This window comes from Haliotis cracherodii, unplaced genomic scaffold (assembly GCF_022045235.1).
Source record: "Haliotis cracherodii isolate W230 unplaced genomic scaffold, xgHalCrac1.p SCAF_13, whole genome shotgun sequence".
NCBI classification, from domain to species: Eukaryota; Metazoa; Mollusca; class Gastropoda; order Lepetellida; family Haliotidae; genus Haliotis; species Haliotis cracherodii.
In genome coordinates, this window is record NW_027266268.1 from 30589589 (window position 1) to 30733767 (window position 144179).

The 144179-nt window shown below is 41.2% G+C and overlaps 5 protein-coding genes across 5 annotated transcripts; 4 read left to right on the forward strand and 1 right to left on the reverse strand.

The window, feature by feature from the left end:
- The first annotated feature begins 25788 nt into the window (after positions 1–25788).
- On the forward strand, positions 25789–30795 carry LOC139459169 (uncharacterized). Its single transcript, XM_071240623.1, has 2 exons — positions 25789–25846; positions 29779–30795. The coding sequence occupies exon 2, from the start codon at positions 29971–29973 to the stop codon at positions 30382–30384; it is 414 nt and encodes a 137-aa protein (XP_071096724.1). The 5' UTR covers positions 25789–25846; positions 29779–29970; the 3' UTR covers positions 30385–30795.
- Positions 30796–39873: 9078 nt separating this feature from the next.
- LOC139459355 (uncharacterized) lies at positions 39874–44452 on the forward strand. The gene is made up of 3 exons (XM_071240819.1): positions 39874–39964; positions 42893–43022; positions 43131–44452. The coding sequence occupies exons 1-3, from the start codon at positions 39874–39876 to the stop codon at positions 44446–44448; spliced, it is 1539 nt and encodes a 512-aa protein (XP_071096920.1). The 3' UTR covers positions 44449–44452.
- A 6662-nt stretch (positions 44453–51114) lies between these two features.
- LOC139459170 (valine--tRNA ligase-like) lies at positions 51115–91954 on the forward strand. Its single transcript, XM_071240624.1, has 25 exons — positions 51115–51219; positions 52906–52984; positions 54824–54924; positions 56690–56808; positions 62908–63072; positions 63444–63525; positions 64122–64241; positions 65969–66077; positions 67807–67986; positions 68908–69136; positions 70086–70167; positions 70340–70416; positions 72553–72619; positions 74851–74950; positions 75385–75455; positions 77682–77807; positions 78731–78835; positions 81469–81616; positions 84144–84271; positions 84919–85074; positions 86064–86270; positions 86728–86839; positions 87381–87556; positions 90285–90419; positions 91276–91954. The coding sequence occupies exons 1-25, from the start codon at positions 51115–51117 to the stop codon at positions 91342–91344; spliced, it is 3048 nt and encodes a 1015-aa protein (XP_071096725.1). The 3' UTR covers positions 91345–91954.
- Positions 91955–108146: 16192 nt separating this feature from the next.
- Positions 108147–110302, reverse strand: LOC139458612 (uncharacterized). Its single transcript, XM_071240035.1, has 2 exons — positions 110228–110302; positions 108147–109703 (listed from the first exon to the last, which is right to left on the reverse strand). Exons 1-2 carry the CDS (start codon positions 110300–110302, stop codon positions 108147–108149), a joined length of 1632 nt encoding a protein of 543 aa, XP_071096136.1.
- A 3096-nt stretch (positions 110303–113398) lies between these two features.
- LOC139459834 (sodium/glucose cotransporter 4-like) lies at positions 113399–139654 on the forward strand. Its single transcript, XM_071241539.1, has 16 exons — positions 113399–113558; positions 115717–115851; positions 117755–117826; positions 119275–119379; positions 120016–120075; positions 120928–121032; positions 122353–122458; positions 123592–123672; positions 129826–130040; positions 131259–131394; positions 132412–132519; positions 133411–133561; positions 134593–134761; positions 135736–135948; positions 137105–137207; positions 137838–139654. Exons 2-16 carry the CDS (start codon positions 115744–115746, stop codon positions 138035–138037), a joined length of 1932 nt encoding a protein of 643 aa, XP_071097640.1. The 5' UTR covers positions 113399–113558; positions 115717–115743; the 3' UTR covers positions 138038–139654.
- Positions 139655–144179: the final 4525 nt, after the last annotated feature.

Genomic DNA, 144179 nt, shown 5'->3' on the forward strand with positions numbered 1-144179 from the left:
TCAAAATCATCCATTGTCTTTGGAATTATATAAACGTCAAAACTTGCATCCAAATAACATAAAATAGCAAATATTTCAGTCGGAGGCTTGGAGGCTTGCTCATTGTTACCTCAGACTGTCACTGGCTACAATTATTAATGGCTATGTATGACTTCATTCCAATATTTGACAATCTATGGCAACATTTAACTTCTCGGCCACTCTTCATATATGTCCTCTATTTGACCTTGAACTATTATAATGAAGTCAATTGTCCCTGTGATATTTTTTTATACAGTAAATAAAAGTTGTATACCCAGATTGTTCTTTAATTTAGTTATATTAGAAAGAAAACTTTAATGAATTTGAATCTCTTCCTTCCTACAAATATCCAAGAATACGAAAATACGAATCATATAGGCCTATATCTTGTGACCTTGAGAAAGGTCATTCCCATGAGTTGATTTTGGTAGACTTTTTTTCCCCTGAAAGCTGACATGCTACCAAATAACATAAAGTATGAATTAATTCTGTTGCAATTTTCTTGAGGTTGGCCATTTATTTCGACCAAAATGACCAGACTAGTTGAGACTGGCCAATGGCAGAATATACCAAGAGAAGAAAGACTTTGTCAAATTTGTGATTCACTCTCGGTTGGAGATGAGTTTCACTATCTTTTCAGATGCGAAGCTCAACTCCAACAAAGAATTCGGTATATTCCCAAAAAATACTACTTGTGGCCAAATATTTTTAAACTCTGTAGAACTGTTTCACCCAAAAGGCTAAAAGATAAAAGAAGTTTGTCCAGATATATTGTATGTCTATTTAAGTTAATAAGAAAGAACCGTTGACCCTGTCACTTGTCATGTTAATATCTTTTTGTATTTTCATATATATATATATATATATATATATATATATATATATATATATATATATATATATATATAGCTGTAAACGCTCATGTACCACTGGTGGTGGTTTCTTTGAGAAATAAACTGAATCTGAATCTGAATTAACACGGGTATAGTGCTGAGAAACCCAGAAACATAATCAGGGCGAACCGGGATTCGAACCCAAGATCACAGGTTGCCGGCACACCAAAGGGACGCAACTCTGCATTGCGAATTCAGGCACCTTAGACGACGTGGCCACCCGTGTTATTTCATGCAAACAGAATGTGAAGATAGTCTCTGTTAAGTTAATCTCTACAGCCAGTGCAATTTGCATTCACTACAGCCGACTCGCTCACGGGGCTATGTCATCACGGCCAGATGACTCTGGAGCAAGCTGATCGTTGTGTCGGATCAACTAGACTGTTACATTCGTCACCGCTCGCCCCTTTCAGTAACCTGCAAGAAGACTCGTCACCCTATCGATGAACGTTATGTGCGAACATACGACAAACCAATCAGAATGCGCGCATGATTTCAAGTTCTTCCGAATCGTCAAAGAATCCCTCAGAAATAATTTGGTTTTTTTAAAATGTCTTATATCTAAAAATATACCCAAGACACAGTTACATGTGTTCAATCATACTGAATTATTACGCATGTCCCGATGTACTTTAAATTGCATCTGAAATATATATATTATATTAGGAAATATATTACGCGACGAGTTGACAATTGTTTTAGGTATGCCCGTTTGCGCTAAGACGGAACCCGGTTGCAAAAATGGCCATGAGAGGGGCACGTGTCGCTATTCGGCTTGTCCCGGAATAACACGAGTTGGTCACGAATGAGACTGTTAATGAGTGATTTCAGCAATGTGTTGCACACTCAGTGTGTCGGAGTGGTTCAGTCCCAATTGTCAAACATTCCATTCGTCAGACGACCCAATCATCAGACAGACCAGTCAAGTGTGACCGGTGTAACTGCCTGGTCTTACCTACTCATTCATGAGCTGCTCTCAACTGCGAGACTGTCGGATTAACGGGTCCAAATAGCACTGATCGAGTCGACATTTTAAGACAAGTTTTGAAGTTGAATAGTATTTGCAGTTTCCCCTACCCCGGTCTCACCGCCGTGCTATAGTTCTATTCCGCTGTGGTGTTGCCCCGCTCCTTGTTGAGACAGGTCGCTACAATAATATACCATTGAATGAACGGGTGTGTTTTAACTGTCATGAATGCGTGGAGGATGAAAGCCATGTTTTATTTCATTGTCCTTTATATAAAAACATTACTGATAGCCTTTTAACTACATGTGCGAATCTCTAGATCTGTGATACTTTTCAAGTTTTATCTGATGTTGATAAGTTCTCTTTTATTATGTCCAATGATGATTTGTTGTTTCTAACTGCCAAAACCTGCAAACATTTACTTGAAAAACGCAAGAATATTTTATATAATGCTTAGATTTACCTTCGTGATATATTTTACCACAATTCTACTTGTATTTATTTTAATGTGACCTCGTCTCTCATAACTCATATTGAGTGGTTCTGTACTTTTATCTATGTTCTATGAATATATGTATGTAGTATGTTGTACAGAAGTGAGACGTAAATAAACAATTGTCTGTCTGTCTACTGATTTAATCACTCATTTGTGTCGGATAAAGCCGATTTTCGGATTAACGAAAGTGTTAGATTAACGAGACTTGACTGTATGCATATAGTATGACGGTCGTGTAACTATGCATGCACACATGCTGTATCTTAGTGACCCCCGTCCTCGGTATACCACGATCACTCCGCCCTCACTCTAACGCAGTTAACCCTCCTGCTCAGTCGTGCACAACGCACGAAGAGATCACATGGCTGTGAGTAAATACTCACAACAGGAAAATCGTGTTCATTTAACGTATGAAAACACAAAATTAAATAACAATTTGGTTTAACGTCGCGTTCAAGTTTATTGCACTCATATAGCGACGTGCATGTTAATTTTGTTAGTGCTAGCCCACTGAGATACCACGCCACAGGAATACCCCACCCAGACACAGTATACTAACTCCGACCCGACCAGTCCTTGTTTTAGCCCCTTATTGCCGAGCGTCAGGCTGGATAATAACAAGTACAATCTTTTGGTATGACGGGGCCAGGGATAGAATCACCGACCTTCCACTCTCTTTGGGGGGCACGGGTGTCCCAGTCGTCTGAGGCGCCGCGATTCGCTGTGCAGAGTTGCGTGCCTTGAGCAGGCCAGAAACCTATGATTGTGGGTTTGAGTCCCGGTTCGCCCCGATTATGTTTCTAGGTTTGTCTAGCGTTGCGATCGGGGTATTCAGCTGTGTTGTTAAGTCAGCTAACGGGTTGTGTCAATTGTTATATGCCAATCTTCTATCACAAAGTTTCTTTTGAACGAGCTGGACATAATGCATTGTATTTTATCGCTAGGTTAAAGTTAAAGCTTGTAACGTTCGACTGTGCCGTTGTGTGGTGCAGGCTTATCTCGGCAATGTAAATGTAATTCTCGTACTCCTATTGTTAATACAGCTTGCAGGGGACATTGAACTTAATCCTGGCCAACAGACCGGTGATATGACTAATCTTGACCACTCATTGTCGATCTTCCATTTAAATACCAGGAGTGTCCACAATAGGCAAACGTATCTCACAGAATATTTGTCTGAATATGATGTAGTTTGTTTCACTGAATCTGTAGACAATGAAACTTACAGTGGATATGGATACACAACTTCTATATTACAATTAAAAGCGGTTTCGGTGTAGGTTCTAACACGGTTATCAAGCAAGTGATATACGGAGTGACTGACTGATATAAAAGATTTAACGTGCGCTTTCCGACTACAGCGTATTTCGCACACGGGCCTGGTCGGACCATTTAGTGTATTCCGAGAAGGGTGAAAGTGGTGTGTGCAACCCAAGAGGGGGCTTTTAGGGGTTGCTTATATTGATTTTTTGAAATTTTTAAATTTGGAATAAATGCCGAGGTGGGTGGAGGAGGGAACTAAGGGAGCCGGGTGAGGTGGGTGTTTGTATGTTAATTGGATTTTGAATTGGTAGATTAATTAATTTTTAGATGCGCTTAATTAGGTCTGTTTTGATTAGGAATACGCCTAGGGCCTTGAAGTTTTCTAGTTTATTTTGAGGGTTTAGTATTTCATCTAGAGTAGGAACCTTATTTAGATTGAGGGCGGTTTGTAGTGTGGTTCTGTGTGTTTGATAGTGGGTGCAGTGAATGAGTGCGTGTTCTGTGGTTTCGGGTTGTTTGCAGTGGGGGCAGTTGCCTGTGGTGTGTCTTTTAAGTTGTTTTAGGTGGTTATTTAGGTTGGTGTGTCCTGTTTGGAGTTTTGTAATTAATCTGTCAATTTTTTTAGAGGGGTGTAGGATTTTAGGTTTGGCTAGTGGTTTTCTGAACACTTTTTTGATTTGGCTATTTGAGTTTTGATATTGATTATGCCATTTTTTGGTTATTTTTTGTTTGTTTACACTTTTAATTTCTGATTTTGAGATGGGTAGGTTTAGGCTTATTTCTGGTATTTTGAGAGATAATTTAGCTGCTTTATCGGCGCTTTCATTGCCGTAAATTCCTACGTGGGCGGGGATCCACAAGAAGGTTATTTGTTTGCCTGCTTTTGTTAGGTCGTTGGAGCTTTTAAGTATTTGGTTTATTAATTTAGGTCGTTTTTTGGTATTTTTGTTTTGGAGGGCTTGTAGTCCACTAAGGGAGTCAGTGAGAATTAGGATTTTTTTGTTGTTTTTAGATTGTTGGTTATGCAGGGCTGAGGCCATGCCCATAAGTTCGGCCGTGAATATAGATTGGTTGTTAGGGAGTCGGTAAGATTGTGTGGATATAACTGGTTGTGTGGTATGGACTCCGAAGCCTGTGTGGTTGGAGATCGGGTCTGAAGATCCGTCAGTGTATATGTGACACCAATTTGGCCAATTTTCGTGTATGTATGCAAGTGTGGTGGTTTTAGCTATGTTTGGGTCGGTTTGTTTATTTATTTGGTTAGCTAGCGTTGTGTCTATTTGGGGTATTTTGAGTTTAGGGGTGAAGATATTTGATTTTTTGCAGTTTTGTTTAAGATTTTGAGTTTGGTGTTCATTGAGGTAGTTAGTTATTCTTTGGGATATTGGGGTGAGTAAGGGGTGTTTGCGAGCTAGAGCTTGGTTTCTTGGGCTAATGTTTTGGTTAATTAGGTTTTGGATGAGAGGGTTTGTTTGGGACGCGGCCCAGAAGTTAAGGCTTAGATGTTCCCTGCGTAGATTTAGTGGCATTTCTCCTGAAAGGGCCTGAAGTGAGGTGTAGGAGGTGCCATGTTGGGTGCGTGTAATTAGTTTGAGAGCCTGATATTGTATTGAGTCAAGTTTTTTAGAAAGAGAGTTGTTTAGGGTATTGTATATGGCACAGCCGTAGTCTAGTTTTGATCTAATTAGTGTTGTATATAGTGAGAGGAGGGTATCTTTGGAGGCTCCCCAGTTAGAGCCGGTGAGACATCTTAATGTGTTAAGGTCTTTGCTGCATCTAGTTTTTAGGTTTTGGACGTGAGCCTCCCAGGTGAGGTGTTGATCGAAAATAAGTCCTAAGAATTTTGTTTGTTTTTGGAATTTGATTGTTTGGTTGTTTAGCTGGAGGATTGGGTAGGCAGGTTTCATGTTTTTATGTTTGAATACTACTCCTGTTGTTTTATCTGAGTTAAGGGAGAAGCCCCATTTGTCTGCCCATTGTTGTATTTTATTTAGAGATTTTTGGATTAAGTTTTCTGCCATTTTAATGCTTTTAGTGCGGATCCATAGGGCTCCGTCATCCGCGAATTTTGAAGTGTTTAGTTTAGGGGATAATCCCTCGAATAGATCATTTATCATTATATTGAAGAGGGTTGGGCTGAGGATGCTGCCCTGGGGAGTGCCATTTTCTAGGGGACACTGGTCCGATAGTGTATGGTCTATACCCACGGTAATTTTGCGATTGTTTAGGAAATCTTGGATGAAGTTTATTATTTGACCTTTTAGTCCTATTTTTTTTAGTTTTTGTATTAGCCCGTGGTGCCATACCATATCGAAAGCTTTAGAGAAGTCGAGGAATATGCCTATGGTGTATTGCTTGTTTAGCTGTCCTGTTTTTATATCCTGTTCTAGTCGGGCAAGGTTATCGAGAGTTGATCGGCCAGGAGTGAAGCCGCTTTGGTCAGGATTTATGATGTTGTTTTGGTCTAGGTAGTGCTGTAGCCTATTTTTAGTCATAAGTTCCATTATTTTGCAGAGATTTGAGGTTAAGGAGATGGGCCTATAGGAGTTTGCCTGATCTGCTGGTTTATTTGGTTTAGGTATTGGGATTACTAGAGCTTCCTTCCATGAGGATGGGACCTGTCCGTTTAGGTAGACTAGGTTGTATAGTTTAAGTAAAGTTTGGAGTAGTTTGGTAGGTAAGTGTTTGATTATTTGGTAAGAGGTGAGGTCTAGGCCAGGGGCTGTTCCTTTTTTTCTATTGTTTAGTACGTGATTTAGTTCTTCTATGGTGTAAGGTTGATTTATTTCTAGGTTGTCTTGTCTGTTTTCTTTGGAGAATTTGGTTTCTTTATTTAGTTTATCTTGGAATTTCTTACTGAAGTTACTGTTGCTGCTAACTTTAGAGAAGTGTTTGGCTAGGTTGTTGGCCTTTTGGGTGGGGTTAGTTGAATTGTTTATATTGGGGCTTTTTTTGTGCCGTTTGATGCCTCGGATGGCGTGAATTTTGCGCCACACCTTCCTAGCGTCGGTGTGGTGATTTAGCTCCTCACAGAATTTTTTCCAGTTTTTGGTTTTAGCAGTTTTAACTAGGTTTTGCACTTGGTGGTTAAGTTCATGAGCTGTTTTGAGATGAGAGGGGTCTCGTTTAGCTCTGTTGAAAGCTGATTTGCGTTTTAGTCTAGTTAGCTCTATTTCCTCATTCCACCAAGGGACAGTGGGTTTTCCTGGGTTGGATGATTTGAAGGGGATTGCGGATTTGGCTGCGTTGATTATGAAGTTAGTTAGGTTTTGACAGAATGTTTCGGGGTCTGTTGTTTCTAAATCGTTTAGATTAGCTTCGTTGCATAATTCTTGGAATTGGTCCCAGTTGGCGTTTTTGTACTGAAATTTAGGTTCCTGTTTAGGGGTTTGATTTGGTATTTTTATATTTCCTAGGGTTATATTTATGGGAAAGTGGTCGCTGCCTAGAGGTACTGGGTGGACGTCCCACATCAGACTTTGTGCTAAGTCTGGCGTACATATTGTTAAGTCGATAGCCGACATGGTGTGGTGGGTTTTGTCGTATCTAGTTGGTTGGTTATTGTTTAATAGTATTAGGTCATTTTTTTCGATCCACTCTGATATTAGTTGTCCATGGTTGTCTAGTTTATCTGCAATGCCCCAGGTAGGATGATGGGCATTGAAGTCTCCTAGGAAGATGGTTGATTTATTTCCTAATTGGTAAAGGACATCTAGGTCTGTATCTTTAATTGGTTTTAGTGTTGAGTGATAGATGTTAATGATTTTTATTTTTTGGTTATTGATGGTGACTTGGATTCCATTAGCTTCTAGATTAGGAGTGTTTACTTTAACTTCCTCGTAGTTAATATCCTCTCTAACGTAGATGATTAGACCTCCTCCTGTTCTGCCTGGCATGGTTTTGGACCTGTCGGTTCTCACTGCGTTATAATTTGGTAGGTTGAATTTAGTTTTATGTGAGAATTTGGTTTCTTGAATACAAGCTACATGGGGACCTTTATCTATTTTGAATTTAGCTTTGAGTTCAGAACCATGGCCGGCGAGGCCATTGGCATTCCATTGAAAAATGTATAGGCCTTCCACTGGGAAACTGGGTGGATTTATGTTTGGTTTAGGCTTGGTTTAGGTATTTACTTTAGTAGGTTATTAAGGTTGCTGCTGAAACGGTCGAAAGAGGTGGTGACGAGTTTTAGTTTATGTGCTACACCAAAGAAGGCTTTGGAGCTGGCTTCTGGATTAGACTGCTTTAACACGTAAGCTAGTAGGAGGACTAAGTTGTTTAGATTTTTGCTTGCTACGTTTTGGGTGAGTTTTTTTCTATAGCTTTTGGTTTTTGGGGCTGACAAGGTAAGCTCGTTTATTTCCTCTGAGGATGTGTACTCGTCCTCTTCGGTTAAGTTGTCTTTAGTTTGGTCAATCTGTTCGGTGGTGGGTTGCATGCTGGGTTTGGGTGCGAGAGTCTGAGTGGTTTCTGTAGTTTCCCTGTTGACTGGGTGTTCGGGGGTTGACTGTAGGTTTGGGAGTGTTGTTGCCCTTGTGGCTGTGATGGCTTGTGTTGGTGCTGGTTGTGTGGTGGTCGTTGTGCGTTGGGTTTTGCTTGCGGGTGTAGATGTGGTAATTGTAGGGTGAGAGGCGGGGAGGGTGAGAGTGTGAGTTTGTGGGATGTGTGGGGTGTTTGTTTCATTTGCGATGTATGCGTCTCGCTGATTTTGGTCCCATACGGAGACTGGGTATACTGTTTTGCGTGCGTGAGTGTTGTTGTTTGAGGGTGGTGTTGGTAGTAGTGGTTTGTATGCTTGCGGTGTGGGTTTTTTGGTTTGGATTTTGGCCGTGTTTATGTCTATATGTCTGTTGGCCTGTTGGGTGAGTGATAGTCTGTGGGGGCATTGGTTCGAGAGTGATGAGTGTTTTATGGATTTGCAGTGGATGCACCAGGGTGTGCATATGCCTGGGCAGTCCGTTTGAGCACAGTTTTTGCATTTAGTTTTTTTGAAAGTACATTGGTTAGCGGTGTGATTATATTGTAGGCAATTAGAACATTGCTTTACTTGCTTGATGTATGGTTTGACCTCTAAGTTATGGTTAGCGCCGAAAGTGATATGTTTGGGGGCTTCAGGGTGTTTAGCTGTTTTTTTTAAGTTTATTATTACAATAGGTGTGGGGGTGGTTTTCCCGTTTCTGTTTGATTTAATCCTGCGGAGGCTAGTTATTTGTGGTTGGGTTTGGATAGTGTTAGCTTCTTTGGCGTATATGTCGAGGTCCTCGTCGGTTTCCCTTGGGTGCACTCGAATAACTCCCCTAGTGTATATTTGCCAGTTAGGTTTAGAGCTATTTACGGTGAATTGGAATATTTGTTTAATTTTAGTTGCTGCTATGTAGGATTCTTGATTTGGGAAGATTATCTGATATCCTTTGAAACTACGTTTGATGTTTAGGTAATTGATTTTTTGTTGCCTTAGCCACATGCCTATTTTATCTATGGTCAGTGTTGGAGCTAGTTGTACTGAGGGGGTGGCCGAAAAAAAGTAGAGGGCCCATGTGGTGATGAGGGCTGCGGGTGAGAGGGTGTGTGAGGTAGGTGATGCCGATGCGTCTAGTTTGCGTTTTTTTTAGTTGCATGCTTGGGGAGGTGGGGTGCTGGGTTGAGTTTCCATGTAGGAGGCTTGAGGGTCTTCATCGCCGTAGCCTGCGGGAATGAGTGAGGGTGTTGCCCTGTCGGAGGTGTTGTGCGCCTCCGCAGGTGTAGGGGATGTTATGCCAGATATTTCGTATATCTCGATTTGTCTTTGGTCTGTCATGCTGGGATTGGGTGTATAGGATGTGTGTGTGAGTTTTGGTGTTTGAGGTGAGGGGTTGTGGATGGAGTGTTTTGGAAGGGGTGAGTAGTGTTTGCGGTGTTTTGGTTGTTTTGGGTTTGTGAGTTGTTTAAAGCTTTAAGAGATTAATTGGAGGGCTTGTGTTTTAATTTGAAGTGTTTGAGTTGGTTTAGGTGGGCTTTGTGAGTGTAGTTTTAGGTTTGGGCTTGGGTGTGAGCGTTGATTAGGAGGTGTAGGTTGTTGTGAATGGATGGGTGAGTGGTTATATAATTACCTTTGAAGTTCTCCCTGGGCTTGCTATCAGCGGTGCTGTGCGTGGGCTTGAGGAGGCTCTGGAGGCTTGGAGAGGTGTTGCTCGCTTGGAGTACAAACTGCAACTGTATACGGACTTACTTACTTATATTGGAGATTTAACGTGCGCTTTCCGACTGCAAGCGTATGTCGCACACGGGCCCGGCCAGGCCATTTAATGTGTTTCCAAAAAGGGGAAAAGTGAGTTTGTGCAACCCAGGAGGGGGCTTTAGGGGTTACTTATATAGTAATTTTGAAATTTTGAGATTTGGAAAGAATGCCAAGAGTGGGTGGGGGACGAACTAAGGGAGCTGTGTGTGTTGGGTGGTTATCAAATAAGGTAGTTTTGGTTTTAATATTTTATTTGGGGTTTAAATGCGACTAATTAGTCCTGTTTTTATTAGGTATATGCCTAAGGCTTTGAATTTTTCTAATTTATTTTGTGGATTTAGGATTGATTCTAGTGTAAGTCCGGTTTTAAGATTTAGGGTGGTCTGTAGTGTTGTTCGGTGTGTTTGGTAGTGTGTGCAGTGAATGAGTACGTGTTCTGGTGTTTCTTGTTGTTTGCAATGTGGGCAGTTTCCTGTTGTGTGTAGTTTAGCTATTTTACGGTGATTATTTAGTTTGGTGTGGCCTGTTTGTAGTTTGGTAATTATTCTGTCGATTTTTTTTGGATGGGTGTAGTATTTTGGGTTTATTTAGGTTTTTTTTGAGTACTTTCCTGATTTGGCTATTTGAGTTTTGGTATATATTTTGCCATTTTTTGTTAATTTTTTGTTTAGTGACACTTTTGATTTCTGATTTTGAGCTGGGTAAGTTTAAGCTTATTTCTGGGAGTTTAAGGGATAATTTTGCTGCTTTATCTGCCTTTTCATTTCCAAAGATTCCTACGTGGGCGGGGATCCAAATGAACTCTATTTGTTTACCTGCCCTAGTTAAGTTGTTTGAGCTATTGAGTATTTGATTTATTAGTTTGGGGCGGTTTTTAGTGTTTTTATTTTTGAGGGCTTGTAGTCCACTGAGAGAGTCGGTTAGGATGAGGATTTTTTGGTGTTTTTTAGATTGCTGATTGTGTAGTGCTGAGGCCATGCCCATTAGTTCGGCCGTGAATATGGATTGGTTGTTTGGGAGTCGGTAAGATTGTGTGTCTTTGGTTGGTTGTGCGATGTGGACTCCGAAACCTGTGTGTTTTGAGATCGGATCTGAGGATCTGTCTGTGTATATGTGACACCAATTTGGCCAATGTTCATGTATGTATGCTAGTGTGGTGGTTTTAGCGATGTTAGGATCGGTCTGTTTATTTAGTGTATCGGCTAGTGTTGTGTCTATTTTTGGTATTTTAAGTTTTGGAGTGAAGATATTGGATGATTTATTGTTTTGTTTAAGATTATTTATTTTGTGTTCGTTTAGGTAATTGGTTATTCTTTGGGAAATTGGAGTAAGTAGTGGATGTTTCCGGGCTAGGGCTTGGTTTCTAGGGCTAATATTTTGTTTTATTAAGTTTTCGATTAGTGGGTTTGATTGGGACGCGGCCCAGAAGTTTAGGGTAAGTTGTTCCCTACGTAGTTTAAGTGGCATTTCTCCTGTTAAGGCCTGGAGTGAGGTGGAAGAGGTGCCATGTTGAGTTCGTGTGATTAGTTTTAGGGCCTGATACTGGATTGAGTCTAGTTTTTTAATGAGAGAGTTGTTTATGGTGTCGTAAATGGCACTGCCATAGTCTAGTTTGGACCTAATTAGTGATATATAGAGTGAGAGGAGGGTGTTTTTAGAGGCCCCCCAGTTGGAGCCGGTTAGGCATCTTAACGTGTTTAGGTCTTTGCTGCATCTGGTTACAAGGTTTTTAATGTGAGCATCCCAGGTGAGATGTTCATCGAAGATTAATCCTAAGAATTTGGTTTGTTTTTGGAATTTGATTGGTTTGTTGTTTAGTTGGAGGTTTAGGGTGGCGGGTTGCATATTTTTGTGTTTAAATACTATTCCTGTGTTTTTTTCTGAGTTTAGGGAGAAGCCCCATTTGTCAGCCCATTTTTGTATTTTATTTAGAGATTTTTGTAGTAAGTTTTGGGCCATTTTAATGCTTTTAGTGCGGATCCAGAGGGCTCCATCATCCGCGAATTTTGATGTGTTTACTTTGGGGGATAGTCCCTCGAATAAATCGTTAATCATAATATTGAAGAGTGTTGGGCTTAGGATGCTGCCCTGGGGAGTGCCATTTTCTAGGGGACATTGGTCCGATAGCGTTTGGTCTATGCCCACGGTGATTTTGCGGTTTGTTAGGAAACTTTGGATGTAGTTAATTATTTGACCTATTTTTTGTAGTTTTTGTATTAGCCCGTTATGCCAAACCATGTCGAATGCTTTGGAGAAGTCTAGAAAGATGCCTGTAGTATATTGTTTGTTAAGTTGGCCTGTTTTAATGTCCTGCTCTAGTCGGGCGAGGTTATCTAAGGTTGAGCGTCCAGGAGTGAAACCGCTTTGGTCTGGATTTATTATGTTGTTTTGTTCTAAGTAGTGTTGTAACCTGTTTTTGGCCATTGATTCCATTACTTTGCATAAGTTAGAAGTTAGGGAGATTGGTCTGTATGAATTAGCCTGGTCAGCTGGTTTATTGGGTTTGGGGATTGGTATGACCAGGGCTTGTTTCCAAGGTGATGGGACCTGTCCGTTTAGATATATGAGGTTATAGAGTTTCAGAAGAGTTTGGAGTAGTTTGGGTGGTAGTTGTTTAATTATCTGGTATGAAGTAAGGTCTAAGCCTGGGGCTGTGCCCTTTTTCCTATTTTGTAGGACGTGGAGTAGTTCTTCCATTGTGAAATGGAGATTAATTTCTAGGTTATTATCTTTTGGCTCTTTGGTAAATTTGGTTTCTGCTTTTAGTTGTTCCTGGAATTTTTGGTTGAAGTTGCTATTGCTACTGACGGCCGAGAAGTGATTTGCTAGGTTATTAGCTTTTTCAGTGGGGTTTGTTGAATTGTTTACGTTGGGAGTTTTTTTATGACGTTTAATGCCCCTAATGGCGTGGATTTTGCGCCAAAGTGTTCTGGCGTCTGTATGATGGTTAATTTCTTCGCAAAAATTTCTCCAGTCTCTTGTTTTAGCTGTTTTAACTAAGCTTTGTACTTTGTGATTTAGTTCATGTGCTATCTTTAGGTGTTTGAAGTCACGTTTGGCTTTATTGAATGCGGATTTGCGTTTACGCCTAGTTTGTTCTATCTCCTCGTTCCACCAAGGAACCGAGGGTTTGCCTATGCTGGTTGTTTTGAAAGGAATGGAGTTTTTAGCTGCGTTTATTATATAGTCAGTGAGGTTTTTACAGTAGATTTCGGGGTCGTTACTTTCTAGGTCAGCTAGGTTAGCCTGGTTGCAAATGTCCTGAAATTTGTCCCAGTCGGCTTTGTTGTAGTGGAATTTAGGTTGCTGGTTTGGGGCTGGTGATGGGATGTTTACGTCTCCTATAGTTATATTTATGGGGAAGTGGTCACTACCTAGTGGTACCCCGTGTACTTCCCATTGAATACTTTGGGCTAAATCTGGGGTGCATATGGTTAAGTCGATAGCCGACATTTTGTGGTGTATTTTGTCGTATCTAGTAGGTTGGTTGTTATTTAGTAGTATTAGGTCATTTTGTTCTATCCATTCTGAGATGAGTTTTCCGTGTTTATCTATTTTATCTTCTATACCCCAGGTAGGGTGGTGGGCATTAAAGTCTCCTAGGAAGATTGTAGATTTATTGCCTATTTGGAGGAGGGTGTTTAAATCCTCAGGTTTGACCTGTTTTTCTACCCAGTGGTATATATTTATGATATTAATTTTTTGGTTGTTATTTGTTATTTGGATACCGTTTGCTTCTAGGTTCGGTGTGTTTATTTTTAGTTCTTTGTAGCTTAAATCTTCCCTGACGTATATGATTAGGCCGCCTCCGGCTCTACCTGGGTTTGTTTTGGCTCGGTCAGTTCTTATTGAGTTATAGTTTGGTAGGGTGAATTTAGATCTGGTAGAGAATTTAGTTTCCTGTATACAGACTATGTGTGGACCCTTGTCTCGTTTGAATTTGGCTTTTAATTCCTGGCCGTGGGAGGCTAATCCGTTGGCGTTCCACTGAAATATATTTAGTCCTTCCATTTTGGGGGATGAGAGGTTATTAGTTTGTTTTGAGTTTTAGGTTTTGTTTAATTGGTAGCTTCCCTAAGTTGGGAGAGAAATAACTCAAAGGAGAGAGTTGTGAGTTTTAGTTTTTGTGCTACTGAGTGAAAAGCTTTAATACTAGCATTTGGTGAGTTTTGCTCATGCATGTAGGCTAGGAGTAGTGTGAGGTTATTAAGAGTTTTAGTGCTGGTTAATTGAGGATTTTTGCGCCTGAAGTTTTTGTTGGTTTTAGGGGCTGAGAAAGTGATTTCATTTATTTCCTCGGTGGAAGAATACTCGTCTTCGTCGGTTAGGTTGGTTTTTATTGTTTGAGTTTTCATTGGGGAGGCCTGTGGAGGTGTTTGTGGTGTGGGGTGTTGAGTTTGTGCTTGCGTGTTGGGTGTAGCTGTGGTTTCCTCAGTGTCTGAGTTTTTTTGTTGTGGTTGCTTGTGGGGAAGTGTTGTTGCCTTGTGGGCTGTAGAGTGTCTGGCTGAGGGTCGTTGTGTGCCTGTGGTTTTGCTGTTTGCTTTGCATGCAGGTGTTGATGTTATGGGGGAGTTGGTAGGTGGCTGTGTGAGGTGATGTGTGGAAGTGGTGGGTGCGGTTTCTATGTGGTTGCCCCAGATTGAATCCGAGAGTTTGTGTGTGGTGTTTGAGTGTGGTGTGGGGAGGAGAGGTTTGGATGTAGGTGGTGCATATTTTCTTGTTTGGATTTTGGCCGAATCTATGTTTATGTGATTGTTGGCCTGTTGTGTTAGGGCATGTCTGTGCGGACACTGGTTTGAGAGTGATGTATGTTTTATGCATTTGCAATGGATGCACCAGGGAGAGCATGTACCTGGGCAATCGGTTTGGGCGCATTTTTTACATTTAGTTTTTTTGAATGTACATTGGGTGGCCGTGTGGTTATATCTAAGGCAGTTAGAACATTGTTTGACCTGTTTGATGTATGGTTTAACTTCTAGTTTAGTGTGGGCACCGAAAGAGATGTGATTAGGGGCTTCAGGAAATTTAGCAGTTTTTTTGAAGTTTACAATAACGATTGATGTAGGGACCGTTTTGCCGTTTCTGTTTGTTGTTATCCTGCGGGTGCTTGTTATTTGGGGTTGAGGGTATTGATTTGTGTTTGCTTCTTGGGTGTAGAGTTCTAGGTCTTCGGCTGTTTCTCTAGGGTTTACTCTTATTACCCCTCGGGTGAATTGCTGCCAATTTGGAATTTGTTTTGTTACGGTTACGTGAAAAATTTGTACTATTTTTTTAGCTGCATTGAATGAATCTTGATTTGGGAATATTATTTGGTAACCTTTATTTGCTTTTTTGATGTTGCTGTAATGGATTTTTTCGCGTTTAAACCATAAACCTATCCTGTCTGGTGAGAGTTGTTTAGTTAGGATTGATGCTGAGCCTGCGGCGAAGAAGTATAGTGCGAAGGTGGTGATGAAGGAAGCCGGGGTGGGTGTGGGAGAAGGTGGTGGAGTGGATGAGTCGAGCTTACGTTTTTTGGGGTTTGTGTATTGTGGAGGCGAGTTGGCTGGTTTGGTGGGGGTGGTATGTTCCATGTCTGAGCCATACTCGTCCGGAACAATGTTTTCGACTGTCCTCCCGGAGGTGTTGTGCGCTTCCGCGGGTGTGGGTAAGTCAGGATCTGGGGTGTCTGCGTGTGAGATGATGCGTGTGTCTGTCATGTTTTGGGGTGTTTGGTTTGGGTGAGTTGAGATGTGTGGTGCCTGAAACCCTAGAGATTTATTTTTTTGCTGGAAGGCTGGGGTTGGTGAGACAAGTGGAAAGCTGGGATTAGGAAATATTAAGTCGAAGGAGTGGAGTGATAGGTGAGTGGTGGGCGTGGGTGGTGAGTAGGAAAAAGCGTGCGTTGTGTTTAAGAGAAGGGGGGATTAGGTTTTTTTGGTTTTTAGGAGTTGGGTCAAAGGGTGTGTTTGAGTGGTGGGCGTGGGTAGTGAATAGAAATGAGAGCGTGCTGTGTTAAGGAGATGGGGGAGGGTAAGGTGTTGGTTTGAGACTAAAGGGTGTGTTTGAGTGTTGTTGTTGTTTTTTTAAGGATTTAGGGGTTTTGTGATTAATTTGGTGAGAGTGATAAGAGTATGTGAGTAAGGATGAAAGGATAACGTGATGATAATTACCGATGGTGAAGTTTCCTTGGCTGGCTATCAGGCAATGCTCTGTGCTGGCTTGGGAAGTGTTGCTCGCTGGGAGTACAAACTGCAACTGATTGTCTGGCCAAGACTCGTTTATTTACAAACCGCTGTCCTGTAGCTGGAACACTGCTTGGTTCGGCGTTAAACAACAAACAAACAAACGGTGAGAGTGATTGTAAGAGTATGTGAATAAGGCTGAAAGGATGACGTGATAATTACCGATGTTGGAGTTCTCCTTGGCTGGCTATCAGGCAATGCTCAGTGCTGGCTTGGGAGGTGTTGCTCGCTTGGGGTACAAACTGCAACTGTGTATACGGAGTTACTTACTTACTTACTTACTTTGGAGATTTAACGTGCGCTTTCCGACTGATGCGTATTTCGCACACGGGCCCGGCCAGGCCATTTAATGTGTTTCCGAAAGGGGCGAGGGTGGTCTGTGCAACCCAAGAGGGGGCTTTAGGGGTTGCTTATATAGAATTTGGGAATTTTGAGATTTGGAATAGATGCTGATGGGGTTGGGGAGGAGAACTAAGGGAGCTGGGTATGGTGGATGATTGTTTGTTTATGTGATTTTGATTTGGTAGGTTATTATGGTTTTAGATGCGTTTTATTAGTTCCGTTTTTATTAAGAATACGCCTAAGGCCTTGAAGTTTTCTAGTTTATTTTGTGGGTTTAGTATTGCTTCTAGAGTGAGAGCCTTGTTTAGATTGAGGGTGGTTTGTAATGCGGTTCGATGTGTTAGGTAGTGTGTGCAGTGGATGAGTGCGTGTTCTGGGGTTTCTGGTTGTTTGCAGTGTGGGCAGTTACCTGTAGTGTGTTTTTTAAATTTTTTTAGGTGGTTATTTAGGTTGGTGTGTCCTGTTTGGAGTTTAGTGATTACTCTGTCGATTTTTTTTGATGGATGGAGAATTTTTGGTTTGGTTAGTGGTTTGCTGAGCACTCTTTTGATTTTGCTATTTGAGTTTAGATATAGGTTATGCCATTTTTTTGTGATTTTTTGTTTGTTTACACTTTTAATTTCTGATTTTGAGATGGGTAAGTTTAAGCTTATTTCTGGGATTTTAAGGGATAGTTTAGCTGCTTTATCGGCGTTTTCATTACCGTATATTCCTACGTGGGCGGGTATCCACAAGAAGGTTATTTGTTTGCCTGCTTTTGTTAGGTCGTTGGAGCTTTTAAGTATTTGATTTATTAATTTAGGTCGGTTTTTGGTATTTTTGTTTTGGAGGGCTTGTAGTCCACTTAGGGAGTCAGTAAGTATTAGGATTTTTTGGTTGTTTTTGGATTCTTGATTGTGGAGGGCTGAGGCCATGCCCATTAGTTCGGCCGTGAATATTGATTGGTTATTTGGGAGTCGGAAGGATTGTGTGGTTTTAGTTGGTTGTGTGGTATGGACTCCGAAACCCGTGTGTTTGGAGGTCGGATCTGAGGATCCGTCCGTGTAAATGTGACACCAATTTGGCCAATTTTTGTGTATGTATGCTAGTGTGGTAGTTTTAGCTATGTTTGGGTCGGTTTGTTTATTTATTTGGCTAGCTAGTGTTGTGTCTATTTTGGGTATTTTAAGTTTAGGGGTGAAGATATTTGATTGTTTGCAGTTTTGTTTAAGATTTTTAATTTGGTGTTCATTTAGGTAGTTTGTTATTCTTTGGGATATTGGGGTAAGTAAGGGGTGTTTACGAGCTAGAGCTTGGTTTTTAGGGCTGATGTTTTGGTTTATTAAGTTTTGGATGAGAGGGTTTGATTGGGACGCGGCCCAGAAATTTAAGCTTAGCTGTTCCCTGCGTAGACTTAGTGGCATTTCTCCTGTTAAGGCCTGAAGTGAGGTGTAGGAGGTGCCATGTTGGGTGCGTGTAATGAGTTTGAGAGCCTGATATTGTATTGAGTCAAGTTTTTTGGATAGAGAGTTGTTTAGGGTGTTGTATATGGCGCAGCCGTAGTCTAGTATTGATCTAATTAGGGATATGTAGAGAGAGAGGAGAGTATCTTTGGAGGCTCCCCAGTTAGAGCCAGTTAGGCATCTTAGGGTGTTTAGGTCTTTACTGCATTTAGTTGTTAGGTTTTGGATGTGAGCATCCCAGGTGAGATGTTCATCGAAAATAAGTCCTAAGAATTTGGTTTGTTTTTGAAATTTGATTGTTTGGTTGTTTAGCTGGAGGATTGGGGAGGCGGGTTTCATGTTTTTATGTTTGAATACTATTCCTGTTGTTTTTTCTGAGTTAAGGGAGAAGCCCCATTTGTCAGCCCATTGTTGTATTTTATTAAGAGATTTTTGGAGTAGATTTGTGGCCATTTTCATGCTTTTAGTGCGGATCCAGATGGCTCCATCATCCGCGAATTTTGATGTGTTTACTTTAGGGGATAGACCCTCGAATAGATCGTTTATCATTATATTGAAGAGGGTGGGGCTGAGGATACTGCCCTGTGGAGTGCCATTTTCTAGGGGACATTGGTCCGATAGAGTTTGGTCTATACACACGGTTATTTTACGATTGTTTAGGAAGTCCTGGATGTAGTTTATTATCTGACCTTTGAGTCCTATTTTTTTAAGTTTTTGTATTAGCCCATCGTGCCATACCATGTCGAAAGCTTTAGAGAAGTCTAAGAAGATGCCTGTGGTATATTGTTTATTTAGTTGTCCTGTCTTAATATCTTGTTCTAGTCGGGCGAGGTTATCTAGGGTTGAGCGGCCAGGAGTGAAACCGCTTTGATCTGGGTTTATGGTGTTATTTTGGGTTAAGTAATGTTGTAATCTATTTTTAGCCATTGATTCCATTACTTTACATAAGTTTGAAGTTAGGGATATTGGTCTATATGAGTTAGCTTGATTAGCTGGTTTATTAGGTTTAGGGATTGGTATGACTAGGGCCTGTTTCCAGGGTGTAGGAACCTGTCCGTTTAGGTAGATGAGATTGTATAGTTTGAGTAGTGCCTGGAGCAGTTTTAGGGGGAGTTTTTTAATTATTTGGTAAGAGGTTAGGTCTAATCCTGGGGCTGTGCCCTTTTTCCTGTTTTGGATTACGTAGAGGAGCTCCTCCATTGTGTAGGGTTGATTTATTTCTAGATTGTTATTGTTTGGTTCTTTTGTGGGTTTGTTTTCTGTTTTAAGTTTATCTTGGAATTTTTGGCTGAAGTTGCTGTTACTGCTAACGGCCGAAAAGTGGTTGGCGAGATTATTTGCTTTTTGGGCGGGGTTGGTTGAGTTGTTAATGTTAGGGGTTTTGTTATGTCGTTTTAAGCCTCTAATGGCGTGGATTTTGCGCCAGACCGTTCTGGCATCTGTACGGTTATTTATACCTTCGCAGAATTTTTTCCAGTCTCTACTTTTGGCTATTTGGACTAGTTTTTGAACCTGGTGGTTTAGTTCGTGGGCTATGTTTAAATATTTGTAGTCGCGTTTTGCTTTATTGAAGGCTGATTTACGTTTTCGTCTAGTCTGTTCTATTTCCTCATTCCACCATGGTACCGTCGGTTTGCCTGTCTTAGATACTTTGAAGGGGATGGAGGTTTTGGCTGCGTTTATTATATAGTCTGTTAGGTTTTTACAATAGGTTTCTGGATCATTATTTTCTATTTCGTTTAAGTTAGCTTCGTTGCAGATATCTTGGCATTGGTCCCAGTTAGCTTTGTTGTAATGGAATTTTGGTTCTTGGTTTTCTGTTTGGATTGGTACGTTTGTATTTCCTATGGTTATGTTTATGGGGAAGTGGTCGCTACCTAGCGGGACGTCGTGCACTTCCCATTGAGTGCTTTGGGCTAGATCTGCGGTGCATATGGTTAGGTCGATAGCCGACATTTTTTGGTTTATCTTATCGTACCTCGTGGGTTGGTTGCTATTAAGGAGTACTAGGTCGTTTGTTTCTATCCATTCGGAGATTAATTTGCCATGAGTATCTATTTTATCATCTATGCTCCATGTAGGATGGTGAGCGTTAAAGTCTCCTAGGAATATAGTAGATTTATCGCTTATTTTGAGTAGTTTGTTTAGATCCTCAGGTTGGACTTTTTGTTCCGCCCAGTGGTAAATATTTATGATGTTTATGTTTCGGTTATTTAATGTGATTTTAATGCCGTTGGCTTCTAGGTTTGGCGTGTCTATTTTTATTTCTTCGTAATTTATATCTTCCCTGATAAATATGATTAGTCCTCCTGCGGCTCTTCTTGTTTTCGGTTTAGCTCTGTCAGTTCTAACTGAGTTGTAGTTAGGTAGTGTGAATTTCGATTTTTTTGAGAATTTGGTTTCCTGTATACAAGCAATGTGAGGGCCTTTATTTAGTTTAAATTTAGTTTTTAGTTCATGGCCGTGGGAGGTGAGTCCGTTGGCGTTCCACTGAAAAATATTTAGTCCTTCGAATATTGGGTTCGGGTGATTGGTGATTTAGTTTTTAGTTTTTATTTTATTCGGTGAGTTCTTTTAGATGGAGGTTAAAGAGGAAGAAGGGAAGATCGGTTAATTTTAGATTGAAAGCTACTTTGTGGAAGGATTCCATACTAGCTTTTGGTGAGTTTTGACTATGCATATATGCTAGGAGTAAGGTGAGGTTATTTAGGTTTGGGGTGTTGGCTGGTTGGGAAGTTTGGTTTGTTTTAGTTGGAGTAGTGTCTATTGTTTCCTCAGTAGTGGAGAAATCTTCGTCATGGGTTGGATTAGGTTTAGCTGGTTGAGTTTCCATGGGGGAGGCATGTGATGTGGAGGGTTGTGAAGGTGTTGGCGGGATGGGTGTAGCTGATGTTTTCTTAGTGTTTGTGTTTTGTTGTTGTGCTTGCTTGTGGGAGAGCGTTGTTGCCATATGGGCTGTAGGGTGCTTGGATGAGGGTCGTGTTGTGGTGGTCATTTTGAGGTTTGTTTTGCATGCGGGGGTTGATGTTTTGGGAGGGTTCGTGGTTGGTTGAGTGGCTGCTTGTGTGTGTGAGGTGGGTGCGGTTTCTCGGTAGGGGTCCCAGACAGAGCTGTCGGTTATGGGTGTGGTGTTTGTTTGTGGGATGGTGTTTGGGTGTGGTGTAGGGAGGAGTGGTTTAGATGCAGGTGTAGCAAATTTTCGTGTTTGGATTTTAGCCGTTTCTATGTTTATGTGTTTGTTGGCCTGCTGGGTGAGTGTGTGTCTGTGTGGGCATTGGTTTGAAAGTGAAGTGTGTTGGGTGGATTTGCAGTGGATGCACCAGGGTGTGCATGTGCCTGGGCAGTCTGTTTGTGCGCATTTTTTACATTTAGTTTTAGGGTAGGTGCATTGGGAAGCAGTGTGGTTGTATTTGAGGCACTTTGAACATTGCTTAACCTGCTTTATATAGGGTTTGACTTCTAAGTTTGTGTGGGCTCCGAAGGATATGTGTTTGGGGGCTTCAGGGAATTTAGCGGTTTTTTTAAAGTTGATTATGACAATGGAGGTTGGGACCGTTTTTCCGTATACGGAGTGTGGTTGGCAAGTATATATACAAGTAAGAGGCAATGTTCATACAGTAGAGTAGATATTGTTGTGCTGGAGTAGAGAAGCCTGTTATGTACATCCAAGGGTAGTGATGACAATCATCGGTGAAGTCAGTGACATAAACAAAGGATGAAGCCAGTAATATAAACAACGGGATTATGGCTGATGAGTTGATGGTACGCCAGGGGTATGTAATAGCCTTGGTCACGGTTGATTGACGGCTGGAGTCTTTTGATGTTGATGGCTTCGTGTAGTTTCCTGATCTTAAAGTCTTTGAGGCTGGTGGTGAGGGCTGTGACTCTCTCCCACTGAATGCTGTGGCTTTGGTTGTGTCGGATGTGGTCTGATAGAGCTGATTTAGAGTCAGAGCTTTGATGTTCTTCTATTCGGGTTTTGAGGGGCCTAGATGTTTCACCTTTGTAAGCTTGTCCACAATTGCATGGAATGTGGTACACTCTCCTGATGGTTCTAGCTTATGGCTCGATGGTGGCTTCCCTGTGGCTTAAATTGTGTTCTGAATGGTATGACTTCTCTTGAAAACTACATCAATGTTGGCCTGTTTCTTTAAGAGTCTCTGGATTTTGTGGCTAACGGTTCCAAAGTTGGGAGGCTGATCACAAAGGGCGCAGACTGTTGACGTGGGGATTTCTGAGATTTCTTGGTGATGTTCTGTATCTTCTGTTGTACTAGTTGCTCAAGATAGAAGTTATACTGTTGAAATACTTGTTTGAGGTGGTTTAGTTCAGTAGTTATATGTTGCTTCGTGGAACAGATGTTGTGAACTCGGCTTGCTAGGGTTGAAATAATTCCTTTCTTGACTTGAGGTGGATGGTTGGAGACATAGTGTATGTATTGATCTGTGTGGGTAGGTTTCCGATAAACAGTGATTGGGAGTTTGTCATTATTATCTTTCTGTACGAGTACATCAAGGAAGGGGAGCTGTCGATTGGTTTCTTCCTCCATGGTGAACTGCATTCGTGGGTTTTGTGAATTCAGGTGGTCCAATAGAGTTCTGGGGTCATTGTTGGGATGTAGGATGACAAAGGTGTCATCAACTTTGAGGAACCAGCAGAGGGGGGTTATTGGGGATGTTTCCATGGCTTTTTCTTCAAGGTGGGTCAAAAATATCTCGGTGATCAAGGGTGATAGTGGGGATCCCATTGGGATGCCGTGGGTTTGTTGATAGACGTCATCTCTCCTGGTAAAGTATGTTGAGCTGATACAGGAGTGTATGAGTCGGATGATGCTGTCAGTTGTTAGGTGGGTGTCTAGATATTTTTGACCCACCTTGACGGAGGCGGTCATAAACTGTATAATGATGCCATAACTACACGATGGGTATTCATAACGTATACAAAGTGAATACTCGTATCATCGTGCATCAGCTTAACAAAACACATTACAAGAAATGAACCAAATATCTAACTTAAGTGTTTAAAAAGTATTAGCGTGGTGAGAAAACTTGTGCCAGTAGTAGTAGTAGTAGTAGTGGTGGTGGTGTTCAGTGTGAAATAAGTGCATCAATGTTAACTTATGAGACACAGTAGTAAATATACAGTACAATACAATATACAATATAGTAAATATATAAACAAACAAACGAACAAACAAACAAGTAAAGAAAGAAAGAAAGACAGAAACAATAAGAAAGATAGAATGAAAAATATAACTCAATAAAACAATGGGTTATTAAGAAGTCAATATAGAAAACACTGAAAGAAAAGATTATGTCAAATGAAACAAATATATTAATTTTGATTATTCAGAAGAGATACACATAAAGCAGAAAATTTATGAATGTCAGTTATGAGGAACACAACGTTTCGGATATATGCTTACTCCTTCATCAGGTGAATGGATGCTTACTTACTTACTTACTTACTTACTTACTTACTTACTTCCTTCCTTCCTTCCTTCCTTCCTTCCTTCCTTCCTTCCTTCCTTCCTTCCTTCCTTCCTTCCTTCCTTCCTTCCTTCCTTCCTTACTTACTTACTTTGGAGAATTAACGTGCGCTTTCCGACTGATGCGTATTTCGCACACGGGCCCGGCCAGGCCATTTAATGTGTTTCCGAAAGGGGCGAAAGTGGTCTGTGCAACCCAAGAGGGGGGTTTAGGGGTTGCTTATATAGAATTTGGGAATTTTGAGATTTGGAATAGATGCCGATTGGGTTGGGGATCAGAACTAAGGGAGCTGGGTATGGTGGATGTTTGTTTGTTTATGTGATTTTGATTTGGTAGGTTATTATGTTTTTAGATGCGTTTTATTAGTTCCGTTTTTATTAAGAATGCGCCTAAGGCCTTGAAGTTTTCTAGTTTATTTTGTGGGTTTAGTATTGCTTCTAGAGTGAGAGCCTTGTTTAGATTGAGGGTGGTTTCTAATGCGGTTCGATGTGTTAGGTTGTGTGTGCAGTGGATGAGTGCGTGTTTCTGGGGTTTCTGGTTGTTTGCAGTGTGGGCAGTTACCTGTAGTATGTTTGTTTGTTTTTTATCTAGGTGGTTATTTAGGTTGGTGTGTCCTGTTTGGAGTTTAGTGATTACTCTGTCGATTTTTTTTGATGGATGGACAATTTTTGGTTTGGTTAGTGGTTTGCTGAGCGCTTTTTTGATTTGGCTATTTGAGTTTAGATATAGGTTATGCCATTTTTTGTGATTTTATGCTTGTTCACACTTTTAATTTCTGATTTTGAGATGGGTAAATTTAAGCTTATTTCTGGGATTTTGAGGGATAGTTTAGCTGCTTTATCGGCGTTTTCATTACCGTATATTCCTACGTGGGCGGGTATCCACAAGAAGGTTATTTGTTTGCCTGCCTTAGTTAGGTCGTTGGAGCTTTTAAGTATTTGATTTATTAATTTAGGTCGGTTTTTGGTATATTTGTTTTGGAGGGCTTGCATTCCACTTAGGGAGTCGGTAAGTATTAGGATTCTTTTGTGGTTTTTGGATTCTTGATTATGGAGGACTGAGGCCATGTCCATTAGTTCGGCCGTGAATATTGACTGGTTGTTTGGGAGTCGGAAGGATTGTGTGGTTTTAGTTGGTTGTGTGGTATGGACTCCGAAACCTGTGTGTTTGGAGGTCGGATCTGTAAATATGACACCAATTTGGCCAATTTTCGTGTATGTATGCTAGTGTGGTAGTTTTAGCTATGTTTGGGTCGGTTTGTTTATTTATTTAGCTAGCTAGTGTTGTGTCTATTTTGGGTATTTTAAGTTTAGGGGTGAAGATATTTGATTGTTTGCAGTTTTGTTTAAGATTTTTAATTTGGTGTTCATTTAGGTAGTTTGTTATTCTTTGGGATATTGGGGTAAGTAAGGGGTGTTTACGAGCTAGAGCTTGGTTTTTGGGGCTGATGTTTTGGTTTATTAAGTTTTGGATGAGAGGGTTTGATTGGGACGCCATGTGTAGGAGGTGCCATGTTGGGTGCATGTAATTAGTTTGAGAGCCTGATATTGTATTGAGTCAAGTTTTTTAGATAGAGAGTTGTTTAGGGTGTTGTATATGGCGCAGCCGTAGTCTAGTTTTGATCTAATTAGTGATATGTAGAGAGAGAGGAGGGTATCTGCAGAGAGCATAATATATATGTACGTGTAAGAACAACAAAGTAATAAGAAAACAAAAGGCGGAAACTTAACAAGGGAAGCCAATTGGCACTTGGTGATTAATATATGAACATGTGCTTGTCACGTGCGTAAATGCACCCAAAAAGAAACTGTTATTACAAAAGCCCATGTGACAATGACGATACGTTCATGTAAATAATAATACATTAAATACAGCACGACTGTGAATGACCAAAAGCAACAATGTGTAGCAAACACCATATTGTGGGAAAACTGCATATTTACAATTTTTGCAATTTGTATGCAATCAAACGTCCAACTGAAAACATTGACAGTAAAGCATTAAACAAGCCTGTTCCCTCCTGGCGGAACATAAAACCTTTAAAGGTTTTTTTTTTACTCCAGCACTTTTGGCCTATTTTGGGAATAGCTTAGTCACAGTCACAAGACTATGACGGAACCTATAGCAACAATGTGAAGGAAACACTATATTGTGGGAAACTGCTCAACAATTTCGCAATTCAGCTACATTGACAAGTCAAGCATAAACCAGGCCTGTCCCCTCCTGGCGGAACATACAGCCGGCTCTCATGAAATGAATACTCCAGCACGACTCACCTATTTTGGGAATAGCTTAGTCACAGTCACAAGACTATGACGGGTTTCCCCCCCCCCCCGGGTGCAATTTCCAATGTTGAGGGGGCAAAGATTACGGTAGGCAGTCACGATGCAGGGTGGTATAAATGAGGGGGTATTTGTCTTGGAACTCAAAGTTGGAATCACCGTTCTCGAGACTGACTGCAAAATTCACAGCGTCTGGACGATATTCGACAGGTTTGTTTGTTACTTTATTTTCTAAGTTTTATTTGTTTGTTTGTTGTTTAACGCCGCACTCAGCAATATTCCAGCTATATGACGGCGGTCTGTAAATAATTGAGTCTGGACCAGACAATCCAGTGATTGACATCATCGCAATTGGGATCGATGACATGGATCAACTAAGTCAGCGAGCCTGACCACCCGATCCCGTTAGTCGCCTCTTTCGGCAAGCATAGTCGCCTTTTACGGCAAGCATTGGTTGCTGAAGACCTATTCTACCCCTGATCTTCACGGGTCTCTAAGTTGTATTACATGTTTTATTATTGATAAAAATAATAATGATGATGATGATGATGATGATGATGATGACCTGTCAACTGGCAACTGGCAACTGCATCTTGTAGTGATGGGTTAGAGGCCTCGAAATATCGTGACATAGTCTAAAACAAAAAAGGTTCAATTCGATGTGCTATTATTTTCTGAAGCCCAAAACAGAAAATGCCTCTCTTTTACTGTCGTTTGAGAATAAGATGTTATTTAGGAAATAAGAATTTAATTGGATAATAAAAATTTAATCGAATAATAAGACATTAATTTTGTTGAAGATGGATCCTATATGCTAAAACGATATAAAGGTATTTTCTATTCTGCCTCGTGTTCTTTGCATGTCTTTCGGTGATCAAGTCAAGATGTTCATCCGTTTTATGGGATGGAAAATTCGAGATGTTTGTTTCTCCCAATACGCCATAAAATGGCATCCTGCTATAGTCTGGAAGGTAATTTAAGGTACCGACGTTTACTACAATATCGGGAATCACGCACACACGAATACGATGTTAGCAGTGGGCGTCTCAACGTGCGTGATTCCCGTGCACCCTTTCGTGTTGAGTTGATTGGTTCAACTGTGTCATGTGGCCCTGTGACGCAGGGGTAGCATTGTGCAGATGGCTGTTTCAATGAATGCTCGTTCCACCCGTGACGAACAGGTCTGGTTGCTGATGACATATAGTGATAGCTAAATGGACAGATTTTTTATTCATTCACCGATTGTCTTTAAATGTAATATCCAGTTATGTATGACTGTTTAATAATTTCATACCAACTTTGACTGGAGTAGGTCCAATAGTTTTTCAGATATTGTAGTAAACGTCGGTACCTTAAATCACAGGAGTCCGTATCTAAAAATAGACGCCCTCATGCATATTCATGACCATATCCACACGGCGTCTATTTTTAGATACGGACTCCTGTGCTTAAATTACCTTCCAGACTATACCTTAGTTAGGATAACATTGATCAGTATGTAAAGCTCCACATATACCACTGACAAAAATATGGGAACTGATGTTGAGATAGTGAATGTGTGATGACTTCTGTAAAATTAATTTCGGTCGTGTTGATCTGTATATCTGGTGTGTCCACCATGTTGGGCGATACATGCACGACACCCTGATGTCATACTGTTGATTAACTTGCGTATTGTTGCCCTCGGTATTGGCCGTCATTCCGCCTGAAGAGCTTCCCCAAGCTGGGCCATCATGTTGGGCGATACATGCACGACACCCTGATGTCATACTGTTGATTAACTTGCGTATTGTTGCCCTTGGTATTACCAGTCATTCCGCCTGAAGAGCTACCCCAAGCTGGGCCACCTTGTTGGGCGATACATGCACGACACCCTGATGTCATACTGTTGATTAACTTGCGTCTTGTTGCCCTCGGTATTGGCCGTCATTCCGTCTGAAGAACTACCCCAAGCTGGGTCAGGTTGGCGGGTGCTGGGTCACTGGCGTACACTCTCCACCCGAGAACATCCCACAGATGTCGAACACATCAGAGGGGACTTAGTGGGCAAGTCCAAGTCCAAGTCTCGTCGGAGATAATCGGTGACGACCTTGACACGATGTGGTCTGGCATTGTCACCTTGCCGTTCAAAACTTCTGCCGATAATTCTAGCAAATTGAACAGCGACAAGGCGCAAAATTTCGTCAAGATATCGCTGGCCAGTCAATGTCCATTCACATTAACCAAATCAGTTCGCCTGTCATGTGTGATACAACCCCAAACCATGACACTACTGCCCCCATACTGATAATGGTCAAGAATTGTCGCCAACAGCGTTTGCTGCCATCTGTGTGAATCGGAGGCAAAACACTGATTCGTCTGTAAACATGGTGTGACGCAATTGGCGCACATCCCGTCCATGGTGTTGCCTAGCCCACCCAATCTTTGCCCACTATGGTACACTGTAAAGGTCACACCCTTTACAGGACGTCCTGCTGTAAGAAAGAAAGGTTTTTAACGGTAGATATTGAAAATGGCCTTCCTGTTGCTGTTCGGAATTCGTTAGTGTTAGCAGGAACGGATTTGAATCTATTGCGTAGTGCAATTAATGTAATGAGAGCCTGCCATAGCTCTCATTGCAGCCCCACCCGTTTGACGGTACTTGTCCAACAGTCGAGAAATTACCCTTTTCTTTACATCCCATACATTTGCGGGCAACTTGGGATATTTACGTCCAATCCCCCCCCCCCCCCCCCCTCCCTTTCTTTCATTTTAAGCACAATTCCATAAGTAGTGGGGAGTACACACTTTGGCTTCTGTGTGCTGCTTATGCATGATGTGAACTTTCATTGTGATTAGATGTTGCGTTCAGATTATAAATGTACACTCAATGATAGCTACATTCAAATTATTAGTTCCCATATTTTTGGTCGGTAGTATATCTATATAGACCATGTCATAATTGTTGTCAGTTCCTTACACCAGAGCGATGGCCGTCTAGGACCTGCATCATTTCGGGCTTTCCTCCCACTTTATGCTGACACGCTGTAATACAACTGGAAAACTGTTCAAAGCGGCGTTTAACCCAACTCGCTCACAGTTTTTTAACATCTAGATTGTCACACTGATTTTTGCCGTCGACTATCAATACCCGTACACATTTTTCATGACATTCTTGTACCGCCTCGGTGGCCCAGTGGATAGAGTGTCTGCCCAGAGAGCGGGAGGTCGGTGGTTATATCCCGGCAGCGTCATACCAAAATATGTTACACGAAGGTACATGTTGTTTCCCTGCCTAAGACAAGCGTGGTACTTGTTGTTTCCCTGCCTAGTGTTCGGCGTTATGGGAAAAAACAAGTTGGCTCGGTGTATACTGTTCGCAGTAGGGCATTCATGTTAAACTGTGGCATGTTATCCCAGTGGGCTGGATCTATAAAACAAGCATTATTCTGGACTAGTACAAACCTTTGATATCACCTCCACCCATGATGGACTACCTTATATATAGACTACCACGGTTATGATCCCTGTTTGGAATAGGTCCTCAGCAGCCTATGCTGGTCGTAAGAGGCGACCAAATGTTTCCGTTGGTAAGGATCGCTGACTTGGTTGAGAGCATGCCATCGTAACCTGAAGGAACAGATCGTTGCTCATATTATAACTGGGCTCTCTGGTCCACTCACTCCAACGTCCCATGAAGATCCGGGGTAAAATAGGTCTTCAGCAACCCATGCTTGCCGTAAAAGGCGACTATGCTTGTCGGAAGAGGCGACTAACGGGGTCGGGTGGTCAGACTTGCTGACTAGGTGGAAGCATGTCGTCGTATCCCAAATGCGTGGATCTATGCTCATGATGTCAATCATTGGATTGTCTGGTCCAGACTTGATTATTTACAGACGCCGTCATATAGCTGGAATATTGCTGAGTGGGGAGTAAAACAAATTTGATTTCCCAATTTACTGAAAACAAACGTCGGAAAGATTGAAAATTATTCGACGCTGAGGTTGCATTACTGCTGACCATCGCAAAATTGTACTATAAGTTGAAATAATGTTGTTCTATTTTCAAACAGTTTCAATTTTCTAGTAGCCCATTGTATGAAATCTATTGGATAGCTGAAGCCCGTGAAAGAGACAATCAAATATTCATTTTTCTTCTTCCAGCTATGGAAGGTGTTGTAAAGACTCTGATGGTGCTGGTCATAGCGTGTACCATCGGTGCCTGTCTTGGCATGCCGTCTACAGGACGTCCTGATGGTCCTGGTCGTCCTTTGGAGGAGGTTAACATGACGAGGCCTGACGATCAGCTGGAAATCGGTGCAGACCGGAGACAGGACCCTGAAGATCAACGGCAAAATGCCACAGAAGGGAGGCCGATACCAGAAGATCAGCAGGAGGATGCTTCAGAAGGGAGACCGAAACCGGAAAACCAGCGGAAAGACGCCGCAGAAGGGAGACCGAAACCTGAAGATCAGCGGAAAGGCGCTGCAGAAGGGAGACCGAAACCTGAAGATCAGCGGAAAGGCGCTGCAGAAGGGAGACCGAAACCTGAAGATCAGCGGAAAGGCGCTGCAGAAGGGAGACCGAAACCTGAAGATCAGCGGAGACATGCTGCAGAAGGGAGACCGAAACCGGAAAATCAGCAGAAAGACGCTGCAAAAGGGAGACCGAAACCGGGAAATCAGCGCCACAGAAGGCCGAAATAAGCGGAATGGTGCTGCAGAGGAGAGACCGAAACCTGATCAGCTGAAGGACAGCGAGGCAATTTGATATACCGACCACACCATGCCCAAAATATATCCCGACGTGGACTTCATGCATACATGTGCTTCGATATGTTCTTCTTTTTCACATAACGGTGGCGATACATTTTTGAGTAAATATCTGAAAGAGAAGTTATCCGTGAAACTACGCTTCCAATGACATTTGCTATCAGAAAACACACATACATTGTTTGTCAATATGAAAGCTAAAAATCAACATACCCTCTGTTGTAAATGACGTTTTCGAATTTCGTAAAATATTCCTGAAATTAAGAAATACCCAGTTGTACGTTTACGTGAACATGATAAATGACTTCAGCGACGTTTAATGATGCTTTCGAATTGTTAAACCAAATCAACATTATAAATACATGAAATAATTATTACTTTGTATTTCTTTAGACGTCTTATAATATGAATCTACTGTATCTGATTTTCCCTTTATTAAAATGTAAAATCAACTTTGAATAATAAAATTCCCCTTCCTTCTTCAATTATTCTTTGTATTTCTTCAATTAGTGAGTGAGTGAGTTAAGATTTAACGTCAAATCGGCAGTATATCAGCCATATCGTGACGAGATTGCTTTAATCAAAGTCGCCAGACGTTGTTTATGTTTCGGAATTATTCCAGCTATATGACGGCGGTCTGTAAATAATCGAGTCTGGATCAGTCAATCCAGTGACTGACATCATGAGCATCGATCTACGCAATTGGGATACGATGACATGCATCAACCAAGTCAGCAAGTCTGACCACCCGATCACGTAAGTCGCCACTAACGACCAGCATGGGTTGCTGAAGAACAATTCTAATCCGGATCTTCACTGCTATACTCGTCCTATACCGTGTTAGGATGACACATCACTAGTTTAAAGGGGAGGTGTACACGCAAAAATCACTTTCTTTCTTTTTCTAAACAAAACGCAATTTTAGAATTAGTTAGTATCTGTGTTTGAAAATATACACTCATTTTTTTTCACAGTGAAAGTAGGAAGCTCACAATAGTGTGAAAGTGATATGCCGTTATGAGGCCTTCGTTTTACGAGCGAAATAGGCCTGAGTTATCCCCCTTAGATTATGACGTAATTGGTGCCAATTCAACTGGGTCCCTGTCTATTCTCAACGCAAAAGATATCAAGGACCAGTTTGCGGTAAAACAACATGGTCTACGACACACTCCGGCGCAGTGGTGACTCAGCATAACACAATGGCTGGCATCTGAGATGCTAGAATCACAAAACTGTACCTACACCACGCGAAGCGGCTCTAACAAAGCATGATGACGTCATAATGTTTATCAATTGGCACCAATGACGTCATATTGCAAGGGACATAAGCCATGGTGTTTTGGAAATAGAACACTTGGTAAATGTGAAAAATATAAATCGTTTTAGTGCAAAAAATATGTTAATTAAATATGATGATTTTATATTTTTGTCTATGACACTTCTATGTTAACACTTTTAATGTGGAAAAAGTACAAGAAAAAAAGGTTCATTTCCGTGTGAACTTGCCCTTTAAATACATACTTCATCTACTTTTAATTCGTTCATTCGTTAGAGTGTGTATTCTTGTTTAACGACATACTCAGCAAGAACCTAGCTACAAAACGACGGCCAGTATATAAAATCAATTCTGGATCAGACAATCCAGTGATTGATCTCATGAGCAACGATCCATGCAGTCAGGGTACGATGACATGCAATCAACCAGGTCACCGAGCCTGACCACCCGATCCCGTTATAGTCGCCTCCTACGACCAGCATTGGTTGCTAGGGACCGATTCTAAACCCGAATGGCCACTGAGATAACGTACACGCTTATTATGGTGAAAGGGGGCGGTCGGGTAGCCCAGTGGTTAAAGCGTTCGCTCGTCACGCCGATGACACGGGTTCAATTCCCGACATAGGTACAAAGTGTGAAGCCCATTTCTGGTGTCCCCCGCCGAGATATTGCTGGAATATTGCTAAAAGCGACGTAAAACCATACTCACTCACTCACTCACTATTATGGTGATAGGTTAAAGCGTTCGCTCGTCAAGCCGAATGTCCGCATTCGATTACAAACATGGGTACAATGTGTGAAGCCCATTTCTGGTGTCAATCTCGCCCGATATGGCTGGAACCTTGTTAAAAGCATCATGACCAAAACTCAATGACGATGTTTATCGCTAGCAAAATGGATATATCTTGAAATGCGCACATTACAATTTTCGTTATTACTGTAAGTAATAAACTCTTCAAAAAAAGAACGCAAAGACATTTTTGTGTGAGGTAGGAAATATACATTTATACGGACATACAAGGTATTGAGCCAAAATGTTGTGGAGAGAACACTTGGTGATTGTAGTCATGTCAGGTATCGGTACATAGGAAAAGTCCAAGTGAAAGCCATCTACCATCAATAACACGTATGTCCCCTGTTGGAATCGATAGCAGCCTGACATCTCCTGCCCATGGAAGAGACGAGTATGCGAATCGCATCCTTGGGAAAGGTAGCCCACTCGCCCTGCAACGCAAAGGCCAACTGCTGCAACGTCTGGGGTTGTGGTTGACGTCGGCGTAGCCGTCTATCCAATTCATCCCACGGGCTCTCTATCGGGTTCAAATCTGGGGATCTGGAGGGCCAGGGGAGAACATCAACGTTGTTGTTGTGTGGACAGGCTCTTGTGATCCGCGCTGTCTGCGGTCAAGCGTTGTCCTGCTGCATTGAATACATCGTTGCCGTTGGCTGCAATTGGGAGTACGTGTGGTAGGAGAATTTCGTTGATGTATCATTGAGCCGTAACATTGTCCTGGATATGGACCAAACCTGTCATGCCATGGTGAGAGATCGACGCCCACATCATAACGCCACTCCCATCAAACCTGTTCACTTCCTGTACGCAGTATCCGGCGTAACGTTCTCCTCTACGTCTGTAGACCCGTGCTCTTCCATCTCCTTGACGGAGGAGAAATCTTGATTCGTCACTGAACCAGACATCTCTCCATCGCAGTTAAGGTCATACCCTTTATTGACGACACCAATGCAGTCGTTGTTGGTACGTATTTCCCGACTAATGGTTTGCATGTCCTCGTTGTGATCATTTCATTCCGTGAAATTTGTCACTCACACTATAACACATTTAACCTCTTCATGTTGCACCTCTTGGTCCGCTAATTTTGCTTATATGGCCAAAAATATCTGTTTTGCGTTTCTTTTGTTTTGAAGAGTATATGTCTTATCAGCGGAATGACTTGTTTTCACTCTATAAGTATTATCATTAAATTTTGTATTATCATGATGTAGTACGGTGGCCCATAAGGGACATGGCGTCTGTTTTTCCATATCTTAATATTTCACTTACTTTTATCGTTACCTTTTGAAAATTAACACGTTTTGTCTTACAAATATGTGATAAGTCATGTGTAAAGAAGATATTGAATCGCTGAAAAGTGAAACGAAAATGTCAAAAACTAAAATGAAAATGTCAAAAAACAAAAACGAAGATGTCAAAAACTAAAATGAAAATACAGAAAACTATTTCCACCGCGGTGATAATATTTCCACCGCGGTGAAAACTATTTCCACCGCCATGATAATATTTCTACCGCGGTGATAATATTTCTTCCGCGGTGTTAATATTTCTATCGCGGTGATAATATTTCTACCGCGGTGAAAACTATTTCTACCGCGGTGATAATATTTCTACCGCGGTGAAAACTATTTACACCGCGGTGGAAATAGTTTTCTGTATTTTCATTTTAGTTTTTGACATTTTCGCTTTTGTTTTTGACATTTTCGTTTTGTTTTTTGACATTTCCATTTTAGTTTTTGCAGTTTTCCCTTCACATTTCAGCGACTCAATAGCTACTTGAAAGTACATTTTCCATGTTTTCAGTTGTATTTATACATGATTTATCACATATTTGTATGACAAATCGTGTTAATTTGCAAAAGGTTACGATAACAGTACGTGAAATATCAAAATATGGATAAACAGACTCCATGTCCCTTATGGGCCACCGTATGTAGTTGGTTTCACTGAAACACATCCGGATGAATCTGTAGACAATGAAACTGTGGCAATCATTTCATGATCCAATACGGAAAGATGGAAATGCTTTTGGGGAGGGGTTATGCTATATATCACTAAGTGTTTTACATACAAGAGAATGCAAGAACTAGAAAATATTACTGATGAAAGTATATGGATAAAAATAGTTCTTCCTCAAGGGCCTTTATTACTCTGTGTTGTTTACAGACCGAAACACAATTCAATACAGTTTTGGAGTCGTTTAGATAATTCTATCGAAGTTGCATTGGATATATCTAATAAATTGGTGATTGTCGGTGATGTAAATGAAAATTTATTATCTAACAGAAAAAATCGTTTAAACGAAATTTTACACAGAAAAAATACAAGGAATGTTATTGTTGAGCCCACCTGAGTCACTTCTAAATCTAACACATTTTTATCTCCAATCATTGTCAGTGAAGATGTTGATGTAAAGGTCAGTGACTTCTTTGATAGGCATTTAGAAGTTGGAGTACTAAGTAAAGATAAGAATTTATGGATAAACAACTTCTTTATTACAATTAAGAGCGACGTTTCGGTGTAGGTTCAAGCAAGTGATATACAGAGTTACTTACTTACATATATTGGAGATTTTACGTGCGCTTTCCGACTGCAGCGTATTTCGCACACGTGCCCGGCCAAGCCATTTAATGTGTTTCCGAAAAGGGGAAAAAGTTGTTTGGCAATCCAGTAGGGGTGTTTTAGTGGTTGCTTATATAGAATTTTGGAAATTTTGAAATTTTGAAAAAATGCCAAGAGGGTTTGGGGGACGAACTAAGGGACCTGAGTATGGAAGTTTGTTAGTTTGATTATGTGGTCTGGTTTAGGATTGCTTCTAGAGTAAGAGCCTTATTTAGATTTAGGGTGGTTTGTAGTGTAGTTCGGTGTGTTAGGTAATGGGTGCAGTGTATGAGTGCGTGTTCTGGGGTTTCTTGTTGTTTGAAATGTGGGCAGGTTCCTGTTGCGTGTTTTCTTATTATTTTGAGGTGGTTATTTAGGTTGGTATGTCCTGTTTGGAGTTTAGTAATTACTCTGTCGATTTTTTTGGACGGATGTAGAATTTTTGGTTTGGTTAGGGTTTTTTTGAGAACCTTTTTGATTTGGCTATTTGAGTTTTGATATAGGTTATGCCATTTTTGGTGATTTTTTTTTGTTAACACTTTTAATTTCTGATTTGGAGATGGGTAGGTTTAAGCTTATTTCTGGGATTTTAAGGGATAGTTTAGCTGCTTTATCGGCGTTTTTATTGCCGTATATTCCTACGTGGGCGGGGATCCAAATGAATACTATTTGTTTGCCAGCCTTAGTTAAATCGTTTGAGCTTTTTAGTATCTGATTTATTAGTTCGGGGCGGGTTTTGGTGTTTTTATTTTGGAGGGCTTGTAGTCCACTGAGCGAGTCGGTAAGTATTAGGATTTTTTGTTGTTTTTTAGATTGTTGATTATGAAAGGCTGAGGCCATGCCCATTAGTTCGGCCGTGAATATTGATTTATTGTTTGGGAGTCGGTAGGATTGTGTGGCTTTAGTTGGTTGTGTGATGTGGACTCCGGAACCTGTGTGTTTGGAGATCGGATATGAGGATCCGTCTGTGTAAATGTGACACCAATTTGGCCAATTTTCATGTATGTATGCTAGTGTGGTGGTTTTGGCTATGTTTGGGTCGGTTTGTATATTGATTGTGCTAGCTAGTGTTATGTCTATTTTGGGTGCTTTAAGTTTTGGGGTGAAGATATTTGATTTTTTACAGTTTTGTTTAAGATTGTTTATTTGGTGTTCATTTAAGTAATTGGTTATTCTTTGGGATATTGAAGTAAGTGGAGGGTGTTTTCGAGCTAGGGCTTGGTTTTTTGGGCTGATGTTTTTGTTTATTAGGCTTTGAATTAGGGGGTTGGATTGAGACGTGGCCCAGAAATTTAGGGTTAATTGTTCCCTACGTAGACTTAGTGGCATTTCTCCTGTTAAGGCCTGGAGTGAAGTGTAGGAGGTGCCATGTTGAGTGCGTGTTATTAGTTTTAGAGCCTGATATTGGATTGAGTCTAGTTTTTTGCTTAGGGATTGGTTTAGGGTGTCGTATATGGCACATCCGTAGTCTATTTTAGATCTAATTAGTGATATATAGAGTGAGAGGAGGGTGTGGTACAGAGTGTGGTTGGCAAGTACATATACAAGTAAGAGGCAATGTTACTTACTTACTTACTTACTTTGGAGATTTAACGTGCGCTTTCCGACTGATGCGTATTTCGCACACGGGCCCGGCCAGGCCATTTAATGTGTTTCCGAAAGGGGCGAGGGTGGTCTGTGCAACCCAAGAGGGGGCTTTAGGGGTTGCTTATATGGAATTTGGGAACTTTGAGATTTGGAATAGATGCCGATTGGGTTGGGGAGCAGAACTAAGGGAGCTGGGTATGGTGGATGATTGTTTGTTTATGTGATTTTGATTTGGTAGGTTATTATGGTTTTAGATGCGTTTTATTAGTTCCGTTTTGATTAAGAATACGCCTAAGGCCTTGAAGTTTTCTAGTTTATTTTGTGGGTTTAGTATTGCTTCTAGAGTGAGAGCTTTGTTTAGATTGAGGGTGGTTTGTAATGCGGTTCGATGTGTTAGGTTGTGTGTGCAGTGGATGAGTGAGTGTTCTGGGGTTTCTGGTTGTTTGCAGTGTGGGCAGTTACCTGTAGTGTGTTTTTTTAAATTTTTTAGGTGGTTATTTAGGTTGGTGTGTCCTGTTTGGAGTTTAGTGATTACTCTGTCGATTTTTTTTGATGGATGGACAATTTTTGGTTTGGTTAGTGGTTTGCTGAGCACTCTGAGGCAATGTTCATACAGTAGAGTAGATATTGTTGTGCTGGAGTAGAGAAGCCTGTTATGTACATCCAAGGGTAGTGATGACAATCATCGGTGAAATCAGTGACATAAACAAAGGATGGAGCCAGTAATATAAACAACGGGATTATGGCTGATGAGTTGATGGTACGCCAGGGGTATGTAATAGCCTTGGTCACGGTTGATTGACGGCTGGAGTCTTTTGATGTTGATGGCTTCGTGTTGTTTCCTGATCTTGAAGTCTTTGAGGCTGGTGGTGAGGGCTGTGACTCTCTCCCACTGAATGCTGTGGCTTTGGATGTCACGGATGTGGTCTGATAGAGCTGATTTAGAATCCTATTTGGAGCCTGAGCTTTGATGTTCTTCTCTTCGGGTTTTGGGGGGCCTAGATGTTTTTTCCTTTGTAAGCTTGTCAACAGTTGCATGGAATGCGGTACACTGCTCCTGATGGTTCTAGCTTGTGCCTCGATGGTGGTTTCCCTGTGGCTATAATTGTGTTCTGAATGGTATGACTTCTCTTGAAAACTACATCAATGTTGGCCTGTTTCTTTAAGAGTCTCTGGCTTTTGTGGCTAACGGTTCCAAAGTTGGGAGGCTGATCACAAAGGGTGCAGACTGTTGACGTGTTGCTCACGATAGAGGTTATACTGTATAAATACTTGTTTGGGGTGGTTTAGTTCAGTAGTTATGTGTTGCTTCGTGGAACAGATGTTGTGAGCTCGGCTTGCTAGGGTTGAAATAATTCCTCTCTTGACTTGAGGTGGATGGTTGGAGACATAGTGTATGTATTGATCTGTGTGGGTAGGTTTCCGATAAACAGTGATTGGGGGTTTGTCATTATTATCTTTCTGTACGAGTACATCATGGAAGGGGAGCTGTCGATTGGTTTCTTCCTCCATGGTGAACTGCATTCGTGGGTTTTGTGAATTCAGGTGGTCCAATAGAGTTCTGGGGTCATTGTTGGGATGTAGGATGACAAAGGTGTCATCAACTTTGAGGAACCAGCAGAGGGGAGTTATTGGGGATGTTTCCAGGGCTTTTTCTTCAAGGTGGGTCAAAAATATCTCGGTGATCAAAGGTGATAGTGGGGATCCCATTGGGAGGCCGTGGGTGTATTGACAGAAGTTATCTATCCAGGTAAAGTATGTTGAGCTGATACAGGAGTGTATGAGTCGGATGATTTTTTTTTGATTTTTTTTTTTTATTATTCCACTTTTTTTGTCGTACAGCAGTTCATACATATTAATGTTCATACTGCGATTCTTAAAACAGCAACAGAATCATACATCATGGGGGCATATGAACTCAGATAATTCAGTATTTTTGTTGATATGGTTACAAAAATAGTTTATGGCAACTGGACCAAAACTTCACAAACTTGTTGTAGTTACAGTTAGAGTAAGCTATCGCTATCGGATGATGCTGTCAGTTGTTCGGTAGGTGTTTAGATATTTATGACCCACCTTGACGGAGGCGGCCATAAACTGTATAATGATACCATAACTACACGATGGGTATTCATAACGTATACAAAGTGAATACTCGTATCATCGTGCAACAGATTAACAAAACACATTACAAGAAATGAACTAAATATATAACTTAACTGTTTAAAAAGTATTCACAGAAACACATTCTAGCCGTGGTGAGAAAACTTGTGCCAGTATTGGTATTGGTATTGGTATTGGTATTGGTACTGGTATTGGTTTTGGTATTGGTGTTCAGTGTGAAATAAGTGCATCAATGTTTACTTATGAGACAGTATTAAATATACAGTACAATACAATATACATATTTTAGTAAATAAATAAACAAACAAACAAACAAGTAAAGAAAGAAAGATAGAAACAATAGGAAAGAAAGAATGAAAAATATAACTCAATAAAACGATGGGTTATTAAGAAGTCAATATAGAAAACACTGAAAGAAAAGATTATGTCAAATTAAACAAATATATTAATTTTGATTATTCAGAAGTGATACACATAAAGAAGAACATTTATGAATGTCAGTTATGAGGAACACAACGTTTCGGATATATGCTTACTCCTTCATCAGGTGAATATGATGCAGAGAGCATATATATGTACATGTAAGAACAACAAAGTAATAAGATAACAAAAGGTAGAAACTTAACAAGGGAAGCCAATTGGCGCTTATAGGGGATTAATATATGAACACTTGCTTGTCACGTGCGTGAATGCACTCAAAAGGAAACTGTTATTACAAAAGCCCATGTGACAATGACGATACGTTCATGTAAATAATAATAACTGAAATACAGCACGACTTGAACTGTGAATGACATATAGCAACAATATGTAGCAAACACCACATTGTTGGAAAAGTGCATAACAATTTTTGCAATTTATATGCAATCAAACGTCCACCTGATAACATTGACGTAAAGCATTAAACAAGCCTGTCTCCTCCTGGCGGAACATAAAGGCTTTTACAGGCTCTCATGAAATGAACACTCCAGCACGATTGGCCTATTTTGGGAATAGCTTGTCACAGTCACAAGACTATGACGGGACGTGGTCCCACCCGGGGGTGCAATTTCCAATGTTGAGGGGGCAAAGATTACGGTAGGCAGTCACGATGCAGGGTGGTATAAATGAGGGGGTATTTGTCTTGGAACTCAAAGTTGGAATCATCGTTCTCGAGACTGACTGCAAAATTCACAGCGTCTGGACGATATTCGACAGGTTTGTTTGTTACTTTATTTTCTAAGTTTTATTTGTTTGTTTGTTGTTTAACGCCGCACTCAGCAATATTCCAGCTATATGACGGCGGTCTGTAAATAATTAAGTCTGGGCCAGACAATCCAGTGACTGACATCATGAGCATCGATCCACGCAATTGGGATCGATGACATGCATCAACTAGGTCAGCGAGTCTGACCACCCGATCCCGTTAGTCGCCTCTTTCGACAAGCATAGTCGCCTTTTACGGCAAGCATGGGTTGCTGAAGACCTATTCTACCCCGGTTCTTCACGGGTCTGTCAGTTGTATTACATGTTTTATTAATGATGATGATGATGATGATGATGATGATGATGATGATGCTGTCGTTTGATAATAAGATGTTATTTGGGAAATAAGAATTTAATTGGATAATAAAAGTTTAATCGAATAATAAGACTTTAATTGGTTAATAACAGTTTAACTGGGTAAAAGAGTTTAATTGGATAAAAAGAGTTTAATAGGATAATAAGAGTTTAATTTTGTTGAAGATGGATCCTATATGCTAAAAAGATATAAAGGTATTTCTATTCTGCCTCGTGTTCTTTGCATGTCTTTCGGTGATCAAGTCAAGATGTTCATCCGTTTTAAGGGATGGAAAGTTCGAGATGTTTGTTTCTCCCAATACGCCATAAAATGGCATCCGGCTATAGTCTGGAAGGTAATTTAAGGTACCGACGTTTACTACAATATCGGGAATCACGCACGCACGAATACGGTGTTAGCGTTGGGTGTCTTAACGTGCGTGATTCCCGTGCACCCTTTCGTGTTGAGTTGATTGGTTCTACTGTGTCATATGGCCCTGTGACGCAGGGGTAGCATTATGCTGATGGCTGTTTCAATGAATGAAATATGAAATATAGTGATAGCTAAATAGACAGATTTTTTATTCATACACAGATTGTCTTTTAATGTAATATCCAGTTATGTATGACTGTTTAATAATCTCATACCAACTTTGACTGGAGTAGGTCAAATAGTTTTTCAGATATTGTAGTAAACGTCGGTACCTTAAATTACCTTCCAGACTATACCTTAGTCTGTCACATGATTTGTTGTGTTCAAGGATAATATTGATCAGTATGTAAAGCTCCACATATACCACCGACAAAAATGTGGGAACTGATGTTGAGATAGTGAATGTGTGATGAAGTCTGTAAAATTAATTTCGGTCGTGTTGATCTGTATATCTGGTGTGTCCACCATGTTGGGCGATACATGCACGACACCTTGATGGCATCCGTTTTAAGGGTTAGAAAATTCGAGATGTTTGTTTGTCCCAATACCGTCCATAAAATGGCATCCTGCTATAGTCTGGAAGGTAATTTAAGGTACCGACGTTTACTACAATATCGGAAATCACGCACGCACGAATACGGTGTTAGCGTTTGGCTTCCCGTGCACCCTTTCGAGTTGAGTTGATTGGTTCTACTGTGTCATATGGCCCTGTGACGCAGGGGTAGCATTATGCAGATGGCTGTTTCAATGAATGCTCGTTCCACCCGTGACGAACAGGTCTGGTTGTTGATGAAATATAGTGATAGCCAAATAAGAAAAATATTTTATTCATTTCGTCAAGATATCGCTGGCCAGTCAATGTCCATTCACAATAACCAAATCAGAATTCGTTAGTGTTAGCAGGAACGGATTTGAATCTATTGCGTAGTGCAATTAATGTAATGAGAGCCTGCCATAGGTCTCATTGCAGCCCCACCCGTTTGACGGTACTTGTCCAACAGTCGAGAAATTACACTTTTCCTTAGATCCCATACATTCGCGGGCAACTTGGGATACTTACGTCCAATCCCTCCCCTCCCTTTCGTACAATTTAAGCAGTTCCATAAGAAATGGAGAGTACACACAACTCGCTCACTGTTTTTGAACATCTGGATTGTCACACTTATTTTTGCCGTCGACTATCAATACCCGTACACATTTTTCATGACATTATTGGACCGCCTCGGCGGCCCAGTGGATAGAGTGTCTGCCCACAGAGCGGAAGGTCGGTGGTTATATCCCCGGCAGCGTCATACCAAAAGATGTTACACGAAGGTACATGTTGTTTCCCTGCCTAAGACAAGCGTGGTACTTGTTGTTACCCTGCCTAGTGTTTGGCATTTTGGGGGAAAACAAGTTGGCTCGGTGTATACTGTTCGCAGTAGGGCATTCATGTTAAACTGTGGCATGTTATCCCAGTGGGCTGGATCTATAAAACAAGCATTAGTCTGGACTAGTACAAACCTTTGATCTCACCTCCACCCATGATGGACTACCTTATATATAGGTTACCACGGTTATGATCGTAAGAGACGACCAAATGGATCGCTGACTTGGTTGCGAGCATGTCATCGTAACCTGAAGGCACAGATCGTTGCTCATATTATAACTGGGCTCTCTGGTCCACTCACTCCAACGTCCCATGAAGATCCAGGGTAGAATAGGTCTTCAGCAACCCATGCTTGACGTAAAAGGCGACTATGCTTGTCGTAAGAGGCGACTAACGGGGTCGGGTGATCAGGCTCGCTGATTAGCTCGAAGCATGTCGTCGTATCCCAATTGCGTGGCTCTATGCTCATGATGTCAATCATTGGATTGTCTGTTCCAGACTCGATTATTTACAGACGCCGTCATATAGCTGGAATACTGCTGAGTGGGGAGTAAAACAAATTTGATTTCCCAATTTACTGAAAACAAACGTCGGAAAGATTGAAAATTATTCGACGCTGAGGTTGCATTACTGCTGACCATCGCAAAATTGTACTATAAGTTGAAATAATGTTGTTCTATTTTCAAACAGTTGGAGAATTTTCTAGTGGCCCATTGTGTGAAATCTATTGGACAGCTGTAGCCCGTGAAAGAGACAATCAAAATATTCATTTTTCTTCTTCCAGCTATGGAAGGTGTTGTAAAGACTCTGATGGTGCTGGTCATAGCGTGTGCCATCGGTGCTTGTCTTGGCATGCCGTCTACAGGACGTCCTGATGGTCCTGGTCGTCCTTTGGAGGAGGTTAACATGACGAGGCCTGACGATCAGCTGGAAATCGGTGCAGACCGGAGACGGGACCCTGCAGATCAACGACAAAATGCCACAGAAGGGAGACCGGAAAAGGAGGGGGTAAACATGACGAGGCCTGACGATCAGCTGGAAATCGGTGCAGACCGGAGACGGGACCCTGCAGATCAACGACAAAATGCCACAGAAGGGAGAGCAGAAAACCAGCGGAAAGACGCCGCAGAAGGAAGACCGAAACCTGAAGATCAGCGGAAAGACGCTGCAGAAGGGAGGCCGATACCAGAAGATCAGCAGAAAGATGCTGCAGAAGGGAGACCGAAACCGGAAAACCAGCAGAAAGACGCCGCAGAAGGGAGACCGAAACCTGAAGATCAGCAGAAAGACGCTGCAGAAGGGAGACCGAAACCAGAAGATCAGCAGAAAGACGCCGCAGAAGGGAGACCGATACCTGAAGATCAGCAGAAAGACGCCGCAGAAGGGAGGCCGATACCAGAAGATCAGCAGAAAGACGCCTCAGAAGGGAGACCGATACCTGAAGATCAGCAGAAAGACGCCGCAGAAGGGAGGCCGATACCAGAAGATCAGCAGAAAGACGCCTCAGAAGGGAGACCGATACCTGAAGATCAGCAGAAAGATGCTGCAGAAGGGAGACCGAAACCTGAAGATCAGCAGAAAGATGCTGCAGAAGGGAGACCGATACCTGAAGATCAGCGGAAAGACGCCGCAGAAGGGAGACCGATACGAGAAGATCAGCAGAAAGACGCCGCAGAAGGGAGACCGATACCAGAAGATCAGCAGAAAGACGCCTCAGAAGGGAGACCGATACCAGAAGATCAGCAGAAAGGCGCCGCAGAAGGGAGACCGATACCAGAAGATCAGCAGAAAGGCGCCGCAGAAGGGAGACCGATACCAGAAGATCAGCAGAAAGACGCTGCAGAAGGGAGGCCGATACCAGAAGATCAGCAGAAAGACGCTGCAGAAGGGAGACCGATACGAGAAGATCAGCAGGAGGATGCTGCAGAAGGGAGACCGAAACTGGAAAACCAGCGGAAAGACGCCGCAGAAGGGAGACCGATACCAGAAGATCAGCAAAAAGATGCTGCAGAAGGGAGACCAAAACCGGAAAACCAGCGAAAAGACGCCGCAGAAGGGAGACCGATACCAGAAGATCAGCAGGAGGATGCTGCAGAAGGGAGACCGAAACCGGAAAACCAGCGGAAAGACGCCGCAGAAGGGAGACCGATACCAGAAGATCAGCAGAAAGACGCCGCAGAAGGGAGACCGAAAACTGAAGATCAGCGGAAAGACGCCGCAGAAGGGAGACCGAAACCTGAAGATCAGCGGAAAGGCGCTACAGAAGGGAGAAATGAGCGGAATGGTGCTGTAGAGGAGAGACCGAAACCTGATCAGCTGAAGGACAGCGAGGCAATTTGATATACCGACCATACCATGCCCCAAATATATACCGACGTGGACTTCATGCATACATGTACTTCGATATGTTCTTCTTTTTCACATAACGGTGGCGATACATTTTTGAGTAAATATCTAAAAGAGAAGTTATCCGTGAAACTACGCTCCCAATGACATTTGCTATCAGAAAACACACATACATTGTTTGTCAATATGAAAGCTAAAAATCAACATACCCTCTGCTGTAAATGACGTTTTCGAATTTCGTAAAATATTCCTAAAATAAAGAAATACCCAGTTGTACGTGTACGTAAACATGATAAATGACTTCAGCGACGTTTATTGATGCTTTCGAATTGTTAAACCAAATCAACATTATAAATACATGAAATAATTATTACTTTGTATTTCTTTAGACGTCTTGTCATATGAATCTACTGTATCTGATTTTCTCTTAATTGAAATGTAAAATCAACTTTGAATAATAAATTCCCCTTTCTTCGTCAATTATCATATGTATTTCTTTAATTAGTGAGTGAGTGAGTTAAGATTTAACGCCATAGCGTGACGAGATTTCTTTAATTAAAGTCGCCAGACGTTGTTTATGTTTCGGAAATATTCCAGCTATATGACGGCGGTCTGTAAATGAGTCTGGATCAGTCAATCCAGTGACTGACATAATGAGCATCGATCTACGCAATTGGGATACGATGACATGCATCAACCAAGTCAGCGAGCCTGACCACCCGATCCCGTTAGTCGCCCCCAACGACCAGCATTGGTTGCTAGGGACCGATTCTAAACCTGAATGGCCACTGAGATAACGTACACGCTTATTATGGTGAAAGGGGGCGGTCGGGTAGCCTGGTGGTTAAAGCGTTCGCTCGTCACGCCGAAGACACGGGTTCGATTCCCGACATGGGTACAAAGTGTGAAGCCCATTTCTGGTGTCCCCCGCCGAGATATTGCTGGAATATTGCTAAAAGCGTAGCCGTCTATCCAATTCATCCCACAGGTGCTCTATCGGGTTCAAATCCGGGGATCTGGAGGGCCAGGGGAGAACATCAACGATGTTGTTGTGTGGACAGGCTCTTGTGATCCGCGCTGTCTGTGGTCAAGCGTTGTCCTGCTGCATTGAATACAACGTTGCCGTTGGCTGCAATTGGGAGTACGTGTGGTAGGAGAATTTCGTTGATATATCGTTGAGCCGTAACAATGTCCTTGATATGGACAAAACTTGTCATGCCATGATTAGAGATAGCCGCCCACATCATAACGCTACCCCCACCAAACCTGTTCACTTCCTATACGCAGTTTCCGGAGTAACGTTCTCCCCGACGTCTGTAGATCCGTGCTCTTCCATGCCCTCAACGGAGGAGAAATCTTGATTCGTCACTGAACCAGGCATCTCTCCATCGCAGTTGAGGTCATGCCCTGTAATGACGACACAAATGCAGTCGTTGTTGACGATTTTGTCGACTCAATATGACGCGTCGAACAGGACGTTTTGCTCGTAGACCTGCTGATATAAAACGGTTTCGTACGGTCTTGTCGGTGATTCTGCGCAGTACGGGTATTCATGTAGGTGGCACAGTCGGATGAAGCGATCTTGAGCGGGGGTGGTTACTCTTGGTCGTCCCTTTCTTGGCCGATCACGTGTTGACCCATGCTGTTGAAACCGATCCCATAGCCTTGTGATGGTGATGGGTGCTACATTGAAAACCCAGCTACAGCTAATCGGGATTCCCCTGCATGCAAGCGGCCTATGACGTTGTTTCTTTGCACTTCTGTTAATCTTGGCATGTTGTTGAACTGTCACTGTTTGATTGACGCAGATGCCATGCAATAAAAAAACCCATGCACTTTAATACCGTTCATAGTGATGTTGCACGTGCAGTACCTGCAGCTCCATGGCCCTTTTGTTAAGCACTGGGTGTTTTTTTTTTCGAATCGTACGTGTTTCCCGACTAATGGTTTGCATGTCCTTGTTGTGATCATTTTATTCCGAGAAATGTGTCACTCACACTATAACACATTAAACCTCTTCATGTTGCACCTTTTGGTCCGCTAATTTTGCTTTTATGGCCAAACATGTCCGTTTTGAGTATATGTCTTATCAGCGGAATAACTTGTTTTCACTTTATAAGTATTAGCATGCATTTACAATGCCTGTCAGGTAAGCGAATGGCGTATTACGATGGGGAAAAACTGTGTTTGTGCAAATACAACACCATAAATGTATCTTGTTCCAGGCAAGGGAGTTAACTGACCTTCAAAGTCCAATTTCCACCCTTGCCGAACTAGGCTGGAATTATGGAGTTTCGCTTTGGCTGGACTGACGAGTCTATGCATAGTCCAATCAAAATCGCGTATTAAACAAAAATCGACACCCGGTTCGTAAACTGCAGTGCAGATTTCAGTCGACTGCAGGATTTGCAAAGCATGTATACCGCCAGCACGGCTTCAACAGATATTTTCCAAATCTTTCCATGTTTTTAATCAAGGCGCTCACGTGATTTGATAAACTTCGCGAAGTAAGACCGTTTTAATTACACTATAGATTTTGATTATCGATCAGTTCATCTTGACCGGGCGCTGCCATTTTGTTTGAAGCAAATGCAAATAGGAGGGACACAGAAGGGACATAACTCGTAATAGCCACTGGTGGCGCAACAATCGGGCCCAGAAATTCCAGACGAGTACGGATACCACGGTGTGGCGGTAACGAGCACTAACATCTGATTATTAATGAAGATGGCGCTAACAAGAACTAAGATCTGATTTTAATGAGATGCAGAAAAAATAATGTTAAATGTCAGACCCATTTTTTAAATAACATATTTGTAATGTATGTCCATACTTCTTCGTGATAATATATTTTTCAATTTGTACAAAGAAATCGGAAAGTGTGCTGAACATTACCATGTATCCTTGCTTGATTACGGTTTAAGAGTGAGTGAGTGTGTTGGGTTTAACGGCTTTTAACAGTATTCCAGTTATATCGCGGCGTGTCAGCTTAATGCTGGAGGAAAGCCCAAAGTGATGCAGGTCTCAGGCGTTTACCTTTTCGGTGAAAACCCCACGAGTACGGGTATGTTGCTGACAAACCTGGAACATTATCGGGGCGAACCGGGATTCGAACCCACAATCATTGGTTTCTGTCGTGCCCAAGGGATGCAACTCTGCAAAGCGAATCGCGGCGCCTAAGACGACTGGGCCACCCGTGCCCCCGATTACGGTGTAAGAATGGAAGAAATATACCACAGGTTGTAATCAATAAAGCTGTATGATTTCATATTTACTCACCAACTTCTAGAACGCAGTCAAACAACTATTTTGACTTGTAATACAATCTACTGATTGTTTTGTCACAGGAAAAGTGTAAAACGAACGAAATTGTCACTCAGGCAATTTATAAAACGCCTAAATATTTCAGTTACTTCACAAAATTGACTTAAACATCTGTCCATCTATTTTATTATGATAATGACTTTCAAACATTTTGATGTTTAATTTCTGAAAATTAATTGACGGGAAATGATTGGATTAAAAGGAAACGAAAGTTATTTATGTTTTATTGCTTCTAATCCTGGCATGAGTCTAATGGGATGTTTTAAGCCCTTTTGAACTTTTTAATAAGTTTTAGTCAATCTGTTAAGAAGATTGGCCGATTTTTCAGTCAATTTGTATAATTTGTATATAAGCCACATTTTACACATTGACTATCACATCTATACGCCTACAAACGAAACGGCTTGTTAAGACAACGACTTAATGTTGGCTGTCTCGCATCAAAGAACTTCCGAACGATAACGTGGTAACAAGAATGATATTATAAATGTTACATAAATGCTATAGCAAATGAATGAAAACAAAATGAAAACAACCGACAAAAGTTTTTCGTATAATATTGGGCAGTTACGTTGTTCGAGGAATGTATCCGAACAGTATCCCATACACGTGCAGCTGTACAAAGGAACTTGGTATTTGTAATAATCTCATATTCTATAATATATATAGCGTTTTGGGATATTATAACTCGTGTTCGTTTCTCAACTGATCACGTACGTTTGGTTAATGTGTTCCACATAGGTGTCAAGTTTCATTGGTCAGCTGAGAAAGCACACGTGACAACTATGTTCATGATGTCCACGGTTCTTTAAATAAATACACTGATTTTGATAAAAATGAACAATCAACGTATTATCGGCTAACCCTTGGAACAAATTGTTTTGGTTTTCTATCGGCACTTCACGCCCAGATATGGGTATATTCCATCTGCTTTAGTAATTAGTAAGTAAACCTACACGTACAAACACTTATACTTTGGTTGGTTGGTTGGTTTGTTGTTTAACGCCTCACTCAGCAATATTCCAGCTATATGACGGCGGTCTGTAGATATCGAGTCTGAGACAGACAATCCAGTGATTGATATCATGAGCATCAATCCACGCAACTGGGACATGACATGCATCAACCAAGTCAGCGAGCCTGACCACCCGATCCCGTTAGTCGCCTTTTACGACAAGCATGGGTTGCTGAAGACCTATTCTACCCCGGAATCTTCACGGGGCACTTATACTTTGGACAAATCACTGTGCAAGTGAGTGATCAATCAATCAACATATTATCGGTTAACCCTTCGATTGTCAAACTAAACAAATTCCTCTCTTGCTGTGCTGTCACATGCATATTGTTATAAGGTTAAAATGCATCTAAAAAACATTAGAAAATTGTAACAAAATTGTAACAAAATTGTAACAAATAAAACCTTGGATAGCTTCAATGATGTAGTTGCATTATACATAAAGTTCGTGACATTAACTTGGGTAAGAAGGGAATTTATAGAGAAAGGACATTTCACATTTGCCATCGGATTGTTTCCACGTTGTCGTCGTTTAGTTACCTAATGAGCAGAGAGCAAGGACCGGAAAATGAATTCTGATGGAGACAGTTCAGAGTAAGGGCCGACAGACCAAGCACTCCTTGTCTAAAGGATCCTTGGCTACCAGGCAAGTTGTAGAACCATGGCTTACGTTGACTATGACGTCGCGGAACGACAATACGTTAGGTAACTGTTGTAGGGGCCAGTTAACCTCACAACGCAGTTGCGACAATATCACATAACATGTCAAACATTCACCACATCAGACCTGGATTTATAAGCTGATCTTAAATTGAATAACTACCCAAGAACGAGAGATGCTATAGAGGAACCACTAACTATACCTGTCATATATTCATTGAGTAGACATCAAGTGAATGACGACAAATACACAGGTGTAGGGTTCATTCTCTGTTGCTTACAAGCTATGCAGCTCATCGATCGGGGCATTTACATATTATTATGATACAGGCCAAGGAAAGGTTGATACAGGAGGATGTACAGAGTTATGACATGAAACATGGATGACAACGAGGTTGATTTATTTGTTGTCTAACACCACACTCAGCAATATTCCAGCTATATGACGGCGGTCTGTAAATAATCAAGTGTGACCAGACAACCCAGTGATTGATATCATGAGCATCGATCCACGCAATTGGGATCGATGACATGCATCAACCAAGTCAGCGAGCCTGACCACCCGATCCCGTTAGTCACCTCTAATGTCGAGCATAGTCGCCTTTTACGGCAAGCATGGGTTACTGAAGACCTACACTGCCCCGAATATATGAACTGAACTTCATTGTTGTCTTAATAATACGTACATGTGTTTGCTGTATACTAAAGTACATCGTTACATACGCATGTATTTTATGTCCCGCCAAGTTTTGCAGAGGATGTAGAATTGCAGGGAACGTAGAAAAGTGGTTCGTCGATCACGTTTCGTTTCCGGACCATAAACTCATAAACCATTGTTACTTTTTCATGCAACTTTGTATACACATCAGGCATACACTGAACTGGTGCCTTGTCCTATTCGGGAATATTTCTTTGCGTTTCCATGGCAACAAGTAAGACTTCAAACGAGGCTAGGGATTGTTTCCAGAGCATAGTTCATCAAATGATTCGCATAAAATTGTATGTATCAGGCAAGTGCTGAACTGGTAGGTTTTGCTATTGAGGTGTTTTTGTTGTTTTTAGCTTTTTAGGTTCAAATGATGCTTTCATTTTGCGGATTACTCATCTGTCATACTGTCAGTTGTACTCACAACCCTTTTTTTATATATTGATGTATATGACGTATATATTGTGTGACTAATGCACGTATTCAAATTTTGGGGGTATTGATAACTTCGTGTTCAGTTTACATCCGACAGTCGATAGTATACCAAAAAACATATGCATAGGCAAACCGGGGTTTCATTTACGGCCTCAAATAAATCAACCTTTTTTAGTATTTTATGTCTATTGACATAACACTATTACATGACATGAATAAAAATAAAGCTATGAAACACAATAAGGGCGGATCCAGCATCCAAAATATCAAAAAACTGTCTCATATAATTTTACTGCCTACAACATACTACATTTAATTTTCAAGGGGGGGTGGAGTGGTGGAGAGAGAGAGATCCGGAACGTCACAACAGACTTCACTTGAACGATGTTAATCCCGACACTGCGTGTAACAAAAATGACGCTGCAAGGAGCTCAATGTTATCCATACCGCGCATAAGGCTGAAACTTTACGTTACCAAATTTGTGAAATATGCTGCTCAGAGTTTGTAGATGTTGTCAAAATGGCAGCCTCCTGGTGTCACATGCGATTTTTCTATCAAAGATATGGCCTAAAAATATACAAGGGGCATCGGATTCATGCAGCGAGTGCATGGAAACGCTATACGGTATTTGTCAGCTTAATTCAGCAATTTACTGTGACTTTATGTTGTTGACACTGCAGGGGCCATAGCAAAGCGTAAATTTGCTATGAATTTACAAATATGTCATCAGCTGGCTGTCACGGCTGTTTGCCACCAGCTGGTCCAGCCTTAGAATCTAACAGTTTCACACAGTTTCAGCCCACTAGTCCTTATAATGAGAACATATAGCAAAAACCCTAAAAATGACACATTTCTACTAGTCGTTATGATACCTTTACTATTTGGCAGTTTGGACTAGTGCCAATTTCTAACGCTGTGGTCATACCTGAATTGCAGACTTTTATACCATAAGATTAAGATTTCTATCCTTTGTAGCATGTATTCACTAATACCAGAGACCATATGATAGAGGATCTCTGTTAATACTTTGCACAAGTAATCTATTGTGCACATGTGAATCGTATGATTACCACTGCTTATACACAGTAACGAAGTGCACGAAAATATGTTGTTTGTTTGTTGTTTCCCATAGCACTCATAAATATTCCAGCTATGCATCAACAATTCAGCCTCTTACGATAAGCATGGGTTGCTGAAGAACAATTCCTACTCGGATCTTTATGCATCGAAAATCTGTGCCTATGAAAGAGAGAAATCAATCTGGTTTGGTTTTGCCGAAAATGTAAATGGGACTAATTCATATTTGACTAACTGTACTTGAAAATTTGTTGAAGTCTTGCTTCTGCATTGAAATTACTTCATAGAGTATACAACCATATCACTATAATTAGTACTGTAACCAGGTTTTCTTGGTTTCTTGAATATAGTTCAACAGAAACAAAACTTGAAATAGATTTATTTACAAAAACAACAACTAAAATACAAATATATACACCTGCTACAGTAGTAAATTTCACACTGTGGAACTAAATAAACTCTGATAAAGTCATTTGTGTATAAAGTCATGGAAAAGTCATAAACTTGCGGGCTTGCTATATAGGTACATGAGTGTACGAACCCTGTTCAGATCTAATTGATACTCAAGCTTAGATAATGACACTTGTCTGTTCCCATGTGGAGACCAGGATATATATCTCCCTACCAGAGAGCCACCATGGGGTCCTACAGTCAGGACATGACTGTGATGTAGGGTCATGTCTTGACTGTAGGACCCCATCGTAGCTCTCGGCTAATATCTCCCAGCAATTAATCTATGCTTGCAAGGCACCTACATGGATCAGGTGGTGATGAGGTTGATTGTGTGTCATCATACCCAGATGAAGTGGGATGATGCTCATGGCATCAACCACTGGTTTGTCTGGCCCAGACTCTATTTTGTACAGACCGCCGTCTTATAGCCGGAATATTGCTGATTGGGACATTAAACAGCAAACAAAGAAACATACATGATATGGTCAGACTGGTGATGTTTGTTCAACATGTTGTGATATATTTGTGGAACCTGTATGGTAATGAAAGTCTTGTTTGTACATTGTGAGATATTGAGACTATTTCGTGCTTTTTGTAAAGTACGAGAAAACCAGATTTTAACGAGTTGCAAAGAAATGAGTTTTTCAGACTTCACAAGATGAGACATACATGGTAGTCGACAAAAAGCATAAAATATGTCTTTTTATGACTTTTGATGTAAATAAGACTTTTATCCTTTTCACATAACTGCATATGTCCACTCGTTTATATAACAAACAGGCCTATTCAACGACTACTGGTAGCAGAAACCCAGAGCAAACATCTTCCAGAGTGTCTACTCCCCCAGGAGAGAAGAAAGGTAAGAAGCTTGATGTCATCCATCCTTTGAGAGATACATTCAGGGATGGATCATTTAATATTTGGTAGACATTATTTCAAGAAAGTAGGAACAAGACAAGTTTTTTTGTATTGCTCAACGCATACCGTATTTGACGCAATAAGCGCCCTGGGCGCTCTCAAAATTAGAAATAGGGGGCTGTTATTAGAATATAATTTTGGTGAGAGAAAAAACAGAGTTGAAAGATCGTAAATTTCGTGGTTTATGCCGACAGCCTGAAATGATACAAAAGAAAAGTATGTTCGTATCATACACGACAGATATATTTTCCAGAATTTGATTGCCCATAATTAAGGGTGCATATAACACATGAGTGTGTATTATACACGAATAAATATGTCTTGTGTACATTGATCAATCAGAAGGGGTGCTAACTGGGATTGTTTACTAGCCAATATATTAGCAAATATCGCCGTGGGCACTTATTAGAGCGGGGCGCTTATTACATCGAATACAGTATTTATTTTAACAGGGCATCCAGCATGTCCAGCAGACAAATGTGTATTTTTCTCTTTTGTCTTTTTGGAAAATAAAATATGGTTAATTTATAATATAAACTTAAAGTAACCAATCATGATACTATATCTATCTCAGTGATGACAATTTTTAGATCACCTGAACAGAAGGAAACAGTTGTTCTTGGTTGGGTTGGTATAGCTCGTCCAAATACACTCGATTAATATGGAAGTGCTCGCCCAAACGCACCTGTTGCGCATGTTCTTTTTTGTGGTAAATCTCGTGCGTGTCATGCTGATGAGATGGACCACTACGTTGAATGGGGTAACATGTGGAAGTTGACATTTATTCGTTGTGGGACGAAGACGTCCTCAGAGCTCCAGTCAGGAGATTGCCATTGCTAATACTAGAATTAACTTCCATTATCCACTTTATAACAGAAAGTGGTCAATTATTCACTTTTGATGAGTATATAGAAACATTACATATTGGGGCGATTTAGTTAGTGTGGCAATGAAGGTTTGTGTTTCTGTCTTCTGTTTCTGTTTACTTAAAATGCCCGACATGATATTTTTGACTTGTTTATTTAACGGGGAATAACGTGCCTCATTCCCATCACCTGATAAGACCACACTTATCTTATTTATGGTTTATAGATTTCATGCTAACCAATTAGCTTGAGTCAGTCGAAATATTGGTATTAATACGTATGTGCAGCTCTACGGTTTTGTTGGTAGAAAATCTTGTTTTAGTGGTAAAAATAAATGCTAATACTCTATTAAGTGCACAATGTTCAACAAAAATCACAAATTCTTGTGTCCGAGCTGATGAATTGCCTAAGTAATATTTTGTTTTTCATTTGGAACAGGGCCTCATAAAGATGTTTTATTGTGCCCTTTTACAATGTAAGTGTGGCAACAAGAACGATACTTTTGATCCTTTTACGATATTGGTGAATGATATTTCACCTTGACCTTCATAATAAGAAAAGTTTGTCCCATATAAAGTGAGTGAGCGAGTAGGGTTTAACACTGCTTTTAACAATATTCCGGTTATATTACGGTGTGTCAGCTTAATGTGGGAGGAAAGCCCGAAGTGATGCAGGTCTTAGATGTTTACCACTTTGATGAAACCCACAATCATAGATTTCAGGTGTGCCCAAGGGATGCAACTCTGCACAGCAAATTGTGATGCCCTAGATGACTGGGCCACCCGAGAAATATTTTGTGAATTTTGCTCTCAGGATGTTCATATGATCTTTTTCCATGTTTTTGTCCTGTTTACTTGAGCATTTTACGTTTATCGGTGACTTTATTTAATAAAAAGTTATTGCTTTTTTCACAGATGTTTCTGGCCCCCTCCCGCCCACCTACACCCCGGAGTATGTGGAGTCAGGGTGGTACGAGTGGTGGGTACAGCAAGAATTCTTCACCCCACAGGCACAGGTAAGTCTACCAGATCTGTTTCAAAAATGATCTTTGTGCTACGACAATCGTAAGCCTATGGAAATACCTTGAGGAATGCATCTTCCCGAGGCAAGATAGTTAACCGACTTTAAAAGTCCAGTTTCCGACCTTGCCGAAATTAGGCTGGAATACCTGGGCTCGATCGTAGCGCCACCAGTGGCTATTACGAGTTATGTCCCTTCCATGCCTCTCCTATGGACCAATCAGATTCCACCTCTCGTACAAATATAGATACACATTCAAGCCAGATTAATTGGTTTGATACGATTACTTGATCCGAATCAAAAGGAATGACCGCCGTGTTGTGACAACAACTTTGAGTTGACAGTGTCGCCTCAAATTGGATTGCCCACTTATTAAGAATATAAACTTCGCTTGTGGTTCTCTTTTATTGCATGCATGCGCTTCTAAGATCAAAGGATGTATAGTGTGAAAAGTTAACTAGTAGAACAATCGTATTTCCGGGACTTGCCGCGGATGTTTTCAAACAGATTATTAGAACTCCATTCAGCGATATATGGTTGATTATGCTATGAGAAGCGTTATGTGCCAACGAACAACAATACAATCATGTCTGTGTAAAACTCTCAGTATTAAACATGTTAAAAGTGTACATAAATTTTGGGAGCCATGTGTTACCGCGCGTAGTAACCAAGGTAGCGCTTTATCAAAGAGCACAATAGCGAGGGATCACTATACTTTGCAAAGTTCACCAAATCACGTGAGAACCTTGATTAAAAACATGAAAAGATTGGGAAAATATCTGTAGACAATGAGTTTGTAATGCACATGCTTTGCAAACCCTGCAATCGACCGAAATCTGCATTTCAGTTAACGAACTGGATTTCAATTTCAATGCGTGATTTTGATTGGACTATGCATTGACTCGTTAATCCAGACTCCATAATACCAGCCTAGTTCGGCAAGGGTGGAATCTGGACTTTTTTGTCAGTTACTTGCCTCGGGAAGATGTGTGGAATTGGACACTGCGTTACAGTCCATAGTTAGGCAGTTTTTGTTAATCACTTGGTGTACAAAAGTTTTGAGAAGCCATAAAGGTCTATTTGGCTTATAATCCTCAGTCACCAACCATTGTTTTGTAGTGTACTCCTTCAAGCTATAATTGCTAACAGGAATGATATAAGCATGTTAATATTATAAAGTTATTATTTTTTATGTTAGTATGTCTTGTTAATTTCTTAAATGTATTACAAGCCCTTAAAGGAATAGTAATTGGTGGGGGATGAGATTTTGTCTTAGGACTGTATCATATTTTGCTGACTGACACACACGCACGCACAATTATGTAACATCTAACACCCCCTCTCTTTTATTAAGGACCAGTCTGTAAATAATGTTCAAATTAATAACCTGTGTTTGACAAAATAGAACCGAGTCATTAAAAGTGTGATGACCGCATGGGAGTCTTTCTGGTTTTGAGTCTGCCCCAAAGTGAAACACAAGTTATTATTATCTGGTGCCTCCTTTGGCAAGTGATTGTGTTCAGACAGACACACACACACACACACACACACACCGGTGCACACACTCACATACAGATTAAAATACAAAATGCAGCAAAGAGGGTTTGGGTTCCTGGTGCAGTCAGACTGGTTAGGCCATCAACAGCTCAGCGCCCTTGCCCCTTGCCCCCCCCCCCATTACATGCAGATTGGGACTTCTCCGGGGAAGTGCTGCCCAGTCGAACCCATCAAGAACTTATTACTATTATCATTGGTTACAGGGACTGGTTGGAGGGAAGGAGCCCCCCTTCGTGATGGTCCTCCCGCCCCCCAATGTGACTGGTACACTCCACCTAGGACACGCCCTCACTTGCTCTATACAAGATGCTATCATCAGATGGTAATTCTCACCTATCGTAAACCTATAGCAGGCTATTGACATTGTACAGGCCGTCGTTGCCAAAATAAGGAAACCTACAAACAAGGTAGTGTGTTGGTAGGAGTTATGTTTCTTGAGCATGCCAGGAAGGTATGATAGTGTATGTAAATCTCGATGTGTGTAGCCCATTTCTGGTGTCCCGAGCCGTGATATTGCTGGAATATTGCTAAAAAAGGCGTAAAACCATACTCACTCACGTGAATCGCGGTTCATCCTAATTATGTTCATTGGTTTCACTTAAGTGGTAAACATCTGAGACCTGCATCACTTTCGGCTTTCCTCACATGCCATGATGTAACTGGAATACTGTTCAAAGCGATGTTAAAAATGTTTATCCTCAGTAGTTTGTTTGTTTGTTGGTTTGTTTGTTTGTTGTTTAATGCCGCACTCAGCAATATCCCAGCTCTATGATGTCAGGCTGTAAATAATCGAGTCTGGACCAGACAATCCAGTGATAAACATTATGACCATCGGTCCACACAATCGGGATGTGATGACATGCATCAACCAAGTCAGCGAGCCTGCCCACACGATCCCGTTAGTTGCCTCTTATGACAAGCATATTCACTTTTTACGGGGAAGCATGGGTTGCAGAAGACCAATTCTACCCCGGATCTTCACAGTAAATCACCCCGGATCTTCATGAATTTGGGGCGTGGGGTACCCTGGTGGTTAAATTGTTTGCTCGTCACGACGAACACCGGGGTCAGATTCCCGACATGGGTACAATGTGTGAAGCCCATTCCTGGTGTCCCCTGTTGTAATATTGCTGGAATATTGCTAAAAGGGGCATAAAACCATACTCACTCACTCACTGTTCATGGGTTTGGAATCAGTATGTTTATTTCGAGAATGTTAAGACCTTTCATAATGTTCACATCTCCCTACCTCTCTGAAAATACCTTCCTGTAAGTGTCCCAGCTGAATACACATTGCAGTACTTTTTAGAATCCTTAGCAGGGATTTATTGAAGAATCTAAACTAAACCCCCCCCTGGCGGACAAATTGGGAAAAAAATCGTAATTTTGTTCAAAATTGATATTTTTATAAGGTTCACATTTTATTTGATGCAGAAATATTTTAACATTGTATTTTGAGATTTCATTCAAAGATATACCAGTAGTAAAAAACTAATCATTAAGGCCCCTTCCTATTTATTAGTCCTGTTATTGGTGAAATTCAACGCTACAAACCCTTTATAGCAATTATTGGCTATATATATATTAATTAAATTGGGATTTTTATGTTCCAAGTTGGGTTTTTTTAATGATATTTTCTGTAGATTGGGGCCAAGGAATAATTACTGAACAGGTTTAGATAAATTGTTGCTTAGTTTGAATTAAAAAAATAAATCAAACATGCACCTGGAGTTAAGAGACCCGTGAAGATCCGGGATAGAATAGGTCTTCAGCAACCCATGCTTGCCGTAAAAGGTGACTATGCTTGTCATAAGAGGCGACTAACGGGATCGGGTGTTCAGGCTCGCTGACTTGGTTTATTCATGCCATCGATCCCAATTGCGTGGATCAACGCTCATGATATCAATCAGTGGATTGTCTGGTCCAGACTCGATTATTTACAGACTGCCGTCAAATAGCTAGAATATTGCTGAGTGCGGCGTTAAACAACCAACCAACCAGCCAACCAACCAAACAACTTGGAGTTAAGAAGTATAGCTCTGTGATGTCATCAAGTTAGCTACACCAAGGATAGCAGTTGAAAATGTGCTGGGTCCATCTACTGGGCTTGCCACTGCAAGCTGGTTATGTAACTCTATTGTTTCTTCCTTTGTTCCATTGCTGGGACAGAGGTAGGTTGTCCCTGACTGTCTCATTAAATCATCAGACCGGCCTGGGTGGTAGAAGAAGCAAGGTGTGCCTGTTATTGAATATTGTGGAATATTGGATTGAGGGACCCTCCAGACTAAGATACAGAGATATATGTTAGTGTCAGTATTTGAACTGTATCACAGTTGTGTGAGTTTGGAACTGGAAGGAAGGTATTATGTCACTAAACAGCTGTCTTCTTGATCTCCCGCTTGAGGTCATCACAAACCTGGAGCGACTGTCGTGTTACAGTGTAGTTGCATTCAATGTGGAGGAGTCTACGAATTTGTCGCTTGTGACGATTCAGTTTGACAAGTTTCAATTTGTGAAACATAAGCAGGCTGAAACCCAGGTATCTACCTCCATCAGCAACAACAGCAGCAACTACAGCAAAATTGATGTGCAGTGGGGAGGTACAGATATACAGACATCTTGTTGCCATGACGATGGATGCGGTAATAATGACTTGGAGATATGTAGTGTGACTGAGCCATCCGATTTCTCATGTTCTGAGTCCTGGGATGGGTGTCATTCGGAATATTCCGAGGTTGAGACAGTGTCTGTGGAAAACAGGAATTATATTTCTCCCAACAGACGTTCTTTGACAACGTACTGCGAGACTGAAACCCATCATCATGGCTCCTCAATGTCGGGAGCCAATCAACACGGCTCCACAATGTCTGGACATAATCAGGACCACTCTGAAGTGACTGAAACCTATCACTATCGCTCCAGAACCCACCACCCTGGCTCCTCAAAATCTGCAGCCCGTCATCATGGCTCCTCGATGACATTTGGAGCCAATGAACATGACTCTTTGATGCCTGGAGCCATTCAGCACGGCTCTGAAATGACTGCAGCCCATCCGTATGGCTGTATGTCTGGAACCAATCACCATGGCTCCTTGATGAGTGGATCCCATCAGATTGGCTCCTCTTTGCCTGGAGCCTATGTTCATGGAGCCAATGAGCATAGACACTGTGTGTCATCCATAACAACGTATCGACAGTACTACCAGCTGGCTATGAAGAATGTCAATTATCACTGGAACAAATTCCCTTCCAGAGAAACGGGGGTGTTCCTCATCCGACAGATGAAACCAGACTCTATGCCCAAACTATGTTACCAGGCGTCGGCTCAGTCAAAGAAAGACATCTGTGGGCCAGTCACTGTCTGGTGGGTGTACAACAACCGCTCATGGCTCCCGGAGAAGTTACGGCGACAGTTAGTGTACAGGATTCTACTGAAAACCATCCCCCTGGATCAAGGGCTTAATATGGATGTAGTTGTGCCTGTGAGAAAGAGGGAGTTGATTGACATGTTGGTTTTCTGAACGGAACGCTTCATTGGGATTCCAGGGGCGGAATGAGTCCGAGGTGTCCCATGCTTGTAGGAAGAGACGACTAACGACGATCTGGTGGTTGATTGGCTGATCAGGTGTATTGTAATTGTGCATTGAAAGTGTGGATTGTTGTTCCTGCTATCAAGAACTGGTTTTCATGATGTATGCCAATTTTTTTACGTTACTTAGGCATTGCTGATTGCAATGTAAAACATTCATTGATTCACACTCTGAAGTGAAATCCATATTGACTGTTATTTTGTTCCTTGTTTAACGCTTTGAGTTAAGTAAAAATGAACATGAATGCTTTGAAGTTTGAGTCAAGTTGAAAATAGCTGGAACGCTTTGACTAAAGTTGAAGATAGTAGAAACGCTTTGAGTTAAGGTAAGTTAAATAACAGGAATATACTTTCAGTTAAGTTACAAATAGTTAAGTTACAAATAGCAGGAATGCTTTGAGAAAAGTTAAAAATAGCATTAATGCTTTGAGAGAAAAAGCAGGAAATCTTGAGGTAATTTAAGTTTTAACAAAAATTAGAATATATAAGTAAGTTTATATTTTGATATTTAGTTTGATATGGTAATAATGATAAAACTGTTTCATTTATCACATTAATTCTTTCGGCCATACTGAAAAACATAATTTCAAGGACATTTGTTTTCATGCCTATAGTGCTTTAAAACAACTTTTTTATTTTATTTATTGAATGTTTAGATGTCCATTGCACCATTACATGACGTTGACAAGATTTTTTGTTGTGATTATAGAACAAACAAACAACACCAAAGATTGTTTTTGACTGTATAAGCAAGGACAGAATGTATCTCTGATGTATGCTTTTGAATAAATTTGTATGATCATGGAGAGTGTGTTTTGTTCCTAGAAGGGGGATTGGGGGTAGGGGGAGCAGGGGAGGCACGAGTGGCTCAGTCATCTAAGGCTCCGCGATTCCACTGTGCAGAGTTGCATCCCTTGGGCTTGCCAGAAACCTATGATTGTGGTTTCGAATCCTGGTTCGCCCAGATTATTTTCCTAGGCTTGTCAACACCATGCCCGTGCTCGTGGGTTTGAAGTGCTAAATGCCTGAGACCTGCATCACTTCGGGGTTTCCTCCCACTTAAAGCTAAAAAGCTGCGATATAACTGGAATAACTGGAAAAGCGACGTAAAACCCAACTCACTCACTCACTCTTAGAAGGGAGCCCCATTGCAAGCTTTCTCTGTGCCAGAGTTTCATGCCAGAAATATACGGTGAAACTGAAATACCTGTTAAAAGCGACATTAAACCAAACTCACTCACCCACTCTATTCAGACACTTGATGATCCGGGGTAGAATAGGTTTCAGCAACCCTTGTTTGTTGTAAGAGGCGACTAACAGAATCAGGTGGTCAGACTTCTGACTTGGATGATGCTTTTCATCGTATCCTAATTGCATAGATCAATGCTCATGATGTCAATCACTGGACTGGCTGCTCCAGACTTGATTATTTACAGACCTGTAATATTGCTGACTCTGGTTTTAAACAACAAAGAAACAAACAAATAAACAAACAAAAAACTCTGTTCGGATGACCATGGCTTGGAAGACTCCTGGCAGCATCCTGTCTGTGAACTCCTCTGCAGGAGTCAGATCTTCATGGTTACAGGTGTTGAATTGGGAGTAAAACATGATATTTTAATGAGATTGCTTTCGGCTTATAACTTAAAATTCTTTGTCGATTGATTTTCTTTCTCTCTCATCCTGTTCAAGAAAGTGAGAAATGTGGACCATCAAACGAAACACTGAGAGTAATTGTTTGAATGGCATTCTAGTAGTTGGTGAGTAAGTATGAAAACATAATTTGGGTATCTTTATGTGGAAGGGAATGTCCGAGTAACTCTCCATTCCTTAAAAACACTGGAGCAGAGGCCCCACAGGCTGAGGTCCATTATTTATAGAAATGGAGACTTATGAGGATAATCCCCTACTTAAAACTCATCCCTTCTTTTAAACTTTGACAAAACATTCTGTGTATATTCTGTGGAAAATATTTGGCAAATATACCAGAACTCTATGTTGTCTATTTATACTGCTTGAGTTGCCCTTGCGTGATGCACGAGGAATACGTTTTCTGCCGCTGTTGCACGTGCGCCAAGCTCCGTCGCAAGCTGTCATTTATAATGCATGATACACGGCTCTTCATAATTTTGTTGGGTCCTCAACCAGTATATATGACTCGCTTGCACAATGTCAATACATGCTGAAGGGAATAATAGGAAATATAGAGCCCCGAACAAGGATATGTATGTTACCTGATTTGCTTACACTTGTAAACATTGGATGCTTATACAATTTTAGACCTGGCCTTGAAGGCTCATATTATCAACCACTGGTTTTCCCTGGCTAAGACTTAACAGGGTTTTTGATATACGTAGTTGGAGACCCATGAAGATCTGGGTAGAATAGAAAAAGCGACTATGCTTGTCGTAAGAGGCGGCTAACAGGATCGACTTAGTTAATACATGTCATCATATCTCAATAGCGTGGATCGATGCTCATGATGTCAGTCACTGCATTGTCTGGTCCAGACTCGATTATTTATAGACTGACATATACCGTATTCGACGTAATAAGCGCCCAGGGCGCTCTCAAAATAAGAAATAGGGGGCTGTTATTAGAATGTTATTTTGGTGGAAAAAACAGAGTTGAAAGATAAATTTCCTGGTTAAAAGCGGCGTTAAACCCAACTCACTCACTCCAGGCATATTGAAAATCTCTAAACAATAAATTATTTGGCCTTAAAATAGATCTTGAAATAAGTTCTTTTCCGTCCTCATGTGTTCCTGCAGATAGCTGTTTGTGTTGATTTATAACCCGTTAAGCTTTATGCAGACTGTGTTGTTTATGGCAGGAATCGGATGCGGGGAAGGGAGACGCTGTGGGTGCCGGGATGCGACCATGCTGGGATTGCAACACAGGTAGTTATGGAGAGGAAGCTGCAACAGGAACGTCAGCAATCTCGACATGACCTTGGCCGCGACAGCTTTGTGGAGGAAGTGTGGAAATGGAAGAATGAGTAGGTTCAGGATGTGAAAGAAAAAATAAGCCATGAAATGAAATCTATCATCAATATATCAAAGCAATTTTTTCAACCAATAAGTCAAGCATTACTTTACCTTATCCTGACTCACACTATTAATTGCTTTAACGTGTGAGTTCAGGAAAAGTGCAAATGATATTTTTACATTTTTCAAAATACATTTTTAGCATATCAAACACACATCATATCAATGTACAAAGTTGGTACAAGTGAATTAGACTAGGGGTTGGCACCTCATAGTTCTGTTAAAGCACTTTGAATGTTGAATTGAGATGTTCCTTCTTAACCGGCTGTGTGACACTCACTCCATTTCACACTGTTTGAAGTGTCATATTTTCCCATTTCAGAAAAGGGGAGATAATCTACGAGCAGATGAAGAGACTTGGTTCCTCCCTGGATTGGGGCAGAGCGTCTTTCACCATGGACAATGTGAGTCACCATTGTGGAAGTGAATGTGGAATATTTAAAAAGTTTGACGTCGCTAGCTAACTTGTGTACACAAGTGTGAGTGCTGACTGCCCCCAGGGACTCCAGAGTAGAATAGGTCCCCAGCAACCTAGGCTGGCCGCAAGCAGCGACTAAAACCATCGGGTGGTTGGCGTGACAACTTGGTTGATGTGTCATGATGTCAATTACTGGATTGTCCAGACTTAATTATTTACAGACCGCTGTCATATTGCTGGGATGTTGCTGAGTGAGATGTTAAACAACAAGCAAACAAACTCTGTCATATAGCCGGAATATTTCTGAGTGCGGTGTCAAACAACAAACGAAGGAAAAGAGAGTTGACGATCGACAGGACTGGCTTTCAATATCAGAAGGCATTGCTCGTCTTCTCCTGCAGACCTCCAGCTTGCAGAATCAGCTGTTAAATCCTTTGTGTTGAGGTGTTGAAAATCAACAATCTTCATCAACAAATACCTGTATGGATATGTCCCATTAATGTTATTGCAACATTTTGTAAACATTTATTGTGTACAGTTTGGTGTAAATTTGTATAAGACAAGGGCATTTTTCTTGCACAGAAATTATCTGATGCTGTGGTTGAAGCTTTCGTTCGATTGCACGAAGAGGGACTTATATATAGGAGAAACCGTCTGGTCAACTGGTCGTGTGCCTTACGCTCAGCCATATCAGATATAGAGGTAAGCATATTGTCTAAACAGCTGTATATGGACATAAGCACTTTCTGTATTCAGATATCAGATTTAGAGGTTAGCCCTTTCTGTATATTACATATGGAGGTAAGCACATGCTGAATACATCAGATACAGAGTTAAGCACATTCAGCTATATCAGATATAGAGGTTAGTCCATTCTGTATATTACATGTAGAAGTAAGCACATGCTGTATACATCAGATATAGAGTTAAGCACATTCAACTATATCAGATATAGAGGTGAGCAAGTTCAGATATATCAGATATAAAGGTAAGCACATTCAGCTATGTCAGATATAGAGGTTAGCCGTTCTGTATATTACATGTAGAGGTAAGCACATGCTGTATACATCATATATAAAGGTAAGCACATACAGCTATATCAGATATAGAGGTAAGCACATTCAGCTATATCAGATATAGAGGTTGGCCCATTCTGTATATTACATGTATGGGTAAGCAAATGCTGTATGCATGAGATATAAAGGTAAGCACATTCATCTATGTCAGATATAGAGGTAAGCACATTCAGATATATCAGATGTAAAGGTAAGCACATTCATCTATATCAAATATAGAGGTAAGCACATTCATCTATATCAGATATAGAGGTAAGCACATTCAGCTGTATCAGATATAGAGGTAAGCACATTCAGATATATCAGATGTAAAGGTAAGCACATTCATCTATATCAGATATAGAGGTAAGCACATTCAGCTATATCAGATATAGAGGTAAGCACATTCAGCTGTATCAGATATAGAGGTTAGCCTATTCTGTATATTACATGTAGAGGTAAGCACATGCTGTATACATCAGATATAGAGGTAAGTACATTCAGCTATATCAGATATAGAGGTAAGCACCTTCAGCTATATGAGCTATAGAGGTAAGCACATTCAGCTATATCAGATATAAAGGTAAACACATTCAGCTATATCAGATATAAAGGTAAGCACATTCAGCTATATCAGATATAAACGTAAACACATTCAGCTATATCAGATATAAAGGTAAACACATTCAGCTATATCAGATATAAAGGTAAACACATTCAGCTATATCAGATATAAAGGTAAACACATTCTGCTGTGTCAGATATAAAGGTAAATACATTCAGCTATATCAGATATAAAGGTAAACACATTCAGATATATCAGATATAAAGGTAAACACATTCAGCTATATCAGATATAAACGGTAAACACAGTCAGCTATATCATATATTAAGGTAAGCACGTTTTGTATATCAGATATAAAGGTAAGCACGTTTTGTATATCAGATGTAAAGGTAAGCACATTCAGCTATATCAGATATAAAGGTAAACACATTCAGCTATATCAGATATAAACGTAAACACATTCAGCTGTATCAGATATAAACGTAAACACATTCAGCTTTACCAGATATAAAGGTAAACACATTCAGCTTTACCAGATATAAAGGTAAACACATTCAGATATAGAGCAGATATAGAGGTAAGAATGCTATGTATATCAGGTATGGAGATAAGCACATTCTGCCCTGATGACAGGTGCTGCAGGTAGGGAGGACATCTACATCAGATATAGACATGTATAACATATGTTATGATTGCCTGGTGTCATCACTTCAAAATAATTCTTCACTGTAGGTTCTTGAATTTGTAGCTCCAATGTGGAAACCATCTCTTGTCTTGTGGCAGTCATTGTTGAATATATTGGGTTCCAGGTGGACGGTGTTGCTGTTTCAGGAAGAACCCTGATGACGGTGCCAGGATATGACCGGAAGATTCCCTTCGGAGTTATCACTTCGTTTGCTTACCCAGTCAGTGAGAAAGGTACATCTGTAGGACTTGACTTGCTTTAGTTTGTGTACCCAGTCAGTGAGAAAGGTACATCTGTAGGACTTGACTTGCTTTAGTTTGCTTACCCAGTCAGTGAGAAAGGTACATCTGTAGGACTTGACTTGCTTTAGTTTGTGTACCCAGTCAGTGAGAAAGGTACATCTGTAGGACTTGACTTGCTTTAGTTTGTGTACCCAGTCAGTGAGAAAGGTACATCTGTAGGACTTGACTTGCTTTAGTTTGTGTACCCAGTCAGTGAGAAAGGTACATCTGTAGGACTTGACTTGCTTTAGTTTGTGTACCCAGTCAGTGAGAAAGGTACATCTGTAGGACTTGACTTGCTTTAGTTTGTGTACCCAGTCAGTGAGAAAGGTACATCTGTAGGACTTGACTTGCTTTAGTTTGTGTACCCAGTCAGTGAGAAAGGTACACCTGTAGGACTTGACTTGCTTTAGTTTGTGTACCCAGTCAGTGAGAAAGGTACATCTGTAGGACTTGTCTTGCTTTAGTTTGTGTACCCAGTCAGTGAGAAAGGTACATCTGTAGGACTTGACTTGCTTTAGTTTGTGTACCCCATCAGTGAGAAAGGTACATCTGTAGGACTTGACTTGCTTTAGTTTGTGTACCCAGTCAGTGAGAAAGGTACATCTGTAGGACTTGACTTATTCTAGTTTGTGTACCCAGTCAGTGAGAAAGGTACATCTGTAGGACTTGACTTGCTTTAGTTTGTGTACCCAGTCAGTGAGAAAGGTACATCTGTAGAGCTTGACTTGCTTTATTTTGTGTACTGCAGTAGGACTCCATCGATGTCGGGGGATAAACTTACACAGGTGGTTAATAGACAGTCAGTGAAGATTGCTTCAAGGGCAACTTTAGTAAACAAGGAACACCAGAAATAGTGTGTGCCGTACTGTGTAACAGCTTTAATAGTTTCTTACTATTCAACCATTTCCCTTTTATACACAAATAAAGACATGATTTCATTGTTATACTCGAGGCAAGAAACTATTTCTGTGTCATACACTAGGGCAGAAACTATTCCCTTTTATGCTGTGGTGAAGAAACTATTTCCGTGTTATACTCTAGGGAGGAAACTATTTCCTTGTTATACTCTAGGGAGGAAACTATTTCCGTGTTATACTCTAGGGAGGAAACTATTTCTGTGTTATACTCTAGGGAGGAAACTATTTCCGTGTTATACTCTAGGGAGGAAACTATTTCCGTGTTATACTCTAGGGAGGAAACTATTTCCGTGTTATACTCTAGGGAGGAAACTATTTCTGTGTTATACTCTAGGGAGGAAACTATTTCCGTGTTATACTCTAGGGAGGAAACTATTTCTGTGTTTTACTCTAGGGAGGAAACTATTTCCGTGTTATACTCTAGGGAGGAAACTATTTCCGTGTTATACTCTAGGGAGGAAACTATTTCCTTGTTATACAGAGGGGCGGTCGGGTAGCCTAGTGGTTAAAGCGTTTGCTTGTCACACCGAAGACCCGGGTTCGATTCCTGACATGGGTACAATATGTGAAGCCCATTTGTGGTGTCCCCCGCCGTGATATTGCTGGAATATTGCTAAAAGCGGCGTAAAACCATACTCACTCACTCACTCACTTGTTATACAGCAGTTTCTTTCCTAGAGTATAACAGGGAAATAGTTAATCACATGAAAAGTTTCTGCAGTGATCAACGCTGACTGCCCTGATACTGGATGATGTTGCAGATGGTGAGGTTGTTGTATCGACAACACGCCTGGAGACCATGCTAGGAGATGTTGCTGTGGCCGTCCACCCCAATGACAGCCGGTACCGTCACCTACATGGCTGTCATGTGAGACACCCCGTCACAAATCAACTCCTGCCCATCCTGCTGGATGACTTTGTAGATATGGAGTTTGGAACGGGTACGTAGAGTAACCTGAAGGGTTGGTAGATAATAGTTTGTTCTCATGCCTGCTTCACGGATTATTTCTTCTATGGGAATGTGGGATATTTTGGAAGAAACAGTGTTTGTTACGCCACAACTCTGATCACTCAACATAGATAATTAGACTTTGTATCTGTCGTCTGATTGTTCTATTTTATAATTACAGGTTTTTAACCTGTTGTGATTACGACCAAGAATAGGTCTCAAGTGACCAAATGGATCGGGTGGTCAGGCTCGGTGGCTTGTTTGATTGTGTGTCAAAATATCCCAACAGCATGGATCATTGCTGACAAGCAGTCGTTCTCACAATATTTGGTCACCTTAAGACTAACCATTTATTCCATCTTTTCATTTGCTCTCTGGCACTTAGATTACAAGACCAAATCTTGGTAGTTTAACTCTACACATCAATAAATATTTCTATCCCCAGGAGAAACAGAATCAATAATCTTTGACCTCATAAATCTACACCTTGCAGTGCAGTCACCCCTCTTATCCCTATTTTATGTTTTAACCTAGACCTATGTAGAAGTTTATTTTTCAGCTATTCACCCAAATACCCTGGTTATAGTGCCCTGATCGTGAGGGATGTTGCTCATGATATCAGTCACTGGTTTGTCTGGAGCAGACTTGATTATTAACAGGTGTGGCATTTAAACAACAGACAAACATCTTTACAGGTTTGCCATGATATAGATTGTATATTCTGTGTTCCATGGGCATGCCAGAAACCTATCATTGTGGGTTTAATTATGTTTCTAGGTTTGTCAGCATCATACCCGTGCAACACTCACTCACTCACTCACTCACTCACTCACTCACTCACTCACTCACTCACTCACTCACTCACTCACTCACTCACTCACTCACTCACTCACTCACTCACTCATCCCAACAGGTGCAGTGAAGATAACTCCTGGGCATGACAACACAGACTTCCAGGTCGGCGAGAGGCATGACCTGGACACACCGACTATCTTCACTGATGACGGTCACATGGTGAATGTCACAGAGCCATTCAATGGCATGAGGAGATTTGTTGCTCGACATTATCTCGCCAAGTTCCTCAAGGAGAAGAATCTGTTCCGTGGGGAGGAAGAACACAACATGACTGTGCCCGTGTGTAGGTGCGTTCTGCACTCATAAACCTGGTCCACTAACCTGCTCCTGACAATAACACCATTGGGATTCAATGTCAATATTTGTCCCCAATACTCCATCCTTGTCTTTCCCTGGGGATTCTAGGGCAATATAGGTCCACTGTATCCCATCCTTGTCTTTCCTGGGGATTCTAGGGCAATATATGTCCACTGTATCTCATCCTTGTCTTTCCTAGGGATTTCATGGCAATATAGGTCCACTGTATCCCATCCTTGTCTTTCCCTGGGGATTCCAGGGCAATATAGGTCCACTGTATCCCATCCTTGTCTTTCCTGGGGATTCTAGGGCAATATAAGTCCACTGTTTCCAATCCTTGTCTTTCCTAGGGATTTCAGGGCAATATAGGTCCACTGTATCCCATCCTTGTCTCTCCCTGGGGTTTTCAGGGCAATATAGGTCCTCAGTACCCCATCCTTGTCTTTCCCTGGGGATTCCAGGGCAATATAGGTCCATGGTATCCCATCCTTGTCTCTCCCTGGGGTTTTCAGGGCAATATAGGTCCCCAGTACCCATCCTTGTCTTCCCCTGGGGATTCCAGGGCAATATAGGTCCATGGTATCCCATGCTTATATCTCTGGTTAAAGTTTTCGCCTGTCATGCTCAGGACCCGGGTTCGATTCCCGACATGGATACATTGTGTGAAGCCCATTTCTGGTGTCCCCCGCTGTGATATTGCTGGAATATTGCTAAAAGTGGTGTAAAACCATTCTCACTCACTCACTAACTCTCCCTGAGTGTGCATCAGCAATCCCCAAAGGTGTGGATTTTTTGCTCATGCTGTCAACCTCTGGATTGTCTGAGCCAGACTAATATGTACATTTACAGGTCGCTGTGATGTACATGTATTATGTATATGTGACTGCAGCATTAAGTCATATTCACTCACTGATTTACTTTTTTTTCTATTGTATCCAGTCGGTCCAAAGACATCGTTGAACCGAGGCTGAAGGAGCAGTGGTACGTTGACTGTCACCAGATGGCCAAGATGGCTGCTGAGGTGAGCTCAGGATACATGACCTCAGTTTGAATCGAATAAAGATAAGATGTCCTATTTTTACTTGAACAGATACTATCAATTATGAAATTTAGGCCCGGTAAGTTTTTGAAATTGTCAAGGACATTCTTTACATATTGATTGACATAAGTCTGAAGTACTGCTCTGTACCCAGGTTGTACAGAGCGGTCAGCTGAAGCTGATCCCACGGAGCCATGAGAAGGTCTGGCTGGACTGGCTGCACGGCATCAGGTAATCCAGACTTGACAATCCCCAGCACCCCCAGGCTTTACTGGTTGGGGCGCCAGTACCTAGGGACATTACTGGTTGGGGTCCCAGCACCCCCGAGCATGATTGGTTAAGTCCCTAGCACCCCCCGACATTAATGGTTAGGTCTCCAGCACCCCCGGGCATTACTGGTTATGTCCCCAGCACCCTGCGGATATTCCTGGTTAGGTCCCCAGTACCACCGGGCATTACTGGTTAGGTCTCCAGCACCCCCGGGCATTACTGGTTATGTCTCCAGCACCCTGCGGATATTCCTGGTTAGGTCCCCAGTACCACCGGGCATTACTGGTTAGGTCTCCAGCACACCCGGGCATTACTGGTTATGTCACCAGCTTCCTGCGGATATTCCTGGTTAGATCAGCAGCACCATATGGATATTCCTGGTTAGTTCCCAAGCATCCTGTGCATATGTCCCCAGCACCCTGTGGATTTTTCGAGTTATGTCCCCAGCATCCTGTGGATTTTTCGAGTTATGTCCCCAGCACCCTGTGGATTTTTCGAGTTATGTCCCCAGCAGACTGTGGATTTTTCGAGTTATGTCCCCAGCATCCTGTGGATATTCCTGGTCAGGTCACCAGCACCCTGTGGATTTTTCGAGTTATGTCCCCAGCACCCTGTGGATTTTTCGAGTTATGTCCCCAGCATCCTGAGGATTTTTCGAGTTATGTCCCCAGCACCCCGTGGATTTTTCGAGTTATGTCCCCAGCACCCTGTGGATTTTTCGAGTTATGTCCCCAGCACCCTGTGGATTTTTCAAGTTATGTCCCCAGCACCCTGTGGATATTCCTGGTCAGATCCCCAGCACCCTGTGGATTTTTCGAGTTATGTCCCCAGCACCCTGTGGATATTCCTGGTCAGATCCCCAGCACCCTGTGGATTTTTCGAGTTATGTCCCCAGCATCCTGTGGATATTCCTGGTCAGGTCACCAGCACCCTGTGGATTTTTCGAGTTATGTCCCCAGCACCCTGTGGATATTCCTGGTCAGGTCACCAGCACCTATCGATATTCCTGGTCAGGTCACCAGCAGGCAATGCTTGTCATTAGAGGTGACTAATTGGATTGGGCAGTCAGGTTAGGTGATGGTGTGGATCGTTGCTCATTACATCAATCACTATTATGTACAGGCTCCTGTCATATAGCTGGAATATTGTTGAGTGTGGCGTTAAACAACAAACTTTCTGGATAATGGAATTGTGTTGATTTATTATTACTGTGAGAATATAAACATCTCATGTTTAGCATTGGTAACTCTATACAAAGTGGATCTGAAAGATCTCTAAGATTTTTTATCATATTTTTTTTAAAGACACATTTGGGCCAAGTCAAGTCTTTGTTGTAGTCTACATCAACCAATGAGTTGACCGGAACCTTGGTTTAACTTTGTTTGGAACACTAGTGCAAGAGGACTATGAGCATTCCTTGCAAACTGTCAAATGATCATGTCTGTCACTTGTTTCCTGTGTGTGTGGATCAGGGTGAAACCAAGGTTATTTGAATATATATTGAATATTGAATATATATATATATATATATTTCAGTTCTGTGTTGCTCTGGATTCAAGGGGGGCACGGGTGACCCAGTCGTCTAATGCGCCACAATTCGCTGTGCAGAGTTGCATCCCTTGGGCATGCCAGAAACCTATGATTGTGGGTTCGAATCCCTTAGAATACTGGTGCAGACAAGTACTTGCGTTCCATCTTTCCTTCAGGAGTGGGGTGTGACCTGTGGGTGACACCCATGGGATATATATCAACAAATGTATTTCTGTTGGCATACACAAATCCCGGTTTGCCCCTATTATGTTGCTAGGTTTGTCAGCACTATAACCGTGCTCGTGGGTTTCACCAAAGTGGTAAACGTCTGAGACCTGCATCACTTCGGGCTTTCCTCCCACATTAAGCTGACGTGCCGCGATATAACTGGAATACTGTTATAAGCGGCATTAAACCCAACTCACTCACTGGATTGAAGTCTATATGTGAGGTCTCTCTGTATAAAGTGTAATATCCATTAATAAAAACAGACAAAATAAAGTAAGTTATATTGTTGACCTGCCACTCAAGGTCAAGGTTACAAGGTTACTGATATCTCTTCCCCAGGGACTGGTGTGTATCGAGGCAGCTGTGGTGGGGGCACCGGATTCCCGCCTACCAAGTCACACACCAGGTGAGCTACAGGGGGAAGGATAAGCAACAAAACATTCTGTGTGATGGCACCTGTTCCTGTGTACAGGGCACAGGTCACAAGTCACAAGGCAGCTTGGCTCCTGAGAGTTTTTAGGGCTTCGGTCCTGCCCCACACTGAAACACATGTTATATATGTTGTCTCCTTAGACAAGTAAATTATGTTTGAAATATGCCGCTGTTCACCCAGCAGTAAATGGGTACCTAGTGGGATAAGATTGTAATGTGTCTGTTAACCTTGTAGCGCTTCACAGGCAGCAGCATGTATACTCACCAGGGAGCTGAGAATGAAAAATTGAGCGCCCACTGATCCATTGACTGGGGTGATAATACTGCAGAGCTCTGAGTAGCATTGTGTATGGAATTATTATTATAAGAAATATATTATAATGGGTAGGTTTGTCACCAGCATAAAGCCAATGGATAAAAATGGTATTCCTCAGGGTCATTTATGGATAAATATGCAAATGAAAAAGGTCAGGCTGGTGTTGTCCTTGTCTATGGTCCTTCAAGTCATTAGGAGAAGACTCGTGAAGATCCGGGTTAGAATAGGTCTTCAGCAACCCATGCTTGCCATGAAAGGTGACTATGCTTGTCGTAAGAGGCGACTAACAGGATCTGGTGGTCAGACTCTCTGGCTTGGTTGATGCATGTCATTGTGTCCCAATTGCGTGGATCGATGCTCATAATGTCAATCACTGGATTGTCTGGTCCAGATTATTTACAGACTGCCATCATATAGCTGGAATATTGCTGAGTGTGGCGTTAAACAACAAACAAACAAAACAAATCAGTAGGAGAAAACATGGTGAACATTGTTCTTGAGCAGAAACCCTCTACACCAAAATGCCGTCATTTGGCAATAATTTATTCAGACAAGAGCCAGGAAACCCTTGACTAATGGTCCATTCTTATATGCAGTGATTTGAATCAAAACAAACCTTGGTAGTAGCTGCCTTTTGTCTTCTGGACCGCCTCCATGGTCGAGTGGTAGAGCGTCCGCCCGGAGAGCGGAAGGTCCGGGGTGCGATCCCCGGCCGCGTCATACCAAAAGACGTTAAAAGATGGTACTTGTTGATACCCTGTCTGGCGCTTGGCATTAAGGGGCTAAAACAAGGACTGGTCGGCTCGGAGTCAGTATACTGTGTCTGAGTGGGGTATTCATGTTAAACTGTGGCATGGTATCTCAGTGGGCGAGCACTATAAATTGGCATCAGTCCGGACTAGTACAAGCAGCCACACACACACACATGCATGTACGTCGCTATATAACTGCAATAATCTTGGACGCGACGTTAAAACCAATTTCACCTCACCTTACCTTTTGTCTTTTGACTAATCGCTGACCTTGTAATGTGATATATTAATGCACACATTCCAGGAATGATGGGAATGCTTTTTTCGGCAATAGATTTCAAGAAGTACAGTATTTTATAAAGAGGTTGGCAGGGATGTATTTTAGGATGGTAAATATCCAAAGGCTCAAGTACAATGTTTATTCCTATTACAGGACATTTATTATTACAAAAAACACTTGCAGAAAAAAATATATTATAATTTCAAGCAGGATCACGAGGGGTACATGGTGTTTTATGCTCGTGGTATAAAACTTAATGAGGTACGCATAAAATCCCATGTACTGTGAGTGATCCTGCTATGACAAACTTACCTTACAACATGTTATAATATGACACTGTAAAAGAATTAACACAAATTCAAAATTGATAGAAAACAGCTGTTCGAATGAGCTGAAGATGACTTGTGTTATGTCACATGACTTTCATTGACTTGGAAAAAGCTTGCTGAGAAATTTGTTTTCCTCCAAGGTGGGATACATAGTATTTTATCAAGATCACATAGACCAATCAAATCATATTATTCTGACATGGAGGTATGATAAACTAAATTAATTTTTCCCTCAAAATGTATGTTTATGAACAAGACAATTGGACACGAAATAGGTAAAATTGCAAGAAAGGTTCAACAATGAGATATGCGTAACTCATTTAGTGCACATGATAACATATTTACATAACTTAATGGAAAACAAAAAAAAATCATCGGAAATGGTATTGTTCACAAAACAATCAATTATGAAAGAAATATGAAATGTTTTTTCTGAAAGTAACAAGGTCTTCTATTTTTGTTACACTGTGATGGAAATTAGATAAGATTGTAAACAGTGTTTACTCAACTCACTGTTTGTTTTCCCAGGGGGGGACTTTCTGGGTGAGCGGACGAACGGAGGATGAGGCGAGAAGGAAAGCAGCCAAGAAGCTGGCGGTGACAGAAGGGGAGATAACTCTGCAACAAGGTGTTTAGTGTGAAGAAAATATTTTATTGTGGAAAACGTTACGTATCTTCTCTGAAAGCAAAAAGATGAGAGAGCTGATATTTAGGTTGGTCGTGCAGCACTACAATGAAGGTGATTAAACTAATGTTTAATTGAAAATAAAATAAAATAAACAATGAATATCACAGGAATCAAGCTTAGAATTGTAACTGTATGTATATGTATATGTGTATATTTATAATATTTTACTCTCAACTCTCTGTTATATGTAACTACATATGCTTTTTGGTACATTAAGCATGTCTCTATGTGATGTGGAATTTTACGCTGTAGAAATAGTCTTGTTCGTGTTGCTGGTGATGTTGTTTGTTTCTTCTTCTTCTTCTTCTTCTTCTTCTTCTTCTTCATCTCTAATGAACCCTGCGTATTGATGCTCCTGTACCTGGTTGTTTCAGATGAGGATGTCCTAGACACCTGGTTTTCCTCTGCAATCTTCCCCTTCTCCGTACACGGCTGGCCTCGACAGGTGAGGCCAGGGGCCAGGACATTCATAGCTTTGACATCATTCAGCTAGGGGCCAGGACATTCATAGCTTTGACATCATCCAGCCAGGGGCCAGGACATTCACAGCTTTGACATCATTCAGCTAGGGGCCAGGACATTCATAGCTTTGACATCATCCAGTTAGGGGCATATCAAGGGCATTCACAGCTTTGACATCATTCAGCTAGGGGCATATCAAGGACATTCATAGCTTTGACATCATTCAGCTAGGGGCATATCAAGAGCATTCATAGCTTTGACATCATCCAGCTAGGGGCATATCAAGAGCATTCATAGCTTTGACATCATCCAGCTAGGGGCATATCAAGAGCATTCATAGCTTTGACATCATCCAGCTAGGGGCATATCAAGAGCATTCATAGCTTTGACATCATCCAGCTAGGGGCATATCAACGGCATTCACAGATTTGACATCATTCAGCCAGGGGCATATCAACGGCATTCATAGCTTTGACATCATCCAGCTAGGGGCATATCACCGGCGTTCATAGCTTTGACATCATTCAGCTGGGGGCATATCAAGAGCATTCATAGCTTTGACATCATTCTGCTAGGGGCATATCAACAGCATTCATAGCTGTGACATCATTCAGCTAGGGGCATATCAACAGCATTCACAGCTTTGACATCATTCAACGAGGGGCATATCAACGGCATTCATAGCTTTGACATCATTCAGCTGGGGGCATATCACCGGCATTTATAGCTTTGACATCATCCAGTTAGGGGCATATCAAGGGCATTCACAGCTTTGACATCATTCAGCTAGGGGCATATCAAGGACATTCATAGCTTTGACATCATCCAGCTAGGGGCATATCAAGAGCATTCATAGCTTTGACATCATCCAGCTAGGATCATATCAAGAGCATTCATAGCTTTGACATCATCCAGCTAGGGGCATATCAACGGCATTCATAGATTTGACATCATTCAGCTAGGGGCATATCAACGGCATTCACAGATTTGACATCATTCAGCTAGGGGCATATCAACGGCATTCATAGATTTGACATCATTCAGCTAGGGGCATATCAAGGACATTCATAGCTTTGACATCATCCAGCTAGGGGCATATCAAGGACATTCACAGCTTTGACATCATTCAGCTATGGGCATATCAAGGACATTCATAGCTTTGACATCATTCAGCTAGGGGCATATCAAGGACATTCATAGCTTTGACATCATTCAGCTGGGGGCATATCAAGGACATTCATAGCTTTGACATCATCCAGCTAGGGGCATATCAAGGACATTCACAGCTTTGACATCATTCAGCTATGGGCATATCAAGGACATTCATAGCTTTGACATCATTCTGCTAGGGGCATATCAACAGCATTCATAGCTGTGACATCATTCAGCTAGGGGCATATCAACAGCATTCACAGTTTTGACATCATCCAGCTAGGGGCATATCAACGGCATTCATAGCTTTGACATCATCAGCTAGGGGCATATCAACGGCATTCATAGCTTTGACATCATTCTGCTAGGGGCATATCAACAGCATTCACAGCTTTGACATCATTCAGCGAGGGGCATATCAGCGGCATTCACAGCTGACTGTGACATCGTCCAGACTATTCTCAGTTAGATAACATCTTCAGCAACCCTTGCATGTCGGACAAGGTGACTTAACCGGTTGACTTGCCTATCAACATCACCCGACAACATGGGACGTTACTCCATACTCAACTATTTACACACCATTGTCAAGTAGGTGGCATTTGTGTGTGTCTTAAACAACAAACAAACATTCCTGGGGAAACACCTTGTCTGTGTCTGCTTCTGGCCTGGAGGTCCCCATGGCTGCCATATCCTGAATGTTTTGAAGACTTTTGGCTGCCTCCATGGTCTAGTGGTCTAGAGATCGGAAGGTCCAGGGTTCGATCCCCGGCCACATCATACCAAAAGACATTAAAATATGGTACTTGTTGTTACCCTGCCTGGTGCTCTGCATTTAGGGGATAAAACAAGGATTGTCGTTTAGGAGTCAGTATACTGTGTCTGAGTGAGATATTCATGTTAAACTGTGGCATGGTATCTTACTGGGCTAGCACCATAATATCGGCATTTGTCTGGACTAGTAGCCTCAAACACGCGCACACACACTCACACACACATTGCTATGTAAGTGCGATAATCTTGGTCACGAGGTTCATTCCTCATCTTAATGTTTCAGAATCCTGACCTATCTCATTTCTATCCCACAAGTCTGATGGAAACAGGAAGTGACATCATATTTTTCTGGGTGGCGCGGATGGTCATGATGGGACTCAAACTGACGAATCAGCTTCCTTTCCAAGAGGTAGGGACCCGTGAAGATCCAGGGTAGAATAGGTCTTCAGCTACCCATGCTTGCCTTGAAAGGCGACTATGCTGTTGTAAGAGGAGACTAAAGGGATCGGGTGGTCAGACTTGATGACTTGGTTGATGCATGTCAATCACTGGATTGTCTGGTCCAGACTTGATTTTTCGAAGACCGCCATCATATCGCTGGAATATTGCTGAGTGCGGCGTTTAACAACAAACAAACAAACCCAAGAGGTAGGGTATTTAACTGAATAATCATTTCCATTTTTAAGAGTATAGGTGTTGGTGAGTTGTGTCCTTTAGGAGTACCATGTATATATGTTCAAGTGTATGTTTTATCCTGTGTCTGGCATACTGCATTGTCTTCTCAACAGCCACTGAACCAATGAAGCTGAACTTCACAAGCTTGTTCCCAGTACTGATGACACCCAATTTGTTAACAATGACATCATATTTTGTTCAAATCATTAGGATTTTAATGTTGTTTTTTGGTCCTCAGTATTTGCAAAAAATATTTGAATTTCAATGCTTCTGTTAAGTGGCTTTTCATATTGATATTTCAAACTACTGACTACATATCCAGGTGAGCTGCAGTAACATGGCACAATATTACCTGATTATGATCCTCTGCTTCCAGCACCATACCTGTGTTCGTGAGTCGCACCAAAAGTGGTAAACATCTAAGACCTGCATCTCTTTGGTGTTCCTCTCAGCTTAAGCAGATTCTCCTTGACCTTGACTCATAATCACCTTGACCTTGACTCATGATCACCTTGACCTTCACTCATGATCACCTTGACCTTGACCTTTCCTTGGTTTTACTGAAATACTCTTTAATGTGGAATTTAACCTCACTTCCTCAATTCACTGACATTGCACAACACAGAAACAATTCAATAGTAAATTTACCTGTTGAAGGTTCTTCTCCATGGTATCCTGAGAGACTCCCATGGTCGAAAGATGAGCAAGTCTCTGGGCAATGTGATAGACCCTATGGATGTTATACACGGAACCACATTACAGGTATGTCATCAGTCTTGTTGGTTGAAAACATCATGAATGTTTATCTGTCATATTTGTTTTTATACTTCACAAAGAATACAGGCTAGAAGTAACATATGCTTGTCATTGGGTTGTCTGGTTCAGTGACTTGGTTGATTGCATGGCACTTTACTAAAACAGTGTGGGACATACCTCATATTACTATGCCCCATTAGTGGTGTACCCATTGAATTTCTTAAATATGCCCCTCCCATGTGTTTTGAAATGCTGTTAGCCTTGTTTAATAAAATCTTATTGACTGGTACTTATCCAGAGGAGCGGACTTTAGGTGTCATCCTTCCTTTGTATAAAAAGGGTAATGTAAATGACCCTAGTAATTACAGACCTATTACTCGTTTAGAAATATCTGGTAAAATCTTCTCTAAAATTATATGTACTAGACTCACCAATATTGGGCAAATGATGGAAATGTTATTATCCCTGAACAAGCAGGTTTTAAAAAGGGGTTTCAAACTGTGGATAATATATTTATACAATGTACTTCAAACTATTATTGATAAATATCTAAGATTATATAAAGGTAGACTATACTGTGCCTTTATTGATTTAAAAGCAGCCTTTGACTCTGTGTCACATAATGCTCTGATCTACAAACTTTGGACTGGTAATATTAAAGGTTCTGTTTTTAGATTACTTAGAAATATGTATGAAAATGTGAAATCATGCATATCTCTGAATTCTGGATTTACTAAATTCTTTGACTGTTCATTTGGAGTTAGACAGGGTTGCCAGTTGTCACCATTTTTATTTTCATTCTTTATTAATGACATTGTAGATTTTTTTAAACAAGAGAAGCAATGGTGTATTAGTATAGGTACTCTACAGTTATTTATGCTCCTTTTTGCAGATGACATTGTAGTAATAGATAGTACAGTTATTGGTCTTCAAAAGTGATTAAATAAACTTTCTCAATATTGTGATAAATGGCAGCTGCAAATAAATAATGTCAAGAGCAAGGTTATTGTCTTTCGCAAAGGTGGTCGATTTAAGAAATATGAAAATGTTTTTCTAAATACATGTCCGCTTGAAATTGTTTCAGTATATAAATATTTAGGTGTACATTTTTCAAGCTCTGGTTCATGGTTTAATACACAGAAGACTTTTAACACTCAAGGCCAACAAAGTTTTGCAGTCCCTAAAAACAAACATTATTGATTTTCATAAGTTACCTTTACATGTTTTGACTCATTTATTTGATGTCAAGCTGTTCTACCAATCTTGTTGTATGGCAGTGAAGTCTGGGGGGTTCATCCTTCACCTGATATTAATACAGTCCATGATAATTTCTGTAAACAGCTTTTACATTTAAGACGGAGTACACCTGATATTGTCGTTATTCACTTAAAGTAAACCAATATATGAAAATTATTAAATATTGGACTAGATTGTTATTTCAAACTGATAATCCTATTTTGAAAAATGTCTATGATTATCAAGTGTCCTTGGCGGATAAAGGTATTGAATGTTGGGCTTTTCATGTAAAACAATTATTATCATCATATGGTTTTGGTTCTGTCTGGTGTAATCAAGATGTTCCAAATGTAAATAAGTTTATTGTTTGTTTTAAGCAAAGATGTATAGATCAGCAAACTTGGTTAAGTAAATTAAAAACATTTTTCAAACTTACAATGTATTCACAAATTAAACCATGCATTGTATGAGAAAGATATTTAACATCAATACCTGTTAGAGTATATCAATTTGCTCTTAGTTCTTTCCGTTGTTCTTACCATAACCTAATGCTTGAAGAAGGTAGAAAAAATGATCTTTCTAGAGATGAACGCTTATGTCCATTTTGTGTAGTCCGTGTACCGGTAATTGAAACTGAGTATCATTTCTGCATTGAATGTCAATTTTACTCAGATCTGAGAAATAGTCTTATACCTAAGTATTACCATTCAAAACCTTCATTTGATAAATTTTGCACTCTTATGTCTTGCCAAAATGAACATGTTATTAATAAATAAGCTAAATATATTTTTCCTGCTTTCAAGAAACGACAACAGTTTTTCAAATGTATGCAATAATTCAATTGTTTCACTATATATACCCCTTATATTATTTGGCGCCTGCTATTGTTGTAATCCGCTGTATCCATATTGTATAATGGGCCGGTGGCCTCTTTACTGAAATAAACTCACTCACACTATGCAACATTCTGCCACTGACCAATCAGAGAGCAGAACTACTAACCCCATATGAGCCACTATACCCTCTGTAAATATCCAAGATGGTTGTTACTGACCTAATACGAGACCATATATACTGTCAGTAACAGCCATTTTGGATTTTCCAACACAGAAATTTGTTTTTTTACACTGTTTTGTGTTTTAATATCGTTTATTTTTTATGTGCAAGGACATTAATATTTTATTTAGATCACATTCGTGACTTAATATTATCAACAAGGTTTGGCCTCTAAGGTTTGATGAGTAGTCTCCCTTTGACCCTTAATGTCAACAGTGACCTATGTCAAGAAAAACCTTTAAAATATGAAAATCACAGAATCACAGTTCTCATCCATCAAGAAACCCTGTACAGTAGGAAAGCTTTCCTCGACAAGTCACATGCTGATAAATGATTACATTGTACAGGGTCTCCATGACCAGTTGAAGAAAAGTAACCTTGACCCCTCAGAGGTCAAGAAGGCTTATGAAGGTCAACAGAAGGACTTTCCCCAGGGTATCCCCGAGTGTGGAGCGGATGCCCTCAGGTTCACGCTGTGCTCGTACGACTTCAAGTGTAAGTACACGTGGCCTTGGAGTTTAAGTAGCTCCTTGAAAAGCCGTGATTTTTAGTGTCAATCTTGAAAAGCTTTGAACATTGCCGAAGTAACTTGAAAAGCCTTGACTTTGTGAAGGTATTAAAATTTATGACAGACTTAATTTATTTTATTTGAAGGTGTTGAAATTAATTTTATTTCTTTTTTTTAAGGGGGGTATCATATGATATATAGTATGCTGGATTAAAAAAACATATTGGCAGACTAAGCCTAATAACTAAAAAAGCTTTGGAACTGAAGCCTTGACAGTCGAAATCCTTGAAACTGAAGCCTTGACAGTTGAAATCCTTGAAACTGAAGCCTTGATGGTTGAAATCCTTGAAACTGAAGCCTTGACAGTTGAAAGCCTTGAAACTGAAGCCTTGACAGTTGAAAGCCTTGAAACTGAAGCCCTGACAGCTGAAAGCCTTGAAACTGAAGCCTTGACAATTGAAAGCCTTGAAACTGAAGCCTTGAAACTGAAGCCTTGACAGTTGAAAGCCTTGAAACTGAAGCCCTGACAGCTGAAAGCCTTGAAACTGAAGCCTTGACAGCTGAAAGCCTTGGAACTGAAGCCTTGACAGCTGAAAGCATTGAAACTGAAGCCCTAACAGCTGAAAGCATTGAAACTGAAGCCTTGACAGCTGAAACATTGAAACTGAAGCCTTGACAGCTGAAAGCCTTGAAACTGAAGCCTTGACAGTTGAAAGCCTTGAAACTGAAGCCTTGACAGCTGAAAGCCTTGAAACTGAAGCCCTAACAGCTGAAAGCATTGAAACTGAAGCCTTGACAGCTGAAACATTGAAACTGAAGCCTTGACAGATGAAAGCCGTGAAAAGGCTTTGAATTTTAGTGTTCCATATCTGTATAAACCTTGAAGTCAGCATGTTCACATTGTCACACTCAGGGAAGAAATGAGAAAGAATCATCTACTTGCAGTAGGGATTGACACTGTTGTAAGGAACTGGCCCTCCGTAATTCTAGCTAGCTGACTACTATATACAACTTGTGGGAATGAAGAGTATTGGTTTACCCACTGGACCACTGACTTCAGCACATACGCAGGGAGGTGCAGGGCGTGCATACTAAACATCAGTCCACTTGAAATCTCAGTGATCGGGAACACCAATAGTATGAGATATTGTGATTAACTCATTTGGGGATATATAGAGGATTAACCACTGTGTTCGGTTGTTACCGAAAAATCTACACACGAGTGTTTAATCTGCCACGATTAGAACGAGGCTTTGCTTTGCTGTCAAGACCAGACGACCTCGGGAATCCCCGATTCGAAAATAGTGCCGGAATTTATTTTTAGACAGCCAATCAAAACACGATGACACAGCTCTCCACTCTCAGCCAGCCAATCAGATTGCGTAAATAAAAATAAACCACTACGAATAAACCACTGCTGGCGATTGGAGATCAAGCCTTTCATCAAATGAAACTATATCAACATGATACTGAACACAAATTGCCAAATAAAACTGTATCAACACGTGTGGTAACAACTGGCCCTCTACCATTTCTTATGGCCATGGGCCACTGGGCCTGCAGATATGTCAACCCTTCACATAGTGAATTGGATTGCGTGGTCAGAATCTTTGACTTTGTTTACTGTATGTCATCATTGCTCATATTGTCACCCAATGGTCCAGACTCGATTATATACCCATATATATACTGTTGTGACTTAATGGATCAGTGGGGGCACGGGTGGCCTAGTCGTCTAAGGCGCCGCGATTTGCTGTGCAGAGTTGCGTCCCATACCCGTGCTTGTGGGTTTCACCGAAGTTTTAAACGTCTTAGACCTGCATGACTTTGGGCTTTACTCCCACATTAAGCTGACATGCCATGATATAACTGGAATGATGTTAAAAGCGGCGTTAAACCCAACTCAGTCAGTCAGTCAGTAATGGATCAGTTGGTCCGGCTTGCTGACTTGGTTGATGGCATGGATTGTTGCCCATGACATCAGTCACTGGATTGTCGGGTCGTTACTCCATTATTTAGACTGTGTCATGCAGATGAAAAAATTTTTGAGTGTGCTGTTAAACAACAAACACATCACCAGCTGTGATGAAAATGTACATGATCATTCAGTTCCAAATGGAGAATAATAATAACCACATATTATTTTTGCATAAGACATTTGATATTGGCACAGATGATATATAGGTATTTTTACCAGTTTTGATTGTTGTATAACTCATTATTCAGAAAACCTGTGAAGATCCGGGGTAGAATATGTCTTCAGAAATTAATGCTTGTCGAAGAGGTGACTAATGGGATCGGGTGGTCAGTCTCGCTGACTTGGTTGATGCATGTCATCGTATCCCAGTTGCGTGGATCGATGCTTGTGATATCAATCACTGGATTGTCTGATCATTATTAAGAAAAGTTAAAAAATTGCAAGTCCACATACCCGGTATATTATTTTTCAGATTATGTTATTGGTGACAGCATAAAACAGCATTCACTTATTCACATATTTCCTGTATTGTACAGCTGGTGAAATCAACATGGACATCACACATGCCCGGAACTATCGACACTTCTGCAACAAAGTGTGGCAGGCATTCCGTTTTGTGCAGACCAACTTGGGTGCCGACTTTCATCCAGGGGTTCGCTTTGGGGTACAGTATAGATCATGTTTGTCAGTCAGTCAAAAACATAATTTTATTGGGCACCTATTTCATTTCTTTGTCTCAATTATAGGGCTGTAATATGTTACATGATATTGTCCATTTGCATAAAATATGTATGCAATGAAAATGAATTGTTTTATTAAGTGCCTAATTGTGTCAATTACCTGAGCACTTGTGGTGCTTATTATGGTGAATACGGTAATGTAGGATACTCTGTTCTAAAAGGTACATTTGACAAAACCATGCCAATGACAACCCTATCAGTCTACATAAGTCAGTAACTGTACTTGCTATCTACCCTGGCCACATGGGGGCAGTCGGGTAGCCTAGTGGTTAAAGCATTCACTCGTCACGCCAAAGATCCGGGTTCGATTCCCGACATGGGTACAATGTGTGAAGCCCATTTCTGGGGTCCACCGCCATGATATTGCTGGAATATTGCTAAAAGTGGCATAAAACCATACTCACTCACTGGTCACATGGTTTATTAAACTGACAAGAGCTATTGTATTGTGGAATGTCATTTCAAATTTAATATCACACAAATTTATTTGATCTTGTTCAAGTATCATGCCATTCATCATGTTGTTTAAGTACAGACATGCTTCTATAATTACTCCTGTTTTGTACTTCAGTTCAATGAAACCTTTTCTGCTGTTGACCAGTGGATTCTCAGTCGACTAAGTCACATGATCAAGTCATGTGATCTACACTTTGGCACTTATGACCTGCATCATGTGACAAGGGCACTTCACCAGTTCTGGCTGACCGAATTTAGCGATGTATATTTAGTAAGTATGAGATGCTCATTTTGTCACTGCAGGAATCAATTTTGAAGTTTTAAGCACCATATTTTTTAAATAGGATAACATGGCTAATGCATCCGTTATTTCATCAAAGTTTTATTAGTATTGCAATTTGACGCCAGCTCGCTAGCCCGAGATTAAGCATCAGAACGCCTTGCAGACCATTGTGATGTCATCGGTTACCATGACATCACAATGACATGAAATCGCTTATCTCGCTGCCATTGAAGCAGGTTAGCTGTACTTAACACTCAAGACACTGGTTTTTATTGTCGTGATATTTGCAGGGAGAAATATATCGCTTGAATCTCGCCAAATCAATATTTTTCTGAGGAAGCCATGTTTGCAAAGAAATCTGGTTGCTCTGGGTGACGAGCTAATGCTTAATCATGTTAATAACAAGTCTTCCCTACATCTGCCAGGCTCAATGCCTCCACTTTCTGTATCTTGAACAGGGATTATAGTTGGTTTCTTTATAGATGACTGGGAAGTAACTTCCAGCTGTGATCTAGTTGATAAGTATATTATTGTATCTCTGACTGGAGAAGTAATATTTCTGTCATCTTCTAATGTCACTGTAATAGTTGACTACTGCTGATCCAAAACCACCCATTCACTCGTTTCAAAGGTTGAAAGGCAATCCTTTGTGTTTTGTCAGTAGTAGCAGTAACTTCAAAATGATAGTTATGTGCTGTTGCAGGAGGCTGGTACATTAGTCTATGGTCCCAGGATTGTCTTAGAGTTACCTCCCTTAGCCATGCTATGATCTGCTAATCTAGATCTTATCGCAGATGAGTACACATCCTTGGCTTGTCAGGACCATATTACTCAAAGTGATAAATAATTTTTGAATGGGCTTTCCTCCCATTTTAAGCAGACATGCCATGGTATGACTAAAATTTTGTTCAAACCACTTCTAGTTTTAGTTATTCTTCTAAAAGTTCACAAATGAATTTTTTCCCCATGAACGCCAGGAGTGTGTGAAGCCAGTGTTCCAGTCCGGGGCCCATTCTGAGCAGGACAATGTGCGACACGTTCTGTACCACTGTGTAGACACATATTTACGTGCAATCAGCCCTTTCATGCCATTCCTGTCTGAAGAGTTGTTCCAGCGCCTACCAGCAAGGGGAGACAACTGGCCTGTCAGCGTGTGTGTGGCTCAGTATCCCCAGCCTGAAGATGTAAGTATGGAAACTGGGATATGCATCACAAATAATCTAGTCTAGTCTGTCTTACAGACCCTGATACAAATATATATATATATATCAAATACAGCCCATGCAAGTCTATAAACGTTTGGCAAGTCTAGATTACTGCAGTATCTGAAAATGAAGAGGGTCACTGGGCTCCCTTTTATGATATTTTTATTAAGATAACTGAACAACTGTTTTTTCTGTACGATATGTTCATTTCAGAGACTAGATGTTAGTCTAAATCTAGTCATACTTGTACACCTTGGTGGATTGTGTGTCAGCCCTGATGGTGTGGATCGTTGCTCATAATATCAATCACCGGATTATCAAGTCCAGACTTGAGTATTACCAGGGCTACATCATTCAGATGACATATTTGCTAAACGTGACAACAACAACAAAACAAAATGTGTGATAACACTTTGAGAACTGTTTGATATTTCAGTACAAGTGGGCCAACGCCAGTCTGGACAACACCATGGCCACAGTGAGGGACATCGCCTACCACTCTCTGTCTGTCAGGAAGGAGTTGAATCTGACCAAGACAAGAGCTGCAAGTATGTTCTCCATAGACTTCACGTCTCTTAATTCATAATGTTATTGGAATGTATTTTTTGTCAAGGGAGATAACTCTCGATGTAGCTTTGCAAATTATGCTCACCAATCCACTTGTGGTGGGATGTCATATTTCGGCTTCGACTTCATTTTCAGCTCAGATATTTGGATCTTAAAACACACAAAAAACACAAATATTCCGTTGATAGTACTCTCTTTCGGGTGTGCATTTCATGGTGCTCAGAGACGAAAACAATAAAATATATGACCTATATTATTTCAAATTATTTCTGCCTGTCTATGTTTGTTTTTGAGATAAGGAATGAGTGAGGGAGTTGGGTTCAGCACCGCTTTGACAGTTTTCCAGTTACATGATAGCATGTCAGCTTATTTTTGAAGGAAAGCCCAAAGTGATTGAGATACAGAAATCAGATAGGCTTCTCTGAATGTTACACGGGTTTGTACCTAGAATGTAGGTACTTATTGGTGGGTAGAAGACTTCAACTAGTCCACCACTGGTAATAGCTTCACTATTTGCTGCAGATTTCCTGACGTGTACAGACTCAAGCCAGAGAGGTCAGTTGTCAGACTTCAGACTCAGCCTCCAGACACTGTCCAGGGCTAGTGACTTCAGTGTGATGTCTGACGGCCAGGGAGTGCCAGACGGATGTCTGCAGATACAGGTGTCAGACACATGCAGTCTGTCTGTAGTACTGAAGGTGGGTAACAGGAGGACACTCTTCTTCAGCTGGTCTCATCCAGGGCTGTTCCACAAGGGGATTTAGTGCCTCAATATCTTAACTCCAGACCCCAGATGCACTTGCAAAAAGTTATCTTTGTGCTAGAACTGTTGTAAATCTATGTTAATATAAAGTCTCCCAGATTGGATTCTAGGACCTGCTCCACAAATCGTAGGTCTAAGTTAAATTCTGTGACTTATGATCGATCGGCTTAGCGCTCAGGGCCCTGCTCCACAAAGTGATCGTAGTGCTAGAACTGTTGTAAATCTATGTTAATATATAGTCTCCCAGATTGGATTCTAGGACCTGCTCCACAAATCGTAGGTCTAAGTTAAATTCTGTGACTTATGATCGGCTTAGCACTCAGGGCCCTGCTCCACAAAGTGATCGTAGTGCAAGAACTGTTGTAAATCTATGTTAATATATAGTCCCCCAGATTGGATTCTAGGACCTGCTCCACAAATCGTAGGTCTATGTTAAAGTGTGTGACTTATGATCGGCTTAGCGCTCTGAGGCCTGCTCCACAAAGTGATCGTAGTGTTACGACTATCGTAAGTCTATGCTATGGTATAGGAGTTACGATGGTCTTAGCGATACAATCGCTCAGTGGAACGGCCCTGGTCAGAATAGTTCCCCATTAACCCATGCTTTTCTCCCAGTGGGGTTTCCGGGTCAGAATATGTGTCCATTAACCCATGCTTGTCTCTCCATGTTCGGTTTCGGGTCAGAATAGGTCTCATTATCAAAATGCATGTCTCCCAGTGGAGTTTCAGGGTCAGAATACGTCCCCAGTACCTATGCTTGTCTCCCAGTGGCGATTCCAGGTCAGAATACTTCCTCACTACCCAGTGCTTGTCTCCCAGTGGCGATTCCAGGTCAGAATACTTCCTCACTACCCAGTGCTTGTCTCCCAGTGGGGATTCACACTCAGAATTGGTCCCCTGTACCCCTTGCTTGTCTCCCAGTGGTGATTCCAGGTCAGAATAGATCTTCAGTACTCATGTTGATTACAAGATCTGACAAAAAACAGACCTTGTGGTATCACAGAGGATCTTGCATCTGGTTTCAGTAGCAGGTTTGTCATTGCTCGTAATATCAATCACTAGTTTGCTGGGTCCAGTCTCGATTATTTACCAGCTGCTGTGGTGTTGCTGGATTAGAGTGTTTGCTGTTTAAACCTGCAATCAGCTATATGATGGCAGTCTGGGAACAGTCCAGTGATTGACATCATGAGCATTGATCTACGCAATGATCACACAATCCTTCAGTCACCATTTGTGACAAGTATGTTTTGCTGGAGACCAGTTCCAACCCAGGTAGGGTGGTATGGCAGCCTAGTGGTTAAAGTGATCACTCATCATGCTGAAGACCCGGGTTCGATTCCTCACATGGGTACAATGTGTGAAGCTCATTTCTGGTCTCCCCTGCTGTTATATTGCTAGAATGTTGCTAAAAGAGGCGTAAAACAGTACTCACTCACTTACACAGGTCCTCACGGGGATGCAGCTGGAATTCTGCTGTCTGATTCAGTCACAGCATCCACTTATTGCAGAGGCTGTTATGTGTTATGGTTTATTGAATTTTGCTGACCTAGTAGCTGGGTAGGTCGAAATAGAAGTCAAAGGTCATTTTTTTTCAGCTAAAAAATATGGGTCAGACATTTATATTGAGCTATATTTCCACACCACATGGGGGCATGCTCAAAGCACTACATTATTATTACCCCAGTCGAGGGATAAGTGTGCCCTCGATTTCATACTCAGCTCCCTTGGAAGTATGCAACCCAAGCTGCCAGTGAGGCACTAGAAGGTTAGCAGTCATATTACCATCTCATCCTAACAGGTACCCATTCACTGCTGGGTTAACAGTAGGGCTGGGACGATACACCAACTGTGCGATCTGATACATATCACAATACTTGTATGTGCTCGTATCTGTGGTGCATAACCCATATTTTTCATAGACAGGATATTCAAATATATGGCACACTGAGTATTTACAGTTGGCAGTGTCAAGTATGGTGCAATGGATGAAAATATTGACTTTTTCACTACTAAATTTCATTACTATTAAGGGTTTGGTGTAACATTTATTAAAGAATACATTTAAGGTAAGAAACGATGCTTTGTACTTAGTGTGCAACTGTGGTCGATACTTGTATCGGTAAGTGAAATATCGCGATGCATCGGTGTATCGACCCACCACTAGTAAAAAGAGGGATGTTTTTACTGACAAACTGTTCTACAGACATAAAAGCTTGTTCTGCTTAAAGTTAAGGATGTTTGCTAGTTTTACAGTTTCATATGTGTGTATTGTTTGCTTCTGTCGAAAAAATACTTTGCTCACACTAAGTCAGTCTTTAATTCAAATGATGTCTGCAGTGACCGGAGGCCATGCATTGTATACTTCTCATGACATGACAGATCAACAAGAGTAATATGAAAGAATAGAGCGTTCTTTAACTTTTTTTAGTAGTATATATACAATTCTTTTGAACAGTTATAAATTAAGGTCTTAACAGATACTTTTTGTTAGATATTTGTTTTTGTACTTTTGGTATTCTTCGTATCCATCAACCATGTATAAAAAATAGCTTCATTTGTTGCTTATTGGGGGTTTTGGTTCAGGTTGGTCAATTCTATGAAACCAAGATATGTGAAAAAGGAGTTGAAGCTCGCAATGCAAGTGTTGTTTTCTTTAAACACAGGATGTCATCAATCCACATGAGCAGCTGCCCAAGCTGAGAAACAGACAGAGTAAATTTGAGAGCGATTTGGAGCGTGTGAACATCGGGATGAGTCGGACGGAAGACAAACTCGTGACTCATAAGATGTTAGAAAAGGTGAGGCAATAGGGAATACTTGGTCAGTTTCTGCAGGATTCCAGGATTCCAGAGTTACAAAATTAACATAATTCCATGTAATTCCATTTTTTGAAGAATATTTGCAGAATCTTCTTTTTTGTGTTATCAGTTCAACAATACAGCTGTTATAATTAAATGTTTAACTGTAACTAATGTTATATTTGGGATAACACTTTCTTAGTAAAGTACAGATTCTAGTACTTTTTTGGGTTGAATCCCGTCCGGGATTTGAACCCACACCTGCCAGGGTGAGGCACCTAATCGCCAGCACACAAAGTCAGCGATCTAACCCACTCAGCCACCGAGCCTTCCACAAAAATGGAAGTCCGACAATTGGTAGTCTAGATCACGTACTTTGAGTACCCCCCTGACAAGTGTAAATTGGCACGGCTCCCATGGCCGAAAGCTATGAATACACAATGCCATTTAGAAAGTGGTCAAATGTAACTAATGTTATATTTGGGATAACACTTTCTTAGTAAAGTATAGATTCTAGTACTTTTTTGGGTTGGCTGAGTGGGTTAGATCGCTGACTTTGTGTGCTGGCGATTAGGTGCCTCACCCTGGCAGGTGTGGGTTCGAATCCCGGACGGGACTCAACCCAAAAAAGTACTAGAATCTGTACTTTACTAAGAAAGTGTTATCCCAAATATAACATTAGTTACATTTGACCACTTTCTAAATGGAATTGTGTATTCATAATTAAATGTTGATAGATATCACACAAAAATTTAAATGAAAACAAAAACAATATTTACACTAAGTCACAAGTAAAGAAGTCCCAAAGATAATGTTTGGGTCTTTAATAAATGGAGCTATTATTGTTTATTTTCAGAGTGGAAAGTTGAAAGCTGAGATTGAAAAGATCAAGATCTATATTTCTGCTGTAGAGAATCTACGATGACAAAACATGACAAGACCTTGAACATTCTTACATCACATCCTGATAAATTATTTGTGGCAAAACCAGATTCTCATGAGAGTCACAGGCTCCATCTTGATTATCATCCTCAGTTATCCAGGGTATTTTATCCCTACTCAGTCATGATATAAACCCTGGACGCGTTTGACCCCAGAGCCTTTTTTGGAGTCTGGTTAAAATGACATAGGTGGAGATTACGTGCTCCACTGACCACCTTGTGCTGTCTCAGAGCTGCAGTTATATTTACTAAATAACCATCAGTGAAAAGCAGTTTTCTTGATGATGAAGTTGTTATCTATAGAATTATAAAGGATCTATCAGTTGTTATTGATATATAGTAGGCCAGTTTAATAAATTCTCTAAATATTGTAAATTGAATGGCCTAAGAACAAAGGACACCAATTTGTCTGCCATGTAGTGTCATGGAAAGATATGTAAATAAATTGCAAGTGATTCCATGTTATTGATTTGCTAACAAAGCCATTATCAACAAACTGAAAAACTATAGACCATGCCCTCTAGTGGACTGCTGTTTCCTTTATGCTGATAATAGAGTGGGAATTGCTTTATTGCACTATATTGTTGTGTACATGTTTTGTGTGTTACTGAATAAACAATGAAATCTATATTGTTATTATTGTTGACTTGTATATTAATAAGAACTAACTTCAATATTCATTTGCATTTATGGAGGCATGAATGTAAAAACAATGTGTACACTTTGTGTAAATCTGCCTACAGCATACACATCGTTGTTTATGTTTATACCTCCATAAACACAAAGATATATGGTCAGTCTGCCAGTTCTTAAATAGATTTGTAAACTGCAAGTGTATGTTCCAATAATTGTGAAGATCCGGGGTAGAATAGGTTTTCAGCAACCCATGCTTGCCGCAAAAGGTGACTATGCTTGTGGGAAGAGGCGATTAACGGGATCTGGTGGTCAGGCTCGCTGACTTGGTTGATGCATGTCATCGATGGATCGATGATGGATCGATGCTCATGATGTTACTCACTGGATTGTCCAGGTTCGATTATTTACAGACCGCCGTCATATAGCTGGAATAATTCTGAGTGCGGCATTAAACAACAAACAAACACACAAATCCAATAATTGTTCCACTTAGTTTCTTTCACCATCATTGTAACATGAAACGAATATACTGCTGATACATCAACATAATAATTGATTTCCTTAATTAATGCATATTTCAGTTCATTCAGTGTTGATTTATTGATGGCTTATAACAACATATATGCCTTGATAATGATTATTCCCCGGGTAATATTTGCATGAAATCATTTCTGAATAAGAACATACATATTACAAAGGCGGATCCTGCATTTTTAAAAGGGAGGGGTAAAAAATATAAAAAATGTCAAAATCCTCTCCCATCGAGTGTGCGTGGGTGTAGGGAGGATCTACAACATGCTACAATTGTTTTTCAAAACTGAGGTCCGGATCTCCTGGACCCCCTCTCTGGATCACACTCATTCCTGAAGGGAAGATGGAACGCAAGTAGTTGTCTGCCCCAGGATTCTAAGGCGGTGCAACTTGTTTTGTAGAGTTGCGTCCCTTGAGCACCCTAAAAACTTTAACCTATTATTGTGGGTTCGAATCCTGGTTCATCCCGATTATGTTTCTAGGTTTATCAGCAGCACATAGACCGACGGAAATGAATAAGAGAACACTTAGTTTTAGACAGTGAAATTATATGCTATCATGACTCTTCTCTACCAAATAGGCGTTGGAAACAATGCACACAAACACACTTCAACATTTCATTCTGACAGTGTTGAATTTGCAATTTTAAATGTCTACTTTTCAACGTTGCTATGTTAAAATAATTTATGCAAAATGGTTTCTTACCATTCAACTTGAATTAATATCCCTGTCAAGAGTATAGACTACAGATGTAAATTTCCTGTCCTGATTGTCAAGCCACTTGTATTACTGCGCTGCCACAGGGCCTGGAAGATGCATTACAAGGATTTCTTGTGAATATTTTATGTCCGTTTCAGTTACCTTTGTCAGCTGTGATACGTATGTAATGTTTTAAAAAGGGAAAATTAAGTTAAGAACATCCACACCTCGGTATATCGGCCAATAAGGAAACAGTCGACGAATCTGTATGGGCACTGTCCGATGCATTTCGAAAAGTATACATGACCCCGTAAAGATCCGGGTTAGAATAGATCTTCAACAACCCATTCTTGCCACAAAAGGCGACTATGCTTGTCGTTAGAGGCCACCAACTTGATCGGGTGGTCAGTCTCGCTAACTTGGTTAATGCGTGGCATCGATCCCAATCCATGATCATGATGTCAATCACTGGATTGTCTGGACCAGACTATATTATTTACAGACCGGTGTCATATAGCTTGAATATTGCTGATTGAAGTTCTAGCCTTGTTGAAACTTGACAAATGTTTCCTTTCTCTGCTGACAGATTTCTCCTTGTGTTGGTAGGGTTGAGAAAGCTGGCTACATAGATCTGAAATTGGGTGTTAAGACAATGTCTAAGCCCCGTTGTTCAGTGCTGTTGGGAATAGTGAGCGAATGAGTGAGTATGGTTTTACGCCGTTTTAAGCACTATTCCAGATGTATCACGGCTGGGAACACCAGAAATGACTGTAGAAAATAATTTCACTCTCGGACAAGTACTTTGAGTCTCTCTGACCCGTGAAGATCCGGGTAGAATAGGTCTTCAGCAACCCAGGCTTGCCGTAACAGGCGACCAACGGGGTCGGGTGGTCAGACTTGCTGACTTGGTTGATGCATGTCATCGTATCCCAATTATGTCGATCGATGCTCATGATGTCAATCACTGGATTGTCTGGTCCAGACTCGATTATTTCAGACCGCCGTCATATAGCTGGAATATTGCTGAGTGCGGCGTTAACAAACAAACAAACAAACGATCTTAGAGTCTCTGACCTTGAAGGGGTTAATGGCCCTCTGAAATTTAGGCCGAGTTGAAGCATTGTGAACAACACACATTTCGTTACCGGTTCAAGTGGGTTAAAGTTTCAGGTTTGGTAACTTTTAAATCTGAGTCTTTTTGTGTTTTGGGGCATGTTCCAACATATGCACTGAACCACTAATTGAACACATTTGTAGCTCACCTTAACCAAATGTTAGCGTTAGCTGTTAGTATGTTATCCGTCCGTCGCATGTTTATTGTAAACTAAACGCGGTTTAAGATCCTATCAATGTTTATATTAACATATCTTCCCGAGGCAAGCGTGCCCAGTAGCCTATATCAAAGCCTAGTTTCCACAGCGAATTGGACTTCTCCCAGGAAGCGCTGCCTAGGCAAACCCACCGAGAACTTTTCAGAGAATTTGAAGACTCCCAAACACTGCATCCTTCTGCATTACCCAGATTGTCAGAAGGGCTGTATTCCTGGCAGCAAACCCGGGTACTCTCCCAATGTCAGTCAACAGATTGAGAGGTACCAAACCTAAGGCAACGAGAACAATGTGGAAGTTCGACAACTTGGTACTTGGGATGCAAGCGTGACATTTCGAAAGCGAGGTCCGCATATTTGCCACGTTTTTCCTGAATCTTGTCAATCACTTTAGTGTCAAAAGGGACAGAAAATTCAATATAAATGAATTCATTGGATTTATCAAAAAGGACAAGATCAGGTTTGTTGGCCTGGATAGGTCTGAGGCTGTATACGGGCCTATTCCAATTTTGTATTTGTCATTTTCCATGACGCCCTCTACATATTCTGGGTCGTACCATGGATGGACCTGTGTCAAAACCATAAGCATGGCGAGGACGGTAATAAAATAATCGAGCCACTCCATCATGTCGCTTAAGATACCGTGTTTGTGCCAAAGCTGGGCATCCATTGACAATGTGTTTGACAGTCTCATTAAATGCATTGCATATTATACACTTCATATTTACATTTTGATGCAAAATCACACATTGACGGTTTTGATTGGGAAGTGACTGGTCCTTAGCAGCAAACAGAAAGCCTACTGTTTCACTTTTCAGGCCAGTCGACTTAATCCAAGCGAAGGACTCTGCAGTGGTACCGGTCGTTCAGATAGCCTCTCCTTGGGCCAATTTGATATACCACTTTCATTTCTCTTCAGCAGTACAGAACCATCAACACTGACATTTTGTATTATTATTTTTCTTTATTTATTTTTTTCTTTATTCATCTATTATTACTATTTTTTTATATTTTACTTTACTTTATTATTATTATTTTTATTTTTTTTAGTGTTTGTGTGTGTGTGTGTGGAGGAGGGGGAGGGGGGGGGGGGGCGGTGTGGGGGGTGTTTTCTTTATTTTAAGAAAACTACCGAGCTATGGTGATACGGTTAAGATAGGCCGCAAAGTCTCAGTAATCTATTACTAATATGCCCCCTGAAACATCTGATGGATGGAAGACGATGTCGGTGGTTGGCAGTCTAGTGGTTAATGAGTTAGTGGTCCCCACCCATACTTGTCACAAGAGGCGAGTAAAATGGGGATCAGGTGAGTGAGTGAGTACTGTTTAACGCCGCTTTCAACAGTATTTCAGTTATAACACGAGGTGTTGGCTTACTGGGGCAGGAAAGCCCCATGTGATGCAGGTCTCAGGCGTTTACTACTTTGGATAAACCCAAGGATATGGTGCTGACAAACCTAGAAATATTATCTGGGGAACCGGGATTCGAACCCACGACCATAGGTTTCTGGCGTGCACAAATGACACAACTAAGTGGTATATGGTGATATGATTGCGTGTTAACGCTGCTCATGATTCAAGTCACTAGATTGCTTGGTCCAGAACCGATTTTGGTGAGTGAGTGAGTTGGTTTTAACGCCGCTTTTAACAGTATTCCAGTTATATCACGGTGTGTCAGCTTAATGTGGGAGGAAAGCCCCAAGTGATGCAGGTCTCAAACGTTTACCGCTTTGGTGAAACTCAGGAGCACGGGTATGGTGCTGACAAACCTAGAAACATAATAGGGGCGAACCAGGATTCGAACCCACAATCAGAGATTTCTGGCGTGCCCAGGGGACGCAACTCTGCACAGCGAATCGCGGCGCTTTAGACGACTGGGCCACTCGTGCCCCCAGAACCGATTTTACTGCCAAAATCTCGCGTTCTCGCGATCTCGCATTCTCGTCGCTGTATAAGTGCAATGATCTTTTCATGATCTTGATCGCGACGTTAAACCCCATTTCACCTCGCCTCACAAAATGTAAGCCAGGTGAGCTACAGAGCACGGTTATAAAAAAGGTTTTCATACATTTTAACACGCCATATCAAATTTCAACATTGAGAGTCACAGACAAGACTCTGCCTGCTGTGAAATTGCATAGCACTGCGTAACTCATGTGCATAATTGCACGTCTTGTCAGAACTAACGCCCAACTCGATTAATGATTATGCACAATGTACCGCCAAGAAATGCAGTGTCACACAATGGTTAGTTTTTTCTTTGTTTGCCAGAACGTCTTTGTTGTTCACACCACACTCAACAATATAACGGTAATCTGTAAATAATCGACTCTGAACCAGCCAATCAAGTGATTGACATCATGAGCGTCGATCTGTGCAATTGGGAACCGATGACATGCATCAACAACATCAGCCATCGTGACCACCCGATCCCGTTAACTGTGTCTACCAAGCATGGGTTACTGAAGGTCAATCTAACCTGGATCTTCACGGCGACTATGGACAGAATTAAACTTTCAATTTACAGGTTTTTTTTGTATTACCACCGTGCCGGAAAATCACACATACAAAACAAATCATATATTAATACGCTTCCCGAACCAGACAAGTGATACATGCTCATCGACCTATAATAGTTCAAAGCGATGTAGTCACCTATCCATGAAGGTGTCACCACCCCACCCCCTCCTTGAATCCCCCAAACCATCTCTTGTATTTTACTCCAAATTTCATTGCTCAGCCCTGAATTCCGAATACAGTAAACTACGGTTATAACGAACTCGAAGGGACCCATATTTTAGTTCGTAATAACCGTAGTTCGTTATAAGCATATATACAGCATTTATACAACAAATGGTCGGGACTAAAAAATATGTTCGTTATATCAATTCTTTCGTTATAAGCGTGTTCGTTATAAACGTAGTTTACTGTACTACTTAACGCAAATCTTAAAAAGAGAACATGGTTCGATTTGAAGTTAAATTACAGAAAAAAACATGGACAAAACATGATATGAAGGATTTTGTTACGTACACAGTTCTATTGTTTTTAAATTTTGAATCAGCGTACAAAATACGATTTTTATTTGCGCCCCGCGTCCCGAATACCTTTTAAATAAATTCCGAATCAAGCGTACCAAAAGGGGGTTGGCAGTCTCATATATGGCTTTGCTAGGAACCAATCAGCGGGAGCCTATGTGAATGATACGTGAAGAAGATCCGGGGTCTTCAGCAAGCCATGCTTGTCGCAAGAGGCGACTAAAGGGATCGCTGACTTGGTTGATTCATGTCATCGTGTCCCAATTGCGTGGATCGATGCTCATGATGTCAATCACTGGGTTGTCTGGTCCAGACTCGATTATTTACAGACCTCCGTCATATAGCTGGAATATTGCTCAGTGCGGCGTTAAACAAACAAACAAACAAACAAACAACACAAAGCATTCCTGTAATATTTCACGAAGCGTGAACAAATAGATAATTTAAAATTAAATCAAGTTTTAAAAATATTAAACATTATCGAAGAGTCCAATTATATGTATAAAAAATTACCACCGACCGAAGGTTTTAAAGACAAAAACATCCGAAAACCAACTCGTACAAAGAATTGGCCTTAATCTCACCACGGTCTATTGCTCTGCTCAGTCTGAGATCATTTACAATGTTTCCGTTGTTTCTCAGCAACGAGACAATCCGCTCTCCTGCTGAGCCCCCGTAACAAAATTATATGTCATGGCGTAAGCCTTCACACACGTTAACACCCAAATGATAACAATGGCACGATATGGTAACTATGTTTAATTACAGTTGGCTCACACAACCATAATGTTTTTTGAGGATTATTCATATCAGCGCTTCAAGACGGATAATTATATCTCTGAACGGATAAGCCTCTTTCACACACTATATAAATCAGAACTTCCATCATCTTCGAGGGGGCCCAGTCGTCTAAGGCGTCGCGATTCGCTGTGCAGAGTTGCGTCCCTTGGGCACGCCATAAACCTATAGAAGTGGTAAACGTCCGAGACCTAGATCACTTCGGGACTTCCTCCCACATTAAGCTGACACGCCGTGATATAACTGGAATAATGTTAAAAGTGGCGTTAAACCCAACTCACTCACTCACTCACTCAATCATCTTCGACCGCCTCCGTGGTCTAGTGGTATGTAGCGGCCATAAAATTTCCGAGTCGGACGCCTTGTCCATATGTAGCAGGACGTGGAGTCATCCCACAGATGACATCCTTACCTTGGCAGAGTACAGGTATGGTACAGCGTCTGCCCGCATTCGTGACCAACTCGTGTTATTCCGGGACAAGCCGAATAGCGACTAAAGTACTCACGAAAATGAAAAAAACCTGTTTTTCTCAATTTAAAAATCGACACAAAGTGTTACGTAGCTGTAAATACGAAATAACAAAACAACTCGAAAAGTACTAGTCTGGATTTGCAAGTTTGATGTCAGTGAACAATACTAAATGTACTTTACAGGAGGTAATTTGTCGGCATTTTCAACATTCAAAAATAAAACTAAGTCCAAATTGACATAGCAGAAACAGACTATAGGCATTATGCACCTGTTCTCACCTGTCGCCACCTGTCGTGTGTACTTTAGTGCACCTCTCATAGCTGTTTTAGCAACCGGGTTCCGCCTTAGAGATCTGTATGTTCAGGCAGTTTGTTAACACTGTCAAACTTCACACGATAGCACGGCAATTTTGTAAACTACGAGGGGTGTTCATTAAAGATTTCCCCTAAACCACTTAGGTTTGTGTAATGATACATGTATCTATGGGTTATGTCTGAATTTGCAGCACCGAACTATTAATCTTACCACTTTTACAGGTGTTTTGATCGAGTAGGGTATGACAATGGAGCCAGTAGAATACCGAGCAGTGATTAGTTTTTTTTATATTTGAAAGGTCGCACACCAAAAGAAACTTTCGATGAAATGAAAGCAACTTATGGGGAAGATGCCCCATCATATGACGTTGTTAAACACTGGCATCGCCAGTTCAAGTGTGGTCGGACATCTGTGGAAACAGCTGCCATTCCTGGTCGCCCCCATTCAGCCATTGATGAGGACACTTTCCATCAAATGGAGACCGCCATTTTGGCAGAACGACGTATAACTGTTCGCCAGTTAGCACAAGATGTCAAGATCAGTGTAGGGTCTGCGGAAAAAATCATCCATGACATTTTGAACATGCATAAGGTGTCTGCACGATGGATTCCCAGGTTGCTCACACCTTTCCAAAAGCAGGAACGAGTCAATTGCTCAAAGGATCTTTTGGACATGTGCTAAAAATACCAGGCAAACTTTTTTGACAGACTTATCCCACAGGATGAAACATGGGTCCATCACTATGATCCTGAGACTAAAGTTCAGTCGATGCAATGGAAGCATGTGGAGACACCACCCCCAAAGAAGGCACGTGTCCAACTTTCTGCAGGCAAGGTCATGCTCACGGTGTTTTGGGACCAGCACGGAGTAGTGATAATGTATTTCTTGGCAAAGGGTACCACAATTACAGGAGCTTATTAGGCTTCACTGCTGCGGAAATTGCGGGACGCTATCAAGCTTACGAGGCGTGGCATGCTGACCAAGGGTGTCCGTCTCCTGCAAGACAATGCTCCAGTACACAACTATCATGTTGCCCAGACAGGAGCGCGGTCCTGTGGCTATGAAATCCTTCCACATCCTCCTTACTCTCCTGACCTTGCACCATCTGCCATCTAACTTCAACCTCTTTCCAAACATGAAGTCATTTTTGAAGGGAAAACGTTTCACAGATGATGAAACACTGATTTCGGAAGTCTAGTCCTGGTTTGAGACGCAAAATGAGGGCTTTTACAAGCGAGTGAGTGAGTGAGTTAACATTTAACGTCACATCGGCAGTATTTCAGCCATATCGTGACGAGAAGTACATTAATAATAAAGAAATGTATACAATATAAAAAGCTGTCAACGATGGACAGTAAAATTACTAGAATATCACAGATTAATATGTAAAACTAGCATACAACTATAAAAGATATATATAACGGTACAATATAAAAAAGGGCTATAGATCGCCAGCAGCTGAAGGTAGATCACCATGCCAGGGTCCATGGGGACTTACAGTACTTTTGCTACCAGCATGGACCCCAGCCGGATTTACATCATCCCTTCCTCTGTTGGCGATTAATGACAAATGTAGCCAGAATAAATGAACATATATTCTACGATTAAAATTGTGGTGAAAAAACATTACTTTGAATGAGGTGGTCTGACATACCCTCTCAGGGGGACAATCATTTTACACTACTTCAACCCCCATCAAGGGTAAAGCCACAAACAATCTCAGTTAACAATTTTTCCGCTACCAATACTTAAATATGTATTATTTACAGAACATAGCATCAAAATTTATGTAATAATTCTATTTCGTTTAAAAACCCAATAATTAAATGACTACTCACGTGATTAAAAAGGTCCTTTAGCGATGAAACTTTGAAATACTTATCCCTTGTGATGGAAAAATCAACACAGTCAAGCAGGACATGCTTGACTGTGATTCTTTCATCACAAGGGATGCAAAATGGAGGATCTTCACCTTTTAAAATATATTCATGAGTGTACCTTGAATGGCCAATACGACATCGTCTTAAAATGACCTCTTCGAATCTGGACTGACAACCCAAGTAGGTGTAACCGATATTTGCTTTTATTGCATGTAATTTATTTACACCCACTTGGGTGTCCCACTTCTACTGCATCAGATCTTTGATGTAAGATCTAATGACAGGTTTATGATCACTGTATGGTAGCAGAAGTGGTGTCACAGATTTGTTAAGAGCTGCTTTTGCAGCAGCATCAGCCATTGTATTACCAACAATTCCAACATGGCTGGGTAACCAACAAAAAACGATGTCATATTGGCCAGTCGCAAGATCATTAAATAACTCAAGAATTTCAATTAAAAATGGATGCTTACATGACATATTTTTAATAGCCTGAAGGCACGAAAGAGAATCTGAAAAAATAATGAAGTCTTTGTATTTGGATTTGTTCTTGATATATTTTAGTGCTGTTAAAATTGCGTGCGCTTCTGCTGTGAAGATGGAACTATGATCGGGTAATCGTGAAGATACTGTTCTGGATCCAATGATGGTGGCACTAGCAACTGCGCCACCATCCTTGGATCCATCTGTAAATATAGATTTATATGTGTCATAAGTGTTTCTTAATTGATTGTATTCTTGTTTATAAATGAGTGGATTTGTATCAGATTTCTTAAGTTTAGTTAATGTGAGGTCTACAGTTGGTCTTACCATCTGCCAAGGAGGCGATGAAAAAAGTTTTGTGGGAGCTATATCCTGAAAGTTAATGTTCGCAGCAGAAACGACTGATTTAATTCTTATTCCTAGGGGTGGAACAAGAGATGTTTTCTTATTGTAAATATCTTCGTACAGAGGATTAAATACGCAATTAAAGGCTGGATTTGACTGATTGGAATATAATTTAGTAATGTATTGTAAAGAAAGTTTCAAACGGCGTTGTTTTAGAGATGGCTCATCCGGCTCAACAGATCGACTTGGAATAGGAGAAGTGCGAAAGGCTCCAAGGCAAATCCTCAGTCCTTGGTGATGGATAGTATCAAGTTTTTTTAAATTACTTTTACAGGCTCCACCATAGACGATGGAGCCATAATCTATTTTGGAACGGATCAGTGACCTGTATAAGTGTAGGAGGGTAGTCTGATCCCCTCCCCACTTGGAATTAGAAACAACTTTCAACAAATCGAGTGCTTTCAGGCATTTAGCTTTAAGAGATTTAATGTGTGGTAAGAAAGTTAAATGGCTATCAAAGATGAGTCCCAAGAATTTGGCCTCTTTAACAACTTTGATAGGGGTGCCATTCAAAAATAATTCAGGGTCTTTATGCGGTTTATATTTTCTGCAGAAGTGTATACAGTTAGTTTTAGACATAGAAAATTTGAACCCGTTTTCGAGAGACCATTTATGAATTTTATTGAGACAGATTTGTAACTGCCTCTCTATGGTATGCATATTTTTACCACAACAAGATGCATTAAAATCATCCACGAATAGTGATCCATCCACTGAATTACTTAAAACCTTGGACAGACTATTAATTTTAATACTAAACAAGGTGACAGACAAGATACTGCCTTGTGGGACACCCTGATCCTGATTATAATGGTCAGACAGGGTGGAACCCACTCGAACTTGAAATTGTCTGTCTGTTAAAAATTGTGATATAAAATGAGGCAAACGGCCTCTCAAACCAAAATCATGTAAATCCTTTAGAATGCCATGCTTCCAAGTAGTATCGTAGGCTTTCTCAAGATCAAAGAAAATTGATACTACGTGTTGTTTGTTTACAATAGCATTTTTTACAAAGGATTCTAATCGTACTAAATGGTCGATAGTACTTCTATTTTTTCGGAAACCACATTGGATATTTGTTATTAGATTATTGGTTTCCAGATACCAAATTAATCTATTATTAACCATTCGTTCCATGGTTTTACATACGCAGCTTGTTAAGGATATAGGACGATAGTTAGAGGGATCTGTATGATCCCGGCCAGGCTTCGGTATTGGGACTACAATCGCATTATGCCATGAAGTAGGAAAATTCCCTGATGTCCATATTTGATCAAATATGTCTAAAAGTGTCTCAAGACAAGATTCTGGTAAATGTTTTAAAAGCTGGTAATGAATGTTATCAGCTCCTGTTGCTGTGTCATGAGCTTGTCCAAGGGCGGTATGTAGCTCATGTAATGAGAAGACTTCATTATAGTCTTCACCATTATCAGAAGAGAAATTAACTTTTATCTTTTCCTGTTGTTTCTTAAATTTTTGAAACTCCGGGACATAATTAGATGTTGAAGAATGTTTCGCTAACGTTTCTCCAAGTTTATTTGCAATATCAGTTTTATCCGTTAATAACGTGTCACCTTCCTTAAGATGGTGAACAGATGATTTTGAACCTTTGCCTTTTAGTCTTTGCACCATATTCCACACCTTGGAAATGGGCGTGCGGGAATTTATTTTGGAGACATAGTTCCTCCAAGACTGACGCTTATTTTGTTTGAAAGCACGTCGTGCCTTGGCATTGGTAATTTTGACCTTATCTAGGTTATGGACTGTAGGATGGCGGCGGAAATACTTTTCCGTTTTTTTCCTATATTTTCGTGCCTGTTTGCATTCGTTGTTAAACCATGGTTTACGAATATGTGGAATTACAGAGGACTTTGGAATTGCTGCATCAGCAATTTCATTCAGCAAGTCCGAAAACAACTGTATCGGATCTTGAACCAGTTGAAAGATGTCAGGTGTTAATGTTTCAGTGGATAATAATTCATATAAAGACCAATCAGCTTTTGTAAAATTCCACCGTGTTGTTGGTGGACGATCAGTAGGGTTAACAGTTTTAAGGATGGTAGGGAAATGGTCACTCCCACAAAGGTCATCATGAACTGACCATTCAAATTCGTTGTAAAGATTTGAATCTGTGATGGAGAGATCTAGTGCTGAATATGTTCCTGTAGCAGGATGTAAATAAGTGTTTGAATCGTCATTAAAAAGGCAGAGATTGTTGTCCGAAATAAAGTCTTCGAGCACTTTTCCCTTTCTGTTAGTATTTGGACTTCCCCATAGAGGGTTATGCCCATTTAGATCGCCCATGATGATACAGGGCTTTGGTAACTGATCATAAAGATTCTGAAGATCAGCCTGCTGAAGAGTAGTCGAAGGAGGAATATATAAGGAGCACAAAGTAAGTGCAATGTGCAAGGTAAGTCGGACAGCTACAGCTTGAAGATTTGTATTGAGGGGAACAGAGCTATGGATGATACCTTGCCTGATCAATAAAGTAGAACCTCCAGTAGCTTTATCACCAGGAGGTGAAAACGAATGATAGCAATTATATTGCCGTAAATCAAATATATCGTTGTGCTTAAGATAAGTCTCTTGGAGACACACTGCTGATGGTGTAAAGTCCTGAATTATCAATTGTATCTCATTAAAATTTTTCCTGAGTCCTCTGCAATTCCATTGAATCAAATGAGGCGATTGAGTCATGGCGGCTCAATGGGTGACCTCACACGCGAGCGTGAAGAACTCCTAGCACTGGCCTGGGAAGATGGAGTTACCTCCATATCCAAAGGTCCAAAGGAGTTATGGACAGGCACCTCTGAAGGAGAGTGTGTCCTAAGATGTTGTCTATTTAGCCGCTTTCTTTCTGTCTTTGACATGTGAATATTTCCTGGTTTGTCAATAACTGGTAAAGCTTGTGAATCAGTCTGTGATCCTGAAGATGATGTAATGGGCTGACAATCTGATTTTTTGGGCTGAGTGACTGATGTTGTTTCTACTGGTTGATCAGAGTGAACCCATGTCAACGCAGTCTGACATTCGATTGATGGAGTGGAAACAGAGCGTGACACTACAGCAGAATAAGTTGTAGTTGAAGTTAACTGGTTATTAACTTGGTTACTGACTTGCTTCTTAGCTTCCAGATATGAAATATTGTTGTTGTGTTTTAATTTCAATATCTGTGACTCAGTTTGCCATACAGGACAGGACTTTGACCAAGCTTCATGTTGGCCACTACAGTTGATACACTTGGCATCTGCCCTACATTCGGTGCTGTCATGTTTACCACCACAACGCTGGCAAACATGAGGTCGATCACAAGATTTGGAACCATGGCCAAACCTTTGGCAAGTATAACATCGAAGTGGATTGGGGACATACACCTCCACCCCGATGTTAACATAACCAGCTTTAATTGAACGAGGAATGGTTGTTCGATCAAAAGTGAAAAGATAGGTGTTCAGGGGAGTGATAACACCATTGATTTTTTTTGTAAAACGTTTTGCAGCTGTCACTGCTTGATCCTTCAACTCTGTGACGATTTCTTGTTCTGACATGTCAGAAAGGCATCGAGCTCTGTCACGAACAATGCCTCGACTGGAGTTTAAAGTCTTATGTGCTGAAACAGCAACCTCAACATTAGCAAACTGACTGATGGACAACAGATTCAGAGATTGCTGCTTCTTCACACATTCAACAAGAATGGAACCACTACGGAGTCGCGTTACATTTTTCACTTCTCCACAATGTCCGTTTATAGCTTTTGAGATAGCGAATGGGTTGAGTTTTATAGGTTGTTTGTCAGCAGCCTCGATCACCAGGAATCGGGCCCATGAATCATATTTGTTGGGAATGTTCCCAGAATCATCATCTTCAAGACGTCTTTTTTTGTCATTGCGAATAGAACCAGGTTGTTGGGTAGACATAGTGAAAGAAAGGTGTTTCAGCATACCTGCTCCCCACCCACCATGGAGTGTCAACAAGGACAGTGTTGTAGCGCATCGGATGTCCAGCATGCAAACACCAGGGATACAGGGATGTAATACTCCAGAAAATATGACTTGAATAGCTATATTTATCTACCAGATGTAGTGCCAGGCAGGTTCAGTCCATGACAAGAAACTGGAGACATACAGAATACAGAGGTCAACATCACCAGATTGGCCCATGAGCCACCGCCTTCTGGCGTAAGACTCTAGGCAATTTATTCCATCAAAAATTGGTAATTCATACAAAGTATGCATGTCCAAGACCAAATATACATCATAATACAACACAGGAGTGCATATACAATATTACGCACAGGGCCTGGCATGACCAGCCGATTGATAAGACCGGGCCCATCTTACCACCCGTCTAGGCGAAGTAAGGGTCGAAGTAGTGTGTTGGGCAAAGGAACACAGTTCCAGGAACCAGTGCCCTCAACTACCAGACTCCCGTCCTCCGCCGACACAGGGACGCAACCCACGGCAAACAGGTTGCCCATTTTAGTCGCCTCATACGACCAGCAATGGGAGGCTGTGGAATTATTCTGCCCCGGTTCCACACGGGGGAAGAGCGATTAGCGTTACCCAGCACTCACCACGAGGAGGTTGCTCTTCACGAGTGCCTTTTACAAGCGAGGTCTCCATAGTTGCATAAAGCGATGGGAGAAGTGAGTAACTCTTGGTTGTTCCTATGTGGAGAAAGACTAATACCTATGCCAAGTTTCATTCCACTAGGTCCATCGGAAGTGGGTCAGGGGAAATCTTTAATGAACACCACTTGTAACATGAGGTGGGAACCCCTAAAGAAAACTGAGCAAGCCTTGCAGAAATGTCGTTCTACACCGCACTTCACTATAATGATATCGCTCATTGTGACGCAAAAGAATGTCGAACAAAGAATAGTGAGTGAGTTAAAATTTAACGTCACATCGGCAGTATTTCAGTCATATCGTGACGAGGTACAAAGAATAGTAAGTGTAAGTTTAGATTTATTCTCATTCTGCGAAAGAATGCGTCGAAATCGTATGTAGAAAATAAAATGTCTGAAACAGACATTAACCAATGGAAAGTAGTTTCTTTTGAACGTATTGACGGAGAATATTTTTGCGGAATGATTTCGGAATCTTATAATTTGGGGATCCAGAAAGTTTCCTGAAACAATTTGTTTGAAATGTACAAAGATTGGCCTTTCACTTAATGAATCCACCCCTTGAAAAACGTAAAATGAATGTTACGTGACAATCCCTTAGTTGTGACAGATGCATGTAAATTTACAGACTTGCCCCCTTTTGCCGTGCCAGGATTCACATATTCACCTCGGATATAATCCTGGCTTGGCTTGGCTTGTTGAGGTGAGGTGAGGTGAGGTGAGGTGAGGTGGGGTTTAACGTCGCGTCCAAGATTATTGCACTTATATAGCGACGTGCATGCACGTTTATGTGTGTGTGGCTGCTTGTACTAGTCCGGACTGAGGCCGATTTATTGTGCTAGCACACTGAGATACCATGCCGCACTCAGACACAGTATACTGACTCCGAGCCGACCAGTCCTTGTTTTAGCCCCTTAATGCCTTAGAGGTTAAGGTGTTCGCTTGTCACGCCAAAGACCAGAGTTCAATTCTCCATATTGGTACAATATGAGAAGCCCATTTCTGGTGTCCCCAGCGTTGATATTAATGGAATATTGCTAAAAGCGACGAAAACAAAATTCACTCACTCCTACGCAGTCAGCAGTATTATATTGTATCGGGTGGCCTAAAAATGATCGAGTGGACCAGGCCAACCAGTGACTGAAAACACGAGAAACAATGTATTCAATGGACTGCGGTGTAAAACAACATTAGCTCACTCACTTAAACTTTAAGAAGGCTACCCAGTGCATGACAGCATGCGCAACGATACGGCTCTAAAAAGAGAGGGATACAAGGATACTTACTCTACCCTGTATTCCCCACGGGGTGCGATGTGTGATGCAGGTATGTGAAACTATAGCGCTATGGTAATTTGAATGTAATGTTAGTGTGTGTGTAAGTGTGTGTGTGTGTGTGTGTGTGTGTGTGTGTGTGTGTGTTTGTGTGTGTGCTATAACGTCTCCACGTATCGGAATAAAATATCTGATTTTAATGATGTTGACTTCGTTGACACTGTCTACCAAGTCACATGACCTGACCACCCCTCCATTTAGCCTATGACAAGCATTGTTAGTTCGCTGGGGACTAATTCTTACCCGGAACACCCAGGCATTTCCCGCTGCCCGAGCCCGACAAGTGATGGGGTGCTGGGGACTGACGGGATGGAGCGGTGGGGACTGACGGGGTGGGGTGGTGGGGACTGACGGGGTGGGGTGGCGGGGACTGACGGGGTGGAGTGGTGGGGACTGACGGGGTGGAGCAGTGGGGACTGAGTGGGTGGGGTGGTGGGGACTGACGGGGTGGAGCGGTGGGGACTGACGGGGTGGAGTGGTGGGGACTGACGGGGTGGGGTGGCGGGGACTGACGGGGTGGAATGGGGGGGACTGACGGGATGGAGCGGTGGGGACTGACGGGGTGGAGTGGTGGGGACTGACGGGGTGGAGTGGTGGGGACTGACGGGGTGGAATGGTGGGGACTGACGGGGTGGAGCGGTGGGGACTGACGGGGTGGAATGGTGGGGACTGACGGGGTGGAGCGGTGGGGACTGACGGGGTGGGGTGGTGGGGACTGACGGGGTGGGGTGGTGGGGACTGACGGGGTGGGGTGGTGGGGACTGACGGGGTGGAGCGGTGGGGACTGACGGGGTGGAGCGGTGGGGACTGACGGGGTGGAGTGGTGGGGACTGACAGGATGAGGCGGTGGGGACTGACGGGGTGGGATGCTGGGGACTGACAGGATGAGGCGGTGGGGACTGACGGGGTGGGATGCTGGGGACTGACAGGATGAGGCGGTGGGGACTGACGGGGTGGGATGCTGGGGACTGACAGGATGAGGCGGTGGGGACTGACGGGGTGGGATGCTGGGGACTGACAGGATGAGGCGGTGGGGACTGACGGGGTGGAATGGTGGGGACTGACAGGGTGGAATGGTGGGGACTGACAGGATGTGGCGGTGGGGACTGACGGGGTGGGATGCTGGGGACTGACGGGGTGGAATGGTGGGGACTGACGAGGTGGAGCGGTGGGGACTGACGGGGTGGGGTGGTGGGGACTGACGGGGTGGGGTGGTTGGGACTGACGGGATGGAGTGGTGGGGACTGACAGGATGAGGTGGTGGGGACTGACAGGATGGAGTGGTGGGAACTGACAGGATGAGGTGGTGGGGACTGACGAGGTGGAGTGGTGGGGACTGACAGGGTGGAATGGTGGGGACTGACAGGATGAGGTGGTGGGGACTGACAGGGTGGAGTGCTGTGGAATGACGGGGTGGAGTGGTGGGGACTGACGGGGTTGGGTCCTGGGGACTGACGGGGTGGGGTGGTGGGGACTGACGGGGTGGAGTGGTGGGGACTGACGGGGTTGGGTCCTGGGGACTGACGGGGTGGGGTGGTGGGGACTGACGGGGTGGAGTGGTGGGGACTGACGGGGTGGAGTGGTGGGGACTGACGGGGTTGGGTCCTGGGGACTGACGGGGTGGGGTGGTGGGGACTGACGGGGTGGGGTGGTGGGGACTGACGGGGTGGAGTGCTGTGGACTGACGGGGTGAGGTGGTGGGAACTGACGGGGTTTGGTGCTGTTGACTGACGGGGTGGGGTGGTGGGGACTGACGGGGTGGAGTGGTGGGGACTAACGGGGTTGGGTGCTGGGGACTGACGAGGTGGGGTGGTTAAAGATCATCCATGGTCACGGACTTGCTCATGTTTTATAGCGTTTATCCACAAATTCGAAACGTCAACCCTTCATGCTCATTTCATGAAATCACATTTACAACAATATTCAGACGTTTTGCGTCCCTCGATCGTTCTGAGGCTCACACTAAGTGCTGACATGTATTAAATATACTTACACGCTACGCTATAACTGAGTGAGCAATATTCCAGCAATACCACGGCGGGGGTCACCAGAAAGGGTCCTCACACATTGTACCCATACGGGAAATCGAACCAGGGTCTTCAGCGTGACGAGCGAACGCTTTAACCACAAGCCTAACCCACCGCCCCGCGCTATAATTGAAATACAGTTCAGTGGCGTTAAACCAAACTCACTCACTCACATGACATACATTCTCTGATTCTGGACTTGGGGTGTCAGCACATTTTCGACTTCGTTAGCGACTGACATTTTTCATTTCTGCCCCCGACTCAACGCTGGTATCCCGTCTTAAGATGCCTACCTCGCGGACATTCACATGTTCGTTGATTCTGGTCTGCGATGCACAAAGCTGCAAAGGCACTTTAGGGTAACACATATTTGTTTCGAGCTAAATTATTTTGCAAAAGATTTATCAAGGTTTCATGCACGATAATTTAAGACTGCAACGCAACTACTTTTGTCCACAACGTGTCCCTTGATTATAATGTGTGTGTCCACATAGTGAAAGTACCCCACTGAGAATCTTGAGAAGTGAAAGTATTTTTAAACATTCGCTTTGTGAGCATTTGACAACTCGCATCCTATTTTTGAGTGATACTTTCAACAGCTTGTTATGCAAGGGCGGATCCAGCATTTTTATCATTCCCCATATAATTTTACTGCCTACAACATAGAATAATTGGTTTTCAAAAGGTGGGAGGATCCGGACCCCCACCACCACCCTCACCCCCCACCTCTGGATCCGCCTATAACATGCCTCATGATTAGTCTTCCTATCACAATCATGTAAGTTGACATAAATGCACTCTTTCGGTTGCCATGGACACGAAGAGCACATGGTTAACAAAACAAACGTTTTCTCAAAGGCAAGTAACAAAGTGTGGGTGATCTTCGTGGTGTGCCGGACTATATTTCTGTGCATGGAAATTTAAATGACTTGACATTTCTGCATCTGCATCTGCATCTTCCCGATGCAGGAGTGTCCACAAGCCTCCATCTAAACTAGACTTGGATATGGTAATAAACACTCTTGCCTCGGGACTGTTGCTTCTAAATCTCTCAGAAACGTGGAACGATTTGACTCAGACTGTATGTCCAAAAGCTTAAAGTGTTTTGTTGTTTAACGCAAAACACAGCAATATTCCAGCTATATGACAGCGGTCTGTAAATAATCGAGTCTGGATCAGACAATCCAGTGATTATCATCATGAGCATCGATCCACGCAATTGGGATACGATGACATGCATCAACCAAGTCAGCGAGCCTGACCACCCGATCCCGTTAGTCGCTTTTTATGGCAAGCATGAGTTGTTGTTCAAGACCTATTCTAACCTGGATCTTCACGGGTCCTATGCAGCGTAATGAACCCGATGTCAAGGTCAATGATGTCTTGGCTTCATGTACAGTCACGGAACAATTTCTTTCTTTTAATGTTACATGTATAATTATTATTTAACGATTTGTAAGTGTAAGCACTTTCTTGTTGCGCGGCGTTGTAGCTATGTCGTTGCACAATACTGACTGCCTCGTGATAACCTGCCAGCATGCATTATGTGCATCACGTTGTGTGATTAATTGCATCTTGTCAAACCAGGTCGGTCTAAAATAAGAATTTGGGAGAGGTCTTAACATGTCTTGTTTTCTTTGTCTTCTATGTCAGCGTAGAGCTGACATCGGACTACTGTACATATTTACACACGCGAGTATAGAGAGTCGCTGTCACCTGCAGGCGTGTGGTTGTCACATACCGTAGTCGACGTATTAAACACCCAGCTGAAGTAAAGGAGCAGCACCAAAGTCAAAGCAGGTAAATATCTAAATTCCAAAGCTTTTTATGGATAATTATTATTTTGGATGATTTTGTTTATTACCCTTTTGTGGTTCATCGTCTTTGGAAACTGTATGGAGTTCCTACAGTGTTCGAGCTGCAACATACACGCAACAGGTAATGTCATGCAAAGAGCAGTCCGCATCGAAAGTGACAATAATAATTTCATTTAATTTATCAAGTTGATTCTGTGGAAATGATTTGTTAAATTGTATAATTGGCGTCCGTTTCTTAATCGGTAAATCACAGATTTGATTGTAGAATGACATAAACAAAATATACAAAATCTTCGAGTCTGGACCAGACATTCCAGTGATTGATATCATGAGCACCGATCCACGCAATTGGGATACGATGACATACTTCAACCAAGTCAGTGAGCCTGACCACCCGATCGCGTTAGTCGCCCCTTACGACAAGCGTAGTCGCCATTTACGGGAAGCATGGGTTGCTGAAGACCTTTTCTACCCCGCATGTTGTGTTTGTGCTCATATTGGTGGTGTTGGTGTTGTTGTTGTTGGTGATGTTGTTGTTGGTGATGTTGTTGGTGGTGATGTTGTTGGTGATGATGTTGTTGTTGGTGGTATTAGTGTTGCTTCTGATGTCCAATATTTTTAGGCCGTTTATGCAGTGGTAATTTGATTTTTTTTAAATAATCAAGACTAGGAAAATATGAAGGGATCTCAAAATGTTGACAGTGAAGTATAAGGGTGTAGGTGTATCTCTCAGAACGCACGGAACTAAGTTTTTATCCGACATCTTACGTTTGAACTGCGCAATCACGTTTTGAAAACAACTTTACATACATACTTTCTACAGGTAACACTGCGATTTTCTTCTGATTGTCGACTTTATCACATTAAATAAAAGTCGGTTTTGTTATTATATAGTCTTGCTCTACTGAGATTGAAACAAAGTGGTAAACGTAGATTAATATTAATATGTCAATGCAAGAGAATTACCCTGTCTAGATTATATACAAAAACAGATGAAAATTTGGCGGAAAGGTTAAATTGGCTGTGAAAATTATATGAGGTTTACGCGAAAAGGGTAAGCATGTCCTGCCCTACCGGTAACACCCAGCCCGATAAGGAACCGCATCCATGGTGTAATGGATACAGCCTCTGACCTGTCAGAAGAAAGTCGGTGGTTCGATCGCATGATCCAAAAGACGTTATAATATTGTACATGTTGTTACCTGGCCTGATTTTCGGCTTTAAGGGGATAAACCAAGGACTGGTCGAAACAGAATTATAAATCCGTTATAAGTCAGAACTCGCACAAGCAGCCAGAAACACACAATCGCTGTATGAATGAAATAATCTTAACTCGACGTAAAAACAAACTTTTCACCGACCTCACTTTAACAAGGGCAAATTCTTAAATATAGTATGCGCATTGAAGTGAGAGTGTATTGTTTTACGCCGCTTTTAGCAACATTCCAGCAATCAACCGGCAATGGATTTCACAATTGGTGATCGAACCAGAACCTTTGACCTGACGAGCGAACGCTTTAACCACCAGGCTACCCTTCCGCCCCTATATGCGCCCTGGACGCTTAATACTAGGAATACGGTATATGCCTGCCCACGTCCCTCCGCCTAGGCGCTATGACAACCCAGTCTGTGCTCTGCTACTTGGCCAGGTCACGAATATGTAATGTAGCGTCTCGTGTATCCTGTGTAGTCCGGGGATTAATGATACGAGAAGACGAGAGAATGTCAGTTTGTATAACCTGGAATATGGTGTAGACCTCTGATCAGACAGGAAGATTTATGTGTGCTTGTAATTGCTGCCACAACTGTAAGTATTAGACGCAAACATCTGAACCAAACATTCTAGTGTTTTACATCATGAGCATCGATCTACGCATTTGGGATACGATGACACGCGCCCGATCCCGTTGGTCGTCTCTTACGACAAGCATAGTCGCCTTTTACGACAGTTATGGGTTGCTGAAGACCTAAGGTTTACAATGAGATGGCTAATCATCATCGTTTAAGGGGACACGATGAATCATGGTAGAGTAACGCACTTTTCTGCTGTTTTACCAATTCCATGTAAGCTGCAGATTAATCGAAAATACGCAAAATTAATCACCATTACCCAATTCACTTTGAGCTGCGTGTTTTCAAATACACATGAAACAAATGAAAAGCATATTAACACTGCTTTATTACCCAATGTAGCCTTTTCATCTTGAGTATCTGTATTTCTTTCGATATCTATGTTTACAGAACCCCATTCCACAAAGCGATCGTAGCGCTAATAACCCCATCACACCAAACTAGTTCTCAATACGTTCGTGAATGTTGTCGAACGAGCTCCAACTGTGTATCAACGTAGTGGACGTAGTAGCAACTATTGACAGTCTTTTTACGAACTTCATGGACGGGCTCGGACGGGGAGGGTGCTCTAGAACTCAAATTTGATCCCGTCCACCCCGTTCTGCAATTAGTCGGATTGACAACGTACTTAAAACGAGAAAGACGTTTTACGAACAGAACTGCCGTACTTCGAAACTTCTAGGGACGTGTTACGACGTGGTGCAGTCGGACATAAATTTCAGTACGCGTGCACACCGGTCGGGCCGACTTCTCTTTGGAGGCATGAAGTGTAAAGCGCGGAGTCCTAAACGTGAATGAAGACTGGCTACAACGCGCTCGGTATCCATAGGAGTCGGGCCAGAACGGGCCAGGACGCGAGTACTCACGCACTTGGGACGACATGAGGACGTACTGCGAACGAGTTGGTCGGGTTAAGAATTTGTTAGAACTGGTTTGGGCGCATTGTGAACGAGGTAGAACGAGGTTGAACTGGTTAAGAACGGCTTCGAAACGTTGTCGGGATGAGGTGAACGGGCACTTGTACACGATCTGAACTGGATACAAACGGACTGCAGACTGACTAAGAACCAGATAGACGTATTGAGGACTGCTTATGAACGAACTAGCATCGTATTTTAAGCCAAACTACGCGTTCTATCGTGATCACAGTCCGTTCTAGTATTTTTTTTAGAACGGGGTAGAACGGGATAAAACTACTTTGGTGTGATAGTAGCATTAGGCGACCGTTACTCCTATACTTTAACATAGACTTACAACAGTCGTAGCGCTACGATCGCTTTGTGGAATAAGGCCCTCATCGAATACAGGCATCACATATTTAATCCTACTGCAGTGGACAATTGACTAAAGCGCTAAGTCTCGCTCCTTGAAACTTATACATACCCTATTCCAAAGATGTTAAAGATCACCCGATTCTCTTACACTACTGCAGTTAATCTGTTAAGGCATGAAAGAATCGTGTCTAACACACTGCTGTAAACTTATGTGAACTTATGTGGCATGTGACACACTTGGGTATGAAATGAACAGATGTCATTTAGAAGCCACCTGAAATATTTTAAGAAGAATTATTTTCAAAAGAATCCACATATTGGTTTAATAGTACCGAATGGAATGGATCCGAATGTTACGAAAATAAGTTTTTGAATGGCATTTAGAAGTGATACACATCAGAGAGAGAAGTTATGGATGTCAACTTCTGTATTTTAAGGAACACAACGTTTCCGAGTATATTCTTACATATACTTATGTTAGAAAAATATATTGAAACATATCAATACCCGAAATGATTTATTACTTGTGAGTAAATTCCCAAGGCAAAACACATTATCTATATCTCTGGTTGAATGCAAAGAAACGAATCGCCTCGAGGCATACGATTATTGGGTTCGAATCTCAAATGCGCCTTGAGTTTGTTCTATCGTTGATAGCATGAATAACGTCTACGTCGTCGGAGTACTATGATGCACAATCAGCCTGGATCATTGACCCTAGTAAACAACTAGTCATCCTCAATGGGCTCCTTGAGGTGGAATTAAATTTGAATGCACACATTGTAGATATAAAACAACAACAACTGAAATACCTCATCTGATATTGTTGGTTTATTTCAGATTTTCAAGAAGACCAGTTAATGTATCATGGCGGAGACCGTGTGCCAGAGCATCAGCTCGACGACCTCGTTACACTGGGGAGACATCCTCACTATAACGCTGTACTTTGTGGTGGTTCTTGCGGTTGGAATATGGGTGAGATTTAAACAGGGCAGGTCAGCATTGTATCATTTACAGTAAATAGCAATACAATATGATGGCAAACACTTTGCTCAAATTTAAAGAAAACCCGCACAGGTAGAATGTAGTTCATTGAACCTGACCACACAAAACATCCGGTATATAAATTGGATATATGTTATTGGAAAATGTTGGTGGCTTGATATTCGACAAACGGTGCGTCAAAACGCAGCCATTGTCGATTAGCAATGTCTTTGACGGCATTGTTTTCACACTTGTTAAAAAAATGTCATTGAGGAAAACAGTAAAGCAAAATGCACGTGCCAGTTATGGCATTCGTAACTCGTGGTAGTGGCTATAAAAAGGCAAGCATAAGCCAATAATTTGTCATTTAATTGTCAACATTTTCAAGTTCGAAAATACCGAGACTCAGCGCTGCCGATCGGAATATCGCCATAGGACATATCCAAAGAGGGGAATCGCAGTCTTCTCTTGCAGGCCACTTCAATGGCCACCACAGCACCATTTGCCGCCTTTGTGACCGATACACATAGTTCAATTCCACTACAGATCGTCCGAGAACCGGCCGACCAAGAGTTACCACCCCTGCACAGGATCGCTACATTCGGATGTCCCACAATACCACAGCTACGTAGAATGTCGCGAGGCTGGAATCTGACCCAGAAGATCAGTTATCGACCCTGTTTTGCAACAGATCCATCGACGCTTGAGTTGATGCCATACCTCACAGCTTTGGAATTTGAGAAACTGGAGACGAGTATGGTTTAGCGATGAATCACGATGTCTTCTTCACCGGCGAGATGGAAGACAACGTGTTTATCGTCGTCCAAATGAGCGTTTTGCCCCACATTGTGTACGTGAATGCCACAAATTCGGTGGCGGTAGTGTCATGGTGTGTGTGTGTGTGTGTGTGTGTGTGTGTGTTGAACTCGATCGACGTGTACGTCAACGTCAGAACATGCCGCAGACACTCCCACTAGGGCCATGCAAAATGGCACAGCATTCCGCAGGGCTGAATTCGCACACTTATCCAGTCAGTGTCGAGGAGATGCAGAGCCGTGATTGCTACCCGGGACGGTCACACGAGATACCGAGTTCAGCGCAACCTTCTGGCCTTATGTAACATGACAATTGAACAGTGTTCAATGCCGTTGTACAACGACAACATGTGGCTATCGAGCTGCAATATTTCATATTTGTATCTATGATATTAAAATAAATATATTGACTTTATTAGGTACAATAAATGTACTAAAAGTCTCGTAACTCGTGTATGAAAGAAAAACTTTGACCTTTCCTCAGTGAATAAGTAATAATTTGTAAGTAAATAATAAATAATTTGAGCAATGGTTTCTTGTGTCAGAACTTGGAACGGGTCTGTCTGAGGTATAGTATGTATTTGGTATCATTGGAAAGCTTGAAATCTCCAGGTTTTCAAAATCAATGTTGTGGACATGACAGTGTGAGGCAACATGTCGTTTTGGGGCGTTTCCATGACAACCATGCTATATTAGAAAGAACACTATTGCTACATATAAATGGATAAAGTTTCAGTATGAATGAATATTTCATGAATTTTGTGAATGTTTATCCTAGCACTGCTCCTTTAATCCAAGTGACAAACTGAACTTGACCATGGTGCGGCCCCGTGCCACAGAATATATATGAGGTTGAGCAAATGTTGTCCATGGTCTTTCCTGTTCTGTCAGGCTGTTGATAAAACTGTCAATCGTGATTACTCGGACACATTTGCAAGTTGATACATTTTACGAACATGCAAATAAGTTGGTGTGAAATTACTTATAGTTTACAATACTTTGCATGAACATAAAAATGGCGAGATATTATTTCAAGGATGTCTGACTAAAGGGGTTCAACCACGGTCTTCCCATTTCAGGCGACGGTGCGAGCCAGCAAGACAAGCGCCACTGGCTATTTCCTGGCGGGGAAGAGCATGACATTTTTCCCGGTAGGACAAACTATATGTAAAAGCTGAAAAAACGCGTTTGCTCTTGGAGATCAAGATTTTTTACTTTACTTAGTTTGACAACTTAGCCATAATGTGATTCATTGATATCTAGTTCGTGACTGGTCCAGGGTGCTGTCTTAAGTTTATGTCAAGGTATGGGTGTTGCGATCACCTTCGTGCTAAGATAGCTTTGTACAACGGCACCCAGGTATAGCCAGGACCCGTGAAGATCCGGGTTAGAATAGGTCTTCACCACCCCATGCTTGACGTAAAAGGCGACGAACGGGATCCGTCGGGCAGACTCGCTGACTTGGTTGATGCATGCCATTGTAACCCAATTGTGCGTGTGACCAGACTCGATTATTCACAGACCGCCGTCATATAACTGGAATATTGCTGAATGCCGCGTTAAACAAGAAACAAACAAAAGGTATACCCAAGCACGCATCTTTATTACAGATTGTCCTTTTTGCCCCAACAATCTGATTAAGGGTGTCTTCCATGCTAGTTAGACAGACGTACAGCTACAATTAGTGTAAAATGTTGATGTTTAGATGTTTTGAACTTCTTACCATAAATAAGTCCACAGTGATTTCAATGTACGTCTTTGAGGTCTGTTCGTGCATCACTTTAGAAAATAGTCAAGGGTTCAAGTATAAGATCAATCTCTTGCAAGAACCTCTAAATGCAGACCCTTGATACGTTTCATCTCTCTATTTGGCACCATACACGCAACCCTGTGTTAGCATTGGTGTCCAGAACCTATGCTTGTCGTCACTGGTTGTCAAACCCAAACAACATTTCTGAATAATCGTACCATTCGTACGCCTGTTACCATTTATACCGATTTCTAAAGTCACGAAAATATTTCGAATTATCGAAACTCATGAATGTAAAACAAAAGGTCCCTCACATTTTTTCCTTTGGTGCGGTAATGAGTTTCAACTCCGGCGATGCATTTTAAACATTTTCAAATAATATGATCAACATGTCAATTCAGAAACAGCTTCTCGTGTACTGAAACCCAAGTTTATCGAAGTTAATGTAATTTCGAGCATCACCTGTACACTCGAACACCGTTGTGTCGAACGAGAAGGGATCTGAACAAAATGTAGAATTATCTTCTAAGTGTTCGTCACATCCGAAAAAATATCATATATGTCACATACAACCTTAAAGATACAAAAATGATATTGTACGTGAACAGCAACAGACTGCAGTACATGTCTGTTCCCTGAGACCGGACAATCAGTTCGACAAAACCGAGGATTCGACATATCAGAGTTCGACACAACGGTGTTCAAACCCATTAAATATCGCCCCAGGCGTGCATTTTTATAGGATTTATTGACCCGGCATCTATGAGAGATCCAACCCCAGTTTCTTCCCGTTTGGTTCGACACGACGTCTTCTCGAAGAAATACGATACTGGTGATGCCATGTTTCAGATTGGCGCCTCAATATTTGCCAGCAATATCGGAGCTCCTATCTTCGTGGGTCTGTCTGGGACTGCGGCTGCTGCTGGAATCGGCGGCATGATCTTTGAGTGGCATGTAATAATCCTATATATCTACAGCATTGTACACACATACAACCCATGTCAGGATCCGCTTGTAGTGGGTTCGAATCCCACATTCGACCCGATTACGATCCTTGGTTTATCAGCACCACACCTGTTCTTTGGCTTACTCATGTGTCATCGTAGTCTGATGATATGGATCGGGGTTCATGTTATCAATCACTGGTTTGTGAGGTTCACACCAGATTATTTACCGGTGTGATATAGCGTGGATATTGTTGCCAATATAAACATCAACTCATATTAAAACATGTCAAATTCTTAACATAAAAAAGTAATTATCAAAGTACATGTGTATCTAGAGTCTATAGTTCAGTGCATTTTGTACTTAAATGATGTATATATATACACCTCAGCTTTTGAGAGAGTTATCGATATATGGAAACTTTCTGGGCAAATGGCATCAATGTAATAAGAAATCAATTTGGTGCATAATAATGATACTACTAATAATAATAGTAATAATAATAATATAAAAAGCATTCCTCGACATATGTGCGCAATAACCTCACACAAATACCAGTTCATAGCGATACGTAAACATGACTTAGAATAATAGGAATATCCCTATCAACAGTTGTGTAGTATATATTTTAACCTTTCTCAACAGGCTATTCCCTTCATCCTGATGTTGTCGTGGGTGTTCGTGCCGGTGTTCACGGCCTCGGGGGTACGTTACTGTTGCAAGCAAGAAACGCTTAAACTACACAGAATCCATGCTAATACGGTACTGCCCGGATTGGCTTATCTATCTTACTCAAGAATATACTTTGTATATTACTGTAAGTCCATGGAGTTAACTCCGTGGTGTAGTGGATAGAGAGAGCGTCGACCCCGAGAACGAGAGGTCGTTCGTTCGATCCCTGGCCGCGTCACAATAAAAAGCCGTTCAAATATGAACGGCTTGCACTATAAAACCGGCAAAAGTCCGGACTAGTACACTCCTATATAAGAATTGTATATTATGTAAACATAAATTGTCAATGCAAGAGAATAACCAGTCTAGATTATGCGCCGAAACAGAATAAAAATTGGCGTAAATGCAGAATAGCTGTGAAAATTATATGAAAGGTCCACTGAAAATCAGTGATGACGCCAGGTGTTTGCGAAAAGGGTACGCATGTCTTGCCTGTCCTACCGCTAACACCGTCTTTCATCAAATGTGCATAAAAACGTAAGTATTTATTGCCCGACGCGGCACAGCAGTACTCCTGCCATGCGACGGCTGACTGTTACCAAACCAGACAATCAAGTGATCGATGAACCATTTACGATAGTGCATTAACTGATTTTGTTGAAACTAATACAAACGATACGTTAATTTTGAATTATGTCTGCTTGGTACAAGTGCAATTATTCTGCTGCTTAAAATGAAAGAAAAATATTTAAGAAATATGTTCGTTTTGCAGAACATTGGAGCGGTTTTGATGTGGTGTTATGAAATTGTGTTTACGCTAGTTTCCCATACGCTAGCTTACAGTTAACCCTGGTGTGACCTGCCTCATGTTTGAACTGTTGGTAGGTGTTTACTATGCCCGAGTACCTGAAGAAGCGATATGGCAGAACGAGGCTGAGGGTGTACTTGTCTCTGCTGTCTATAGTGCTGTACATCATCACCAAGATATCGGTATGAGTCACTGATACACGCAATAAACCCTTGGCAGAATAAATCCTCACTACCCCATGTCTGTGTCTCCATGGAGATAGAATAGAGAGAGAATAGATCCCCAGTACCCCATATTTCTGTCTCCATGGGGAATCCGGGACGGAAAAAATCCCAAGTACCCCATGTTTGTGTCTCCATTGAGATTCAGGGACAGACAAAATCCCCAGTGTCCCACGTGTGTGTCTCCATGATGACTGAGGAATGGAAAAGACCCAACATATGTTTGGAACCCTGAACTGTATAGTTGAAGGTGGAGATGTAATTCACCGTATCCTTAAAGGAGGAGATGTACTTCTATTTCGTATGTTTGAAGGTAGAGATGTACCTACCCTGTATGTTTGAAGGTGGAGATGTATACCTACACTTATGTTCTATCTTGTATGTTTGAAGGTGGAGATGTATGCCTACACTGTATGTTTGAAGGTGGAGATGTATGCCTACACTGTATGTTTGAAGGTGGAGATGTATGCCTACACTGTATGTTTGAAGGTGGAGATGTATGCCTACACTATATGTTTGAAGGTGGAGATGTATGCCTACACTGTATGTTTGAAGGTGGAGATGTATGCCTACACTGTATGTTTGAAGGTGGAGATGTATACTTACACTGTACGTTTGAAGGTGGAGATGTATGCCTACACTGTATATTTGAAGGTGGAGATGTATACCTACACTGTATGTTTAAAGGTGGAGATGTATGCCTACACTGTATCTTTGAAGGTGGAGATGTATGTCTACATTGTATATTTGAAGGTGGAGATGTATGCCTACACTGTATGTTTGAAGGTGGAGATGTATACCTACACTGTATGTTTGAAGGTGGAGATGTATACCTACACTGTATCTTTGAAGGTGGAGATGTATACCTACACTGTATGTTTGAAGGTGGAGATGTTTACCTACCCTGTATGTTTGAAGGTGGAGATGTTTACCTACCCTGTATGTTTGAAGGTGGAGATGTATACCTACACTGTATCTTTGAAGGTGGAGATGTTTACCTACCCTGTATGTTTGAAGGTGGAGATGTATGTCTACGCTGTCTGTTTGAAGGTGGATTTGTATGCCTACGCTATATGTTTGAAGGTGGAGATGTATGCCTACACTGTACGTTTGAAGGTGGAGATGTATACCTACACTGTCTGTTTGAAGGTGGAGATGTATGCCTACGCTATATGTTTGAAGGTGGAGATGCATGCCTACACTATATGTTTGAAGGTAGAGATGTACTTCTTCCCTGTGTGTTTGAAGGTGGAGATGTATGCCTACACTGTATGTTTGAAGGTGGAGATGTACGCTGGGGCCGTGTTTGTTCAGCTCCTGCTGGGGTGGAGTATGTACGCCTCTGGGATTCTCGTCCTGGTCTTCTCAGCAGCCTTCACCATGACAGGTAACCTGTAAATAACAGAATTGTACGTTGATCATTATTTTTGTTGACAGAAATACTACTACAAAGATCTTCTTTTCTAAAAAGTATGTGAATTAGCCAACCTTAAATGCGCTCACCGGATACGCATCTAATCAGGGTTCGATGCCCAAATTGTAACATATTACGACGCCAATGCACCGATTTCACCGTGGTTTTGAACCAGTTTGCATAGAACGTGATTAACTCACTCACCTTGTGAAGGTAACATGTCCTAATTTAGGTGAATATATAGCTTGTGAATATATAAACATAATAGTCGATTTCTCATTTAAGAGATGAAAACATCGGAGTAAAATAAATCTGCATGTGCCTCAATCAAATTGGTTGAAACACGTGACTAATGATTATACGTTCTATGAATATTTTCTGGATAAATATAAGAGTAAAATTTCCATTATGTTTGTCAGTCCAATATTTTGAAGATGAAGTGTTGTAATATATTTTATATTCAGTCTGAAATACATTTACAAACAAATTTGATGAAGAGGAATGTTTCTGCTTTTTAACGTATCTGGCCGTTCGGTTGTCATGGAAGCTTACACCGAGATATTATTTAAGAGTTATTTATTAATTTGCTTTTCAAATTTACATTTAACTGTTGTATTAATAACGTCAATAGACGTCTCTTTTAGAGTCGTGGTTGTTATTGCATATTTGACTTGGAATCTCCGATAAACGCATATGCTCGTAAATGAAATACACGGGCATCGAATACTCAATAATAACCGCACATCTGGAAACATATATTGTTCATATCTGTTTGAGAGTTAACATATGAACAGATACATTCGTTGATCTTCAGAGCAAGAGATTATTATTTCACTTATCATATAAAACGTTTCAATATTTTTCTATCACTTGGGGGTTAAGTTGCCTAATAGTCTATGGACTATGTTTGCTATGCAGATTTGCGCCCTTAGTTGTTCCAGGATCCACTGATTAGCAGTTTCAGTTGACTTTACTGCTTTCCTCTCGCATTAAGCTCTTAAATCAAAATATTAGCAATGTTTAATTAAATGATAATCAACCTTACTCACTCATCCATTCTTTATCATATGACGCTTACTGAGATACGTTATGACGGTGTGTGACAGGTGGGCTGACGGCTGTAATGTTCACGGACACCCTACAGACCATCGTGTTGACGGGAGGGGCCTTCTTCTTGTTGTTTAGAGGTAGGTTTCGTCTCCCAGTGCTGTTCAGAGGTAAATACCCGTGCTCGGGGGTTTCGGTGGTTGATAGGTGCGCCAGTCTCAACTGAATCCACACTATCACCCTTTGTTATACCTCAACTTTGCTGCCCAACAGTTCAATCAATCAATCTTTATTGTATGAAAGGCCATTGGCCCATATACACATACAGATAAACAATATTATTTACAGCTGTACAGCGCATTTTATAATTATTTGATAACTAATATGATACTTGACATATAATAAAGGTATTGTAATAACATTGGTAATAACCACAGTGGCAGCAGTAGTAGAAAAAATACAAAAGGAATACCAAAGGAATGGAATGGAAATATGAAGTTTTACGTCGCAAAGGCTTTCAGCCATAGCGCGACATTCAATACAGAAGGATCTATCAGAAATATACTCATCATGTCAGGACAATTAGACAATTAAAATGTATATGCATTTCTAGTAGAAACAAACAGACAAAAATGAAATGTAGATACTCCTGATCTAGATGCGAAAGTTTCAAAACAACTTATTATTTCTGGACATATCGGATTTACTAAGTAGTTTACTACGCACTCGTAGACTTTGATAGATGTATTGTAATATCTTAGTTAATTTTTTACTAGAGATACCATTAAAAGATAATATTTTGTTCATGGAATAGTGGTTCTTAGTTATATCAGGCATATATTTCAATCTTAGGTTGTCGTAAATTGGACATATAAACAAAAAGTGTAATTCGTTTTCAATATGGTTTTCGCAGAATGGACAAAAACGCATATCCTTAGGAATAGAAGAGAAGCGACCCCTGTTGCACATCAAATCATTTAACCCTAGCCTAAGTTTAATAAATGTGTCTCTAATTTTTCTCTCTGTTATAGTATGCAGGTAAACCTCTGGTGTTAAACAATATTTAAAGGTTTTATAAACGTCGTAGCGTGTACTGTTATCTAGTGACGACCTCAAATTTTGAGTTAACATATCAATTGCTACCTGCTTAAAAGAGCTAAGAAAATACATTTTGTCTCCAACGCTTTGATTAAGCCAAACTTATCCAAATCCGTGAGAGAAGAGTAAATGCTTAATGTTGGATGCCCAGGTTACGTAACCAACACTATCGCGATAGACAAGCATTTCGTAGCATTTTTTGGGGATTCGTTCCCGCGACATCTCTGTTATTTTGAGCCAGTATCTGAGTAAACGTAAATATGAACAAATATATAACGGGTATCTGCCACATTCGCCATAGACCATATGATTTGGAGCCGATTTAGAAACATTTAGAAATCTTTTACATGCAGTTAAGTGTACCTTTTCAATATTGTAATAGGTTTCAAAACCCCAGACCTCTGATCCATATAATAAGATTGGTTGAACTTGAGCATCAAACATTTTGAAGAAGATAGTAGGTGAGATAACACGCAATTTATCTAGAACGACAAATAGATTTATTAGGGCCTTTTTTGCTCGTAGGGCGAGATCGTTAACGAGATGTTTAAGATTAAGGTTAAACGGTAAAACAACACCGAGGTATTTATACATGTTTGTAACATTTATAGGTTGGTTATTAAAGAACCATTTATCTCTCGATGCAAGAGGACCTCCCCTCCTAAATACGATAATATTAGTTTTTTCCAAGTTAACAGATAGCTTCCATGTAACAGTGTAACTGTATAGTATATCAATTTGTTTCTGAAGTCGGATAATAGAGTCAGAGATTAGAATCACGTCATCGGCAAAAAGTAATATAAGTAATTCATAAAGGTCAGGGTATAATTGCACTCCGTGTTTACCGTTTTGTTGAACATCAAAGGAAAGCTCATTAATGAAGAATGAAAATAGGAGAGGACTCAAGATACAACCTTGTTTAACTCCCATGGGGCAGTCAAAATAATCGGTGACTCCACTATTATGTCGTATACAAGATTTTACATTTTCATACATTGATTTTAAAATGGTAAACATTTTCCCACCAACACCAGCTGCCCTAAGACAATCCCAAAGTTTACATCGGTCAACAGTGTCGAAAGCTTTTTTAAAATCTACAAAGGCAATATAAAGTTTTCGTTTTCGGCATCCGAGATATCTCTGAACAATAGCATAAAGTGAGAAAATATTATCAGCTGGTGAATATGATTTTCTAAAGCCAGCTTGAGTTGGTGGGATTTTGTCAAAAACATTAGCCCAGGTAGAAAGACGACTGTTTAGAATCATAGCAAACAGTTTACCTAAGATGCTTGTTAGAGAAATTGCTCTATAGTTATCGGGGTTAGTCACGTCTCCCTTTTTGAATACAGGCACAATGACAGATCTAGACCATGCATTTGGGAATATACCCTTTCTGAATATTTCGTTAAAACATTTGTGCAAAAAGGGAGTAATGATATGTTTTGAACTTTTTAACATTTCAGCTAGGACATCATCGGGGCCTGGAGATTTACCTGATTTAAGTGTATTAATGGCATCGTGTATTTCAGCGACTTCAATTTCCGATTCTAAAATATCTCGCTCAACATCAGATAAATTTACATCATTAGCAACATCATGGATGTTATCGTCGAAAATATGGTTATTTCCAAAAACCTGTTTGAAATGGAGAAGCCATTCAGGACCTGTAATATTATTACGTGCAATGACTGGATTACGTAGAGATTTTATCTCTTTCCAAAAAAGCTTTGAGTTGTTTAATGAGTTGGTTAATTTATTCAATTTTAGATGTCTTAAAGAGTTTAGGTGTTGTCTGCATTCTGTTTTATATTTGTTTCTCAGTTTACAATAACTTCTTCTATTTAGTTCTGATCTATTTCGACGAAACTCGCGAAGTGCTCTTCTGGCTGATCTCTTGTGTTCTTTACATTTACCGTTTAAACTAAACAGCTTTTTAGGAACTAAATTTGAACACGAGCCTCGTTTCATACATTTGCCAGACTCCAAAAGAATGTTTATAAAGAGATCGACCGCATCATGCATATTACTCCTCAAAGTCTGAAACAGAGTGTCAGACACCTCATCAAAATTATTGCTTAGACATCGTAAGAAGTCAGGTTTTTTAGATTCATTCCATCTAAAGCTGTCAGAAAATATATCCTCTGATAATGGTTCCGATACAGGATTATACAATGCACACTGTAGTTCTAAAGGAAAGTGGTCGGAGTCTGTGCTCTCCCCAACAGTTAGGCAATCAACAAATCTGAAGAATTCAGCTGACGCTATAAAATAGTCAACAGTGCTACTGCCATTACTACTTACATATGTTTGTTCACCACTTCTGTCGCCATTCACTCTGCCATTCATGATATACAGGTTATAGACATAACATAAATTAAGAAGAAAGCGACCAAATTTGTTAACCACATCATCAAGTGACGATCGTTTACTAATGTCACAAGGATTGTCTTCAGGAAATATATCTGGATCACCGTGATTTAATTCAGGTTCTGGAGGGTTATTCTCAGTACAATTAGCTCTAGACTAAAATCAATGATAATGTAATGTTAAATGTTTTTTAAGTCAATCACCCAAATATAAGAAGGAGCACTAGGTGTTCCGGAATTGCAGTGACAGAAGATTCTTTTCGGTCGCCGTTTAAAGACGCTTCAAACTGTACTTTCCCAGTATATTCTTGACTAAGGTAAGCCTGCTTCAAACTGTACTTTCCCAGTATATTCTTGACTAAGGTAAGCCTGCTTCAAACTGTACTTTCTCAGTATATTCTGGACTAAGGTAAGCCCGCTTCAAACGGTACCTTTCCAGTATATTCTGGACTAAGGTAAGCCGCTTCAAACGGTACCTTTCCAGTATATTCTGGACTAAGGTAAGCCCACTTCAAACGGTACCTTTCCAGTATATTCTGGACTAAGGTAAGCCCGCTTCAAACGGTACCTTTCCAGTACATTCTGGACTAAGGTAAGCCCGCTTCAAAAGGTACCTTTCCAGTATATTCTGGACTAAGGTAAGCCCACTTCAAACGGTACCTTTCCAGTATATTCTGGACTAAGATAAGCCTGCTTCAAACGGTACCTTTCCAGTATATTCTGGACTAAGGTAAGCCCGCTTCAAACGGTACTTTCCCAGTATATTCTGGACTAAGGTAAGCCTGCTTCAAACTGTACTTTCCCAGTATATTCTTGACTAAGGTAAGCCTGCTTCAAACTGTACTTTCCCAGTATATTCTTGACTAAGGTAAGCCTGCTTCAAACTGTACTTTCCCAGTATATTCTGGACTAAGGTAAGCCGCTTCAAACGGTACCTTTCCAGTATATTCTGGACTAAGGTAAGCCCACTTCAAACGGTACCTTTCCAGTATATTCTGGACTAAGGTAAGCCCGCTTCAAACGGTACCTTTCCAGTACATTCTGGACTAAGGTAAGCCCGCTTCAAACGGTACCTTTCCAGTATATTCTGGACTAAGGTAAGCCCACTTCAAACGGTACCTTTCCAGTATATTCTTGACTAAGATAAGCCTGCTTCAAACTGTACTTTCCCAGTATATTTTTGACTAAGGTAAGCCTGCTTCAAACTGTACTTTCCCAGTATATTCTGGACTAAGGTAAGCCGCTTCAAACGGTACCTTTCCAGTATATTCTGGACTAAGGTAAGCCCACTTCAAACGGTACCTTTCCAGTATATTCTGGACTAAGGTAAGCCCGCTTCAAACGGTACCTTTCCAGTACATTCTGGACTAAGGTAAGCCCGCTTCAAACGGTACCTTTCCAGTATATTCTGGACTAAGGTAAGCCCACTTCAAACGGTACCTTTCCAGTATATTCTGGACTAAGATAAGCCCGCTTCAAACGGTACCTTTCCAGTATATTCTGGACTAAGGTAAGCCCGCTTCAAACGGTACTTTCCCAGTATATTCTGGACTAAGGTAAGCCCGCTTCAAACTGTACTTTCCCAGTATATTCTGGACTAAGGTAAGCCCGCTTCAAACTGTACTTTCCCAGTATATTCTGGACTAAGGTAAGCCCGCTTCAAACGGTACCTTTCCAGTATATTCTGGACTAAGGTAAGCCCGCTTCAAACGGTACCTTTCCAGTACATTCTGGACTAAGGTAAGCCCACTTCAAACGGTACCTTTCCAGTATATTCTGGACTAAGGTAAGCCCACTTCAAACGGTACCTTTCCAGTATATTCTGGACTAAGATAAGCCTGCTTCAAACGGTACCTTTCCAGTATATTCTGGACTAAGGTAAGCCCGCTTCAAACGGTACTTTCCCAGTATATTCTTGACTAAGGTAAGCCCGCTTCAAACTGTACTTTCCCAGTATATTCTGGACTAAGGTAAGCCTGCTTCAAACTGTACTTTCCCAGTATATTCTGGACTAAGGTAAGCCCGCTTCAAACGGTACCTTTCCAGTACATTCTGGACTAAGGTAAGCCCGCTTCAAACGGTACCTTTCCAGTATATTCTGGACTAAGGTAAGCCCACTTCAAACGGTACCTTTCCAGTATATTCTGGACTAAGATAAGCCCGCTTCAAACGGTACCTTTCCAGTATATTCTGGACTAAGGTAAGCCCGCTTCAAACGGTACCTTTCCAGTATATTCCGGACTAAGGTAAGCCCACTTCAAACGGTACCTTTCCAGTATATTCTGGACTAAGGTAAGCCCGCTTCAAACTGTACTTTCCCAGTACACTCTGGACTAAGGTAAGCCCGCTTCAAATGGTACTTTTCCAGTATATCCTGGAATAAGATTTCAAAGTGCGTCATCCGATCGCGACTATTGCTCAGAAGTTGTTTCATCAAGGTTTCAACATTAAAGGCGTCAGTTAAGCGTTCAAAAAGTTTTATGGTAGACATGTTTAGGACATATACGTTGACGCATCAGTGGCAAAAATGATGTCCGATGCAATTACCTATTTTGACTTGTACCATATGTTCCAGTGTTTTTGTTCAGGTGAACAATTGACTTGCCTTTGCATGTGTTTGTGACAGGTGACACCAATGGGGCAGGATACGCTCACCTTTTCGCGAACACCTTGGTATCAACTCTATTTGAAAGTGATTCAAGAAAACATGCTCATGATAAAGTCGGAATCGTACTCTCGACACTGCTTTACGCAGAGTTTCTATTGGATATGGAAAGGGTTTTGCCACTTTATGTTTATCTTACTCCCCAACTCACTCTACTGTTGAAGGTATCTCAGAGATAGGAGGTTACGACAAGCTGGAGACAAAGTTCATGCGAGCAATCCCTAACACTACCATATATGGCAACACGACATGCGGCATCCCCCGGGCCGACTCCTTCAGCCTCCTCCGGGATCCCGACCCCCTCAAGTCCGACTACCCCTGGCCAGGAACTATGATCTTTAACATCCCCGGGGACATCTGGTTCTGGTGTTCGGATCAGGTACAAAAAACTATCAAATACATTCGGCTCGACTCAGTCCAATAATTGGACCTCGGCCAGCACTGAAAGGAATCCATATTGGAAAGAGTAACGTTTGTCCTTTCCATCATGTGACTTGAATGTTGGTAAAGAGCCACGTCAATCCGTATGTTTTCCCTTTGTTCACTTCAATCATCACATCTTATTTGTTATGGGGCAGTGGAGTAGCCTTGTGGTTAAAGTGTTCGCTAGGGGCGGTCGGGTAGCCTAGTGGTTAAAGCGTTCGCTTGTCACGCGGAAAACCCGGGCTCGATTCCCGACATGGGTACAATGTGTGAAGCCCATTTCTGGTGTCCCCCGCCGTGATATTGTTGGAATATTGCTAAAAGCGGCGTAAAACCATACTCACTCATTCACTAAAGAGTTCGCTCGTCACGCCGAAGATCAAGGTTTGATTCCCCACATGGGTACAATGTTTGAAGCTCATTGCTGGTGTCCCCAAGCGTGATATTGCTGGAATATGGCTAAAAGGGTCATGGAACAATACTCACTTACCCCACTTATTCATTATTTATTTTTTGGGAGCGGTCGTTGTTTCTCAACTGACATCCTTGTTTTCATTTATAACAATCATGACGACATTGTTGGAAAGGGTGATTCGTTTTCCATAGAAAACTTTTAACAGGAAACAAAAATGAAAATAAACCTCTGAAACTGAATTTTCTTTCAGAATGACAACAACAAAAATTTCTGTAGACTAGCTATGATAATGCCATGGATTCGTCAACTTTCCTTACAGCAAATGTTGATACCTTCATGGGATTTGAGATGGAGACAAACTGTTTTTCACTCACTACTACAAGTCATACAATGTTTTGTACGAACGGAAAGACCATACAATGTATGTTTCACTCACTACTACAAGCCATACAATTCTTTTGCGTGAAAGGAATGACCAAACAATGTTTGCAGATCAGGGTACAAGTGTCCTTTACTAATGTTGCATGGCAGATCATGATACAACGGTCCCTTGCTAATGGTGTATGCTTTATTGCAGATCATGGTACAACGTCTCTGGCTAATGTTGTATGGTATATTGCAGACCATGGTACAACGGTCCCTTGCTAATGGTGTATGCTTTATTGCAGATCATGGTACAACGTCTCTGGCTAATGTTGTATGGTATATTGCAGACCATGGTACAACGGTCTGTCAATAATGTTGTATGATATATTGCAGATCATGGTACAACGGTCGCTTGCAGCTAAGAATCTTTCCCACGCTAAGGGCGGGTCTATATTGGCGGGGTACCTGAAGATCCTCCCCTTCTGGTTGTTCATGGTGCCAGGGATGGTAGCAAGGATTCTCTACCCAGGTAGCTCGGATCGTCACAGTCTCAACAGTCGACTAACACTAACGGCACTCGGTCCACTTGTATATCTCGACCAGCGCCGATCTTACTAATGGGGTGGCTGTACACACGTCTGTTGAAACACATACCAGGAGACAATGTCCTCACAGGCATGTCACAAGAGGGGCGTAGGTGAGGCGAGGTGAGGTGAGGTGAGGTGGGGTGAGCTGAGGTAAGGTGCGGTGAGGTGAGGTGAAATGTGGTTTAAAGTCGCGTTCAGGATTGATGCATTTATATAGCGACTTGCATGTACGCATGTGTTCGTGTTTATGTGCGAGCGCCAGGCAGGGTAGAAATAATCATCTTTGTCCCAGAGATGTGGCTAGTAAAGAGGGACTGCGCCCCATTTCAATTCTATCTCTGAATTGTAATAGGCGTCATTGTGAAATATTGTGAACTATAGGATTGATATACATGAATCATGAATTTACGAATTGACTTTCACTTTGTGTAAACCTTCAAAGCGTGAAGGCCAAACTGCATGGAGGTCGCATACATGTATGCAAAATAAACGAGTTCCAGATAATTGATCCTAAACAACGCTTCTGTAGACATTCGTGCCAGGGAATTCCCAGCGGTATCCACGGGATACCAGTCCGTCAGTGATAACATACAGAAAACAAGCTCGGGATAAACTAAAAACTTCATATTAAAAAGACATTGTATTTTAACTCATTGTTTCTCAGGATTATGTTGTGTATCCAATGCATCCTACTAATGAGTGAGTGAGTGTGTGAGTGAGTTGGGTTTAACGCCGCTTATTCCAGTTATATCACGGCGTGTCAGCTTAATGTGGGAGGAAAGCCCGTAGTGATGCAGGTCTTAGACGTTTACCACTTCGGTGAAACCAACGGGCACGGGTTTCTGGCGTGCCAAAGGGACGCAACTCTGCACGCGGCGCCTTAGACGACTGGGCCACCCGTGCTCCCTACTTACTGAATGAAAGTAAATAGACCATGTATATGGTCATGACTGTTTCAGACGAAGTTGCGTGCGCGGATCCTGAAGTATGCAAGTGTATCTGTGATAATCCAACCGGATGTTCAAATATAGCATACCCACTACTCGTCGTCAGGATCCTCGGCCCAGGTAAGCCCATTGCCGTCATCAACAATCCTGAAATAGAGTTTGTGATGCAAATTATTTGTTGTTTTTATTATTTGTATTGAATAATTAAGATTTGAAATTAATAGAGAAACCCCTAAGCGGAACCGACATGTGAAGATCCGGGTTAGTATAGGTCTTCAACAACCCATGTTTGCCGTAAAAGGCGACTGTGCTTGTCGTAAGAGGCGACTAAAGGGATTGGGTGGTCTGGCTTGCTGACTTGGTTCATGCATTCGTCGTATCCCAATTGCGTAGATCGATGCTCACAATGTGAATCACTGGATTGTCTGGTTCAGCCTCGATTTTTTTTTTACATCGCTGTCATACAGCTGGAATATTGCTGAGTGCGGCGTTAAACAAAATCAACATCAACCTAAGCGTATCCGTTCTAAGTAGTATCACGTTGCCAGATAAACTGTTTATACCGACCATTTATTGATGGGGTTGTTGATAGAGACTGGATATATTTCCTGTATCTGCCTGTTTTTTTGTTGTTGTTGTTTTTGTTTGTTGTTTAACGCCACACTTAGCAATATTCCAGCTACATGACGGCGGTCTGTAAATAATCGAGTCTGGAACAAACAATCTACTGCTGATATCATGAGCATCGATCAACGCAATTGGGATACGATGACATGCATCGAAGTCAGCGAGCCTGACCACCCGATCCCGTTCTTACGACAAGCATAGTCGCCTTTTACGACAAGCACAGGTTGCTGAAGACCTATTCTATCCCGGATCTTCACGGGTCGTATCGGCCTGGTGACTCTCCACGTGGGTACAATATGTGAAGCACAATTCCGTTGTCCCTCGCCGTGATATTGATAGTATATTTCTCTACGACGTAAAGGCCAATTCACTCACACGCTGTAGGTCTGAGAGGCTTGATGCTAGCTGCGCTGTTCGCAGCAGTGATGAGTACACTGACGTCAGTGTTCAACTCTGCCAGTAGCATCTTCACCATGGACTTGTGGAGGAGATACAGGAAGCAGGCCAAGGATTTCGAGTTGCTCATTGTTGGAAGGTGCGTATTGAGAAGAGTACGGTGTTGGGGATTGGGTGTGTCTGGGAGTTTTGTTGGAGACAGGATATTGTTTCGGTCACTTAATACAAACATAAAAGGAAGAGCCGTACAGAATAGTACAGTTTTCCACCAGATATCAAAGTTTGCTGAGCACGATATATGCAAGGCGTTATTTTGATGAACATTAACGTTTGTTAATGTTCAGCGCAGAATATGAAAGACGACATTTGGATGAACAATACTGTATGTAAATGTTCAGCGCAGAATATGAAAGACATTTGGATGAACAACACTGTATGTAAATGTTCAGCACGGAATATGAAAGACGACATTTGGATGAACAATACTGTATGTAAATGTTCAGCGTAGAATATGAAAGACGACATTTGGTTGAACAATACTGTATGTAAATGTTCAGCACGGAATATGAAAGTCGGATTTGGATAAACAATACTGTATGTAAATGTTCGGTGTAGAATATGAAACATGTCATCTCGATGAACAATACTGTATGTAAATGTTCAGCGCGGAATATGAAAGACGACATTTGGATGAACAATACTGTATGTAAATGTTCGGCTGTATGGAAATATTAACTTGACGTGAGGTGCTACGTAACGTTCGAAGCAAGTGTTCCACTTCACAAATAGTATATGTTGAAACCACGTGTGTACAAAACACACACTGCAAAAACAAACTGACGCCGATAACGATGTGGCACGGCAAATAAAAATAGCAGAAAAAATACAATCGAGGCCCCATCGTGACTAGGCGAACCTTTGATAGCGATCGGATCGCAATTGCGAGGCCTTATTAGTAGGGCGGGACTTCTTTACTTTTTTTCAGAGATCCATTCATGTAGAGGATCACCACTATTGTACCTTTTACGCCCAATGGAATCTGTGTCGGTGGATAACCGCGACTGGACAGATAATAAAGGGTCCAAAGTCTGGAGCCACTTCTGATTTCGATCCGTTGACACTGGTCTACATATTACGTCTTTCAAGAAATCTCATGTCTGTCTTTTTCAGGGTGGTCGTCATTGTGCTAGTTGGTCTGGCGATCATGTGGATTCCTATCATGCAGGCAGCACAAGGGGACCAGCTGTGGCAGTACTGGCAGATGCTGATGTCGGCGGTCGGGCCCCCCTGGGCCATGGTCTTCATCATGGGCTTCTTCTGGAAGGGGACAACAGAGCCGGTGAGTAGCAGACACCATGAGTGAAGCATGAATGTGTTACAGGGCATGGAGTCATCCCACAGATGACATGCGTACCTTGCTGACGGGGTGAACCTTTTTGGTTATGTGGACAAGGCGTCCGATCTCGGATCCGTGGTTCGAATTCATCAGTGTACTCAGATAGGTTAGGGCCGCTACAGGTACATTGGATTGGACGACAGGTTGGTGCTTGAAACACCCTCCTTTTGAAAATCTTACACGTACCTGATTGACACGATCCGAACAAAAATTCCTTGAATTGTTGAAACAGAGATGTTATCAATATCCCCAGCCATCAATATGTGATAGTCTTAAAATTTTAAAACAGACGCCATATCATTGCATTGCAATAACTATTTGACGGTGATATTGTGTGCTGTTAATGACGTCTTAGACGTTATTTGACGTCGTTTCAACATTAAATTGATGTCGACAGTCTGATGGCATTAACCGGAGTAGGCAGTGAGATGACCAGGTTTGTCCGGCACATATAGGTGATATATACACCTGAAAAAGATTAAGCACTGCTCCTACTATATACTCTCTTATATTCCGACCTTCCATGTATCTTGCGTAAATATCTACATATCACAATGACCCAATTTTGAGAATATACTAATACACCCACATCTGCTGATAAGTATGTATAAGAGCATAATATGTTCCTCCTGTTGGTCCAAGGACTAGGTCATTTTCTACGATTTCAAGTTGCAAATTAAGTCATTGAAAGTAGAGGGAAAAGAAATATTACCTCGAAAAAGTTGCAAATGATGTCGATACATAATCGATATCGGTTTCTGTATTGTCGTATGAGGTATAAACAAAAACAAACTTGTTACATATAGTAATCGATTTTAAAAAATGATATAATTTTATATGCAAATATATAGTTAGCGGTGCTTCATTTTTCAGATGTATTATTTATATGGTCATGTTGCTGTCCGTTTCTTTTGCAGGCTGCATTTTTCGGCATGTTGGCTGGACAAGCGGTCGGGTTTTCGCGTCTCATCCTGGCATTTGTGTACCCAACGCCACCTTGCGGCGAGGAAGACAACCGCATCTACTTCCTGAAGATCCACTTCCTGTACATAGCTGCCGTAGAGACGGCAGTGTCAGGCGTTGTTATGATCGGCCTGAGTCTCCTGACTGAGAGACGCTCCCGGTCGAAGGTACATATTCGTGGTACATATTCCCTTATCCATTATGATCAGCCTGGAGGATAGAGCATTCACTTGTCAGTCACGCCGAAAGCCCGTTTTCGATTTCCCAGATGGGGACAAGGAGAAGCCCAATTCTTGTTGTCTTTCCCAGGCATGACCGTGTGTCCACTAGAATGTATCACTCACCTGTTTCCACCCTTGTTATTTCAAACCTACTTTTCGTGCCTCGATCGTGGTGCCACCAGGTGTAGAACACGAGTTGTGTCCCTTATAATGAAAACGCGATATCCAATCAGATCGCTGTTCTTATTTTGCTTCACACAGATGAATAGCAGACGACCTTGTCGATCAGATAACGAAAGGAACATTTCATCCCTAACAGGCAAACCAAAAGACAGATATCCACAGTAAAGATACGTATTACTGCAAAAAAATCGCTCTTACAAGGATAGAGGCGTACAGGCTACACAGTTTCAAGTAACTCTCCATAATGCAGTAACATAAAACGCTCAGATGTGGCAGTAGAAAAATAACGCTGCATCTTAGTCAGTGGGATAAGCCTTTAAAATAGTTCTCGTTCGAGTTAGAAAACCATGAAGTTTGCACTCAAAGTATGTATAAGTACTTTGGCGAGTGGACTAAAAACTCTGAACCACTTCGAAAATATTTGTCTTTTCTTAATTTTAGGAATAATGTCAATGTCAAGTAGGGCCCTTGGTCAGGGCATCCAGATAGAGCAGGAAATACTATTGAGCGGACGTAGATTATCACCTGTAGGTCTAGCCCCAGGATGATGGTCCAGAAGTGGACATGTGGACATGACACAGCTCTTACAACCAGTCTAGATTATCCACCGAAAGAGATTCCATTTAGAGTAAAGGGCAACAGAGTTGTGAAAGTTGGAACGCTGAAAATCAGTGATGACACCAGGTGTTCGCAAATTGCAAGGAAAGCATGTAGTTAATGAGCGTTGATAGGTGATTAGCAATGGACAAATGGAAGCCAGGAGTTGAATTAGCACTCTGGTACATGCCCAACGCAGAGGATCGGAAGGGGGACATATGATCCTCTCCCTCCGTAGAAAAAGCACACTCACTCAACACTATGTATATGACCTTCATTTATCTCTAAGAGTTTCAAATCAAGTGTTGTATTTATACTTTAGCTACACCGGGTCACGTGGTGGACGAGAAATGACGTAACACTGCCCGATCTCAGTGATGACGAAGAAGAAGCTGACGTCGGCGATGATCCAAACAATGGAAACGGTAATATTATGTTTTCCAGCATACGTCATCTCGTCAAATAAATATAAACATAATATATATTGCCTATATACATCATTTCAAAAAAATAATCTCAATCTTTTACGTCAGACTTCTGTCTGTTTCTGGTTTGTGGCCCGGACAGAAGCACAGCTCAAATCTATATCTGCTGATTAAAACAAATTCATAAATTAAAAATACAATACATCGTAGCTCCGGGGCAGTGTTTTAGCCTTGGTAGGATCAGCTGACAGTTGGCTCCAAATATTATCTTTATTTGTCATTCAGCACCTTACCAGTGCTCGTGATATTTGTCCCCAAGAACATTCAGTTGTCCTATGGTTTGTGGAGACAGACCCAAAATGACCGACCACTCCATCACAGGACAGACGGAAAGAAAAGGTGTTTTTTGTCAAATGTGCCACAGAGAACGCATTAAGGTGTTTAGACGTCCCATTGACTTCGTATCATAAAAGGTTTTGTTTCAAATATATTATTTGTAAACTGTTGCCCCGGAAACGTTTTTTTAACCGTGCTATGAGATTCTAGCCATGCCATTGGCACCTATGCAATGAATTTGGAAGCCTGGAGGAACTCCCAACCATGAAGAAAACGGTGTGTTGCATGTTTCAGGGACACCAAAATGGATGTCAAGACTGGAAATGTGCTGCGGCCTACAGAAGCGACCAGACAAACTCTCTGAAGATGAGGCGAAGGCCATCCAAGCAAAGTTGACTTCCATCAAGGAGAAGCCAAGAACCAAATTATTACTTGACATAAATGCAGTGATTCTCTTAGGCATAACTGCCTTTATCATAGGTTTCTACCACTAGTTTAAATAAGGGCGACTGAATTTAGCGATGGTTGTAGTTTGGGATGCGGGAATACCACGCCTGACTCGCCGAAATAGTGCCCGCCCTATTGTCAAAGTAGGATTTGGATTTTAGTTGTCAGTGGACAGCCTGAACAATTCCTATGAAGTTTATTTTACACAATTAGGCAGAATACACCGTTATTCATTTGTTCATTTGTGTTTTAGCCTTGATCTTCAGAAACATGTTTTTCGTGTGATAAGCAGTTATTTAATATCAACTTGTGCTATTTGCTGAATAGTAATAAGTTATAAGGGTCCTACCATTTCATATTCTGGGAAGGGAAATGCTGTTTCCAAAGATACTGTAAAGACTTATCCTCAGGTTCAGCAAACCTGATAAATCTGTTGATCTGATAAATATCTACATGTCGTTCGACAATACACAGAATTTATGTTTTGAAGCCGAAACACCTTTTCTGTTTCCAACACTGCTCTTCTCCTCCTCTAGAACTTTGAATGGTCGGTCCCTAAGCAAAACAATTGGCACTTGCAGTGCCACCTAGGTTAAACAGTGATTTCCACAATATATACCACACCAGCTGTAATATACTGTGCATGGAATTTCGGGCATGTTTCCCGTTTATAGAAGTTAGAGCTTGACCCAAGTGTGTCTGTAGGTCTTCGCTGACAATACGTCTGACGTGTCTCTGGCCTGTTGCCTGTGTCTACAATGACAATACGTCTGAGGTGTCTCTGGCCTGTTGTCTGTGTCTACAATGACAATACGTCTGACGTGTCTCTGGCCTGTTGCCTGTGTCTACAATGACAATACGTCTGACGTGTCTCTGGCCTGTTGTCTGTGTCTACAATGACAATACGTCTGACGTGTCTCTGGCCTGTTGTCTGTGTCTACAATGACAATACGTCTGACGTTTCTCTGGCCTGTTGCCTGTGTCTACAATGACAATACGTCTGACGTGTCTCTGGCCTGTTGTCTGTGTCTACAATGACAATACGCCTGACGTGTCTCTGGCCTGTTGTCTGTGGGTCTACAATGACAATACGTCTGACGTGTCTCTGGTCTGTTGTTTGTGTCTACAACGACAATAAACTGACATGTCCCTGGCGCAGGCCAAATCTAAACTGCTCAGGACCCACTTGTACACAGCGATATTAGCGTTACAGATATTGAATTCTATGTTAAAGTATTGGATTAACGATCGTCGTAGCTCTAAGATCGCTATGTGCAAGTGGAAAGGTGGGTGGGTGGGTGTGCGTGTTCTTGCGTGTTTCTGTTTGTACTAGTCTGGACAAATGCCGATTTTATAGTGCTAGCCCACTGAGATGCGGCAGTTTTAACATGAATACCACACACAAACACAGAACACCGACTCCGAGCCGACCAGTCCTTGCCTTATTATAATTAGAATGCCGAGTGCCAGGCATTTTAAGTGAGAGAGCTCAACACTGTTTTGGGACCCACATCACAGTTTGTTTCAGAACAGAGAGTATTTTGGTGTCAAATTGGATGGGAAGGGATGTTTTCCAGCACTTTCGGGAACTGATTATTATTTTTCAAAAACATCCACGCAAATCAAATACTTGACAAATTCATAGTAGCTAATATTGTCATCGATAATGAGAAAACAGAGAGCATATGTCAGAAGGTGGTATATGTTACAAGTGAACGTTGTCCAGGATTTCAGCGATCATACACCAAACTAGATTGAAACTTACTATTTTTTTGTTTGTGTTTCGTGACACGCATTACATTTTACAACAGGGTTTAGGGCAAGGATTTCAGAACAGCAAATGAGCACAAGTCCAAGCCTTTTATAATGTCATATAATGACGTGTGATTTCTCTAGTGTTGACAACAACCTCGTCAGTTTTTCGAATATGACCCAAATATTAACACCTTGCTATCAATTAGGATCACAACTAAAATCATAATTTATGCTGTTGAATCATTTGTTCAAAATTTGGCCAATGGAGAAGGTGAACCTGATAAATGTGCTTCAGAGTGGTTGATGTCAGTGATAGAATGCACAACTGAATTTAAACAAACTCTTTCTGTCCCAGACGGTTATCATCCAAAGTATGGCTGTCCTAAATGGATAGTTTGTAGTTGTTTCCACTAACCACACATGATGTGATCATTAATAATTAATGTTAGCATCACTACTTGTTTCTTCGAAGAATTTAGTTTGAGTGACATATCGAATATTGCTATATATAAGCTAGTTTGTGAACTGAGGAAGAAATCTGCCAGAACCACGTAGCATTCCTATCATCTTTAGGCTTGACTCTATGATCTGAAGAGTGAGTGAGTGAGTTGGGATTAACGCCGCTTTTAACAGTATTCAAGTTATATCGCGGCGTATCAGCTTAATGCGGGAGGAAAGCCCGAAATGATGCAGGTCTCAGACGTTTACCACTTCGGTGAAACCCACGAGCACAGGTATGACAAACCTAGAAACATAATCGGGGCGAACCGGGATTCGAACACACCATCACTGGTTTCTGGCGTGCCCAAGGGACGCAACTCTGCACAGCGAATCGCGGCGCCTAAGACGACTGGGTCATCCGTGCCCCCCTATGATCCGAAGACTCCAAAGACTTCATACATCTCTGTACATCTCTGGCTTGTAGAATTATGGAATGATAGAAATTTAGTAAATGGTAATAAGTTAAGCACGTATAGACAATGTAAAATTGACTTTTATACTGAGAAGTATGTCAGTGCCTGACTTGATAGATATGAAAGAAGTATTCTGAGTAAATTCCGGTGTGGAACCCTGCCTTTAGAGATTGAATTAGGGAGATACACAAAACCTGTCACACCTTTAGTAAATAGACTCTGCAAGTTTTGTACCAACTGTGTTGAGGATGAAATACACTTCCTTGTAACTAGTGATCTTTACTCAGATTTACGTTACAATTTGTTTAATTCTATTTCTAGTTTAGACCCCTCCTTCCTACAACTTAATCCAGCAGTGCAGTTTAATTAAATAATGAATAATGATTCAATATGTAATAACTTAGCCGTTTTACTAACAAAAATGTATAAGCGTCGTTGTCACACACTTTCTTAATATCATGTCACTACCCAATTAATCCCGTTTTAATGCATTGATGTATATTTTATATTTTATATTTTACTTATTGATGTAATACGTATATTCTTGTCTTGTAGGCCAATGCTGGCCGGTGGATGTACTTTTAATTCATGCCATATTTGCAATGTTACTGATTTTATGCATCCAGCGACACGTTAATAAAAAAATAATCTTCTTTTCTTCCCTTCTTATCCTTATGTGTAAAAGTAAACATTCAACATTTCAAAGAGTTTGCACTGACTCCTTTGTCAACGCAAATAATGGTGATGTCAACATCGGGCGCGGGACACTAAATCACTGAAAGACAAATCAAAGCAACGCTAAGAGTTATCCTCCCTTCACAACTTGATCTAGGTGGTGCAGAAGGCCAAGTGGCTGCAGTTTCAGAGATAGGATATTTGCTTTAAAGATTAAACTGTAAAGGTAAGTGATTATACCTTTACTTTTTACGATTTCTATGTTGTTTTTGTCCATGCAATCGATCCACACAATGGGAATACGATGACATGCATCGACCAAGTCAGCAAGTCGTAAAACTGCGACTAACATGATCGGTTGGTCAGGCTCGCTGACTTGGTTGATGCATGTCATCGTATTCCCATTACGTGGATCGATGCTCATCGTGTCAATCACTGGATGGTCTGGTCCAGAATCGATTATTTACAGACCGCCGTCATATAGCTGGAATAGTGCTGAGTGCGGCGTTAAACATGAAACAAGCAAGCAAACAAGTTTCATATACAAAGCTAATTATCAAAGTACATATTTTGCACAGCTTTGAAATGTGAAAAACAGTCATCAGCAAACAAAAACTTACAAGATTCCATTCATTCTTGAAAGCTTTACATTTACGCTACCTCTGGTCAAGGGGATATGAATAATAATATAATAAAAAAATATCTTAAAACTAGCAACATGAACTCAATGCATTTAGATTCTGCTCATAATTTTGAAATGTAATTTTTTATCATCATCCAAAAGAAATGTAAATATTCCATTAATTGCAGAATTTAAAGGTTTTATGCTATTTCTGGTCGAGTGGATATGAGTAATATATAGAAATATATTTTAAAGTTAACAATATTCACCCATTGCATACAGATTCTGCTCACAAGTTTGCAATATCTATCACTATCAGCAGCCAATAAGAACATCTTAAGATTCCGTTAATTGTAGATGATTAAGGCCTTTTCACGCTTCTTGCCGAGGGGACATTAGTAATAATATAGTAAAAGCTATCATATTCACCAATTACATAAAATTTATGCACACAAGTATGAAATATTATTTACTATCACCTGCCAAAAGGAAATAATCAAGATTTAATCAATTCTGGATTTTAAAGGGGCCATCCCATTTCTGGTCGAGAGGACATAATTTATGATATAGTAAAGCATCTCTTTAACTTTGGAACATTCATTAATTGTATTCAGTAATAATATAGTAAAATGATCTCTTAAAATTTGCCATATTCACACATTGTATTCAGATTCAGAAATATGATTTACTATTATCAGCCAAGAACAAACCTTACTATTCTATTAATTGTTGATTTAAAGGCGTTATCCCACTTCTGGCGAAGGGGATATTAGTAAAAATATCGTAATTTGTTTTCTTAAAATAAGCTCTATTCACCAAGTGCATTCACATTCTGCTCACAAGTTTGAAATGTGATTTACTATTGTCAGCCAAAAGTAAATCTGAAGATTCCATTAATTGAATATTTTAAAGGGGTTATCCCATTTCTGGTTGAGGGACATGGGTAATAATAAAGGCAACAATCTCTCAAAATTAGGAATATTCACCCATTGCATTCATATTCTGCTCACAAGTATGGAATGTTATTTCCTATTATCAACCAATTTTAGCATTCCATTAATTGTAGAGTTTAAGGCTTTATACCACTTCTGGTTGAGGGTACAAGAGTAATAATATATTACATTCACCCCTTGCTTTCAGATTACGTTCACAACAATGAAATGTTATTTGCTATCATCGTCCAAAACGACATTTTAACATTACATTGATTTTGTATTTTAAAGGCCTTATCCCGCTTCTATCCGAAGGGACGTGAGTAATAATATAGTACATAATCTCTTATAGTCACCCATTGCATTCAGATTCTGCTCACAAGTATGAGATGTTATTTACTATCATGGGCAAAAAGGAAATATCAAGATTTAATTAATTGTGGATTTTAAAGGGCCCATCCCATTTGTGGTCGAGGGGACATGAGTAATAATAAAGTGAAACATCTCTTAAATGTAGGAATATTCACAAATTGAATTTTGTAATAATATAGTCAAAAATCTCTTAGAATTAGGAGCATACACCCATTGTATTCAGATTCTGGTCACAAGTTTGAAATGTGATTTACTATTATCAACCAAAAGTAAATGTTAAGATTCCATTAATTGTAGATTTTAAAGGGGTTATCACATTTCCAGTTGCGGGGGCATGGGTAATAAGAAAAGATTTTTTAAGACCTGATCATGCTTCTGGCCGAGGGTTAACATTGTTATCCACGTAGGTTCACATTGCTACCGACGTAGGTTCACATTGCTATGCACGTAGGTTCACATTGCTATCCACGTAGGTTCACATTGCTATCCACGTAGATACACATTGCTATCCACATACGTTCACATTGCTATCCACATAAGTTCACATTGCTATCCACATAGGTTCACATTGCTATCCACGTAGATACACATTGCTATCCACATAGGTTCACATTGCTATCCACGTAGGTTCACATTGCTATCCACATAGGTTCACATTGCTATCCACGGAGGTTCACATTGCTATCCACATAGGTTCACATTGCTATCCACGGAGATACACATTGCTATCCACATAGGTTCACATTGCTATCCACGTAGGTTCACATTGCTATCCACGGAGGTTCACATTGCTATCCACATAGGTTCACATTGCTATCCACGTAGATACACATTGCTATCCACATAGGTTCACATTGCTATCCACGTAGGTTCACATTGCTATCCACGGATGTTCACATTGCTATCCACATAGGTTCAC

Bases quoted from the DNA above. Each gene is read 5' to 3' on its own strand.
- LOC139459355 (XM_071240819.1), top strand. From the start codon at position 39,874: ATGAGGGGGTATTTGTCTTGGAACTCAAAGTTGGAATCATCGTTCTCG. The intron at 39,965-42,892 runs GTTTGTTTGTTA...TTCTTCTTCCAG, and splicing joins GTCTGGACGATATTCGACAG to CTATGGAAGGTGTTGTAAAG. The intron at 43,023-43,130 runs GCCTGACGATCA...AAACATGACGAG, and splicing joins GAGGAGGTTAACATGACGAG to GCCTGACGATCAGCTGGAAA.
- LOC139459834 (XM_071241539.1), top strand. From the start codon at position 115,744: ATGGCGGAGACCGTGTGCCAGAGCATCAGCTCGACGACCTCGTTACAC. The intron at 123,673-129,825 runs GTAGGTTTCGTC...CTACTGTTGAAG, and splicing joins CTTCTTCTTGTTGTTTAGAG to GTATCTCAGAGATAGGAGGT. The intron at 131,395-132,411 runs GTAGCTCGGATC...TGACTGTTTCAG, and splicing joins AGCAAGGATTCTCTACCCAG to ACGAAGTTGCGTGCGCGGAT.
- LOC139458612 (XM_071240035.1), bottom strand. From the start codon at position 110,302: ATGTGTTACCCTAAAGTGCCTTTGCAGCTTTGTGCATCGCAGACCAGA. The intron at 109,704-110,227 runs GTAGGCATCTTA...CCACCTCGTCAG, and splicing joins AACATGTGAATGTCCGCGAG to TCCCCAGCACCCAACCCCGT.
- LOC139459170 (XM_071240624.1), top strand. From the start codon at position 51,115: ATGGCAGCCTCCTGGTGTCACATGCGATTTTTCTATCAAAGATATGGC. The intron at 69,137-70,085 runs GTGCGTTCTGCA...TATTGTATCCAG, and splicing joins ATGACTGTGCCCGTGTGTAG to TCGGTCCAAAGACATCGTTG. The intron at 86,271-86,727 runs GTAAGTATGGAA...TTGATATTTCAG, and splicing joins AGTATCCCCAGCCTGAAGAT to TACAAGTGGGCCAACGCCAG.
- LOC139459169 (XM_071240623.1), top strand. From the start codon at position 29,971: ATGCCACAGAAGGGAGGCCGATACCAGAAGATCAGCAGGAGGATGCTT.